The sequence below is a fragment of the Cucumis melo genome, chromosome 10 (assembly GCF_025177605.1).
Source record: "Cucumis melo cultivar AY chromosome 10, USDA_Cmelo_AY_1.0, whole genome shotgun sequence".
NCBI lineage: Eukaryota > Viridiplantae > Streptophyta > Magnoliopsida > Cucurbitales > Cucurbitaceae > Cucumis > Cucumis melo.
In genome coordinates this window covers 12,538,361-12,682,539 of record NC_066866.1, presented here as the reverse complement: position 1 = coordinate 12,682,539, position 144,179 = coordinate 12,538,361, and the positions used below count along the sequence as shown (strand labels likewise).

The following is a 144,179-nucleotide window of genomic DNA, read 5'->3' as shown; positions in this document are numbered from 1 at the left end:
AGTTTGTTAGAGGCCTCAGACTGGACATTCAGGGTTTGGTCCGAGCTTTCAGACCCGCTACTCATGCCGATGCACTGCACCTGGCAGTGGATCTCAGTTTACAGGAGAGGGCCAACTCGTCTAAGACCGCTGGTAGAGGTTCGACGTCTGGACAGAAGAGGAAGGCTGAGCAGCAGCCTGTTCCAGTGCCACAGCGGAATTTCAGACCAGGTGGTGAGTTTCGCAGCTTCCAGCAGAAACCTTTTGAGGCAGGGGAGGCTGCCAGAGGAAAGCCGTTGTGTACCACTTGTGGGAAGCACCATCTGGGCCGTTGCTTATTCGGGACCAGGACCTGCTTTAAGTGCAGGCAAGAGGGTCATACAGCTGATAGATGCCCGTTGAGAGTCACAGGGATCGCGCAGAATCAGGGAGCAGGTGCTCCACATCAGGGTAGAGTCTTTGCTACCAACAGGACTGAGGCTGAGAAGGCAGGCACAGTAGTGACAGGTACGCTCCCAGTGTTGGGGCATTACGCCTTAGTTTTGTTTGATTCGGGTTCGTCACATTCTTTTATCTCTTCCGCATTCGTGTCGCATGCCCGCTTAGAGGTAGAGCCCTTACACCATGTTCTATCAGTATCTACTCCTTCCGGGGAATGTATGTTGTCGAAAGAAAAGGTGAAGGCATGCCAGATTGAGATATCAGGCCGTGTGATTGAAGTAACGCTGATAGTTCTGGATATGCTGGACTTTGATGTAATCCTGGGCATGGATTGGTTGGCCGCTAACCACGCCAGTATAGATTGTTCACGTAAGGAGGTAACGTTTAACCCTCCCTCGATGGCCAGTTTTAAATTTAAGGGAGGAGGGTCAAAGTCGTTGCCTCAGGTAATCTCAGCCATCAGGGCCAGTAAACTGCTCAGTCAGGGTACTTGGGGTATCTTAGCGAGTGTGGTGGATACTAGAGAGGCGGATGTATCCCTGTCGTCAGAACCGGTGGTGAGGGACTATCCGGACGTTTTTCCTGAGGAACTTCCAGGGTTACCTCCGCACAGGGAGGTTGAGTTTGCCATAGAGTTGGAGCCGGGCACGGTCCCTATATCCAGAGCCCCTTACAGAATGGCCCCCGCAGAACTGAAAGAACTGAAGGTACAGTTACAGGAATTGCTTGATAAGGGATTCATTCGACCGAGCGTGTCACCTTGGGGTGCGCCAGTCTTATTCGTTAAGAAGAAGGACGGATCGATGCGTCTGTGCATTGACTATAGGGAGTTGAATAAGGTAACCGTAAAGAACAGATATCCCTTGCCCAGGATTGACGATCTATTTGACCAGTTACAGGGAGCCACTGTATTCTCTAAGATTGATCTTCGGTCGGGATACCATCAGCTGAGAATTAAGAATGAGGATGTACCGAAGACAGCATTTCGTTCCAGATATGGACACTACGAGTTTATTGTGATGTCTTTTGGTTTGACGAATGCTCCGGCAGTGTTTATGGACTTGATGAACAGAGTGTTTAGGGAGTTCCTAGATACTTTTGTGATCGTGTTTATCGACGACATTTTGATATACTCCAAGACGGAGGCCGAACATGAGGAGCATTTACGTATGGTTTTGCAAACACTTCGGGATAATAAGTTGTATGCAAAGTTCTCGAAATGCGAGTTTTGGCTGAAGCAGGTGTCCTTTCTGGGCCACGTGGTTTCTAAGGATGGAGTCTCTGTGGATCCAGCTAAGATAGAGGCAGTCACCGGTTGGACCCGACCTTCCACAGTCAGCGAGGTTCGTAGCTTTCTGGGTTTAGCAGGCTATTATCGACGGTTTGTGAAGAACTTTTCCCGTATAGCTACTCCTCTTACTCAGTTGACCAGAAAGGGAGCTCCTTTTGTTTGGAGCAAGGCATGTGAGGACAGTTTCCAGACCCTTAAACAGAAGCTAGTTACCGCGCCGGTTCTTACGGTACCTGATGGTTCTGGCAGTTTCGTGATTTATAGTGATGCTTCCAAGAAGGGTCTGGGTTGTGTTTTGATGCAGCAGGGTAAGGTGGTCACTTATGCGTCTCGTCAGTTGAAGAGTCATGAGCAGAACTACCCTACACATGATCTAGAGTTGGCAGCAGTGGTTTTTGCTTTGAAAATATGGAGGCATTATTTATACGGTGAAAAGATACAAATATTCACAGATCATAAGAGCTTGAAATACTTCTTTACTCAGAAAGAATTGAATATGAGACAGCGAAGGTGGCTTGAGTTAGTGAAGGATTACGATTGTGAGATACTGTATCATCCAGGCAAGGCGAATGTGGTAGCTGATGCTCTTAGTAGAAAGGTATCACATTCGGCAGCACTTATTACCCGACAGGCCCCATTGCATCGGGATCTTGAGCGGGCTGAGATTGCAGTGTCAGTGGGTGCAGTTACTATGCAGTTAGCCCAGTTGACGGTACAGCCGACTTTGAGGCAGAAGATCGTTGATGCTCAGAGTAACGATCCTTATCTGGTTGAGAAACGTGGCCTAGCAGAGGCAGGGCAAACGGCTGAGTTCTCGTTATCCTCTGATGGTGGACTGTTGTTTGAGAGGCGCCTCTGTGTCCCGTTAGATAGTGCGGTTAAGACAGAATTATTAGCTGAGGCTCACAGTTCCCCATTTTCTATGCACCCAGGTAGTACGAAGATGTATCAGGACCTAAAGCGGGTTTATTGGTGGCGTAACATGAAGAGGGAAGTAGCAGAATTTGTCAGTAAATGCTTGGTGTGTCAGCAGGTTAAGGCACCAAGGCAGAAACCAGCGGGTTTATTACAACCCTTGAGCATACCGGAATGGAAGTGGGAAAACGTGTCCATGGATTTCATTACAGGGCTACCGAGAACTCTGAGGGGATTTACAGTGATCTGGGTTGTGGTGGACAGACTTACTAAATCAGCGCACTTTGTTCCGGGTAAATCCACCTATACTGCTAGTAAGTGGGCACAGTTGTACATGTCTGAGATAGTGAGATTGCACGGAGTGCCAGTGTCGATTGTTTCTGACAGAGATGCCCGTTTCACTTCCAAATTTTGGAAGGGTTTGCAGACTGCTATGGGCACGAGATTGGACTTTAGTACGGCTTTCCATCCACAGACTGACGGTCAGACTGAGCGTCTGAACCAGGTTTTAGAGGATATGTTGCGAGCGTGTGCATTGGAATTTCCAGGTAGCTGGGACTCCCACTTACATTTGATGGAATTTGCTTATAATAACAGCTATCAGGCTACTATTGGCATGGCACCGTTTGAGGCCCTGTACGGCAAATGTTGTAGATCCCCGGTTTGCTGGGATGAGGTAGGTGAGCAAAGGTTGATGGGTCCTGAGTTAGTTCAGTCTACTAACGAAGCGATACAGAAGATTAGATCACGCATGCATACCGCTCAGAGTAGGCAGAAGAGTTATGCAGATGTGAGGCGGAAGGACCTTGAGTTTGAGGTAGGGGATAAAGTGTTCTTAAAGGTAGCACCTATGAGAGGTGTCTTGCGTTTTGAAAAGAGGGGAAAGTTGAGTCCCCGTTTTGTTGGGCCGTTTGAGATTCTGGAGCGGATTGGCCCTGTAGCTTATCGCTTGGCGTTACCTCCATCACTCTCGACAGTCCATGATGTGTTTCACGTTTCTATGTTGAGGAAGTACGTGTCAGATCCATCCCACGTAGTGGATTACGAGCCACTAGAGATTGATGAAAACTTGAGCTATGTTGAACAACCTGTTGAGGTGCTTGCTAGAGAGGTGAAGACGTTGAGAAATAAACAAATTCCTCTAGTTAAAGTCTTATGGCGGAATCACCGGGTAGAAGAGGCTACATGGGAGCGTGAAGACGACATGAGATCCCGTTATCCCGAACTGTTCGAGAAGTAAACTTTCGAGGACGAAAGTTCCCCAAGGAGGGAAGAATGTAACGCTCCGAAAATTTAAGGTAAAATTTTCCTCGTTTTACGTAATGTGCAAGTTGATATAATAATAATATAATATTAATTATATTATTATTATTAATATTTATTTTATTTATTATAATATTAATATTATAATTATTATTATTATTATTTAATATTATAGTAATATTATTATTTTAAAACAATAACATTATTATTACATAATATTAATTTATTATTTATTTAATATTAATATTATTATACATTATTATTAATACTTTATATGATTATTATTATTATTTTATAATATAATTATTAAATATATATATATATATATATATATAATAAAACCTTTTAAAAAAAAACCCTAAAGAGGCGCCGCCCCCCCCCCCCCCCCGATTTTTTTCTTCTTCTTTCTCATCTCTTCCACGCCCGACGCCCGAGCCCCTTCCACCTTCTTCGTTTCGTCTGTCCGGCGCCGCAGCCGTCTCTCTCCCTCCCTCTTCGTTTCCGTTTCAGCGCCGCCACCATCCTCCTCAATCTTCTCCTTCTTTTCCGACGGTAGCAGCACCGCTTCCACCTCCGATCTCCGCCTCCATCTCACCGCTACGGCCGCTTCCATCTCCGATCTCCTTCGGTCTTAAGCAGCTACGAGACCGCCGGCCGTCTCTGTCTCTACCACCAGCAGCGCCACCCGCATCCCTCGTGTGTCGTCCGCGATTCGCCGCCGCCGTCGTTCGCCGGGAGAAAGAAGTCTCAGAACCCTGCTGCCCGTTTCGCCAACCCGACCCGGTTCCAAGCTGACCCGACCCGAACCCGTTTCCAGTCCGAGCCGTACCCGAGCCGCCATCTTTGTCCGAGCCGAGCCCTAAGCCGAGCGAGCCGCGAGCCGAGCCGCGAGCCGAACCAAGCCGAGCCGCGAGCCGAGTGAGCCGAGCCGCCAGCCGAACCAAGCCGAGCCGCGAGCCGAGTGAGCCGAGCCGCGAGCCGAACCAAGCCGAGCCGCGAGCCGAGTGACCCGAGCCGCCAGCCGAACCAAGCCGAGCCGCGAGCCGAGTGAGCCGAGCCGCGAGCCGAACCAAGCCAAGCCGAGCCGAGCCGAGCCGAGTCGAGCCGAGCCGAGCCGAGCCGAGCCGAGCCGATCCGAGCCGAGCCGAGCCGAGCCGAGCTGAGCCGAGCCGAGCCGAGCCACCTAAGCCTTCCTTCCTCCACTTCGGTTCACGGTGAGTCTTCGGTAAGGGTTGTTTTGATGAATTCCCTAAAGTTACCTCGTCCGATTCGAGTTTGAATGTTGGATTAAGATGTGGCCCTACTTTTCTCCCTTGAAGGTAGTACAGAGTTGATGCTTAAGTTCTCGGGTTCCGCGGCAGACCTGGTTGGAGATAGCTTCCTTTCCTTGGGTAAGTCAACGGATAACCTTTTTAAAACAACTGCTACTAAAGTCACCAACTAAAACTTTCGTGTTTCGTTAGGTAGATCTGTCGAGCGTGGATTTCGATCGAGGAGCATAACCGAGTTTCAGGTAAGGGTTTTCCTACTACTGGACCCCGAGTCCAGGCTAAAACCGTAGTAATCCACAGGGGATTATACGTTAGTGACTGTAATGAATATCTGTATGCAAGTTGACTGTTAAGTACTGATACTATATTTTGTCTGATGAAAATATACTGTGACTGCTATTTGTGGATTGAGAATTTATGTTGATGGACCCTAAAGTTACGGTTCAGTATGTAGTAAGACACTGGTCTGGATGTGGTTTATGGAATTTGGACGGGGATGGACCGTGAGTCCGGTTTTGAGTTGGTTAGTCGATTGGACCTAGGGTTTTCCCTATTGGTGTGCGAATCGGTAATGCATATAGCAACGGAGGGTGTAGATGTTTAAACTTATACTATCTGACTGATAAAACCTATGGCGGGACTGTGATATGAATGCCGTTGGGATGTGATTGATGTAGACAGTTTAGTTTGGACTGAGGGGTAACGGTTAACTTCATCTATGGGGTAGTGTGCCTTACGGATATGTGCATCCTTCGGGAGCACTAGACTGATATGTGCATCCTTCGGGAGCACAAGACTGATATGTGCATCCTTCGGGAGCACTAGACTGATATGTGCGTCCTTCGGGAGCACTAGACTGATAGGTGCGTCCTTCGGGAGCACTAGACTGATATGTGCATCCTTCGGGAGCACTAGACTGATATGTGCATCCTTCGGGAGCACTGGACTGACATGTAGGGTACCCCCGAATAGGAAGTTAACTGTTGTCCCCTAACGGGCCCAGTAGTGGGTCCCTTACTGGGTATGTTTATACTCACCCTTTCTTCTCCTTAACTTTTCAGGTAGGGGCACAGCGAGGGGCAGACCGACGAGAGGCAGGAAGGATGCGTGAAGGCCATATGGACGCGTCTGGTTTTCTTAATCGCTTCCGCTATGTATTTTGTCAGAATATTTTGACTTGTGATTTTGAACTGGTGCCTTGATATTTTTATTTTGTGACTTTCTTGATTATTTAAAATAGGGCCCGAAACTGTCTTTTGTAAGATTTCTAATGTTTCAATGAATCGTAACTGGTCTGTTTTAAATTTTATGTTGAATGGTCGAGTTTTGATATTTGGTAGTGACCTCAGCTTAGTCCGGAAAAGTTGGGTCGTTACATCTGGGATTTGCTTTCACCAACATCTCGCGATAGACCTGGAACTCGCTTTCACCAGCATCTTCACATATCATTCCTTGCCTTGATCTGGGATTTACATTCACTAGTATCTAGCATCAAGAACACATCGCATACTCGCTCAAACGTAGGAATCACTTCTACCAGTACCTCATCGCCTAGACCTGGGATTCACTTTCACAAGTGTCTTGCGATAGAACTGGGATTTTCATCAGCATTTTGCAATATATCTCATTACCACACATCATGATCAATAACATGAAAAATGATAGCTCAACAGCTTACCGTTAACACATAAAGACATAGTAACACAATAATATTTAAATCAAAAAGTTACAAAAGGATACTGCAACACACAAATACTTACAAGTTACTTCTTTCAGATGTAAAGATCATAATACAACATTTCAAACACTTATTTTACAAAGATATTCATTTTACATATGAAAACCATTCATCAAAACATAATTTTACGTGTGAGAATCACTTACAAACAATCATTCGTTTATAAGGATCACTCATAAAATACTTAGCCCCAACTCTTTCCTTCTCTGCTTTCAGCTTTCACTTTTCGTCCAACGGTTCTCTCAACCAACCGTTCAACATTTAGAACTTCCTTTTGTCATTTTATCAGAATGTCTAACATTTTATGTCCCTTTTTCTTTTGTCCTCGTTGGTCCTATTTATAGTGACCTTTCACATCCCTGGGTCACCTCCACGCTTTCCATGTGTTAAGCTACCGCTCATCCGCTCATTCAACTAATCTAAGTTCAACATGTCACCGGTTATCACTCGCGATTAGACATTTCTTCTAAAACACTAACCTTATATTCTTTGAATGCTTAACTCTTTTGACTTTCTTTTCAAAAAGCCACAAGACATTTACTTTACCTCAGATGGTTGTTCACCCACTTCATACAAATGTCTAACTTTTCAACAGGACGTCTACCTCATCGTCACAATCTTATGTGTAGGTACATCTCCAGGCATTATTACCCCTCAACTGCCCAGTTCTTAGCACCATTGTGCTACTTCTTCATCGCCAATTAATCTCATCGTATCACTTACTTAACGCGATGGCACTTAGACTCACACACTTCTCTTTACATCATCCTTTGTCCAATCGCATCCTTCTTCATAGAATGCCTCTTGTTGTACTTAATCAAAATTACCTTTCTCGACGGAGCTCCTCTTCCACAAAACTCCCTTAAGGATCGAAGCCTCACAAAATCCATGGCCTAGGGTACAGGTTTGAAAACGTAAAACCTTTGCAATAATTATCTCAAGTGTTTACAGTCACACCCCACCTCAAAAACAAGGCGAGACATGGTATGACACAGTATGACTTTTAGCATTTCTAACGCATTAAACATAAAAAACATTCAGCTTGAGGTCCTTAAGCTTAGCTTAATCGCTTGATTACTTTACACTAAAACTTACATTCACATTTTAGGCGATATAAAGCACTTGACACAATAGAAGTTGGTGAAACATGTCTTTTATTAACTTTTAACAAAATACAGAAATACATCACTTTAAATTTAAAATAAGATGCCTGACAATCTCTTCGAGCCTAATAGCTTCTCACCCTTTCCATACTTAGTGAGGAAGTTCTAAGAAAAAATTTTTGGAATATATTTCAAAAACATCATCATTACATCTCATAACGCGTAAAGATATCAAATGACACATTAGTCCTAAAACATTCCTTTCACTAAGAACTTGAATCATTCTCTACGCTAAGGCTCATCATCTTAGGCTACTGTGATATCCTTTTCATCAACAATAAATGAGAATATTTTGATTCATTCCTTGTTGCTCAGGCCGCCTAACACAATACACATCTTTTAAATCTTTTTTCAATACTTGATAGGTTAAAAGCATCAAGCCTAGTTTTTATTTGCTTGACATTTTTTAAATGTCAAGAATTACCTACTTTTAAATATTTTTCTTTTCCCTATTTTTTCTAAAAATATTCCATTTTCCCCGAAGTTTCCTTTCCTTTCTCTCTCCATACCCACGATTTATTCCTTTTTTTCTTCCTCTTCCCTGCAAAATTTCCAAATTGTTCCTCACCTCTCAGTCGCCCTAGCTCCCACCACCGCACGTTGGCGGCTCCAGCTCCCTCCACTGCCACCCTAAGCTCCACCGCATAGATCTACGGCCCACATGATATCGCTTTAGGCTACATCACATTGCAACTCTATCACAAGCTCTGCCAATGACTCCAGATTTGCTGTGAAATCATAAGTTTTTCTTCTCTATTTCTCTTCTAATGTTGGTTTCTTTGGGTTCATTTGAGATTTTTTTCTCTAATGTCACTGACATTTTGGTTATATTTGGTGTATTTTGCTAGCTAGTTGGTAAACTTATCTTGATGTTTTATGTTAGACATTTTTTTTTCTTTGATTTTATTGAGATTTTTAGAGTTGTTATTATTGAAGTGTGGATATAAATTTTGTCCTATTTGATAATGTTTTTTTTTTTTTTGTTTAGTGTTGTTGGATTTTTATTTGTTTTGTGTTGATGGGAATTTGTACACATTTCCTAAATGGGTGGGTTTGTTGGTGCAAGAGAAAAAAATGGAGTTTGTGTGCACGTGCATTGACTTTGGTTCATAAGCAAATATTTCTATTTTAGGGTATAACTTCAGTAATTGAAAAGATTCATAAATACTTTATTTGGAGTGTGATTTGAGTAGAAGAATGAGGATTTGAATAAGTAAGGAATTGGAGGAAGAAATGAGTGAAGCGATGGAGAACTTTCTCTTTTTTGCTCACCTTTTCTCTCCTTCGTGTTTAGGTTTGGAAATTGTTGAAACAAAGATAGAGAGGTTTGTTTTGAAGGGTAATGGTTCATATGGGAAGGGGATTTTATGTAACTCAAAGAGAAAAAAAGTGGTATATCTTACTTTCTTTGTAATTGGGTTGACAAATTTCAAACTATTTTTCTTGTGTGTTTTCTTGTTGTAATCTTTGCAACAAAATTTCATCTCACATTATAAATGAAACTCAACATTCTAGTGGATAAATAGACATTTTCATTATATTGTCAAAAAAAAAAAAAAACTAACAAAATTTAATAGTATCACTAATACATATAATAGGACTTACAAACTTATTCTTATTTGATGTTTGTTTCTCTTTTCATGGTGGTTTCTTTATCTCTTGGAAAATACCATTATTTAATTTGTTTGAAGATAAAATTTTCAATCTTTTCCCAATAACTTCATTGCCTTCGTCACATAAATAAAATATTTCGAAAATATCTTTCTTTCTCCAATAAAGATTACCTCATTCTCATCTAGTTTTCTAAACACAACTTCCTTCTAAAAGTAATCCATAGAAGCATGATACTTGGACAAGAAATTCATGCCTAAGACAACATTAAACACTTGTATTTTTAATGGTAACAACTCCACAATCATGCTTACACCATCAATTACTACCTCACAAACTGAAGTGCAAATAAATAGATTCTCTCCTAACGGTTTTAGCTTCCTATTGAAACCCAAAGAAAAAACACTTGAAACAAATGAATGGGTAGCTCTTGGATCTAGTAAAACATGAGAATGTTGATCGAAAATAGATAACATACCCGTAACAACTTTTGGAGCATCCTCAACCTCCTAGATTCACCATCTGAGTCGATGCTCTCTGCTTTATTCTACTTATCCTCTTAGTTGCAAGTAATTCCTCTTATAATGTCTCGTCCACACTGGTAACAAGTATGCACATCGCCCACCGTCTTCCTAGTAGAGCTAATAATCGACTCCTCAGGTTTTCCAATTTTAGATTAGCCTCCAGTGACGCAGCTGGGTAGCTAATACTCTTATGATTCCACCTCTAGCTATTGAATCCATGTTAAAATCCAAACTGCTCCATATGATAGGGTTTGAAATTCCCTCTCTAAAAAACCCTTGGCACAAACTTCTGCCTTCCACCTTACTCAGAAAAACTATGAGACATATTGGATGAATACTCCGTCTATCCACCTTTAAAGGGTTCCTTATCTTGCTTCTCCTCGTTCTAACTCCTTTTAACTCTCATAGCAGCCTCTACTAATTTGGAGAATTCCATCCAAGAAGTACTTGCTATAATTGGGTTCTTATCTTTACTCTTAATCCATCTTCAAACTTTTTACACAAATTAGCCTCCTCTTTTACAAAGGAAAAAACATACATTAATAGTTATGTGTACCTTTTCTTGTATTCAGCCACTCCCTTCGACCCTTGAACAAGCCTCATAAAACTCATTCCTTTTTGCATCATAGTAATGTTTAGAATACCACTTGTCCTTAAATGCTTTCTCGAACTCTTCCCATGTTTCTTCAACATTACTCATAGACCTAGGCTCTATCAAACTCCACCAATCTTCTATACCTTTCTAAAGCAAGAAAATAGCTAACTCAACCTTTCCATCCTTCAAGCATCACATTACCCTAAAGTATTTCTCAACTTTCTTTAACCATGCCTCTACATCAGCAGGATCAGCCGTTCCCATAAAACTAGTCGCTCCAACCTACTTCAAATTCTCTAGGCCAAACTTCTTTTTTGGATCCACAGGTATTATTCCCATACTAGTTGCAAATCTATCAACAATTCTAGTAAAGATCCTATTATTCATCCCAATTCGAAGTTGAGGTTTACTAGATGCACCCTTTGACACTTACTCGTGCCTCTTGGTAGCTTCCTAAGTTCCTGACCTTCTTTTCTTTCGTTTACTGCCAAGCTTCATAGCTTTTGTATAATATCACATTATTAGCTTTGTGGCCATTTAGAATTTTAAAGACAAAGCATGACTCCCAACATTTCCCAGAGAGCTAAACGCCTTAATTTTAAAAATTTAGCTCTAACATCAAACTGTCACAACCTCTCCCAAACAATCCACACTACCTTGAAAGGGAAAGTGATGGACGGTTAGTGAATATTGACATCTCCCCCAATAATGATGCATTAACCATAACCAACATACCAAAGAACAAGTCTGCTAAAACATGATTTACAAGCTACATTTCTGATACCAAACTATTGACAAACTTTTATACATAAACATGAGCCTTACAAAGACTAGTTACACAACATTCATTGATTACATTTTTCAACAACTAGCATATACAACACAGTGGAAACACAAATATACATGGACTCAACCCCCGCCACTGGACTCAAAAGCAAGCTAATGTATAAACACGTACTAAGTTTGATCAAAAGCAATGTCAACAGTTAACATACTCCAAGAAATTTTAGACTACCTAGAGATGGAAGAAAACAAAACAATTTTGAAACACAAGCTAAATGACTTGAATGAGTGAGAGTTTAATAAAACATATATTTTTAATTTTGCAATACATTTGGAAACATGATTATTAATAAGTCATGCAAACTGTAAATAATAATATAATTTTCAGCAAAACCTAGCATTACCAAATATTGTAAAATGTAAATGATGCTTTAAAACAAATAACTAGAAATCCTCCATAGATTTGACCAGTTTTCGCAGCCGACAAGGGTAATCATTCTAGCATGGGAAATCTCATCAGAGAGACTTGTAAATAGAGGAATTTAGATTAGTTTGAAGTTGCTTTACCCTTAGCTCACATAAGAGAGAATTAAGAAAATTTATGAGGTTTTCAAAGGTCGAAAACAAGCCTAAATCTGAAAAGAATTGTAGAAAAGTGCAAAGGAAACTTTTGGCCGAGGAAGCTAGGCTAAAGAGCTAGTTGACTGTGACTGTGAGTGGTTGGAGCTAGTTGACTGTGATTGTGAGTGGTTCTTTTTACAAATATTTCCAAATTAATAAGGATTTCAAAAATTTTGTTTAAATCCTTGAATGTATTTCTATTATGAACATGAATTATATGATCTCCCTCATGCTTTCAGATTCTTAAAATGCATATGACGTACAAATTAATAGAATTTATCGTACACTGGAATGATGTGATGAAACGATCTGTCCTGTAGAATGTATGAAAACTACGATATAATGCCTCACACCTGTTGTGTGTTCTAGTGTGAGATGTCTTATTTTTGCTATGTGATCTAGAATAAGATGCTGTAATGACCCAACTTTTTATACTAAGCTGAGATCATTACTACTCAAAGGAAAATAAAACTTCTTAAATCAAAATAGAAAATAAAACAAATGTTCATAATCAAAACCTCAATACTAATTAAAATCATAAATAAACAAATGTAAGTAGAAATAAATCTAAAAAATAAAATCCTAGCATGGACCCTATCTAGTTTTAAAAGAGTAAAAAATGAAAATGCATAAATACTGAATTCAAAACTAATAACATAAAGGTGGAAGCAAAATGTTCCCTATAGCACGCCACGGTCACTTCTTATCATTTGCCAGCTTTCCTCTGCCCTTACCTTAACCCCTACCTGAAAAATTAAACATTAAAGAGTTAGTATAAAAAATATACTCAGTAAGGGACTTATTACTAGTCCCGCTAAGTGTCTGTTAACTTTCATGTTCCCGAACTGGCATGTTCCCGAACACGCGCAATCTGTGATTCCATAGGATCATCTCTGATCTTCGGTGAACCCAAAGGAACACCTAGGACAAAACTGGTCTTCGGTGAACATAAGGAACACCTAGAACAAAACTGGTCTTTAGTCAACTCGAAAGAAACACTAAGACAATCAGACAATGAGTGACCCTATCGAGTCACTCATATACATATCATCTCATACTGGACTGGTGATCCCATCGGAATACATAATCATAAAAAGGTAGTGATCCAAGGGATATCTATGTAGGTACGACTCTAATAGATAAAGCTAACAGTACACACTATCCATGACATATAGCATAACATAACATCATAAGCATGACATGAATATTAATCATAGCATTTTAAATAATGAGATTAATATTTCATGCATTAACATCAACATCATCAAATATCATCATCAACATAACTCAGTCATAACTATCAGTCATCATAAATATAAACTCTGTCATGACTACCAGTCATCATAAACATAAACTCAGTCATGATAAACATAACTCAGTCATAACTATCAGTCATCATAAACATAAACTCTGTCATGACTATCAGTCATCCTAAACATAAACTCACTATGCATCTTAGCTACATCAATGCATAATGGAAAATTACATGCAAGCTCTTACTTCAGTTTGAAGGTCTAGTAGGAGAATCTCTTACCTGTACAATAGTTTAATCTAAAAATATTCCTAACAGTAAGGTCAAGCTTCCCAAGAAAAATCCTAAACATTAAGGGTAAAATACTAAGATAATAAATTTAATGGTTGCTTGAAGACCCAAAATCCATTTAATTCAACTTACCCAAAGTTGAGGTCGAATCCAATTTACCTTTGGTTGGGAAGATTCCACAGCTCAAACTTTCAGTTAAAATCTAACCAAATAAATCCAAAATTAAATTATTTATGGTCCAAAATTAATATTTGTTAAGCATTAACAAAATCCAATCAAACATACCAAAAATAGGTGAAAAAAGACAAAAAATAAGCTTGGTGGCTCAAAATGGCTTGGCTAGAGGGGGAACCGGCTAAGCGGCTCGACTTGAAAGACAGGGCGACTCGCGTACGACTCGAACGTTGAGGATGGCTCGAATATGCACCTTGGAAGGAGTCTCGACTCGGCTTGATGCAGACGATCGGCCAACATGAGACTGCTCATAATTTGCGGCTTCTGAGGTCAGCGGCTCGAATGGTTTCAACTTGGTCGATGATCGATGACTACACAATGAACAATAGAGATGAACGACGATCTGCGATAGAGGCTTCGATGGTTAGGCACGGCGTACGCGAACTGGAGATCGTAACGGCCGACATCGATGAGCGAAAAAACAGACGGCTGATGACACACGGATGGAGACGGGCGAAGAATGGCGTGTGGTGAAGGGATCGACTTACGGTTTCATGACGACAGAACCGATGACAAGTAGTGGCTGGTGCGCGACGGTCATGCATTAGAGATGAGTGGTGGTGGACTTGAGTGATTAGGGTTTGGGAGGAAGAAGATGGTGACTTAGGGTTTCCAATGAAGAGGATGATGAATAGTAAGCACAAAAACCAAGGCCTATTTAAAAGAAAAATACTAATAATAATAAAATTATTACTATTTTCTTTTCTTTTTTCTTATTCTTTTCCAAACAAAAATAAATCTTCTCTTTCTTCATTTAAAACCCATCAAATCCCCCTTTTAATTCAAATATTCTCTCTCTTCAATAATTCTTACCACCAAATCTTCTTTTTATTTTTCCAAACAATATTTATCCTTAAATAATTATATCATCTTCATAATATAATTATTTTAACTTCAAATTCAATTAATTTTATAATCACATACATAATTTATCATAGTTTCCTAAAATACAAATTTTCCCAATCATAATTCACTAAAACAAAAAAAATCAATCATAAATTCCAAATTTCAATTAATTAGATATTTTCCTAAAATATATAATAAACTCTAATTTCTACAAATCAAGGTTTTCAACAATTAAATCAAATAACACCCAAAATAATTTCAACAATTGTCAAAATTAAACTTAAAATAATTAAGAATAAGATTACCTTAATTTAGGGCGTTACAGATGCTCTATTGATGCTGTGTGATCTGGAGTAGAATGTCCTATTCATGTTGTGTCATCTTGAATAGGATGCATCATGCTTGTTATGTGATCTAGTATGGGATGCCTTTGGCTTGCTGTGTGATTTGACATTAGAAGATGCTTTAATCGTAGCGAAATTGATGAAACTCGCTAAATGTGTCGTGATTACTCTGTATTGCTACAACTTGGCAAAAGAGTGTGGTAAACGCTTGAGCTGATGAAAGGGGTGCAAAAACGTAATTGAACATGCTTAAGGATTCTGCAAGATGATTATGTGGTATGCGAGAGGAATACGACGAGATAGGATTTACAGTGAAAGAATTGGAAAGACGTGAATTTTCTATAGATTTGTGATGAGAGATAAAAGAAGTGATTCTCCTTTGAGATTTTTGAATGGTTGATGAGATGGAACTCTTAAGAAATGCTTAACGCCTTGGAATGAGTGTTTTAAACTCAAAGTTGTAATGTTAAACTCACATGTTATTTTTATTGTGTGTTTGGGTAAAATGTCGGTTGTTAAAGCAAACTTGATTTCTTAAAGTGATTATAAAAGATCTCACTCACTAGACGTTTTGGTCTAACATTTCAAATGTTGCTTGACAAGTTGGTATCGGAGCATAAGTACTTGGGAAAGGTCTTGATTAGAGTCATGCATGTAGTGTTATGTGTAGCACGATAGTCTAATGTATTGATGCGATATAGAAACCATAAGACCATGAGGAAGGCCAAGGCGAGTCAGGTAATTGTCAATGGATGTTCCAACTATCGGGAGCTCCAATAGAGCACAAACATCTGATGAGATATCTAGTAACCCACATAATTTAGTGGGGAGAATAGCTGAGGAAGGCATGTTTGATCGCTTTCCTCAAAAGTTAGATAAAAGGTTCAACATCGAGAGACTAAAGGCGTTTGAGGCAATGACCATTGCACGAACTACTAATCCGACTAACATGGAGAAGTAGTTAAGTTTTAGTGAAAAATCTTTAAGGGCGATGGATTGCCTCGAAGAGAGAAAAGTAAAATTAGCAACGTTCTTGTTGCAAGATAACGCGTAGCAAGGGCAGGCGGGGAAGGCCTCATCGTTTGGGAAGAATTCAAAAAAGCTTACTAGGATAAGTTCTACCTTCATTCCTTTTGTGACGTGAAGAGAAATGAGTTCATAAGTTTGGTACAAGGTAACAAGATTGTCGCAAAATATGAAGAACAATTTACTGACTTGGCTAATTATGCTTTAACCTTTACGGTGGATGAGACGAACAAGTACAATTGTTTGAAGAAGGCTTGTAGACTGAGATTAAAGCATCGGTCATGGCCAGTATGGCTTGATCCAACTTTTCTAAACTGGTTGAAGCTTCTATGAAAGTTGAAAGATGCATGGCCGATAATAAGAAAGACAAAATTCTGAAAAAAGAACCCATGTGGCCAAAGCTTTAGCAGCTCAAGGGGCGACAAACAGCCTGACGTGATTAGGCACTAAGTGATAACTTATAGAAATAATAGTTATTACGATTTCTTAGGAAGCATAATGGGACCAAAACACGTAACTTCTATTGTAAATTCATAAATACTTGGAAATATAGTTTACATGAGTGTCTGTGCTTGTTTCACTTTGTTTTTAGTGTTTTAAAACATGATTATGAATAAAAGAAGAAACTAGTGAATCACAGAGGAACTCACGTAAAGGCTATGTGAAAAGAACCAGTCTAGCAAGTACAATTTCTAAGCGAGAAACGACGTCATCACGCGAGGACGGTTCAGTAGAAGACAAGAATGGTAGTTAAAGTTGATATGACTTGACAAGGCTGCAATCGTTGCTGACATGCTCAGAAGAATAGAAGTTGTCCCACTGAAATTTGTTTATATAAGAATTCCATCCCTACAAAGACAAGAGGAGCCTGAATGGGAGAAACCCTAGATACTCCTTTCTGCCGTCTGTAAAAATCATCTTCTTCTTCTCCGGTCAGTCTGTAAGTGAAAGCTTAGAGTCAAAGTAGAGAAGACTCTGTTTTTCCTTTCCCAACTTGTAAAGTCACTCTCTTTACTTTTCATTTTGAATTTCTTTGTAATGTATATGTTCACATTGTACAGTGGCCTAAGCTCTATATACTTTAATACATCACATGTTTATACCTTTTCAATTCATCAATTCTTTACTATTCATCTGTCAATGTGATATCTGTAGCTTAGTCTTGCGATAAGTTCTTGATAAGAAGTTTAACTTATAAAGTTGATCGCGTTAGTTAAGCTATAATCATCACTTCACTACAAGAAGAAAGGGGTTTGTCGACGCAGAGATGCGTCGACTGCAGCCAAGAATGCATTAGGAGAGGCTACACTGACGTAGAAACATATGTCGGGAAGAACATTGTGAGAAAATCATCATGAGAGCCTCTCCCGATGGGCTAACGGGTCGGCGTTGGCATAGGATTACTGCCGACGTAGTGTTTGCCGACATGGTCAACACTAAGGGAAAATAAAAGAAGAATTCTCCAAGAATTGAAAAGCCCTAAGCCCACTTACCTCTTGGTGATTAGCCTTCCATCAAGAAATAATTCTAGAAATTAATTGAGATCACAAAAAAGGGTAGAATGAAGGAGTAATTTCTAGAGTTTGAGAGAGTTTTGGGGTTTATTTGAGAGAAAATTGTGAATTGATGATGAATTATGATAAATTTCTGGGGAAATGGATATATATAGAAAATATTTGGAAATAACCGCTTATGAGGCTCAAAACTGTGACCTCAAAGCCAGTCGCATGCTCTAATTAATGGAAAAATCAATTATTTTTAGAATATTTGCTAAATATTTACGAAAATACAATCGAACTATTCTTCAAAAATTAATTTGCAGCTGCTAAGAATCAAACTCGTGTAGTGGAAGAGGCACACACGATCAGGAGTTGACACGTGGCACAAGAGAGAGGTAGACGGACGAAGGATGCACGCAAAGAAGGATTTGAATAATTCGATTTTATTTTGCATCTGCTAAGTTTCGAATCGATGACATCATAAAGGGAAGGATAAAAAAGACATCATAAAAAACTCATGATGTCTGAGTTGTTAAAATCGTGTGTGGATGGCTGACGCATGTCACGACTTTTAAGTATTTACCAATTTGCCCTTGATTTTCAAATTGCTTATTCCTCTTCATAAAAACAAACGTTCATGCTAGTATTTAGGTGATGCATTTCTAACAAGTCAACCTAGCGAGTTACTCAATGCTTTAACAATCTATCCAAACCTATGCTAAAACTTAGTTCAAATTATCAAAGAGATTTCAAGTTATCGATTAAGATTCGAGTTTAACTAAGTTCGTCTGGAAAAAGCATATTTAGAAAGACGCTCAAGTTTTGCTACTCAGATGCAGACATGCTTTAAAAAAGATGAAAGACACCTTAGACTCGTTTTCCCTCTACTTATGGGTAAGGAAGGATTCCTCCTTTTCTCAGAGCCCTCGTCAAACTAGATGTTATGTTTAGAACACTAAAAGAAGGTTGTTTGGTTTTACCAGGTCAAGAATGAAAATTTTCCCCAAAAGTTCCAATAGTTAGGGAACTCAACACATTTTACATGACGTACCCGACTTCTCACTTTTTTTATCAGCTTTGTCAAATGCATATTGCATATACTTTTTTTGTTTGTTTTTTTCTAATTCTTGATTGCCTCATCTTTTCTTTTTTACATTTTTTGTTTTTTTTTTGCAAGCCTCACTTTTCTTTCTTTGGTATGCAATATGATAACTAGGCCTTGTTATAGCCAGTGAGCTACCTTTCTATGGTTCTAAACTTAGTTTCTAATTTTAACTGCTCCTTTCAAAGTGACTACAAGTGTCATCAATGCCTAATCTTTTCTAAAGGATCTAATTTGAAGAGTGGAAGCATGAGTTTACCTCTAATGTTTATTACATGCTTGATACGAAGAATAACATTTTAAGTTCACGACAACTCTTACAAAAAGGTGCAAGCATCAAGTAATATTGTTTTGTAGTAGTGAGCTATAATATTTTGACGAAGGATTATGTCTTTTAATAAGAGATAATCGTGACTATGATTGCTAAAGTGCAAATGACAAATAAAAAAAAATATTTTTATTAAACATTCAAACTGATGTTGCAAAATGCTCGAAGTCATGTTTGAAAGATCCAAATTGGATTTGGCACTTGAGATTTAGGCATTTGAACTTTGATAGCTTAAGACTAATAGCAAGGAAGAATATGTTATAAGAAATTTAGCGTTTTGTGGTGCCTAAAAGTATTACCAGAATAAAGAAACGCTACTAAAAGTATTAGTTATGCTAAGACCTGCATTGTTAAGACTATCGAAATATCTACATAGATAAAAGTTTTAGCAACACAACAAACGTGCGCTGCTAAATGTGTACTTCAACTCACAAAAACACGGTACTAAATGCTTAATTTTAGTAACATATTGTTTGTTACTATTTGGTCTTTACAGTGACATTGTGCATTCTTCTATAAATGTTAAGTTTTAGCAACATATAATATCGTTGCTAAATATGTTGCTAAATATGTTAATTTGTGACCATTACAAACATTTTTTATAACATATTTAAGCATCGCTAAAATCAATATATTGCAACACTAAAAAATTGACATTACTTTTTTAAACAAAACAAAAAGCTATGATTTACTGATGTTATAGAAAATGTCAGTAAAAGTATTTTATTAGTTAAAATATAATAATCTTAAGAGTTATCACTAAGAAATATACAATAACACCAACTTCGACAAAAGTTCACATGAGATGAACTATGCAAACAACCTTCCATAATTTCATAAAGAGTTCGAGTAATGTCGACCTAAGTTATAATTATCAAGCTATATCAAGTAAATGGATGTACAAAGCTAGTTTCAAACACTAGGTATCGCTAGTTTGCATAACAAACATTCCAAAAAGAGTAGTTTGCACTAAAAAGTTCCTACAAAAGGTCTTGGAAACATGAAATGATCATTCCTATCAAAATTATAAGATACCAACCAAAATACTCTTTCCATTTCCATCCAAAGTAAAAAATATTGTATAGAAGACCATTTGTGCATAAAATTTGACAAATAAAGACGTGAAATATGTAAACATAAAAGGATATATAGAGAAGTGAAATATGTAAGATAAGTCAGCATAATAGTTAAAGAGAGAGGATTAAAGGATGAGCCATATTGGATAAAAACACACCGAATGCAATAACATTATGCTTCAAAGTTTGACAACAAAATTCTACAACAATGCACCAAAACCACCAATAAAATTATCCTTTGGAGTACCCGAGTTGGCCCAAACCTACGAATGGACTCAAATGGAACTAAACAAAACTCAAATGCACAAGGATTCAACTAAAAAACTGAAACTTGGGCTCTTTAAAGCATAATGAAACCCAAAATTGAATACAAAACTATGTTCCTAATCACAATGAGGGAGGGGATATGTCAAAGTCAAAAGTACCAAACTCGTCACAATAAACTTGTTAAGAAAAGTACTGGAACTCATGTTGTATAACAAACAACACCAAAAGCTTGTTCCATGCTAAAGCTATCAAAAACAACATAATAGTTAAGAAGGGGGGATCAATGGAACAACCATATTGTATACAAGCACACAAAAAGCAATAACATTATGATCTAAAGTTTAACAACAAAATTCTACAACAATGCACCAAAACTACCAATAACATTATGCTTTAGAGTACCCAAGTTAGCCCATCGACCTATAAATAGAGTCAAATAGAACTAAACAAAACTCAAATACACAAGGATTCAACTCAAATAGAAATTTGGCCTATGATGTTAATAACCTGTAGAAATACAAGTTTTCATAGCTTTTTAGATAGAATAATGGAGTCAAAACGTGTAGTAAAAGTGTCAAAACACGTAATGTAACGACCCAACTTTCCGGACTAAGCTGAGGTCACTACCAAATACCAAAACTCGACCATTCAACATAAAATTTAAAACGGACCAGTTACGATTCATTAAAAGCATTAGAAACATTACAAAAAGACAGTTTCGGGCCCTATTTTAAATTAAATCATAAAAAGTCTCAAACAAAAACTCAAGTCATCAGTTCCAAAAGCACAAGTCAAATATTCTGACAAAATACATAGCGGAAGCGATAAGAAAACAGACGCGTCCATATGGCCTTCACGCGTCCTTCCTGCCTCTCATCGGTCTGCCCCTCGCTGTGCCCTTACCTGAAAAGTTTAAAAAAAAAAAGAGAAAAGGGTGAGTATAAACATACCCAGTAAGGGACCCACTACTGGGCCCGTTAGGGGACAACAGTTAACTTCCTATTCGGGGGTGCCCTACATAACAGTCTAGTGGTTCCGTAGAACGCACATGTCAGTCCAGTGCTCCCGAAGGATGCACATATCAGTCTAGTGCTCCCGGAGGATGCACCTATCAGTCTAGTGCTCCCGAAGGATGCACATATCAGTCTAGTGCTCCCGAAGGATGCACACATCAGTCTAGTGCTCCCGAAGGATGCACCTATCAATCTAGTGCTCCCGAAGGATGCACATATCAGTCTAGTGCTCCCGAAGGATACACATATCAGTCTAGTGCTCTCGAAGGATGCACACATCCGTAAGGCACACTACCCCATAGATGAAGCTAACCGTTACCCCTCGGTCTATACTAAATCGCCTACCACAGTCATATCACAATCATCAATCATTTTACAATTTCTCTAAAGGCTTTACTGGCCAGGTAGTATAAGCTTAAATCGTTACACCCTCTGTTGCTATACGCGCCAGCTATTCGTATACCATTATGGAAGAGCCCCAAGACTCAAACAGCTAAATAACCAACTGAACTCACTGTCCTTCCCCGTCTAATCCCATGATCATCGTCCATCAATCTAAAATTTCAATCTACAATTAGCGGTTGCAGTTCAGTTACATCAGACAGAAACATAATAACAGTACTTAACAGTCAACACAGATACACTTATTCAGTATAGTCACTAACGTATAATCCCCTGTGGATTACTACGTTTCCGGCCTCGACCCGAGGTCCAGTAGTAGGAAAACCCTTACCTGATACTCGGTTATGCCCCTCGATTCTAATCCACGCTCAACAGCTCAACCTAAAACGAAAACACGAAGGTTTTAGTTGATGACTTTAGTAGAAGTCGTTTTAGAAGGTCCGAAGCACATCCGTTGACTTACCCGAGGAAAGAAGGAAGTTATCTCCAACCAAGCCTACCGCGAGACCCGAGAACTCAAGCGTCAACTCTGTACTACCTTCAAGGGGAAAAGGTAGGGCCATATCTTATTCCAATATTCAAACTCTAATCGGATGTAGCAACATTGAGGAATTCATCGAAAACAATCCTTACCGAAGACTCACCGTGACCCGGAGGGGAGGAAGGAAGACTTAGGTTGCTTGGTGAAACAAGGAGCTCGGCTCGGCTTGAAGGCGTTCGGCTCGGCTCGGCTTGGCCTCGGCTCGGCTCGGCTTGTGGCTCGGCTCAACTCGGCTTGTGGCTCGGCTAAACTCGGCTCGCGGCTCGGCTCACTCGGCTCGCGGCTCGGCTCACTCGGCTTGCGGCTCGGATCGTGGCTCGGCTCACTCGGCTCACTCGGCTCGGCTTACTCAGCTCGGCTCGCCCGGATTCGTGTGTGGCTCGGACTGGAAACGGGTCTCGGGTTAAATGTGGGTCCTCGGGTCGGGTTGGATGAAAACGGCAGCCACGGTGATCGATTTTCCCCCGGCGAGCGATGGCGGCGGCGATTCGCGGACGACGCACGAGGAGAAGGTGTTGCTTGTGGTGGAGACAGAGACGACCGGCAGATCCGTAGCTGCTTAAGACCGAGAGGAGATCGGAGATGGAGGCGGTGCTGGCGCCGTCAGAAACGAAGGAGAAGATGAAGGAGAATGGTGGTGGCGCTGCTGTCGGAAGGAGAAGAGGATGAAGAAGGAGAGATGACCGTCGAAAGAATGGAGAAGAAAACTCGGGGGCGGTCGGCGGCTTGTGAAACGGTGAGACGATGAAGAGAAAGAAGGAGAAGATGAAGCGGTGGACGGCGGCGTCGGGAAGAAAATGAAATGGAGGGGGCGCGCGCAAGCGAGGTAGGGTTTTCTCCTTCTTCTTTTTTTTTAAATAATAATAATATATATATATATATAAATTAAATAATAATAATTATTATTAATAATAAAATATTAATATTAAATAATTATAATAATAATAAATATTAATATATATATATTAAATAAAAATAATAATAACTTATAATAAATATTAGTATTAAATAATTAAAATAATATTAAATAATAATATTAGTATTAATATTAAATAGATAAGAAAAAAAGTTATAAATATTAAAAACTAAAATGATAAAATACCTAATAATAATAATATAATTACTATTATATTATTATTTTATCGTTTTACAAAAATCTTAAATTGCCAAAAATTCACATGATTTACTAAAATTTACCTCGATCTTCGGGGCGTTACATTCTTCCCTCCTTAGGGAACTTTCGTCCTCGAAAGTTTTATTCCTCGAACAGCTCGGGGTAACGGGACTTCATGTCATCTTCACGCTCCCATGTAGCCTCTTCTACTCGGTGATTCCGCCATAAGACTTTAACCAGAGGGATTTCTTTATTCCTCAACGTTTTCACCTCTCTAGCAAGCACCTCAACAGGTTGCTCAGTATAGCTCAAGTTTTCATCAATCTCCAGTGGCTCGTAATCCACTACATGGGATGGATCTGGCACGTACTTCCTCAACATAGAAACATGAAACACATCATGAACTGTCGAGAGTGATGGTGGCAACGCTAAACGATAAGCTACAGGGCCAATCCGCTCCAGAATCTCAAACGGCCCAACAAAGCGGGGACTCAGCTTTCCCCTCCTTTCAAAACGCACGACACCTCTCATAGGTGCTACCTTTAAGAACACCTTGTCCCCTACCTCAAACTCAAGATCCTTCCGCCTCACATCTGCATAACTCTTCTGCCTACACTGAGCGGTATGCATGCGTGATCTAATCTTCTGTATCGCTTCGTTAGTAGACTGAACTAACTCGGGACCCATCAATCTTTGCTCGCCTACTTCACCCCAGCAAACCGGGGATCTACAACATTTGCCGTACAAGGCCTCAAATGGTGCCATGCCGATAGTAGCCTGATAACTGTTATTATAAGCAAATTCCATCAAATGTAAGTGGGAGTCCCAGCTACCTGGAAATTCCAATACACACGCTCGCAACATATCCTCTAAAACCTGGTTCAGACGCTCAGTCTGACCGTCAGTCTGTGGATGGAAAGCCGTACTAAAGTCCAACCTCGTGCCCATAGCAATCTGCAAACCCTTCCAGAATTTGGAAGTGAAACGGGCATCTCTATCAGAAACAATCGACACTGGCACCCCATGCAACCTCACTATCTCGGACATGTACAATTGTGCCCACTTACTAGCAGTATAGGTGGATTTACCCGGAACAAAGTGTGCTGACTTGGTAAGTCTATCCACCACAACCCAAATCACTGTAAAACCCCTCAGAGTCCTCGACAGCCCTGTAATGAAATCCATGGACACGTTTTCCCACTTCCATTCCGGTATGCTCAAGGGTTGTAATAAACCCGCTGGCTTCTGCCTTGGTGCCTTAACCTGCTGACACACCAAGCATCTACTAACAAATTCTGCTACCTCTCTCTTCATGTTACGCCACCAATAAACCCGCTTCAGGTCCTGATACATCTTCGTACTACCTGGGTGCATGGAAAATGGGGAACTGTGAGCCTCAGATAATAATTCTGTCTTAACCGCACTATCTGATGGCACACAGAGGCGTCTCTCGAACAAAAGTCCACCATCAGAGGATAATGAGAACTCAACCGCTTGCCCTGCCTCTGCTAGGCCACGTTTCTCAACCAGATAAGGATCGTTGCTCTGAGCATCAATGATCCTTTGCCTCAAAGTCGGCTGTACTGTCAACTGGGCTAACTGCATAGTAACTGCCCCCACTGACACTGCAATCTCAGCCCGCTCGAGATCCCGATGCAATGGGGCCTGTCGGGTAATAAGTGCTGCCGAATATGATACCTTTCTACTAAGAGCATCAGCTACCACATTCGCCTTGCCTGGATGATACAGTATCTCACAATCGTAATCCTTCACTAACTCAAGCCACCTTCGCTGTCTCATATTCAATTCTTTCTGAGTAAAGAAGTATTTCAAGCTCTTATGATCCGTGAATATCTGTATTCTTTCACCATATAAGTAATGCCTCCATATCTTCAAAGCAAAAACCACTGCTGCCAACTCTAGATCATGTGTAGGGTAGTTCTGCTCATGACTCTTCAACTGACGAGACGCATAAGCGACCACCTTACCCTGCTGCATCAAAACACAACCCAAACCCTTCTTGGAAGCATCACTATAAATCACAAAACTGCCAGAACCATCAGGTACAGTAAGAACCGGTGCGGTAACTAGCTTCTGTTTAAGGTTCTGGAAACTGTCCTCACATGCCTTGCTCCAAACAAAAGGAGCTCCCTTCCTGGTCAACTGAGTGAGAGGAGTAGCTATACGAGAAAAGTTCTCCACAAACCGTCGATAATAACCTGCTAAACCCAGAAAGCTACGAACCTCACTGACAGTGGAAGGTCGGGTCCAACCGGTGACTGCCTCTATCTTAGCTGGATCCACAGAGACCCCAGCCTTAGAAACCACGTGACCCAGAAAGGACACCTGCTTCAACCAAAACTCACATTTCGAGAACTTTGCATACAACTTATTATCCCGAAGTGTTTGCAAAACCATACGTAAGTGCTTCTCGTGTTCGGCCTCCGTCTTGGAGTATATCAAGATGTCGTCGATAAACACGATCACAAAAGTATCTAAGAACTCCCTAAACACTCTGTTCATCAAGTCCATAAACACTGCTGGAGCATTCGTCAAACCAAAAGACATCACAATAAACTCGTAGTGTCCGTATCTGGAACGAAATGCTGTCTTCGGTACATCCTCATCCTTAATCCTCAACTGATGGTATCCCGACCGAAGATCAATCTTAGAGAACACTGTGGCTCCCTGTAACTGGTCGAATAGATCGTCAATCCTGGGCAAGGGATATCTGTTCTTTACGGTTACCTTGTTCAGCTCCCTATAGTCAATGCATAGACGCATCGATCCATCCTTCTTCTTAACAAATAAAACTGGCGCACCCCAAGGTGACACGCTCGGTCGAATGAATCCCTTATCAAGCAATTCTTGCAACTGCACCTTCAGTTCTTTCAGCTCTGCGGGGGCCATTCTGTAAGGGGCCCTGGATATAGGAACCGTGCCCGGCTCCAACTCTATGGCAAACTCAACCTCCCTGTGCGGAGGTAACCCTGGAAGTTCCTCAGGAAAGACATCCGGATAGTCCCTCACTACTGGTTCAGACGGAGGCCGAACATGAGGAGCATTTACGTATAGTTCTGCAAACACTTCGGGATAATAAGTTGTATGCAAAGTTCTCGAAATGCGAGTTTTGGTTGAAGTAGGTGTCTTTTCTGGGCCACGTGGTTTCTAAGGCTGGAGTCTCTGTGGATCCAGCTAAGATAGAGGCAGTCACCGGTTGGACCCGACCTTCCACAGTCAGTGAGGTTCGTAGCTTTCTGGGTTTGGCAGGTTATTATCGACGGTTTGTGGAGAATTTTTCTCGTATAACTACTCCTCTTACTCAGTTGACCAGGAAGGGAGCTCCTTTTGTTTGGAGCAAGGCATGTGAGGACAGTTTCCAGAACCTTAAACAGAAGCTAGTTACCGCACCGGTTCTTACTGTACCTGATGGTTCTGGCAGTTTTGTGATATATAGTGATGCTTCCAAGAAGGGTTTGGGTTGTGTTTTGATGCAACAGGGTAAGGTGGTCGCTTATGCGTCTCGTCAGTTGAAGAGTCATGAGCAGAACTACCCTACATATGATTTGGAGTTGGCAGCGGTGGTTTTTGCTTTGAAAATATGGAGGCATTATTTATATGGTGAAAAGATACAGATATTCACGGATCATAAGAGCTTGAAATACTTCTTACTCAAAAAGAATTGAATATGAGACAGCGAAGGTGGCTTGAGTTAGTGAAGGATTACGATTGTAAGATACTGTATCATCCAGGCAAGGCAAATGTGGTAGCTGATGCTCTTAGTAGGAAGGTATCACATTCAGCAGCACTTATTACTCGACAGGCCCCATTGCATCGGGATCTCGAGCGGGCTGAGATTGCAGTGTCGGTGGGGGCAGTTACTATGCAGTTAGCCCAATTGACAGTACAGCCGACTTTGAGGCAAAGGATCATTGATGCTCAGAGTAACGATCCTTATTTGGTCGAGAAACGTGGCCTAGCAGAGGCAGGGCAAGAGGAGGGGTTCTCCATATCCTCTGATGGTGGACTGGTGTTTGAGAGACGCCTCTGTGTGCCGTCAGACAGTGTGATTAAGACAGAATTATTATTTGAGGCTCACAGTTCCCAATTTTCCATGCACCCGGGTAGTACGAAGATGTATCAGGATCTGAAGCGGGTTAATTGGTGGCGTAACATGAAGAGGGAAGTAGCAGAATTTGTTAGTAGATGCTTGGTGTGTCAGCAGGTTAAGGCACCAAGGCAGAAACCAGCGGGTTTATTACAACCCTTGAGTATACCGGAATGGAAGTGGGAAAACGTGTCCATGGATTTCATTACAGGACTGCCGAGGACTCTGAGGGGTTTTACAGTGATTTGGGTTGTGGTGGACAGACTTACCAAGTCAGCACACTTCGTTCCGGGTAAATCCACCTATACTGCTAGTAAGTGGGCACAGTTGTACATGTCCGAGATAGTGAGGTTGCATGGGGTGCCAGTGTCGCTTGTTTCTAATAGAGATGCCCGTTTCACTTCCAAATTCTGGAAGGGTTTGCAGACTGCTATGGGCACAAGGTTGGACTTTAGTACGGCTTTCCATCCACAGACTGACGGTCAGACTGAGCGTCTGAACCAGGTTTTAGAGGATATGTTGCGAGCGTGTGCATTGGAATTTCCAGGTAGCTGGGACTCCCACTTACATTTGATGGAATTTGCTTATAATAACAGTTCTCAGGCTACTATCGGCATGGCACCATTTGAGGCCTTGTACGGCAAATGTTGTAGATCCCCGGTTTGCTCGGGTGAGGTGGGTGAGCAGAGATTGATGGGTCCTGAGTTAGTTCAGTCTACTAACGAAGCGATACAGAAGATTAGATCACGCATGCATACCACTCAGAGTAGGCAGAAGAGTTATGCAGATGTGAGGCGGAAGGATCTTGAGTTTTAGGTAGGGGACAAGGTGTTCTTAAAGGTAGCACCTATGAGAGGTGTCGTGCGTTTTGAAAGGAGAGGAAAGCTGAGTCCCCATTTTGTTGGGCCGTTTGAGATTCTGGAGCGGATTGGCCCTGTAGCTTATCGCCTGGCGTTGCCACCATCACTCTCGACAGTTCATGATGTGTTCCATGACTCCATGTTGAGGAAGTACGTGCCAGATCCATCCCATGTAGTGGATTACGAGCCACTGGAAATTGATGAAAACTTGAGCTATACCGAACAACCCGTTGAGGTGCTGGCTAGAGAGGTGAAAACGTTGAGGAATAAAGAAATTCTTTTGGTTAAAGTCTTATGGCGGAATCACCGGGTGGAAGAGGCTACATGGGAGCGAGAAGATGACATGAGATCCCGTTATCCCGAGCTGTTCGAGGAATAAAACTTTCGAGGACGAAAGTTCCTTAAGGAGGGAAGAATGTAACGCCCCGAAGTTCGAGGTAAAATTTTAGCATTTTAAGTGAATTGTTCGGAAATTTGAGTTTTGGTAAAACGATAAAATAATAATATAATATTGATTAGATTATTATTATCGGGAATTATTATTACAATTTTTAATGTTAATATTTTCTTTTTATTTATTTAAAATAAATATTAATATTTTTATTTAATATTATTATAATTAATTAATATTAATATTCTATTATAAATTTATATTAATTTTATTTAATATATATATATATATATATCATTATTTATTTTTATTATATTTAATATTATTATTATTATTATTATTATTATTATTATTATTTATTTTTATTACATATATTATTATTATTATTATTATTATTATTATTATTATTATTATTATTATTATTATTATTATTTATATATATATATATATATATATATATATATATATATATATATTTTCAAAAAAAAAGAGAAACCTTAAAGGCGCGAGCCCCCCCCCCATCTTCTTTTTCGTTTTCACCTTCCTCGTGCGCCGCAGCCATCTCTCCCTCTCTCTATTCCGTTTCAGCGCCGCGTCTCCACCTTCCCCGCCACGTTCCGTCTCCTTTCCGCCTCCAGCGTCGTCAGCTTCATCGTGTTCGTCCGTCGCGGCTCCCCATCCATTTCCGATTCCTTCTCGGCCTCACACAACAACAGATCTGCCGCCGCTCGTCGCCGCTCCACGAAACAGCCAGCTGCGTTCCTAGTGCGTCGTCCACGAATCGCCGCCGCCATCGCTCGCCGGGGGAAAATCGATCATCGTGGCTGTCGTTTTCATCCAACCCGACCCGAGGACCCGCATTTAACCCGAGACCCGCTTCCAGTCCGAGCCACACACGAATCCGAGTGAGCCGAGCCGAGTGAGCCGAGTGAGCCGAGCCACGAGCCGAGCCGCGAGCCGAGTGAGGCGAGCCGAGTGAGCCGAGTGAGCCGAGTGAGCCGAGCCGCGAGCCGCACTGAGCCGAGCCGCGAGCCGAGTTGAGCCGAGCCGTGAGCCGAGTTGAGCCGAGCCGCGAGACGAGTTGAGCCGAGCCACAAGCCGAGCTGTGAGTCGAGCCGAGGCCAAGCCGAGCCGAGCCGAGGTGGAGCCGAGCCGAGCCGAGCCGAACGCCTTCAAGCCGAGCCGAGCTCCTTGTTTCACCAAGCCACCTAAGCCTTCCTTCCTCCGCTCCGGGTCAAGGTGAGTCTTCGGTAAGGATTGTTTTCGATGAATTCCCTAATGTTGCTACATCCGATTAGAGTTTGAATATTGGAATAAGATATGGCCCTACTTTTCTCCCTTGAAGGTAGTACAGAGTTGACGCTTGAGTTCTCGGGTCTCGCGGTAGGCTTGTTTGGAGGTAGTTTTCTTTTCCTCGGGTAAGTCAACGGATGTGCTTCGGACCTTCTAAAACGACTTCTACTAGAGTCATCAACTAAAACCTTCGTGTTTTTGTTTAGGTTGATCTGTTGAGCGTGGATTCGATCGAGGGGCATAACCGAGTATCAGGTAAGGGTTTTCCTACTACTGGACCTCAGATCGAGGCTGAAAACGTAGTAATCCACAGGGGATTACACGTTAGTGACTGTACTGAATAACTGTATGTGTGTTGACTGTTAAGCACTGTTATTATATTTTGTATGATGTAAAGGTACTGTGACTGCTAATTGTAGATTGGGATTCTATATTGATGGACCTTGAAGTTACGGTTCAGTATGTAGTAATCATTGGTCTGGATGTTGATCATGGAGTTTGGACGGGGAAGGACAGTGAGTCCGGTTTTGGTTGGTTAGTTGATTGGGTCTAGGGTTTTCCCTAATGGTGTGCGAATTGGTGACGCGTATAGCAACTGAGGGTGTAGTTGTTTAAACCTATACTATCTGACTAACAAAGCCTATGGCGGAATTGTAATATGAATGCCGTTGGGGTGTGACTGTTGTGGACGGTTTAGTATGGACTGAGGGGTAACGGTTAGCTTCATCTATGGGGTAGTGTGCCTTACGGATATGTGCATCCTTCGGGAGCACTAGACTGATATGTGCATCCTTCGGGAGCACTAGACTGATATGTGCATCCTTCGGGAGCACTAGACTGATAGGTGCATCCTTCGGGAGCACTAGACTGATGTGTGCATCCTTCGGGAGCACTAGACTGATATGTGCATCCTCCGGGAGCACTAGACTGATAGGGGCATCCTCCGGGAGCACTAGACTGATGTGTGCATCCTTCGGGAGCACTAGACTGATATGTGCATCCTTCGGGAGCACTGGACTGATATGTGCGTTCTACGGAACCACTAGACTGTTATGTAGGCACCCCCGAATAGGAAGTTAACTGTTGTCCCCTAACGGGCCCAGTAGTAGGTCCCTTACTGGGTATGTTTATACTCACCCTTTCTCTTCTTAACTTTTCAGGTAAGGGCACGGCTAGGGGCAGACCGACGAGGAGCAGAAAGGATGCGTGAAGGCCATATGGATGTGTCTGATTTTATTTTCGCTTCCGCTGATGTATTTTGTTAGAATATCTGTTTTGGTGATTTTCTGTTGATAACTTACAAATTTTATTTGAAACCTTTGTGAATTTTGGATTTGATGACTTGAGATTTTATTCAAAACTTTTGCAACTGTGATTTGAAACAGGGCCCGATACCGTTTTGTTGTTATATTCCTAACGTTTTAAGAAATCGTAGCTGGTTCATTATAAATTTTGTGTTGCGTGGTCGAGTCGTAGTATTAAGTAATGACCTCAGCTTAGTCCGGAAAGTTGGGTTGTTACAATTAGTTTGAAACACTTGATATGTTGTTGATACACTTGCTCAACTATTGATACACTTAATCAATTAAATACACTTGATGTGCTAAGAATGATACACTTTATATATCGTTGATACACTTGTTTGTTTGCTAATACATTTAATAGATGTAATACACTTAATCACTTGCAAAACTTCATTGATACATATTATTAGTTTGAAACACTTGATATGTTGTTGATACACACTGTTGATACACTCAATTAATTAAATACACCTGATGCACTAAGCATGATACACTTTATGTATTGTCGATACAGTTGTTATGGTATGTCTACAATCTTAATAACATGTTGAACATCATTATCGCCTATAGTCAACAAATTAAAACTGAAAGTTCAATACATGACTCAACCTGAATTTCAGTATAAATCAAGTTCACAAAAGAATCAAATGATGATATCGCTCCATCAACCAAAACACAATTTGTTTTGTAACCCACGTAGTAATGTTGCATATCTCATTGACCACTTTGAAAAACAATTACTGCCAATTTAACCATAATTACAATGAACTGCAACAATTTTGGAAAAATAAAAAACACGTAATAAGTATATCAGTCAACTAATACATATAATATAAGTATATCATACCGTTGACATAAAAAACTGATACAAATTAAAAAAAACATAACCGAACGTAATTAAATAAAACCAAACTGATCTACAAAGTTCCTTTCGATAAAAGATATTATGAACAAATAAAAGAGATGAGGAAGAATTAATCGTAATCCTAATTTTAACAAATAATATATGAGCAATTTACAGAAATAATATTAGGGCTTCAAAAAAGGGGAAGAAATACATACATAATTCTTGTTTTCCCTGAAGAAAAAATGAGGAGAATAGGAGAAGAAGACGAGGAGAAGATGATAAAAAAAAAAAAAAGAAGCCGACGAAGAGGGAGAAATCTAAAAGAACGAAACTGAAGAGAGAAGAGAAGGACGGTGGAGAAGAACAGTGGAGAAGAGGCAGAAGAAGACGAGGAGAAGAGAAGTAGGTGAATAGGAGAAATGGTGAAGAAGAACGATAGAGAAGAGAAGAAGAAAACGAAAAATGAAGGAGAACAATAAAGAAAAACGAATGAGAAAGAGAAAACACCAAAGAAGGGCAATTTTGAAATAAAATAAGAAATATCAACCAAAATTAAAAAGTTGCTATATTTGCAAAATTGAAAATGTTAGTGCTAATATTGCTAAATTGGATTTTTATTGTGCTACCCAATACAATTTCCCTTTAATTAAACTAATTAAATTAAAACTATAGGTTATGTGAGAGATATTTATTTAAATGTGATTTAAATGAAGTATTAATTAAATATGATTTAAATGAAATATTAATTAAATATGATTTAATTAATTATTACATTAATTAATTAAATTATTATTATTATTAATTTAATATTTATTTATTAAATTAACAAAGAACGTGGGTGGTTTTTCCACGTTCTCACTTTTCTCTCAGCTTCTATCTTCTTCAGTCTGAAGAAGAGGGAGTTACTGGTACGACGAAGTAGAAGAGTTCTGTGAATTTTTTACGTACGGCTTATTCTCTCTAAATTTTTTTCTCTTTGGAAAAAGTTCTTTGTGAAAAATTTCCTACCAATTGGTTCCCACGAACCATCTCAATCCAAAGGATAGGAAGGTTTTCAAGTGGTGGTGCCTCAATTTGGTGTTTTGTAGATACAGATATGTCAACGATCGTAAGTCTCCTCTTCTTTGTTCTTCTCTGTAATTTTTCTTGAAAGAATGCTTAGGCATAGAAATTAGTTTTATAATTTCTTTTGCCAATGTATTGGTATTTTTGAGGTTCCAATTAAATTGAGTTATGGTCTTTTTAAATTCTTCACTGTAAAGGGCTTTCATCCCTTCACCTTTGATGTAATGAAGAATTTTCTTTGCCATTTTCAAATGAGTAGTTGTAGGAGATTCCATAAATCGACTCACCAATCCAACGTTAAAAAGAATATCTGGTCGCGTGCAAGTCAAATATCTCAAACTGCCAACCAAACTTTTGAAATATGAAGGATCAACATCATCTCCTTCTTCATATTTGGACAGTTTGGTTCCTGTTTCAATCGGAGTTGTGACAAGCTTAAAATTGATCATATTGAACTTCTCTAGAATTTCTATAGTATATCGTTCTTGAGAGATGAAAATACCTTCCTCTGACTGTTTCACCTCAATGCCAAGATAATATGACATCAGCCCTATATCTGTCATTTCAAATTCTTGGGTCATCGCCTTCTTGAGATCTTCAAACATACTTGCACAATTTCTTGTAAAAATTAAGTCATCCACGTATAAACAAACCACCAAAATATCTTCTGACCATTAGCTTTAATATAAAGAGAATGTTCATAAGAAAACCTTAAATACCCATTATCAAGGAAAATATTTGTTGATTCTGCTATTCCACAACCTTGGTGCTTGTTTCAATCCATATAATGCCTTCTTCAATTTTAGAACTTTATCCTCTTGTCCTTTCACAAAATAACTAGGAAGTTGTTCTAAGTAGACTTCTTATTCTAGATATCGATTAAAAAATGCCGATTTGACATCTATCTAAAAGATGTTCCAATTATTTTGAGCAACAAGAGCAATTAACAACCTTATAATTTCCAAACGAGCAATGGGAGCAAAACTTCATCGTGATCAATGCCCTTTGAGAATATTCTTTTGCAACTAATCTTGCTTTGTATCTCTGCTTTTCTCCCTTTCCATTTCTTTTTATCTTGAACACCCATTTGACACCTATTACTTTCTTTCTATTTGGAAAAGTAAAAAGTTCCCACGTATCATTCTTTTTTATGACTCTTATCTCTTCATTCATAGGAATCTTCCATTTGTCATTTTGTGAAGCTTCTTCAAAATTCAAAGGTTCATTGTCACCAAATAGACAAAAAAGAGTAAGGTTATTAAAACTTTGACTTAACTCTTCAATTTCATCATATGTCTCGTAAGCTTCTCATGCCATGAGGCCCTTCATTTGAACTTGCAGATGAAGAAGATGTGCTTTGTTGTGGAGTGATTGGCGATGTTAATAGTGTTGATGGAGAAGCAATATCACTAGGCCCATCACGATCGTCGAGAAAAAGCAAAAATTTGTAGTCTTCTAGTTCATCATTCCAATTCCATGATACTTATTCATCTAACACAACATCTCTGCTTACGAATTTTCTTTGTAACAGGGTTATAAAACTTGTAGCCTTTTGAGCTTGCATCATAGGCAACAAAAACATATTTCTCACTTTTATCATCAAGCTTACTACACTTTTTATCAGGTATATGCGCATAAGCCATGCATTCAAATATTCTCAAATGAGCAATGGATGGTTTTCTTCCTGTCCATGCTTGTTGAGGAGTTTTATTCCATAAGCTTCTAGTAGGGGAACGATTAGACAAGTACACTGCACATTCAACAACCTGTGCCCAAAATTCTTTTGGCATCTTCTTGCTCTTCAACATGCTTTGAGCCATGTTAAGTATTGTTCGATTATTCCTTTCAACAACACTATTTTGTTGCAGAGTAAATAGAATTGTCATAGGTCGAAAAATTCAATTTTCTACACAAAAGGTTTTGAATTCATTTGAAGTGAATTCAACTCCCTTGTCTGATCTTAAAGCTTTAATGTAATAATCACTTTCTTTTTCAACAAGAGCTTTAAATCTCTTGAACATGTCAAATACTTCTAATTTCTCCTTGACAAAGTAAACTCAAGTTTTTCGACTGAAATCATCAATAAATAATAAGAAATAGTTATTCTTACCAAAAGAACTTGGTTTGATCGATCCACAAAGATCCATGTGAACTAACTCTAGTGTTCTCCTTGCTCTCAAAGATGATTCTTGTGGAAAACTCTTCCTTGATTGTTTGCCTGAAAGACAACCTTCACCAAATTGATCTGGATGTTTGACATATGACAACCCTTTCACCATGTCTTTCCTTGCTAATAGTCTCAAGCCATCAAAGTTCAAATGCCCAAATCTCAAGTGCCAGATCCAATTTGGATCTTCCAAACATGACTTTAAACATTTAGCAACATCAGTTTGAATGTTTAATAGAAACATTCTATTTTTCGTCGTTTGAAATTTTGCAATCATTTGGCCATGATTATCTCTTAGCAAAAGACTATAATCCTTCATCAAAATATTATAGCATTTCTATAAGAGTTACCCAAAACTCAAAATGTTGTTCTTCATATTAGGCACATAATAAATATTAAAGATAAACTCATGCTTCCCATTCTTTCAAAATTTTACCTTTTCCTTTAATTGGAATTTTTATGGCATCACCAAATATGATATCGCCACCAATAGATTCATCAAGCTCCACGAACATTGATTTACTTCCACACATGTGATTGCTTGCACCACTATGGAGATATTATGCACTGTTTTCACATGTTTTCACATCTTTGCATGCTAGAAACAATGAGGAATCACCGCTTTCTTCATCTTTCTCAGCATAATTTTCATTTTCTTCAACTCTAATTCTGCATTCCCAAGAATAATGGCCGAATTTATGACAATTATAACATTAAACCTATCTTTTGCCATACCTCCTGTCATTATTTGATCTTTCTCCACTTGACCTTGAATAATGTTGTCTTCGTCGATGTCTTGATGAATTTGAGTTTGAATTACTCTCATCAAATTTTTTTTTGACCTAAGCTTCTTCGACCTCAATCTTTGAAATCACCACATCCATGATTACCACCACGTCCTCAACCTCAATTGTCTTTCTCTAGGTTGTCTTCCTTATCTTTTAATTTCAACTTTGACTAAAAAAGTTGCTCAGTCGTCTACTTATTCTTCTTAAGAAGCTTCTCTCCATGGGCTTGTAAAGAACCCATAAGTTGATCAATGGACATTGTACTAAAATCCTTTGATTCTTCAATAGCTACAATGATGAAATTAAATTTTTTATCCAATGAACGAAGTATCTTTTCTACTATTTGTTCATTGTGTACTTGTCTCACCAAATCTTTTCATTTCACCTCTCAATTTTTTAAGATGAACCTTCTTGACTAGAACTACTCCTCTATACGTATTCTCAAAATTTGTCATGCTTGATATGCAGTAGTTGCTCCAGAAATTTTCTCAAAATTGGAATCATCAATGGCTGGATGAATGATGGTGAGAGCCTTTTGATCTTTCTTCCTTGTATTTTGTAAAGCTTCTCATTGAGCTTGATTCAAAGTTGCATCACTTTCTTGTTCTTCATAACCATTACTAACAATGTCTCACATATCTTGTGAACCAAGTAGAGCTTTCATTCGAATACACCAACTGCTATAATTTTCTTTTGTAAGTCAAGGTACCTAGAAGGGAAATAAATTGTTTTTTGTCATTTGCAAAAACAATTTTTTTAAACTCCAAACTCAAGCTCTGATACCACCTTTTTGTAAGCGTGTGATGAACATCCCAAATAAATAATCACCAAATAGAATATTTGAGAGGAAACAATAACTTATCGGAAGACTTTTTGTGTATATTCAACTCACACTTGGATGATTTAGATTCCAACATTTCAATCCTATTTATATAGGATTGTCACGAGAATAACTCATATCACAATTAAATACACAACAAATTAAATCATACACTTAAATAATGTGAAACTTTTACTAAATTAATCCTAACATTTTTACCTCACACCCTTCTCTAACTCACATATAACTTATTTAGTTAAAACATGTTTAATTTTCAACCTAGCAAACATAAAGACAACCCAACAAGAATAGATCCACACTCTATTTCCTATCAATTTACTAGTTGCTGAGGATATTCATATTGTACTGTCGTTTCAATTATTGACTTTCATTTTATCGTTTATGGTGTATGAAGAAATTTGTTGCTTCTCTTTTACCCCTTAACACATACACACACACACACATTTTTAGAATAATAATTCATGTCGCATAAAACTATTTGTATTATGCAATATTTCCTAATGCCTGCTATCTATCTTGAGTTTATATTGTTTTCCTAAGTTTTTAAATATCCGTCGCATTGCACTTACTATGTTGAAATCGAGGAGTTTAACTCTCACAAAGAGAGTGGGTGACGTGTAGGGATTATGCTAAATGCACACAATTATCTTATTTTACCCTCATTTTTATTTTTAATTTTTTGTCAGCTGATACTGATGCATTGTTATGTCGTTAAGTGGTTGCTTTTAGTTACATGTTTGCAATAAGTAGGCTCACGTTTTGAGTATTAGTTTTTTTATATCATGACTGCAACTTTTTGGATCCATGATACCCATGTGATGCGCTTTTATGGAAGTAATATAAAAAAACTAATACTCAAAAAGTGACTAATGCTCTAAAGATAAGAGTTTACTTTCTTGTTTACTTTTGTTATTAACTAGAACCAAGTTAGTTTTTAATGGTGCTTCTTTTGAATTGAAGGTTGTTTGATTTGGATTAGGTTGTCAATTAAATGTGTGTTTCTTCTAGTTAACTAAAGGTCTCTTCTTTGTTCTTACATGTTTCTTGGTATACAGATAAATGCTCTAATATGTGAAAGTCTACTTTGCCTTTACAGTAAAGAATCTGAAGATGTGAAATGTACGAGCACTTTTCTTTTCCTGGGTTTTTAATTTTTTTAGTTTGTGAGGTGAAAGATTTGCTGAAATGAGAGAATTCGATTGTTGGAAATGTCTAGTGATTTTTTCTTTGGTGTGGCCTTACTTGTTATTCTTTCACTTGACTTTTGTTTTTCCGATTTTTGTCGTGAGATGGTTTTCAATTGTATGTGATGTTTATCAGTGATCTAGTGGAGTTCGAAAAATATGAATGTTCTAAGAAGATCGAAGAAAGTTCTTTTTGTCTTTACTCTTGAAATGTTATTCTTTGCAGAAGCAAAGAGATGTTGAAGCACTTAACTTAATTGAACAGGTACTCTTATATATCATGGCTTTGATTTATGGATTAACAGATGTTGGCGAGTAGATCGACCATAGATTTCACATTTATCTTAAGATTTCGCATGTTCTTATTTATTTGAATGTACATTTTTCAGGTTTATGTAGTTTGAAGGAGCAACTAATGACTATTTATTTGAAGACTTTCTAACTGAGTTATCCTTTTTTTATTTATTTAATTTATTTTTTTTCATTTTGGTATGCCAAAATGAAAATTAATATAGCTCATGTATCTTGACACGTTGAAGAATTATGGTTTGTCATATTTTGACAAAGTATTAATGGATGAAAATATTTTCATTTTCAAGTTTTTTGTTGCGATATATTTTGTTATAGCCAGGAGATTCATTATATATTCAAAAATTAATCTAGAACATACAGTATTAATAATAAATATAAAAAATTAGAATCGTTTTGGCCATGTTTTCTGTGTGGCTAGAAATAGAAATATGTTGGCAGTTAGAAAGCTTTGGCGATGTTTTGTGCATGGGGAAAAAAGTATTTGACACATGCATATATACTTCTGCCGACGAATTTATTGTGTGAAGAAATTTTCTTCTTTGCCGAAGAAAATCTTTTCGTTTCCAAAAACAGTTTCTACCCACAAAACAAACGTGGCCAAAAAATTTATTTTTGCCGACGCAATGATGATCGTAGGTAAAAGACCTTTCTGCTAACGTATTTTTCGTAGGCCAAAATGTCTTTTCTGCCCACGATTTTAATTAGCCTGGGCAGTTCTGCTGACGTAAGGTCAACAACGTGGCCAAAGGAAAAGACGACGAGGTTTCGGCCACGAAGCATGCCCACACAAAAACAAAACGTCGGTAGAAGCTCTTCCCACGTTTTTCCTAATATCTGCCCACGTTTCTCTACATCGACAAAGAAAAAAGTACGTTAAGTATATATAGCTCGTTTATCACCTCAATATTGAAGTAAATATTATTTTCCTCAACCGTGGCATAGAATTCGGTTTGATGGTATTTCACAACGTAGAACTTATCAATCACATCCAACCTTACCTTTGTTTCCCTTATGAAGAACTTATTCCATCCGAACATGTTAATTGGTTCGTGGATGAATTCTAAAATGGCTCAGGGAATAATTGCTTCTCCACTTTAATCCACTTGTCTATCTCTTAGGAGTCCTTCATGCCGCCTTGTTAGGCATCCTCAGATCTTGAGAGCTCGGCCTTTTCTTTCTTGGATTTCGTTGTTGTGGCGGTTATTATGCCTTGGTTTTCAAATGATAGTTTTGGTTCTAGAGGGCTCATTTGTGGAATCGAATCATTTTAGTATGTCAGGCGATTCACTACATCTCAATTATCGTAAATAATAATTTATATGGAAATCATTTTCTTTTCAATTCTTTTACTTTAAATCATATCACATGGTATGCATCTCGTATATAATAATCACCTCGTAGAATTTTTTTGTAGGTTTAATTAAATCTTTGTACCATTTCCTCAACTCAAGCATTTACCACACTCTTTTTCCAAATTGCAGCTATGTGGAGTAATCTCAACGTATTTAGCAAGTTCCATCAATTCGATTAAACATAATAACGTGTCTTCCAATGCCATATCACACAACAAGCAAAGGGCATCCTGATGGAAAGCATACAAACACAGTGGAAAAACGAATTGAATTTTACTCTAAATTGCATCTTAACTCTTTAATTATTAACATGCATAAAAAGGCCCTAATTAAAACAAATTAGGGTTAAGACAAAACTTACCTTTGAAGATTTTCCAATCCTTGTAATCACCTCACGAACTTGGAATATGAACCACCACTAGAGTTGATCTGCTATTCTCCAGACTTAGATCGAGTTATGTGATCTGATTAGGTGAAGAACATTCAGAGAGAGATGGAAAATGGAGGAAGAAAACCAAATTTTGGTTAAGAGAGAGTGGTGAGACCATTTGTTAAAAAATTTGAATAATTTCTAAAATTATCAAAAGTTTTCAAAAGCAATTTTATAAAACCTTTTCATGCAAAATGGATGAAGAAACTTCTCCTTTGATCAATACCTCATTCTCCATCCAATCCTAATGGACTATATGTTTACATCTTATGTAAACACTTGTCTCTCTAAGTATTAGTGGGATTATCCAACAAAATGTTGGATTTTTTCACTAACTTTAGTCCAAAGATAATATGGTCATTTGACCAATTAAGTCAAAGTCAAACTTTGACTTTTTCAAGTCAAAAAACAACATTTTGACTTTTTCAAGTCAAAAAACAACATCTTGACTTTTTACCATTTTATCTGTCTTGACTAATTCCGACCTCTCGAGCATGAATCCGTATTTATTTTTTCGAAATCTAAATCGCATTTGAATATAAAGCCGGTCAAAGTTTGACTTTTCAATGTCAAAAGTCAACATTTTGACTTTTTACAACTTTAACCATTTTCATCAATTCAAAGCTTCCGAATATGAATCTATATTCATATTTTTAGTATTTAAATCACATTTAAACATAAAACTCTATCTTAAAGCTATAATCGATTACTATATCATATATACTTATCGGTTTCTCTCTCTTTACCTAATTCAAACAATTTGAATTATTCCAACATATTGTTTTAAGTTAATTTCATATAAGCTAACAAGAGAACCTAATGGATCTATAGATCATGGGCTACAACCATCCGAGATTAGCTAGCTAAACCCTTTTAGATCAAGCTAATCAACATTCGTTAACTAACGAGTCCTTCGACTAAAGTCCCGTAGTTGCACTCCCCTCACTATAGATATATTTCTTTCTATCTGATATAACCATGATCAGTAAGTTAATCCTCACAGGTTATTTGTGACGTATGTTGGGTCAAAATACTGTTTTACCCTCGAGATTATATCTTGCTCCTTAAATCCTACTAATCCACTATTGAACAATTAGTCTAAGGTCCAACCTATAAATCGAATCCCTCTCGAGCCAATTTGAGGGTGGGGCCCCTTGTTCAAGACTTAGATTCATTCCTTAAGGGAACAACATATATCTACTAACCCTAAAGTGAGTAGGAGTGAATTTCGTCTCGCACCTTATGTCCCTAGTCATCCTCCCGATCTTACTCCTGAAATAAGAGACTTATTGGACCAGCGTCGTTGGATCTAAGGATGATTTCGTTTGAAAAAAGTTCATAGTTAGCTTAGGATTAAGATTAAGTTACCTAGGTCATCAATAATCAAAATAGTCAATTTTATATAGTCAAGGTCGTTATAACTTAAAAGTGACTATTTCATGCTATGTAGTTAGTACAAACAGTGTGATCCTAAATCGTTCATGTAGAGACATGGGAGTGGGAGCATCCTATATAAAGGGTTCATGGGAGTGGGAGTAGGAGAATTACTCGTATGATTACATAAACATATAAATATAATAAACTAGGGCATACACGCAAATACTCTCCCACTTGTTCTAGTGTACAAACTTCATAGACCTAAACTATTTAGGTGATCTTCAAACACTTTAGCCGTGAAGGACTTTGTAAACCAAACAACCACGATTGTTGAACAAGTATGGGGGTTACTACAACGTCACTGCAATGCGTAATTACCCAGATAAGGTAATACAATTTGACTTTACGCTTCTTCACACCATTGCTCCTCCATTTAGATTGAATATTGACTCCGATATAGACTTTCTATCATTTTTTAAAGTCGGAATCAGTGAGTTTTATAAGAATAAGATCCTTAGCACTATACACGAGCACATAGTCTTTTAAATTTCTAAACTATTTTAGAATATACTTAACGACAATCCATTCCTTTTTGGAATTCTACATTTTATATCTAGACAACAAGTCAATATAAGATGCTGAAGCTGGCTAGTATTTTGTTCTTATAGTTCCAAAAAAATTGGATCTTAAGAATACATTGCGCATTTTCAAATATTTTATTTGAAATTGCATAGCTAGACATTTCTTGACGTTTGATAAATAATATACAACATTCATTGTCTGTTTATAAGTCATGGATCCTCTAAACCATCATCAAGTATGACGATTTGGTTTTTGATAAAATCAGATAATGGTCAGGCTGATGAACAACCCTCTCACTACTTTGAGTCACTCTCAACTCTTGAGAAAGATGTGACTAATCATATTCAATAGATTTATCAACTACTTTAGTGGATGAACTAGGTTTATCTATAACGTCTTTGGAAATCATATTCAATACTAGTTTACTGCATGATTTGATGATTCATGATTTGATTTTCCTCTTAGAATGTGGTATTAGTCGAAATAAATTCCTTATTCCTTAAGGATCAAAGAGCAAAGCTCATCATAGAGCAAACCATGTCTAACAAGACTCAATTTCTTTTTTTGATACATCGTTCTGCTTAGGCATACTAGATGTAGAGAGTTGTGACTAGATTTCTTCCTCTATCCAATAGTCTTGGAAATTAAAGTTCACATACTCTCCACCTCGATCTGATCGAAGTGTCTTTGTTGTTTTACCTTATTGACTCTCAATTTTAGTCTTATATTCTTTAAACTTTTCAAAAGAATCAAACTTGTGGTGCAATAGGTAAACATGACCAAACCTTGAATAATCATCAACAAAATTGATGAAATATTCATACTGTCTTTGAAGTTTGACATTCATTGGTCCATAGAGGTCCAAAGGTATGAGCTCTTAAGGAATTTTCTGAGACCTTTTCCAGTAAAATACTCTTGGTCATTATTCCTTTTCAGACAAGACTCACGTGAATGTAAAGAGTTATCTTTTAACTAACTTAGAAGTTTACTTGATAACTTGTAAAAATACAAGTTATTGTAGCCTCTTTTATAGAATAACATGGCCAATATTTAAAAGAAGTGTACCAAAATGCTATGATTATGTTGAAAAAGCATAAGTATTTAGAAATACAGTTTACATAAACATCTATGTCTATTTTACTGTGTTCCAGTGTCTTAACTCAAGATAAATGCAAAAGAAGAGATTGGTGAATCGTAGAGGATATCGCGCAATAGCTACGCAAGAAAAGACCGTCTAGCGATTTCATCAGTATGCGAGGATGGTTTGGTAGAAGACAAGAATGGTATCTGGGGATGATGTGACTTGACAATGGCGACTTTTGACGCTGACATGACCAGAAGAATAGAAGTTTACCTTCGAAAGTTACCTATATAAAGAACTTCATCACCATCAAAGCCTGGAGAGGCCAAAAAGTCAGTTGTGTGTAAAAGTCATATGCTAACCTCCGGCCAAACTGTCTGAATAGGCCAGAGTCTAAAGAGTGGTGGAAAGGAGTAGCCTTTACACCGTCTGTAAAATTCATCTTTCTTCTATAACCAAGTTGTGAGTGAGAGCTTAAAGTTTGAAGGAAAGGAAGTCCATTTCCCGCTTCCCCTAACTTGTAAACAATTTTCATTCTCTTTTCTTCCCATTTTTGTATTCTTTGTAATATATGTTGTTCATATTATGCAATGGCTGAAGGTCTACATTTTTTAATATATTACATGTTTATACCATTTCAATCCATACATCTCTTTACTGTTCATCTGTCAATGTGTCATTTGTAGTTTATTATTGTGATAAGTTACTTTACTTATAACTCTTATCACGTTAGTTGAGCTATTTTCATCACCTGGCCAGTGCTTATCGCCAACTACCCAAGAGGGCAAGTAACAAGGATATGGCTAATGCGGGTCAGGAGAAGTTTGGAGACAAACTCCATCATGGCGAGATAACTTCCACCATTTGTACCCTAAAAGGAGGACAAGTGTGGGCAATAGGCGCTGAGAGGTTGTTGTCCTTAATCACGAAGCTTTATACGTTTTATAAGTAAATTCTTCTAGATATATCTCGCATAACTAGGTTGAGTCATTTGTACCCCAAAAGGTCAACAAGAGTGGCGTATAAAGACTCTGAGAGGAGCTCGCCTTAATCATAAAATAGTTATGAAAACTATATCACATCTAGCCTTTCATGGTCTAATCACCTAGTCATGCATAAGCATTCCTTCACCTCTTCTCATACAAGTTAGTTCGCATCTATCTAGTTCCCCTTTACAGAATCTCTAGAGTACATAAGTAGTTTTAGTTTAGTTCACATTCACTTATTCATTATTCTTTTATATCGCCTAATTGATTAGTAAATCTTAAAACTAACTTTTGATATCAGTTCCATGTGTTCGACTCTAGATCATTCGGATAAACCTATTGTTTCGCTTATACTTGGACAAGCAATAGAAAAACTTGTACACGAGAAGGACTTCGTTTCAATATGTTGAATAGAGACATTGGGAGCATTTTGCATGTAATGATCATGTCTGAACGCACAATGAAAAGATTCACAATGAGCATTTTATATGCAATGATCTTAAATCAATGACACATTATGAACCACACACGTCTCATCACAAAATCAACACAACACAAGAGAAAGTCTGTCAAGTTTATTGCGTTGTTGCCGGGGAACTGATTTTTCAAACTTAGGCATAGAATTTTACTTTGACTTTGGACAAAACGGTTAACTTTGGTGTATCGCGCATTCATCCGAAGAACGCGTGAAGAGGTTTAAGGTACCACAGTAATATGTACTTGCTTGAACCAACCCCAAGGTTGAGTGTATTTTTCGAACAGTGGGCTATTTAGCATAATGAATTAAATTCAATTTGACTACGTTACTGAGATCCTCGAATGCCTAAGATCTTAAATACATAATTCGTTTAAATTTAAGAACCCAGAGGAGGCGTCAAAGAAAGCGTCCTCGCGAAAAGTTTAGTGAGATCTATACCTTTACTAACTACACGATTAAGAACCAAGAAAGATCATTTGAGCATTGCGATGAACAATTGCAAGCAGAGACTATTGCAATGAGCAATCAAGACGTAGAGACCCATGTTGCAAATGAGTCACAAAGTTCAGGATCGCATCAATTGTATTAATTACATAGCAAGCCGCAAATCCATAATGTCCCTAAAATAAGGTGTCCAACCTTATTCGTATACGACTATAGACTATTTATGTTATATATTTGAACTTGATTCACGTTTATGTTTGTACATGAAGTTCAAATTTACTCACAATAGCATCGAAACCTTATTTTATTAGATTTAAGATTATAGTATTTAATTTCACTAATAATTTCTCAATCACGATTTTATTGAATAGAATATAATTACAAACTATGAATTTTACGATATAAATTCTAACATGTCGTAAACTTAATTTTTATTTTATATTTTGTCATGAGTACAAGTGGTCCTACGAATTATTATTACTTTTTAACTAGCAGAGTGATATTAAACTAAATTTAAGACTTTATTAAGCTAAACTGAACAAGGACATACTTTTTTACTATATATACAGATATAATGTGAACAAGTTTGTAACATACAAAACACATGGTTGTATAGTAGAGAATTAAATTGGAAACATGCATATGGGCAATTATGAGATATGCACATAATTTTCCAAACATAGCCTTAAAATTAAGACTAAATTTGCATGGGGAGTATCAAAGTCGTACAAAATTTGTCTCCCATTATATTATTATTATTATTATTATTATTATTATTATTATTATTTATTATTTATTATTGTTTAATTCGTTTTAATTCGTTATATTCGTTGTTATTTTTACACTACAAGAAATCTGGCCTTTAATGTCGGTTTAAAACCGACATTAAAGGCCTTTAATGTCACTTGGCGACCGACATCTTTGCGAGCGTTATTAAAGGCCTTTAATGTCGGTTGGGCTTTAATGTCGGTTTAAAAGCGACATTAAAGGCATCTTTAATGTCGCTTTTAAACCGACATTAAAGGCCTTTAATGTCGGTTTTCAACCGACATCTTTCATAGTGTTATTGAAGCCTTTTAATGTCAGTTGGGCTTTGATGTCGGTTTAAAACCGACATTAAAGAGGCCAACAATGTCGGTTTATAACCGACATTATAGATCCCCAATAATGTCAGTTTAAAAACGACATTAAAGCCTTGTTTTTGGATCCATTTTTACAAATTTATTTTTATTTAATTGCTGCATTATTTTCCATTTTTTATAAATTGACAGCCGATCCGTGTAAATAAATATTTTTTCTCAGGCCAACAAATCAATAAAATTAATATTATTTAGAAACTTTAATATTTGTCTTTTACATTTGCATACACAAAATGAAATCTTATTTAACAAAATACACATTCTACGTAATCTTATTTAACAAAAGCCTTGTTTTTGGACAACTTCTTGATTCACTTCACGCATTCTACGTAATCTGACCACCCTGCAAGCAAAATACACATTATCGGTAACTAAAATATCATCCAACAGACAAAAGGCTTTGAGCTTGCCAAAGAGTATTCAAGGGTAAAAAACTGAAAAACCAGAGTTCAGAAGCTAGAGAGTATTTAATGAAATGTGTTTATGATTAAAATTTTCAAGGGTTAAAAACAAAACAAAAATGTAAAAAATAGAAACCAACTTATTTAACAAAAATATAATAAACTTACCTTCTTTCCACCCTTCATAAAATCTCTCCAGCTTGAAACCTGATAATGACAATACAGTACCAGATTCTTTTGGGATTAGAAATATGGTGGGTTTGTTGTAACTTACCAATATTAAACTTTATGGAAAAATAAAAGGCAGCTGAAAGAGAAACGTACTAGGAAGAAAATATTAGAGAAAGGCAGAGAGAGAGACCGTTACGAATAGCTTTGTCTCGGAAAAACAGAAAGCCCTCTCCCTTGATTCTTCTCCTCCAGTCAGCAAGAAGATCTTTTCCAAAATTCCTTTTATCATACAAGCATTGTAACTGTGTTGTATAAAATCTCAAGGAAACAAAACAGCAATAGAAGACTGGAACGATTGCACTGCATGCAAAGGTTCATAAAAGGCACAAAACAACAGAAACTTCATCAAGAAAATAACCCCACCCCCTTCAAAATCACCAACATGCAAATTGGAAGTTGAAAACTTGAGACAACAAAAAACACCACAGCTACCTGAAAAGATGAAATAACTTCCGGTAAGAAGGTAGAGATTCAAAGACCCAAAAAAGCAAATGGTACAGCAAAGCTGTCATAGCCATGAATTCCTCTTAGAGAACCAAGGGCCTGAACCCAAATAACTACCCAGAAGCCAGACCCATTTTTCTACAGAAGCTAGAAAAAAAGGTGATGAGAAGAGCCTCCCATTTTAAGCCATTGCAATAAATTCCTCTCACTGGGAAAGTTTCAGGCCTAGCACAAAGCTATGGACCTTTCCCTGACATTCCCAAAGATATCTAATGGGTATTAAACAATTGTCTCCTCTAAGTTGACAAAGCTAAAAGGTTCACCTTCTTCTTCTTCTCCCTATCTATTTCCCCATTATCTGACACAAAATCAGATATCAAAAGTTACAGATTTTTCAAACAACCCCATTAAACAAAAATATTCAAGAAACTAAAAACTAAGAAATGAGAAATCCAAAAGAGATGGCTATTATGAATGAGCAGATGGGCTTTGGGTTCGAAGGTGGGGTTACGCCCCAATGCACTCTCCATTCATTAAAATAAAGAAACCCCACATAGAAAATCTCAAATCAGAGCAGAAAGAAAGTAGAAATTAATGGAATTACCCAACAGAATAATAATGAGAATACTAGAGTCCATTATTTTTCATTACTAAATCCATCTTCCAAATGTGTATTATTGAAATAAAGACTATGTAAATAAAGAATGAAGAGCAATTGGAATATTTCTCACAAAGGTAAGTAGTTGCAGTAATGTGCAACAGCAACAAAAATATCAGACATTTAGAATGTGTAATAGAATCCATAAGGAAATGAAAAGAAAGTTCTTGGTTCGATAGGTTTACCACCTTTGTCAAGTCCCAAGGATATAGTCAAGGCCACTATGATCACACTTTGTTCACAAACTCTCCAAGGCTGGAAAAAATTGTTGTTTGCTTGTCTCCAAGGCTGGAATAATCAATTTTAATTGTAGAGGAAATAACATTGCGGAGCTTGAACACATAGCCCCCTCCCTCCTAATTCACTAATTCAATCCAAAAGCCTAAATTGACAGGTAAAAGCAAATTTAATATAATATCTAACGCTTTGCATTTCTTTCTCAAAAGTTAATGATAGAAGTAACATGCTATTAGTATGAGAAACAATAGCAAAGTACCTCAGTTCTTCCCTCACGGATCATATTTAAAGCAGCAACCTCAACTATGTTTGCTAGTTCTGCACCAACCATTCCATCTGTCATACTGGCTACAGCCATGTAATCAACATCTTCAGCCATAGGTTTCTTTCGCGCATGAACCTATAATCACAGAAGAAAAGGGATAAATATTTGTCTTGTAACCTTAAATAATCTTGTTTGTACGTTTACAATCATCAAAGAAGTGAGGAACCAGTGAAACAGCAATACTAGTAAAATTGAAAACTATATTACTTTGAGAATCTCCAAGCGACCAATAAGTCCAGGCTTAGGAATATAAATTTTTCGATCAAATCGTCCAGGCCTCACAAGTGCTGGATCAAGAATATCTGGTCTATTAGTTGAAGCAATAGTGATCACTTCACCCCTGCCTTCAAATCCATCCAAGCAGACAAGAAGCTGAAATGCATAAACCAACAACAACACAGACCATTAAGCACGAAGCAGGACCTTTACAATTTACAAAAGCAGAATCAATAATTCTAGCCCAACCTGATTAAGAGTAGCATCACGTTCTTGCCCTCCAGAACCTTTTATCAAACCACGTTCCCTTCCAACAGAATCTAGTTCATCAATGAAAACAACTGATGGAGCCTATCATGACCAACATAATATTGAAGAAAATGAGAAACCGACAGCACATTTTAAAATTCTACCACATGAATTGGGAAAATTAGAAGACAAGATTGATATTTATAAAAATAGGAAACGGAAATATGAAACCTGATAATAGTTAGAACAGGGATATCATATTAGAATTATCTCTCTCAACCAAGTCGGTTAATCGAATGCACCAATATATATATATATTATATTCATTTTATTTATCATGCTGTGGTTATGCACAAATATGAGTCCAATAATTTTATTTATACATCAAATGGTGTAAGGTACTAATACAAAAGCTTTATCACATCTTCCAAATTTAAGAGAGAATACTACAAAAATACTCTCAACCAAATAAAGAAACCTAAATAGAAATACTCGGTGCCCTCTCCAAAATTTTAAAAACGGTTTTCTTAGATTTTGAAAACACTCCACTCACAGGTATAAAGGCTATTTAAAAGTAAAACAACTGCATATAATAATGCCAACCTTGATATATTCTTTGATCTATACATCTGCCATGTTAACGAGAAAAGATCCTTTAGTTATGAACTAACTATCCTATAAATGAACCTACTTCAAACTATGATTTTTCATGTTCTTACTTTTCCAACTTCATGAAAAATCTTGTAGACCTGAGTTGGCTTCTACTGATAAAATCCTAGTTAGTCACATCACAACATAATAGCCACTAATCTACGATCATACCTCTGCTATAACTTTGTACAAATTCGCATAGCTGCACGAGTTGTTGAAATGCTACTAGGAGTGTGGTTTCGGCGGAAACAACTGTTGTATAGCTTGGGGTAAATTCAACACAATCTCTGCATAAGCTGATATGGGAGAAGCATTAAAAGAAAAAAAGAAGTGAATATCAACGGTGAGAAACACAATCTCTGAGGCATTGGCCATGCAAGCACGCTGATTTTCGTTGGCAGCACGTAGATGAGATCAGCATATCTCAGACTGACAGTCACCGTGCTGGAAAAAAGTCATGTTTAAAGTTAAATTCGATAAAAGTTGTCTGAAAAGATGGTTAATTGATTTTAGAAAAACAGGACGGAGAAATATAATGCAGAGATCAATATCTCAAAATTTCAGTTTTAACAACATTTTCAAAATCTATGACAAATTTTGTAACTAAAACTGGGTTTATATTTGTGGAATTTGACTAAGAATTCAAAGGTTTCTTCCAACTAAATGTAGTCAGAATTCCATTTTCATAATCTCTATCAACGTTCATAGGAAAACGGTTTAAGGTGTATAGCTGAGAATTAAACAATATATCTACAAGTGAGTTTCAGTGAACTAACCAGTCAGAATCATCGACCACAAACTCAATCATATGGAATGGAAGGCTATGATACAACTCCCTGATTTGGTTTCCATATAACTCCTTGATAAGCCGAACCTGAATGATTTATGAACACAAAATATAAATCTTATATGTGCGCACAGAAGATGCACCATACAAACCGTAATTTCAAGCAAGAACAAACAAGGAGAGTTCACCATTCTACAAGTTCATCGTCTTTTCCAATACCTTTCTTGCCAAGTTTCATGCTTAAATAAAAATAAAGATGTGAGAACTTTCAAAATAAATTGAGATGAACGATGTAACAGTACTACGTAAGAGTGAATCTAGCAAAATGTTTGATAGTGGTTTAAAAATCATTGTTGGCTTTCTTACGTAAATTCACAGGTGGGGAGTATTTTTGTTCCTCTTTTTTTCTTTTTAATTAATTAAAAAAAATGCTCTGGATCAAATAATAGGCTCAAGATTTAGATTTTTTTTCTTCCAATTACTGGCGTCTAGAAAGCTTGTAACGACCTATTGGCTGATGTTATGGGTAGCTAGCTCCCATTCATGATTTTTTTACCCTAAATTGCCTCCAAAATAAACCTCAAGGAAGGTAGTACGACCAACATGCTTGGCAATTCTAAAATTTTTATTTGCCAATAAGGCAAAAACAACCATAAAAATGGTTATTTTCAAATATAGCAAAGTGAACCAAAATATTTACGAAATATCACAATCTATCCGTGATAGATTCAGATAGACTACTATATGTATCTAAATACACACATATAGGTCTATCTATGTCCATCTAGGTCTATTATATTTATAAATAGATTGTGATATTTTAATATATTTATAAATATTTTTCAGAAATTTAATCATTTAAAATAATTTCCTCCTTAAAAATTCTAAATTTTCTATAAAATTCATCAGTGGAATGATTTTAGGCTTCTCATACTAAATGGCGGTACTAAAGCAACTACCAAGATGCACAATCAAATTACTCTCCGCCCCACATAACACGTGCCAAACCAAAGGCATAAAATAATGCTACTCCAACACCATCTTCGAATGTGCACAAGAGTCTGTGTTGTGAAAATAACAGAATGATAGAAACAAGCATGCTAAGTTTAATAGCCCAAAAGTTATCAACTGCTTTTGCTAGTAAAGTTTTCCCCACTCCAGGAGGACCGCAAAGCAGTATTCCACCTGATTAATAAACATTTAAGCCTTGAAGAATCCTAATGAAACAGCTCCAGTTACTTTGCACAAAGTGTGTTCGATGATTCAAGTTAGTTCCAAACGAAGGAAATGAAAAGAAAATACCGATAAAAAATGAAGCAGAAGAAGGTTTTTCTAGGACACGCCCATGAACATGACCTTTGAGGAGGAATGAAAAGTTAGGCTTCTTTCTCTTGGTCGTGGAGCAGGCCACGAGGAAGGCTTACGGTGCGTCGGGGTTGATCTTACGACAAGGTAGCGATGTTCCGACAAGGTAGCGATGTTCCGACGGGTTTTTGTGCAAGATCGGTCCCAAATCTCTTGGTTTGTGAGCACTTCAGTTTTCCCATTAAAAAGAGGTTAGGGATGCGGACTACAAATAGATCCAAAGCAAAAGAAACACAAACAAACACATTACATATTCAAAAAGGGATGGAAGAATTTGATGTATGCTGGTGGTGGTGGCGGCAGCTGTCGAAGAAGAGAGGGAAGAAAGTGATGAGATTGAGAAAGGTGAAAGAAATTTGAGAAAGATGATTGAGAAGGGTGAAAGAAATTTGAGAAAGATGAAAAATAGTGTGTAGGAGGGTTTGAGAAAAGAGTAAAGTAAGAGAGAGAAAGTTGAATTTTTACAAATTTAAAAAATAAAAATAAAATAAAAATGGGCTTTAATGTCAGTTCAAAAAAAGCAGGGTGTTTAATGTCGGTTTTAAACCGACATTAAAGCTCTATCTTTAATGTCGGTTTAAAACCGACATTAAACATCCGCCTTTTGAAAAACGACATTAAAGCCCATTTTTCACTTTTTTCACCCGACATTAAAGACTAGATTTCTTCTAGTGTTAATAACGATGATTCAGATTCCATCCTTCAATGCCACCGACTTACAACCATGTGGTGCAACTCTCATTAGTCAACCGAATTTAATCCTCATTTTCTCAAACCTAAATAGTTTTCCCATATTCCTCCATATACAAATCTACATTTATTTCAATTGGGACTACTCTTCCATAAAAATAAACTCTCACATTAATTAGTTAAGAATATGGTATGTTCATTTTTTTTTTTTTAACAATCTCAATATATCCATATTCATTATATTTTTACGTATGGATTTTAACGTTGTTCAATATACAAAGTAAATCGATATTTTTATTATATTATAGAAAAATCATGAAACGAAAAATTAAGTAACAAAAAATATCATACTAGTATAAATATACTATAAATAATAGGACGCTTGACTTGTTCAACAATATAAATTATTCATTAATTATTAATTTGGTTTTAATTTTTTTTTAGAAATATTCATCATAATTAATTATAAAACATTATTTTCCAAGTTTCAACAAGCTTTTTTCGAAATAAATTTCAATAAAAAAAACGAAAGAGAAATATCATTGTTCTATTGGTTAATGGTTTCGCAGTAATTTAAAAAGAAGAAACAAGAAACAAATATTTATCATCAAATAAAATTTTGTTTTTCATGGGAAAATAAAAAAGATAAGGGAAAAACAAATTTAGGCTTAAAAACGTTATAAGGACAGTAAAATTAAAAAACAATTTTGGATAGTGTAGTTTAGGCTATATCAATCTTTTTGCATTCTTTTACAAAACAAAAGTTTAAAAGAAAAGAAAAGAACAAAACCAAAAACAAAAGGATCAGTTGTAATTATACTAAGGTAAATTATATAGAAATGTTAGAGTAGAATGCATGAACATGAGTGCAACCGAGAATATACCTAAAATATTTTTGAAAAAAAAATACAAAAAAGGAGGGCCTTGAATTTCACCCCAACTTTTCTTTCAATATTATTACAGGTAAAATCGCCTTTCTTTAAACCCTACAATAATAATGCTAAGAATTTAATTGATGACCAGTACTAGAAGTACTAACAAAGTAGGTAACATTTTCATCACTTGAAATAGTACTATAATCAGCCGCAGCTGCCAACGTCGGTCGGTTGTACAAAGAGGATGAAGAAGAAGAAGCATCATGATGATGCGGCGGAGGTAGCGGTGGAGGCGGTGGTGGCAGGGCAACCGAAACAACCTCCGTAGAAGAAGAAGAAGAAAGAAAAGGCACATGTTGTTGTTGAGGAGAAGAGTGAATCATATTATTAGCTTCTCTAAATTTGTGTCTTAAAATCTCAGCTCTCACAGCATTGAGCTCAGCTTGTAAGGATTGAATTTGGTGTTGTAGGGCTGAAATGGCACCCATACAACCATAAACAGGATCTCTTAACCTCACATTAGCTTCATAAACTAAGCTGTTTGCGGCATCTGCTCTTTGATTCTCGGAAACTTCCTGCAAAATGTATCGGTAGCATGTAATTACAACTTTCTTTTAACGTAAACATATTAGACACGTGCATGGAATACACCCAGATCACTAATTAGAAGTTTAAATCACAAATTTAATTCCTATAACTTCGATAAATTTAGAATTTAGTGTTTATATATATGATTTATAAGTTGGACTTCATCCCTATATAGTTTGATAACACACTAACTTTTAACTTTATAGAAAATTTTATAGGGTGGAACAAACTTTCTAAACTACAATAAAGAGACAATTACAGAAGTTCAAACTTACTGTTGCATATACTAAACCGACACTAACGTACACCAAAAGTTCAAAAAACTAAACTTATAATATAACCAATTTTTAGTCATGTGTTACCATGAGCATCTTCGAGACGTTGCTCGCGCCGAAAACTTTGTGGACAGAGGCAAATTTATGAGGCTCATGGGGAGAAAAGTATGGGGAGAAGGGACATTCTTGAGCACATCTTCTTCTTAAAAGTTTGCAGGCTGCACATGGAGTAATGGTGTTGAGAGCTCCAGGAGAACCCTGCAATGAGTGTCTTCTCCCCATAATTTGTTGTGGAGGAATATTGGATGATACATCTGTCTCTCTCTTTATCTTCTTCGCTATCTCATCGAATCTCTCTCTACATAAGCCATGACGAAAGAATAAAGATGAGGAAAATAAAATTAGTCAAGTTTATTTAGTCTATTTCCCCCTAATTTCATATCGTGCATCTATTTTTAAGAGATAAATTGAATCATTATAAAGAAAACAAATTAAAAAAAAAAAAAAAAACTATTTGTTTTTTAATTTTCTAAGTTTTAGTCCATTTTTGAAAAATCAGTAGAAATTAGATAGAAAAGCAAAAAGTTTACAATGTGGAAACTAGTATTGATAGAATTGATTTTTAATAACCAAAAACCAAAAGCCAAATAATATAATGATTAAAAAATTAGTTCTCTCAATAAGCTGGTCAAGTCCTCCCTTACATAAAATTAGTTGCATATGATCGAGATCGAAATATATATTGTTTCATTTCTCTCTTCTATATCTGACTATAGAATACAATATAAGGCAACATAGCCCAGTAGTCAAGTCATTTTAGCAATTTATATACAAATCACATATGGTTCTAACCTTCAAGCAAAATTGAGCATATATACCTAACAAGTGAGACATTGTAACTTTTTCTATCAAGCTGAAAGCTTGAATCCTCGCTCCAAAACTTTAACAAAATTCAAATCTTATAAATAAAAAATACAAATTGTTCTAATCCTCCACCGAAAAAAAAAAGTTAAAAGCTTCAAAACCGTCAACTAAATTGTTCCACCCCGAAATTTTGAGAGAAGAAAGAGATGAGTTTGTTCTTACCTTTCTTTGGACATTCAAGCATGCTATAATCTTCACTTGAGGTCAAAATTAGCCAGAAAGAAGGCCAAAAAGGAAAGAAAAACAGAAAGAGAAAGAGATCCAAAAAAGAAGAAAGAGAGAGAGAGAGAGAGAGAGAGAGAGAGAAAACTAAAGTTTAACTAGTTTGTACTAATGGTGATATGAGGATTTTGGGTCATCTCTATAGCTATTGGTTATGTACGAGGATTATTCCACCAAAGATCTAGAGAAGAGAGAGAGAGAGAGCAAAAGAAAATTATAATACAATGTATACATATATATACATATATAGCTCAACTCGAACCGTAATTAATATATATATATATTTTTTTTTTGGGTTGGAGCCCGGATGTTTTAAGCTCTTAATCAAAAAAGAAAAATCAAAAGTAATATTAATGGGCTCACGTGTGAGGGTTTTGACTTTGGCAATTAATTGCATGTGAGAGGAGTATGAGCTTGCTTATTTATTAGGGAGATCAAATAATTAAAAATAAAAATAAAAAGTGTTTTCATTTTCTTTGAATTACCTCAAAGTCCCAAACCTAATTTAACTTTAGAGATGAAAAGTGTATATATATACATATGATTCATCTCGAACTCTACACCAAAAAATATATAAAAAATGAAAATGTTAGTTTGTTGTCAAAATCAAGAAATAGGGGATTTATAAATTGGATTTTGAGCATGATCACCGTAGAGAAGCCGCAATGTATACACGAAAGAGAGTGGTTATTTCTTTTTATTTTTGTACAACAAAAGTTACTTCTAAGCACAGTTTTGTGGGTCAAAACCATTCATAATTATCTTCTTTGATTATTAATTTCATTCATTGCTACTTAGAATTTTGTTTAAGTATTTAATTTTTGTTTATATAACTATAAGATGTTCAAATTTGTTCCGGACGTTTAGGTTAAGAAGTGAGTATTTATGTTTGTGCAATATTAGAAGCTATATAATCTAAATTTTATGGCTATAATTTTGATGGAGGTAAACTGTAACGCCCTAAAAATTAAGATAATTTATTGAGCGTTATTTTGAATCCATTTAATGAGAATTATTTGATTTAGGTGGGAATTGAAATTAATTAAATATTTCTTGGATGAATATTTAATTAATTAGAGGTTTTAACATGTGTTGGTGTTTGTTAAGTTTTTGTTTAAATGGTAGCTTAAGAGGATTAAGTAAAGTTGTGGATTTTAGTGTTGTTGAAGTTGAATTTAATTAAATAATTATGGACGTTATTTAATTAAATTGTGGGGTGAAAAGTTTGTTGGAGATTTAATAATTATATGTATAAGTGGAAATATATATATAATTATTATGTTAAAGGAAAAGATAATTATATTCGTTGAAGAATAATTATTTAAAGAAAAGATAATTATTTTTGGAGAATGATAAATAATAATTAATTATTGTGGAAGATAATTAATTATTTTTGGAGAAAGATAAATAATAATTAATTATTGTGAAAGATAATTAATTAATTTGGAAGAAAGGTAAATAATAATTAATTATTGTGGATGATAATTAATTATTCTGCAGAAAGATAAATATTGATTCTGGAGTGAAGTTGTTATGGTTGGGTTAAGATAATTCATGTTGAAAGTTATAAGTGATTTATTGGAAAAGATTTGATTGATTAAAAGAATTGAGGACTTAAGTTAATTTGAGATTTTGGAGGGAAAAGTTGGCTTTGGTGGAATTTGATTTAATTGAGTATATATATATATATATATATATATATATATTTAATTAATAATTTGGAAAAGTGAAGTTAATTATATGTCGGAATATAATTATATTTGTTTGGAAAAGAAGATAATACATAAGGAGAGAGATAGTTGATTTGATTGGACGAAAAAGATATATGTTTGACTGGTATGTTTATGATGTTTATGATACATGATATATTAATCACATGAATAAGGACGTTATGATTGATATTCATGTCATGTTATGATGTTTATAATGATGTTACATGCTTTGGGTTATGGTGTGTCTGTTAACTTTGTCTGTTAAGCTTTTTACCCCACCTGTATTGTGGTCCTATCTATGGGGTCACTCGCACGACTAGGGGTGTTCCCACGGGATCACTCGCACGATTTAGGGGTGTACCTACGGATCACATGCACGGTTAGGGGACATTTATATTGTGTATACGAGGTCACTCGCACGACTAGGGGTGTTCCGACGGGACCACTCGCACGATTAGGGGTGTACCTACGTATTACATATATGTTTATGGAGTGTAGACGGGGTCACTCGCACGACTAGGGGTGTTCTGACGGGACCACTCGCACGATTAGGGGTGTACCTACGTATTACATATATGTTTATGGAGTGTGTACCTGCGATCATTCGCACGACTAGGGGTGTTCCTTCGGGATCACTCGCACGATTTAGGGGTGTTCGTAAGGTCTCACTCACTCAGATGTGCTCCATTGGACACACAACGTTATGATTATGTTTCTAACGGAAAGTTAACAGATCACCTAGCGGGACTAGTAGTGGGTCCCTTACTGAGTATATTTATATACTCACTCTTTCCTATGTTTAATATTTCAGGTTAAGGTAAAGAACTTAAGAAGCTGGCGAGCGATAGCGAGGGATGCGTGACATGCCATATGGGGACACAGTTCAGCTTCCGCACTCATTTATATGTCTTTCAGTATTTTTAAATTTTAACCATTTTACTTAAAGATTTTATTCTATTTATTTGTTTTTAGTTCTTTAAAATTGTTAGAACCCGCGGTCACGTTTTCAAATTATTTTTTTTAATTTTGAAAATCTTATATTTTTCGTGAACATTTTGATATTAATTTTATAAAGATTTTAGCTATCCTCTTTTCAAAATTGTGTCTTTTGATGTTTATCTCTTTAGTAATGACCTTAACTTAGTTTAAAGGTTCGGGTTGTTACATAAACATAATGAAGATGTACATGAATCAAAATGCTTTTTTTTCTTCAAAAGATAACTGAATTAAAATATATGTTTTGAAAGTATTGGACAGAAAAATGTATAATGTTTTTGTACAACACATCAATTTTTCATAATATTTACTTGAATTAGTTATTAAATAGAACAACTTAATATTTCCTTTTCCAAGATGAGCTTTAGGTCAGTAGGTAATTATTGTTCAATTGCATTGCCTTAACCAAGTTCAACTTTATCTAGTTAAAATATAGGCTTACGTTCGAACCTTCGACGTCTAAAAACGAAGGTTAATCCAACCCATTTTAGTTAGTATAGTTTTATGTAACTTGTGAGATTAATAAACTCACAATTTTAATTATATATATAAATCCATGTATTATATTAAAGATATTTTTATTCTTTAGATACTTAAAAGACCGGAATATTTTTAAAATATAGTCAAATGAATTAAAATATAACAAAGTTTTAAATCTATGATATTGATAGACATTGATAAAAATTTTTGCTATATTTTATAAATATTTTCAATAGTTTTGACATCACAATTAATTATAATTATTCTAAAATTTACGTAAATGCATGCTTTAAATTAATGTCATTTAATTTTATTGTTAGATTGGGTTCTTAAGATAATGTGGTATTTTAAACAAAGCGACAACATATTTACACTATGTAGAACAATTTCAAAAATGGAAAAAATGTACAAGCCCACAATGAAAATACCAAAAATGTTTCAACCATAATGTGAACAACGTGTGAAATCTATTTGGTATATGATCGTTTATATATGCATAGCAAAATCTAAACAATTTACTTTTTCAATTCTATCGTTTAATTTAGTTACACGATCGTTTAGATTTGGCTACCCAATTTAAATAATCAAATTGGGGACACGAACTTTTAGATTTGTTCTAAACAATATTTTTCTAGATTTTTTTAGTAGACAATCTTTTAGATTTGTTTATACAATCGTTTATTTTTTTAAGATTTTTTGGTATACGATCGTATAGATTTGACTAAACGATTTTTTTTTAATTCTTTTGTACACGATCGTTTAGATTTGACAATTCCAATCTAAACAATTTTTTACAAGATTCTTAATACGCGATCTTTTAGATTTGACTATTTTTTTACACGATTGTTTTGATTCGGTTACCCAAATCTAAACGACGTAAAAAAAGAAAAGAAAAGAAGAAAGACAATAGAAAGAAATTGCAGTAAATATGAGAACAAAAACGAAAGGACAAACCTAAAATATTTAAAAAATGGTTAACATCATGAGCTCTAATACACAAATCATAAATATTTTAGTGATTTGTTATATTTATGAAATTTTTCTTAAAAGAATTGTAGTAGATAGATTTTGCTCAACATCCAATTTTTTTAGCCTAAAAAATATGCTACCTATTAAACAACCTTAATGTTTGGATAATAATAATGTAGATTTGTTTTTTAAGATAATTATTTAAATTTGTTCTACACTTTACAAATTTATAATATTCCAAAAAAGATTTTCTTTTCTAATGCGTTGGGGCATCGGTTTTCATGAAGGTCACCTCTTTTCCATCCAACTCAATTAAGAACCTTTCTTTACAAAATTACTCAAACAAGTTTTTAGAGATGTTCACAGAGAAAATGACAATATACCCTTTCAAGATATATATATCGAATATGATAAATTTATAATAATCATACTTATCTTTTTCAGAAAGTGACTTATGGTTTCATATCATTTTATACTAATAATTAATACTATAACTTTTTTCTTACAGTAAATTCTCAACCTCTGTGACTAAGTGATTCTCTCAACTTTAAGTAATCTTATTTAATTTCATATTTATCATGCGCACACACTTCATTTGTATTTTGAAGTGACTAGCTATATATACAAATTGCATATCTAAGATCTAAGATTTACTGTTGAATTTAAATGTAAAGTTGTATTCTTTATGTAAAATATAACCATCCATGAATTTAAGGAACTTATCATTAGTGTTACATAAAATTCTAAAAATAAAAGTATTTTACTATTGAAATTTTTTTCAAAAATGACAAAATTGTTAAAAGTATTTACAAAATTTGATATTTTATTCTTCGGTTAGTAAACATCGGTAGAATCATAACAGATCTGAAATTATATTATATTTTTAAAGAAAAACTATCCAATTTACTATATTTAAAAATATCTTTTTATTACTATTTATAGTTAGACACGTGTAAATGCAACTCAATTAGGTCAAACAGTGCAATATGCAAGTTTTTCTAAAGTGGAAAGGCTTCGATTCCCAACCTACTTTAAAGTTTTGTGCCACTAATTTTGTTTCATAAAACATTAAAAAAAAAAAACATAACTTTAAAAGGTTAATTAGATATAAATTCAAAATATTTATAAATTACAGTGATAAAAGTTTATATATATCTCTACTGACAAAATTTTAAACTTTTCTAAATTTTATAACATTTTCAAATAATTGTTCTCTTGCGATGTAGCTAATTTTAAACATTTTTTTGGAAATTCCATGATCTCTTTTAGAAAACGTACATATCTTAATTTGTCAGAGCAATGCTTAGGTTGGTGATTTGATATAATTATGGCTGATTAAATATTAGATATTCATACAATGAAAATTTATGTGATTCAATTTAGTCATATTTAATGTAGAACAAACTATTAAAATATAATATTACTATAACTTATATGCTATGTTATGTTGCCAAGAGAGACGGCCCTTTGTTGAAAATAGCATATGGGGATTTTAATTCATTTCTAAATTATCATTTTGTGTTGTCATCTCTATTTCAAACTAGATTGTCTTTGTAGGCATAGCTATTTTAATATTTTTAATGAAAATAATCTTTATTTATAAAATTATAAGTAGTTTAATCCCAATATTATTATATTCCTTTACTAAACTTTCAATTTCATTCAACTTTTAACTCCATACTTTAAAATGTAATTTTTGCAAAAATTCTAGTTTGATTGATATACACAATAATATCATTCAATAACGTTACGAACTCAATTCTTATTTTGTTGAATACAATTCGTATACATGCATCTAAACCACAAATGTTGTGGTAATTACCAACACATTTTGTATGTAAATTGAGCTACACTCGATTTTAGCTTCTATCAAATTATATGTATATGTATGTTTTTAATAATCCATTTAATGCATGTGTATATTAGAAGACTTTTTAACAATGTAGGAATGGAGATTTGTTAGAAGAACATTCTAGGTTTAAGATTAAGATCGTAAAACATACGTAAATTTGAGGTGCAATTTGATGAAATTGAAAGTTTACAATAAAAATCAATGCACAAGTTACAAAGTTTGAGTACATAAAAATACATTTTTCCCCATAAATCCTAATTCTATATTTATGCTGATCACAAATAGAGATAAGAATTTCTTGAGTTAAGTACTATGTTGGATAACCACTTACCTATACTTTATGTAAGCTTTTTATGCATGCCCTATACTGCTGACATTTGTTTATCAAATTTCATGACATGACATGACATGTTGATATTTTACTTGATAAAATAGATAAATGATGTTAACAATAATCAAAATATATCAAAGTAAAGCTTAGTTTAATAATCATTGACATGGTCTTCCTTTGTAATGGTAAAAAGTTCAATCCTTAGCCCATCTCCGTCGTTATATAGCTAAACAATTGTAGTTAAATATTTGGATAGTTTTTCTAGGTGAAAAAAAGACAATGAAAGACTACATATATATATATAGCTTAGTTTTGTATTATATAGGATGTGCTATATAGAGGAGGAAAAATGTTGATATCAAAGTGGGTGGTGAAAAAGAGGGAATTGGAATCAAAGAGGAACAAATATTAATGGATGTAAAGAGTAGAAATGAAGGGTATAAATTAAAACAACATTAATTAATTAGTTCTTTCAAAGAATTAAAAGGAAAAAATATTATTTAATTTATTGATTTTAGAAAGAAACATACACTTAAATATATGCTTAGATTGTAAGTAAAATAGAAGAATCCATTATGGTTTGACCCCTTCTTTATGCCTTATTATTCGCACCGTTGTTCTCTCATCCCCAACCCAATTAAATCCCTCTCTCACTCTTAAATTCCCATCTCTCTCTTCTTTTTTTTTTTAATTAAAAAAGAAAGTTATTTTAGTTTATTAATTGATAAATTGTTTTAAACTCAGAATATATATATAAAAAAAAACTATGATCTATTAGTGATAAACGTTAATAGACATTAACACATAGAGTATGGTTATATTTTTAAATATATTGGTTCATTTTGCTATATTTAAAAACTCTTACTAATGTTATCATTATTATTTTGCATTCTAGTCAAGGATTCTATTATTTTTTTTATGTTAGATTTTATTCATTCCAAAAGTTTTTTATTTTCAAATTTAGAATATTTGATTTTAGGGAAACTTACCTACATGTAATAAAATACTGAAGTATTTACGGGTCGTGTAGCAAAGTCCATAAAGTTAACCATTTTTAAATATTTTAAGTTTGTCCTTCCATCTTTTTCTCTTCCTCGCAATGAAATTGTCTTCTTTCTCTTGCGATTTCTTTCATATTCTTTCTCCTGCGATTTTTTATCGTCTTTCTTCTTTTTTTCTCTTTTTTTTTTCTGTGTTTTCTTTCCATAATCTTTTTTATTTTTTCAATTCTTTTTTACGTCGTTAAATCTTTCCATCGTCTTTCTTCTTTTCTTTTTTTTTTTAATTTTTTTCTATCGTCATTTCTGATTTTGCCATTTCCTTCAATGTCTTTTCTTCTTTTTTGATTCTTTTTTATATCGTTTAATATTTTATTCGTCTTTTTTCTTTTCTGATTCTTTTTTACATCGTTTAATCTTTTCATCGTCTTTCTTCTTTTCTTTTTTTTTTCGCTGTTATTTCTTTCCTTATCTTTCTTCTTTTCATCTTCTTTTTTTTTACGTCGTTTGAATTTGGATAACCAAATCTAAACGACCGTGTACAAAAAATAGCAAATCTAAAAAATCATGTATAAAAAATCTTGAAAAAAATCATTCAGATTGAAGTAGCCAAAATGTAAACGATCGTGTAAAAAAAATAAATCATTGGTAGATAAATCTAAACGTATCGTGTACCAAAAGAATTAAAAAAATCATTTAGTCAAATCTAAATGATCACGTAGACAAATCTAAACAATCGTATATAAAAAATAAACAATCCTATAGTAAAAGAATTTTAAAAAATCGTGTAGCCAAATCTAAATGATCGTGTAGACAAATCTAAACGATCGTATAAAAAAATAAACGATCGTGTAACAAAAGAATTTTAAAAAATCATTTTGTCAAATCTAAACGATTGTGTCCCAAGATTTGAAAAAAATTGGGACCCAAATCTAAGCGATTAAATCTAAGTGATCGTGTAACCAAATTAAACGATTGTGTAAGAAAATCAACCGATAGAATTGAAAAAATAAATTGTAATCATATCTAAACGATCATATACCAAACAATAGCCAAATCCAGATCTAAACGATCGTATAACCAAATTTAAATGTAACCAAATTAAACGATCGTATAACAAAATTAAACGATAGAATTGAAAAATAAATTGTAGTCATACCTAAACGATCGTGTACCAAACAATAGCCAAATATCTAAACGATCACAAATATATGACTCGCGCGTTGTTGACGGTGTAGTTGACGGAGCATTTTTGGTATTTTACATGGTGAGCCTCTGGGCTTATTCTATTTTCGGAATTGTTCTATACAGTGTAAATATTTTACCGCTTTTTTTTATATTTTTGAAAAGATCCCTTAATTTTAGATAGTCTTGAAAAATCACCTTTTTTTTCTTGAACTATACATTGATATGCTTCTATTTGTCATATCGATAGAAAGTAATGAAAGTCTATCGATATGTATCATTACTAAAATCTAAAATTTTACTGTATATCATAAATATTTTATTTTATTTTACTCTATTATCCCAAATGATTTTAAAAATATTGAATCAGTTTTACCATTTCGTAATTAATTAGTCAAAGCATTCATTCATATTGATTATTTTAAAAATGGCTTTGAATTGAGGAGCTGTGAATCCCTAAAAATTTACTATAAATAGATTGCAACAAAACTATTATTTGATATCACACTTTTGAGACTTAGAAGTACTCGTAATAAATTATATCGTAAACTAATTAAAGTGTAATAACAAATAGATTAATTTTGGTTGTGTTTATGAACGTGTAGAAGCAATAGGCTCAAGTATAATTGGATTACTTTTAATTGTATTTATCGACTTGTCTAATCGTCAAAAGAAAACGGTATATGTTTTACCATAATACCCTCAAATTTAAAATTTTAATACGAAACCAATAATTTTGAAAAAGAATTAATAGGTACTATTTTAAAATTTGTAGTTTAATTCACATTTTAATTAGATTGCTGATTTATTTTCAGGTGGGGATTTGAATCCAGGACTTCTTGTATTAGGTATACGTATATGTCAGTTGAGTTAAGCTCTTGTTGACATATCAAAATATTTTTGAAATTTAAATATTTTTAATTGAATATATACTTGACGACATCAACCGAATGAACACTAAAACACCAATGCAGCTTTACAAAATAAGAATTTATTTGTGAGCCCACCCTACTTCATTGATTAAACAAATTTTTAGTACACAACCTTGTTTACAAATTAACCCCATAAGCCAAAAAATTACAGACCAAACCTAAGAAACTATAATAAAAACAACATGAAATCGACAAGTTTAACATTTACACTTAAAAGACATATTTACGAGACATAGTGTAACTTGAACTACTACCCACTAGTCTAGTACAGCACACTAGCGACTATAGAACATGTTTGGGGATCATGATCTCTTCTTGAAAAGTGGAAAACATTTGAAAAATGTGAGCTAAATAGTCTAGTGAGTGACGATTTTAAAAACATGCTTTTGGAATAGTTAAACTTAAAGTTAGGCTTTTAACATAAATAATCTATCAAATATCATACATAACATAGAACTTCTAAACCTTTCGACTTCGTAAACTCTCCTTCTGTCTTTAAATAACTCTTTTACTTTCTAAAATAAATCTTTGTTTAATCTTCTCAGTTAATTCTATACTCTTAAACTCGATCACGTTAGTTTGATAGCTCAATAACTATCGTGTCTCATAATCTCAGTCACGATATCATCATGCTTGAACTCGATCAAGATAGCAAAATCAAATCAATACTATCTTGCCTAATCTCGGTGATAGCTGGCTAAGTGGTTAACAAAGTCCTATACTCCTGATACTCTATGCACATTGACCATAAATAACTCGGTGTATAGAATGAATATGGTTTAAAAGCTCTTATTCATACTTAAAACTGAAGTAGCTAAAATCTCTTTTAGAAATAATAAAACTATACTTCAAACATATTTTGAAATCTCACATTGAATTAACAAATTCTTTTTAAATCTTTTATAGTTCATTAAACCATGCTTTCATAACTCATGGTTGTTAAGCATTTCTTTGGAATTATAATGAAATCTTGCTTGTAAATCTCATCAAATATTAGTAAAGCTCAAACGTTTAGTTCAAATCATACTTTTAATAGCAATTAATAAAACATGCTTAGAAAGTTCTTAGAAATTTGCTTTGTCACTCACAATTGATAGCTAGACCCTTGGCTAGCAAAAACTTCCTAATTGATAGCTAGACACTCATAATTCTTAATTTCTTGTCCTCCTCATAAAGCCATTTAAACTTAAATTAACCTCTTAACCGTAGGGAAAATCCAAAATTTTCTCAAAAAATAGCAAAAACACCTAAAAAATGGCACAAAATTGCTCATTTAGGCATGCTAGTGCGCAAAGCATAAGCGATAGGGGGGCTGGCACGCGCAGCGCTTGGGTTAGCTTCACAACGAATGCACTACGGCCATCATGGTTGCCTGCCTCACGCAGTACGTGCTCCTTGCACGCAAGACATGCTGCATGGCATAGGCACGCGCTTCGTGCCTCCTAGTCGCTATGCCAGTTGTGCACTCAAGAACTCCAAATAACCTCTTTTAACATGAAATGCACACCCAGCTCATCATGTCCTTCTAAACTCTCAGCCAAGCTTTAAACTTGCCCATAAAATCTTTTCTCGTCTAGAACCTAAGTCCCACTTTGAAGGTTAATATCTTTGAAGGAATGGAATTCCCAAAGTGAAAGCATAGGAACGTTGTGCAAAAGAAATTTCAATTTGTAAAACAAAAATATTTAGAGAGAAAAAAAACTCAATCCTAAGCATGCTTCTAAGAAGGAAAAGAGGAAAAATACTACTTTTGTAGAACCTCTCAAGAACTTTTTGAATCTCCAAGAACACCACGAAGTCTTTCTCGTTATTCTCAAGGTGAGAATCAACAGAGAGTTGTGGGCTTCTGTGATGAGGGAAATTTTTTTAGAGATTTCTTCTTTTCAAAACAAAAAGATTGTTTTTTTAAAAAACAGAGGAAACAAACAGATCTTTCTATTTTTTTAAAATATAATCCTAACCATTAATGGAGGGGGAAGTTATCAAAATAACTTCCTCCTTCTTTCTCATGTAGAATATTATATTAATTAAAATAATACAAAATTTAAACCATATTATACTCATAGAATATGAACTTTATATTATATCATATATAATATAACCAATGGTTGATATCTCTCATATCTCTTATAATTCTAATATGAACCGAATCCATATTAATTTTTGACCTACAGTTTATTTATGAATTTTATTCATATTATTATTATTATTTGAATCGTATTCAAATATTAATTTCACTCGTAAAAACTTTATATTGTAATGTATTAAAACATTATATTAATTGTATCATATACAATTTATTCCCTTTAATCAATTTGAACAAGTCAAATTAAACCAAAATAAATTTAATTCTCATTTATCCTTATTAAGCCAACAAGGAGACCTTATGGACCTACATATTAAAGTTTCAATGATATGAGATTAATTAAAAATAAACTATTTAATTAAATTAACATTTATTCATTAACTATCAGTCTTTCCACTAAAGACTAATAGTTGCTCTTCTTATTGTAGATATATTTTTGTATCCATTGGATATGACCAATCAACAGTACGATGACCCTTAACAAATTGATCGTAAGTACAACTAGCCAAAAATTATCGTTTTGCCTCTGTAGTTACATCTAACTCCTTAAGTACCACTAATTCCTCTAATGAATAATAATTATAGTTTGACTATAACTGAACTCTTCTCTAGCCAAGAGAGGGTGTGGCAATATATTGTTCAAGTCTTGGAATCAATTCTTAAGAGAGCAATTTCTCTACTTACTCTATCTATAGAAAATGAGTGAATTCCTTCTTATGTAGCTGTGTTTCCAGCTCCCTAATCAAACAAATCCCCAAAAAGGTAAGCATATTAAGTCGGTGACATAGGCCACTCTCACCCATGTAAATCAAAGGATCGTCTTCATAGGCAGGAGTTTACAACTCACTTAAGATTTAGGTCAAGTCACCTATGGTTATCTTGGTGAAATATAGTTTCAACTAGTAACGATGTTAATAAGAGAGACTATTCATTTCATGTCTGGTTTTATACAAACTCATTGTATAGAATACCCTTGCTCTAATGTCTCAACTTGAATGATTAGGATCAAATCATTTGTAGCACTTTAAAATAATTGTAACAACTACAAAGCAGGTTGGATTCATAGTGTCACTAGGATAAGGTATCCAGCCTTATCCATCTACTACAGACCATTTAGGTTATCACTTAAATATGATCCACTTATATGTCTCCACAAACATGTTTAGGTTATAGAAGATAACCTTGGATGTTAGTTTATTTGTTTTGTGGGTTAATGCAACTAAGTATTTTATTTTATTAGATAAATAAAATGTTTGTATAATATATACAACTACAAACTACAAAACCACGAGATTTAGGGTTTAACTCCAACAATCTTAAAATCCATAACTCAAATGAAAAACTTCCTTCTACGAAGTTCTTTAGAATTTTCTTAAGTATATTTTCTCCACATTATAGCAAAAAAACTCCAAGAAATGCATCATGTAGCCTTCTAAAACTCAAGATTGCTCAGATTCCTCTAAAACCTGACCTTTATCTTTTTCTTTAGTCCAAAATTAATTCTCCTCGCCTCAACTTTGATCGGAAGCCCTAATCTGAAAACTAGACTCAACTTAGAAGCTTTTAGAAGAGGTTTTGACCAAAATGCATGAGTAGCTAGATTGTAAGCACTGTCCTTTTGAAGTTACCTATTTATAGAGAGTCTTGCATGATAATTTCTTGACACCTCTTGCTTGCTGCAAAAGTGGGTTAAACATGCAGTGGCCACTAGAAAAACAGTTAATCAAATTGTCTAGGTCAACCACAAGTCTCATATCCTCGTCCAAACCTCAAGCAAAATGCTCAAATATGCATAACGTCATGCTAACCTCTCTTGCTTGGTCATTCAAGCCCTCCTTGCGTACAAGGCTTGCTTACCCAACCTCATGGTCGCATAGCTTGAATGCCTAGGCCTTCACATAGCCTCAAATAATCTTTCAAGTCCTTGCCTCTTCTTGCCTAAGTGTCCTTGGCCACCCATGACCCTTCTTTAAGAAGTTTTCACGCTTAAAACCATACTATTCATGCCTTGGCCGTCCAATATCTTCCTTAGAGTGTAACGACCCAACTCCTTATACTGAGTCGAAGCCATTACTAAATGTAAATAACACAAATAAAGTTATAAAGTTTGGCTAAAACGAACAAAACCTCAAAATTTTATTTATTTAGAAACCAAATCAAAAGTAATGTGCAAAACGTAAACAAATATTAAAGTCCTAACTCGGGCACTATCTAATTTTAAAGAAACGAAATAACAAAGAAGAATAATAAAATTTCAAACACTCAAGGTTTAGACTCGGATGTAAAGCGGAAGAAGAGATCCCTATGGCTCGCCACGGTCACTTCTGCTCGCTCGCCAGCTTGCCCTTGCCCTTACCTCTGCCCCTACCTGAAAAAAATATGAAATGGAAAGAGCGAGTATAAAATACTCAGTAAGGGACCCACTACTAGTCCCACTAGGTGCCTATTAACTTCCTATTAGAATCCTAAAAATAGTACCCAATAACTGGCACGTTCCTGAACACGTGCAACATGTGCTCCATAGGAACAAAATCTGGTCTTTGGTGTCTCGAGGGAACACCTAGGACATGCTGGTCTGTAGCGTACCCGAAGAAAATACTAAGACAATCAGGCTGCGAGGATTCCGTCGAATCACTCGAATTATATCTATATCCATGCGAGACTGGCGGTCCCGTCGAACAACGCGGTCCTAAATAGGTGGTGATCCCGAAGGACACCCATGCAGGTACGACTTTAATAGGCTAAGCTAACAGGTAGCCTAATCATAGCATACATATAACATAGCATCATCACGTAATCATATCACGTCTAATCATCCTATCACATCTCATCTTAATGTCAAAACATAATGTCATAACAAGCCACGTCATCACGTTATACCATGTCATCATATCAAATCAACCATCAGTCACATCATACCCTCATTAATTGACATATCGTTATACAGTCTAGTCCTCAACGTGCATAACTAAGAATGTATGCGATCTCGTGATTCTGGTCGTAGAGCTAGTAGTAGAAATCTCTTACCTGGAGATTTGCTCAACGAGTCCTAACAGCAAGAAAACGCGCTTCCCAAGCCGCGGGGTCCTAAATGGTTAGAAAACACCAGTCTTCATAACTTGAGCATTAAATGACCAAGGATGCAAGAATTCAGTTAGAATACTCACCCGAGGTCGTGGTTACAACGAGGTGGTTCTTAACTGGAGAAGTCTTTCACTCTACAATTCAATTGGCCCAAGCTACCTTTTTAAGAGAAATAAATCAGTCTAATCCAAATAATTTATTTAGGTTCAAAAATCTTAAGATCTTGCTGGGTGTGCCAGAAACTCAATGAACTTACCAAAATAGGTGCAAAGGGTCGGAGTAGGCTGACGGCTCACGCTGGCGTGCGGCTTGACTAGCGATGCGGGCTCGACGCACGTACGGCTCGATGCGGAGAGGAGCGGCTTGGGTCGCGGAGAAGAGACGCGGGTCGGGTACGGGTGTGCGACGGGGGCGCGACGTGACTGGGCTTCGCAGGCTTCGACGATCGGCACGCGGCGTGCAATGTCGTGGTTGATCGAGCGGCTGGCGACACGACTGATCTCGTGGCGGCAGCTGGCGGAAGAAATCGGGCTGGCAGCTTGAAAGACGCGGTTCGGCTTCCAATCCGTGAAGAGTGGCGGCGGAAGAGACGCACGATGAAGGACGACGGCTCGAATGGGTGGCAATCGACTCGGGCTACCGGCTCGGGTTGATCTGCGACGAACGCTCGACGACGACGATTGGCAGAGAAGGGAGGGGCGGCAGCGGCGGCGGCGGCTGCTTTCTAGGGTTTCCTCTTTAGGGTTTGGTTGAAGAGGAAGATGAATAGTGCAAGCTATTTAATGCAATAATTATAATTCTTTATCATTATTATTATCTTTTCTTTTCCCCAAAAATCTCACTCTCTCTTTCTTCAATTAAACCCATAAAAATCTCCCTCTTTAAAAAATTCAAACTCAACCAATCAATCCCTTCTTTTTTTTTTTCCAACTAATATATCACCATTACCTTTAACTAAAAATTCAATTCTCTCTCTCCTTAACCCAAATATCTTTATCTTTAACATATAACTCTACCAATTTTATTATCCAAATCAAAGTAATTATATTCTTCAAAACTTAATTAATTACAAAATAAAAAATATAACTAATCCCGTTTCCTCAATTACATCTAAGGTTCCCATAATTACACTTAAGACCATAAATTAAATTCTAAATTGTTGGGGCATTACAATCTTCCCTCATTTGAAAAACTTTCGTCCTTGAAAGTTCTAATCCTCGAACGCTCAGGGTACTTGGCTCTCATGTTCTCTTCTCTCTCCCATGTGGCCTTTTCAACTCCGTGGTTTCGCCAAAGAACCTTGACCAGTGCAATTCCTCGATTACGGAGCATCTTGACCTCTCTTGCGAAAAGCTCAACAGGTTGCTCCTCGTAGGTCAAGTTCTCATTAATTTGCAATGGCTCGAAGTCAACTACATGCGTCGGGTCTGCGACATACCTCCTCAGCATGGAGACATGGAATACATCATGCACTGTAGAAAAAGATGGGGGAAACGCCAAGCGATAAGCTACAGGGCCAATCCGCTCCAGTATCTCAAATGGCCCTACAAAACGTGGACTTAGCTTCCCCTTCTTCTCGAACCTCAAACACCCTTCATAGGTGCTACCTTCAGAAAAACCCTGTCTCACACATCAAACTCAAGATCCTTATGTCGTACATCAGCATAACACTTCTGTCTGCTCTGTGCTGTCAACATACGAGCTCTAATCTTCTGTATGGTTGCATTGGTGGTCTAAACTAACTCGGGGCCTAGCATCCTCTACTCACCAACCTCGCCCCAGCAGATAGGAGATCTACAACACTTACCATACAGAGCCTCAAATGGTACCATGCCGATAATAGCCTGGTAGCTATTATTATAGGCGAACTCCATCAAGTGTAAATGGGAGTTCCAACTCCCTGAAAACTCTAATACACAAGCTCGCAGCATGTCCTCTAAAATCTTGTTCAACCTCTCTGTCTGACCATCAGTCTGAGGATGAAAAGCTGTACCGAAGTCTAATCTCGTACCCAAAGCAAGCTGAAGTCCTTTCCAGAACTTCGATGTGAAACAAGCATCTCTGTCAGAAATGATGGATACAGGTACTCCATGCAGTCTCACTATTTCGGTCATATATAACTGTCCCCACTTACTGGCAGTGTAAGTGGATTTCCCTGGAACAAAGTGGGTTGACTTCATGAGTCTGTCAACAACAACCCAGATGATTGTATAGCCCTTTAGAGTTCTGGGCAGTCCTGTAATGAAGTCCATCGACACGCTTTCCCATTTCCAACCTGGCACACTCAAGGGCTGCAACAACCCTGTTGGCCTCTGTCTAGGTGCCTTCACCTGTTGGCACACCAAACATCTACTGACGAAGTCTGCCACTTCTCTCTTCATGTTCCTCCACCAATAAACACACCTCAAGTCTTGGTACATCTTCGTACTACCAGGGTGCATAGTAAATGGAGAATTGTGAGCCTCAGTCAAAAGCTCAGTCTTGACTGCACTGTCTTCTGGCACACACAAACGTCCATTAAATGTAAGTCCGTCATCAGAGGATATGGAGAAATCCTCACCTTGTCCTGTCTCTACCAAACGACGCTTTTCGACCAAATAAGGATCATTTAGCTGAGCAACGATAATCCTCTGTCTCAAGGTCGGTTGCACTGACAACTGAGCCAACTGTGAGGTAACCTTCCCTACTGAGACTGCAATCTCTGCTCTCTCGAAATCTCTTTGTAAAGGGGTCTGCTTCGTGATAAGCGCTGCTGAATGCGCAACCTTCCTACTCAACGTGTCAGCTACTATGTTTGCCTTACCTGGGTGGTACAAAATCTCGCAGTCATAATCCTTCACCAACTCAAGCCATCTTCTCTATCTCATGTTCAGCTCCTTCTGGGTGAAGAAGTACTTTAGGCTCTTATGGTCAGTGAAAATCTGTATCTTCTCACCGTACAGGTAATGTCTCCATATCTTTAGTGCAAAAACCACTGCTGTCAACTCTAGGTCATGGGTAGGGTAGTTCTGCTCATGACTCTTCAACTGACGGGAGGCATAAGCAACTACCTTACCTTGCTGCATCAGAACACAGCCCAATCCTTTCTTTGAGGCATCACTGTAGATCACGAAACTTCCAGACCCATCGGGTACTGTCAGGACTGGAGCAGACACAAGCTTCTGCTTGAGCTCCTAGAAACTAGACTCACAAGCTGGGTTCCAAACAAATGGAGTCCCCTTCCTGGTCAACTAAGTCAAGGGACTAGTTATACGAGAGAAGTCTTCCACGAACCTCCTATGATAACCTGCTAGACCCAGGAAGCTACGGATCTCACTGACTGTAGACGGTCGAGGCCAACTAGTAATACCTTCAATCTTTGCTGGGTCTACAGAAACTCCATCACTGGACACCACATGTCCTAGAAAAGATACCTTCTTCAGCCAGAACTCACATTTGGAGAACTTGGCATACAACTTATTAGCTCGAAGAGTCTCCAAAACCTGATGCAAGTGCTCCTCATGCTCAGCATCAATCTTGGAGTAAATCAAAATGTCGTTAATGAAAACTATAACGAACGTGTCTAAGAAATCCTTAAACACTCTGTTCATCAAGTCCTTGAATATCGCGGGAGCATTAGTCAAACCAAAAGACATCATAATGAACTCGTAATGCCCATATCTGGAACGGAAAGCGGTCTTAGTAATATCACTGTCCCTGATCCTCAGCTGGTGGTAGCCTGATCGTAGGTCGATCTTGGAAAAGATGGTGGCTCCTTGCAACTGATCGAACAAATCGTCAATCCTGGGCAAGGGGTAACGGTTCTTGACTGTCACCTTGTTCAGCTCTTTGTAGTCAATGCAAAGGCGCATGGACCCATCCTTCTTCTTCACAAACAACACTGGTGCTCCCCAAGGTGACACACTGGGTCGAATGAAACCCTTGTCTAGCAACTCCTGCAGCTGTACTTTCAGCTCCTTTAGCTCAGCTGGAGCCATTCTGTAAGGGGCCCTCGAGATAGGAGCAGTGCCCGACTCTAACTCGATGGCGAAGTCTATCTCCTTGAGAGGCGAAAGTCCTGGAAGCTCGTTGGGAAAAACATCGGGGTAATCCCTTACCATTGGTTTGGAAGATAGGGAAACTTATGGTTCTCTAGTATCTACTACGCTTGCCAAGATGCCCCAAGTATCCTAGTCAAGTAGTTTACTAGCCTTCATGGCTGACATGACCTTGGGTATGCATACAATTCCTGCCCCCGTAAATTTGAAACTAGGCCCAGAGGGAGGGTTAAAAACGACTTCCTTACCGAAATAATCTATACTTGCATGGTTAGCAGACAGCCAATCCATGCTTAGGATTACATCAAAATCCTGCTTGTCTAACACTAGTAAGGTCACGTCTAACATCTGGTTTGCTATCTCTATTTGACATGCCCTTATCTTTTCTTTAGACAATAGGACCTCTCCGGATGGGGTAGAAACAGACAAAACATCACTCAAAGGTTCTACCTCTAAACCCACATGCTGAACGAACATAGAGGATATGAACGAATGGGATGACCCAGAGTCAAACAGCACAAAAGCATAGTGTCCCAAGATTGGGAGCGTACCTGTCACCACTGTACCGGCTCGCTCGGTCTTCTGACGGTAGTGGAAAAAACTCTTCCCTGTTGGGAAGTGGGAGGCTGGTGCGGGGTAGTCTCAATGGGCTTCCGAGGACAAGCGTCAGCGGTATGTCCTGGTTGTCTGAACCTGAAGCAAACTCCACTCCCGGCCAAGCAACGACCTCCATGCACTCTCCCACAGCTAGGACAAATGGGCAGCTCCCTCAAGGTTCTCCCTGCTGCGAAAAGCTTCCGACGATACCGCTGGAAAACACCTCCTAACCTCAGGTAACGCTGCGGTGTCAAGTCAGGCTGCAGCTTCACCTTCCTCTTCTGTCCCAAGGCTGACCCTCTGCTGGCAGCCTTAGACGAATCAGCTCTCTCATATAGGCTCAAATCTAGTGCTATGCGTAGTGCATCAGCATGAGTGGCTGGCCGGAGGGCTCGAACGATGCCCTGGAGGTCTAGTCTGAGACCTCTAACGAACTTCTCGGTCCTGGCAGCCTCATCCCTTACCACATCGGGAGCAAAACGGGACAACATGTCGAATTCGACGTCGTACTGTTCCACGGTCATGTCGCCTTGCTCCGAGTTTAGAAACTCTTGCTGCTTAGCGTGCTTCACGTTGGCAGAGAAGAACTTAGCATAGAAGTTCTCCTTGAACTGCTCCCAGGTTATTTTGCTGACGTCGCCCCCCAGCATCCTCTCACCAGTCTCCCATCAAGCAGTGCCTCTATCCTCCAGAAAGAAAACTGCACACTACACCTTCTGGTCGTCTGGGCACTTCATGTACCGAAACATAGTCTCTATGGACGTCAACCACATTTGGGCCTTGGTAGGGTTGTCCATGAACCTGTCAAAAGTTTTAGGATTATACTTCCTAAAGTCTCTCAGGTGTTTGGCCTCAGCCAACAATTGAACCGGTGCGGGCTGAGCTCCACATGGGCTGGAGGAGCGAGATCCGCCTAGGTGACAGGTGCGTCAGGGTTGGTTGCCAGAACAGCAGGTTGCTCCTCCGGCTGGCCACATCCACCTCCTCTGCCTCCCCTACCCACTCCTCGACGTGCACCTCTACGTGGCGACATTTTCCCTAAATTTCACCAGTAAAAACTTTTCACCACAAAACATAACCTTCATACTATCTAGATTTATTCTATTCAGGCAAGGTTATAATCATAACATTAGCAAGGTCTTAAACATACCTGGCGAGTGACGAAGGACTGTATAGCCATAGGAGTAAAATAAAATAAACAAAACCAAGACTTACATCGTAAGTCAGTCTACAGAACCTAAAACACTGGGCTCTGATACCAACTGTAACGACCCAGCTCCTTATACTGAGTCGAAGCCATTACTAAATGTAAATAACACAAATAAAGTTATAAAGTTTGGTTAAAACGAACAAAACCTCAAAATTTTATTTATTTAGAAACCAAATCAAAAGTAATGTGCAAAACGTAAACAAATATTAAAGTCCTGACTCGGGCCCTATCTAATTTTAAAGAAACGAAATAACAAAGAAAGAATAATAAAATTTCAAACACTCAAGGTTTATACTCGGATGTAAAGCGGAAGCAGAGATCCCTATGGCTCGCCACGGTCACTTCTGCTTGCTCGCCAGCTTGCCCTTACCCTTACCTCTGCCCCTACCTGAAAAAAATATGAAATGGAAAGAGTGAGTATAAAATACTCAGTAAGGGACCCACAACTAGTCCCACTAGGTGCCTATTAACTTCCTATTAGAGTCCTTAAAATAGTACCCAATAACTGGCACGTTCTCGAACACATGCAACATGTGCTTCCGTAGGAACAAAATCTGGTCTTCGGTGTCCCGAGGAAACACCTAGGACATGCTGGTCTGTAGCGTACCCGGAGGAAACACTAAGACAATCGAGCTGCGAGGATTCCGTCGAATCACTCGAATCATATCTATATCCATGCAAGACTTGCGGTCCCGTCGAACTACGCAGTGCTAAATAGGTGGTGATCCCAAAGGACACCCATGCAGGTACGACTCTAATAGGCTAAGCTAACCCTAATCATAGCATACATATAACATAGCATCATCACATAATCATATCACGTCTAATCATCACATAACATCTCATCTTAATGTAAAAACATAATGTCATAACAAGCCACGTCATCACGTTATACCATGTCATCATATCAAATCACACCATCAGTCACATCATACCCTCATTAATTGACATATCGTTATACAGTCTAGTCCTCAACGTGCATAACTAAGAATGTATGCGATATCGTAATTCTGGTCGTAGAGCTAGTAGTAGAAATCTCTTACCTGGAGATTTGCTCAACGAGTCATAACAGCAAGAAAACGCGCTTCCCAAGCCGTGGGGTCCTAAATGGTTAGAAAATACCAGTCTTCATAACTTGAGCATTAAATGACCAAGGATGCAAGAATTCAGTTAGAATACTCACCCGAGATCATGGTTACAACGAGGTAGTCCTTAACTAGAGAAGTCTTTCACTCTACAATTCAATTGGCCCAAGCTATCTGTTTAAGAGAAATAAATCAGTCTAATCCAAATAATTTATTTGGGTTCAAAAATCTTAAGTCCTTGCTGGGTGTGCCAGAAACCCAATCAACTTACCAAAATAGGTGCAAAGGGCCGGAGCAGGCTGATGGCTCAAAGACAGGCGAAACAGCTTGGCTAGAAGCTAGGAATCGGCTCGGCTTGCGGCAAAAGGCATGGCTCGACAGGGGCGATTGCGGCTCACGCAAGCGTACGACTCGGCTAGCGATGCAGGCGCGGCGTGTGAGCGGCTCGACGCGGAGAGGAGTGGCTCGGGTTGCGAAGAAGAGACGCGGGTCAGGTACGGGTGTGCGACTCGGGTTACGGGGACGCGGCGCGACTGGGCTTCGTAGGCTTCGACGATCGGCGGGCGGCGTGTAATGGTGTGGCTGATCGAGCGGCTGGCGACACGGCTGATCTCGTGGCGGCAGCTGGCAGAAGAAATCGGGCTCGCGGCTGGAGAGACGCACGATGAAGGACGACGGCTCGGATGGGTGGCGATCGGCTCGGGTTGATCTGCGACGAACGCTCAACGGCGACGATTGGTGGAGAAGGGAGGGGCGGCGACGGCTGCTTGCTAGGGTTTCCTCTTTAGGGTTTTAGTTGAAGAGGAAGATGAATAGTGCAAGCTATTTAATGCAATAATAATAATTCTTTATCATTATTATTATCTTTTCTTTTCCCCAAAAATCTCATACTCTCTTTCTTCAATTAAACCCATCAAAATCTCCCTCTTTAAAAAATTCAAACTCAACCAATCAATCCCTTTTTTTTTCTTTTTCCAACTAATATATCACCATTACCTTTATCTAAAAATTCAATTCTCTCTCTCCTCAACCCAAATATCTTTATCTTCAACATATAACTCTACCAATTTTATTATCCAAATCAAAGTAATTATATTCCTCAAAACTTAATTAATTACAAAATCAAAAAAATATAACTAATCTCGTTTCCTCAATTAAATTCAAGGTTCCCATAATTACACTTAAGACCATAATTTAAATTCCAAATTGTTGGGGCGTTACATAGAGGTTCTTATCCTTATTATGGCTGCCTACCTATGCCTATCTCGTGGTCAGTACAATACTTCCACGTATGTGTATTTTTTTCACCATTCCAAAAGACATTCTTTCTTTTTATGGTTATTTGGAAACTGAGGTTACATTTTTCTTTTCTTTCTGATCTAAGTTAAACAACCTGAACTAGGCAAGGAGTTATCAATGATGTTGTTCATGAACAGCCAAAGATAATAATATATTCATTTGTAGATGTGATCATCAATTATTTTACCATTGGAATTTTTGTCAGATCATAAATGCAATTTGTTAAATTAACTATTCTTCCTAATTTATATCATCGATCAATAGGGATGTTTTGAAATTTAAGTTGGTTAGGTATTCAGATCAATAAAACTAAGTATCAAGCGTAGGTATTCGACGAAAACATTAAGTTCAATTATTTTCTTTAAATTAGGACACTTATTGATCAATCCTTTTTATTTTTATTAATTATTAATATTAATTTATTTGTAAAAATACCCTTCAAAATTAGGTAACTAATGAAAAATAATCATTATGTTGACAACTAATGCAATTGTAAGATATAAATTTACTGCTTGAATATTAAAAATCACGGTTAAATTCTAACGGTTTCAATCCCATATCATTCTTATTGAAATTGGAAGATATTCCTAATAAAATTTTACTTCAGTTATATAAACACATCAATGTAAGAAACACTCGAAATCTAATTAGCCAATAAGCTATGATTCATGTATGCCATATGACATTCAACTTGTTCTCTTTTTCTTTCTTACACTTTTTTATTTCATTTAATATTTTTTTAGATATGAGATATGAAATTGTGTTAATGCTTAGTTTTTCTCTTATAATACATTATTCTCACCTCTCAATCAAAAGAATAATATTATATGATAAGATTTTCTTTCATTTTTCTATTGTTTTATTTTGAAGAGATTGTAGTAACTTGTTGAAGATTTTCTCTAAAAGAAAATATGAGATTATTTTTCTAAATATAAGATAATCAAAAGATAAGAAGATTCTCCTTTATTTTAGGAATCTTGCAAGATATCTTTATGAAAATAGGAAATATATATATATAAGTCATATATATATATATATATATATATATATAGAGGGAGAGCTATCAAAAAAGGTGACTGATGATAAAAACGTAAAAAGAATATATTGTTGAAGGTCAACTAATTAACGATTGCCTAATTACCAAAGTTGCAAGTACAAATGAATCGTAGAAGCTGTAGGTACGAAAAGGTAGTATGATCTTATGACTAAAGGTTTTGGATGTTGATCTAAGTTGATTTATATGATGAGTAATAAAAAGAACAAAGAAGTGACTTGAGTGATCACAGCAGAAACTTCAGTAGAGTCCGGAATATTCACTCATGCACTCAGGGGGAGCCTGAAAAAGTCAGACACCATCGAGAAGGATTACTCATGCATTCAGGGGAGCCTGAAGTCTGAAGTTATTGAGCATGTTAGATAGTCATATAGTAGAAAAAATTTTATATGCTATTTCTATGTATTTTGAGTGAAAGTGAATCTTAATAAAATTACTTATCAGGTTTGTACGCAGCTCCCCAAACGTAGGCATGATTGACCGAACTGGGTTACCAAATTTTCTTGTGTTATTCTCTTTTGTTGTCCCTCTAGCTATCACAATAGTTATTAACATGTGGATTAACTGAAGGTTATTTGATTATCTCACATTGTTTTCTAAATTGGTATCAGAGCTGGTTGCAAGATCATGGAGATAATCAGAGAGGGACCTTCAACTTCTCGTCCTCTTATACTGGATGGTAAAAATTACTCATATTGGAAGCCTCGTATGATATTCTTTATTAAAACATTAGATGGGAGAGCTTGGAGAGCTCTTGTGGCTGGTTATGAACCTCCAATGATTATTGTGGATGGTGTATCAGTTCCAAAACCTGAGGTTGACTGGACTGATGCTGAAGAACAAGCATCAATTGGGAATGCTAGAGCTATAAATGCAATATTCAATGATGTGGATCTAAATGTGTTCAAACTTATAAACTCTTGTAGTACAGCCAAAGAAGCATGGAGATTATTGGAAGTTACTTATGAAGGGACTTCTAAAGTCAAGATATCCAGACTACAATTGATAACATCGAAATTTGAAGCTTTAAAAATGTATGAAGATGAATCGCTTTTAGAGTACAATGAGAGAGTTTTGGAGGATGCTAATGAATCACTACTGCTTGATGAAAAAATTCCTGATTCTAAGATTGTGCAGAAGGTATTACGATCTCTACCTAGGAAATTTGAGATGAATGTCACTGCCATAGAGGAAGCACACGATATAACTACATTAGAACTTGATGAGTTATTTGGGTCTCTGCTTACGCTTGAAATGGCTATATCGGATAGAGAGAACAAGAAAGGTAAGGGGATCGCTTTTAAATCCATATATGAAGCAGAGACAATAGTAAATCAATCTGATGACGAAGCCAACATCGATGAGTCAATTGCTCTACTGAAGAAGCAATTCTCTAAAGTGGTCAGGAAATTCAAAAATATGAATACTATAGGATCGAATGCTCAAAATCCAAATCAATATCGAAGAAAAGATGGTGAGAACACTACAAGAAGGTATAATAAAGTCTCAAACAGGAGGGGCAGTGACTATGGAAAGAAAAAGGAGGGAGAAGGAAGGTTTTTCAAATGTAAAGAATGTAGGGGAGTTGTTCATTATCATATTGAATGTCCCACGTTTTTAAGAAGACAAAAGAAAAGCTTTCGTGCTACCTTGTCAGATGAGGACACTGATGATAGTGAAGATGATAGTGGCATGAATGCTTTCACAGCATGTATTACAAAAATCGATTTAGGAGATGAAAGTGAATGTTCTAAAGAGAATTGTGATGAAGAATTGACTTTTGAGGAACTCAAAGTGTTGTGGAAAGAAGACTCTGAAGCCAAAGAAATACAAAAAGAAATAATTCAAGATCTTATGGAAGAAAATGAACGATTAATGTCTGTCATATCATCTCTAAAGCTGAAATTAAAAGAATTTCAGAATGACTATGATCAGAAAATAAAGTTTGTTCCTGCTTTAGTAAAAGACGAAACTGAAACAACTTCTATAACAACAATTGTTAGTCTTCCAACTAAAACTATTAGATGGACTTTTTATTACTGTGGTCAAAAAGGCTATATTAGACCTTTTTGTTATAAACTGCAAAGAGACAAAAATGGTGTCCGCAGGAGTTAAAGTATGGCAATCAAAAGCATAAATCAAAATTTTCAAATTAGAACAGAAGAAAAGGAAGTCATATGGTCTGGAGAGTTAAACAGTCTAAACATTGCAATATTGCGTTTACAACTGTTCAAGCCACGAATGATGTCTGGTACTTTTATAGTGGATGTTCTAGACATATGACCGAAAATAGATCTTTCTTCTCTCTGTAGGAGTGTGCCTCGAGTCATATTACATTTGGAGATGGTGCAAGAAGTAGAATCATAGCCAAAGGAAAGATTGATAAAAATAATCTACCTTGTCTGAATGATGTTAGATATGTGGATGGATTAAAAGCCAATCTGAACAGTGTGAGCCAACTATGTGATCAAGGTTACAATATGAATTTTAGCAAAGCCAATTGTGTTGTAGTTGACGAAGATAATCGAGTTCTTATGTGTGGTAGTCGACAGGCAGATAATTGTTACCATCGGATCTCTAATAACTCAAACGTGTGTCACTCAACTAAAGAAGATTAAACCTGGTTGTGGCATAGGAAGTTAGGACACATTAGCTTAAGAAGCATAGATAAAGCTATAAAAAATGAGGCTGTTGTAAGTATTCCAGATATAGACATCTAAAGTAAATTCTTTTGTATAGATTGTCTAATTGGAAAGCAAAAGCGCCTCACAAAAGTCTAAAGGAATGTTCCACAAATAGAGTTCTTGAACTACTACATCTGGATCTTATGGGTCCAATGCAAACTGAAAGTCTTGGAGGAAAGAAGTATGTTTTTATTTTTGTGGATGATTTTTCCAGATTTACTTGGGTTCGTTTCTTGAAGGGTAAATCTGATACTGCTAAAATTTACATCAGCCTACGTTTGAATTTGCAACATGAAAAAGAAAAAAAAATTATTAGAATCAGAAGCGATCATGGTAAGGAATTTGAAAAAAAGATCTCATTAACTTCTCAGCAAAATGGTGAGTCAAAAGGAATACATCGTGAATATTTTGCTCTTATAACTCCTCAGCAAAATGGAGTAGTTGAGAGAAAAAATAGAATTTTACAAGAAATGGCTTGAGTCATGATACATGCTAAAGATTTGCCTTTAAATTTTTTAGCAAAAGCTGTTAACACAGCATGTCACATTCACAATAGAATTACTACTCGATCGGGAACTACTATCACTTTATATGAACTATGGAAGGGAAGAAAGCCTAATGTGAAATATTTTCATGTTTTCGGAAGAACTTGTTATATTCTTGCTGATAGAGAATATCATCGAAAGTGAGATGTGAAATCAGAACAAGAAATATTTCTTGGATATTCTCAGAATAGCCGAGCTTAGAGAGTATTTAATAATAGATCTGGAACAGCTATGGAAACAATCAATGTTGTGGTAAATGATTTTGAACCCACTGCCAAACGAACTACTGATGAGAATGATGAAGCACCAAAAGTGATTGTCGTCTCTCCTACTGCTTCTACTGAAGCACCTAAAGCTGATACTTAGGCTAATAGTGCTGCCATAAACTCAAAATCAATATCTAAGGATGTTACAGCTGAAGTTATTGAACTTATTCCATCAGCACATGTGAGAAAGAATCATCAATCAAGCTCGATAATTGGTAATCCTTTACCTAGAATTACCACCAAAAAGAAAGAGAAAGTAGATTATTCGAAAATGATCGCTGATTTAACCCTCGTCTGTTGATGTTGCTCTTAAGGATGAATATTGGATAAATGCAATGCGAGAAGAACTACTTTAATTTAGGCGTAACAATGTATGGACATTAGTTCCTAAACCTAAAGGAGCAAATATAATAGGTACAAAATGATTTTTCAAAAATAAGACTGATGAAGCAGGGTATGTAATAAGGAATAAAGCTCGAAGGGTAGCTCAGGGTTATGCTCAGGTCGAGGGAGTTGACTTTGATGAAACATTTGCACTAGTTGCCAGACTTGAAGTTATTCGCTTGTTGCTCAGAATATCTTACATTCGCAGATTTAAATTATATCAAACGGATGTCAAAAGTGCCTTCCTGAATAGTTACTTGTACGAAGAAGTCAATGTGCACAACCTAAAGGATTTATTGATTCTGAATTTTCTCTGCATGTGTATAAGCTAAATAAAGCTTTATATGGCCTTAAGCAAGCTCCTAGAGCCTGGTACGAACGATTGACAATTTATCTGAGTTGTAAAGGATATTCTAGAGGTGGGGTAGACAAGACGTTATTTATTCACAGAACGGATGATAATCTCATTGTAACACAAATTTATCTCGATGATATCATATTTGAGGGTTTTCCTAAAGACCTTATTGATAACTTCATTGATATCATGAAATCAGAATTTGAGATGAGTATGGTAGGTGAATTATCTTGTTTTCTAGGCGTACAAATCAAACAGAGAAGTGAGGACATATTCATATCTCAAGAAAAGTATGCCAAGAACATAGTTAAAAAATTTGGGTTAGAACAATCTCGAACAAAAGAACTCCAGCTGCGACACATGTTAAGATTACCAAAGATACTGATGGTACAATAGTAGATCACAAGCTCTACAGAAGAATGATCAGAAGTCTGTTATACTTAACTGCCAGTCGACCTGACATTGCATATGCTATTAGGATATGTGCTCGTTTTCAGTCTGATCCTCGTACTTCACATTTAGAAGCAGTTAAAAGGATAATCAAGTATGTCCACGGAATAAGTGATTTTGGAATCTTGTATTCCTACGATACGAATGCTATCTTGGTTGGATATTGCGATGTCGATTGATAGACTCTTCTAATGATAGGAAAAGCACTTCTGGAGGATGTATTTCTTGGAAATAATCTTATCTCATGGTTTAGTAAGAAACAAAATTATGTTTCACTGTTTATTATAGAAGCTGAGTATACTGCTGTAGGAAATGCTTGTACTCAATTAATATGGATGAAAAATATGTTGCATGAGTATGGATTCTTACAGGATATTATGACCTTATACTGTGATAATATGAGTGCTATTGATATACCAAAAATCCAGTTCAGCATAGTCGAACCAAACATATTGATATAAGACATCATTTTATTAGAGAGCTTATTGAAAATAAGATTATTATACTAGAACATATTCGCTCAAATTTATAATTGGCAGATATTTTCACTAAGCCGCTTGATGCGAACACGTTTGAGCACTTACGTGCTGGATTAGGAGTGTGTCAAATTTAACTCTGTAAGCAGCTTAAAAGACGGACCACTTTTACACGATTAGGAATCTTGGTGGTGTCAGCGCCGTATTAGGAATTGATGACTATCTTTACGACGTTTGAAAAAGATTTTCTTGATATGAGAAATTTAATTAAGAAGGATTCCAAGATTATTTAAGCTGAACGTTTCGTCTTTGGAATTTCTCATTTTTTTTTTTGAAAAACTGCTCTGTGATTTGCAGTTGGGTGCAAAATGGTGAACACTCGAAAGGGTACTTATGCGGCGAAGTCTTCTAAAGTCATTCTTGAAGCTCAAATTTCGAAGACATTCATGCATGGTGTGAGGATGGGAGGTCATGTTTTTTATAAAGGTATTTTAATAAATGCAAGAAATTAGGGGATTTGAACTCAGGACCTTTCGTCAACAGGTACATACAAGTGCCAGTTGAGCTAAGCTCATGTTGGCATAAACATCATTCTTGCTTAAGTATCATGAGTCTTATTGAAAAGTATGGTTTATCCAAAACCATTTCGAATGTTAGACCATTTTATCCTCAATTAATTAGGAAATGTATAGTTAACTTGCCAACTAATTTTAATGATTTTAGTAGCCCAGATTTTCAGACTGTTCACATTAGAGGTTTCAAATTCAAAATTTCTCCAGCTATCATTAATGGTTTTCAGGGAAATAATCTTGCTCTTGACTGCTCTTCGACTGTTCCATCGAATAAAGTTTTAGCATCTGTCTTATCTGGTTGAACCTTATCTTCTTGGCCTGTTAATGGTATTCCAGCAGTTGCTCTGATTGTTAAATATGCTATCCTGCATAAGATTGGCATTACCAATTGGTTTCCTTCTTCCCATGCTTCAGTGTGTCTATTGCCTTGGGGACTTTCCTATATCAGATTTGTAACGACGACATTGTAGGCATGGATCGTTTATATATAATCAACTCTTGAGGCATATGGGATCGTTTGGGGTTAAAATTCCTATTGCTTTTCCACGGTTCTTCTCTGGTCTTCTACTTCATTTGAATGTTGCGATATTGAGAGAATCTGATGCCCTTGGTCCTGATCTTAAGACCGTATCCCTTAGTTACCGACTGTTTCAAGGCAGTCATGTGCTTGATATAGTTCATGACATGCATCCTTCTCGAGGTCCACGCATTTTTGACACAAATGATTGGGAGGATGATGCTGCTGAGTTCTTTGTTGATCGGGAGCTAGCTTTTAAAATTGTTAATTCTCTCACTGCTCAGTCTCGAGCTCTTTCTGCTTCTATAAATTTGTTATCTAAACGCTGGTTGGAAGTCAACTCTCTAATTCGTCATTTGAAGTCGTTTACTTCTTTTACAAGTAGGAAGAACCGTGATCCTAAATGATATTTCTTTTTGGTCCAAAGGGGAAAAGTGGCAAGGTTAAATGTTGATTGTTAAGTGTTGGGTGGTTGACTGCTTTTGTACCAGAATGTTGGATCTTTGCTTTTGTTGTTTTTATTTCAGAAGTTTCTCATTTAGTTTTGTTTAATCTTTTTGAAAGAAAGTATGTTGTTTCTAGAACTTTTCTTCTGTTGATTAAAAGCCAACTGTTTTTGAAATGATGATCTGTTTGGTTGTCATTGGAAGTTTGTGGTGTTAGATATAATAGTTTGGGAAGATTGGTATGACATGCTGATGTATCTACACTAGCTAACTGATCCATAAGATGACTCTGAAAAAGCGTGGCGTTGAACCAGGAAAGAAATCTCTTCTTTCAGACAAAAGGAGGAGTTTGTTGAAGATTTTGTCTAAAAAAATATGAGATTATTTTTCTAAATATAAGATAATCAAAAGATAAAAAGATTCTTCTTTATTTTAGGAATCTTGCAAGATATCTTTGTGAAAATAGGAAATATATATATATATATATATATATATATATATATATATATATATATATATATATATATATATATATATATATATATAAAGAGAGAGAGAGAGAGAGAGAGAGAGAGTGAGAGAGAGTGAGAGAGAGAGAAAGAGAGAGAGAAAGAGTTATCGAAAAAGGTGACTGACGATAAAAACGTAAGAAGAATACATTGTTGAAGGTCGACTAATTACGATTGCTTGATTGCCGAAGCTGTAGGTACGAATCAATCTTAGAAGTTGCAGGTACGAAAAGGTAGTGCAATCTTATGACTAAAGGTTTTGGATGTTAATCTAAGTTAATTTATATGATGAGTAATAAAAAGGACAAAGAAGTGATTTGAGTGATCACAGCAGAAACTTTAGTAGAGTATGAAGATATCATCCAGAAGATTCACTCATGCACTCAGGGGGAGCCTGAAGTCAGACACCATCGAGAAGGATTACTCATGCATTCAGGGGAGCCTGAAGTCTAAAATTATTGAGCATGTTAAATAGTCATATAGTAGAAGAAAGTTCATATGTTGTTTTTATGTATTCTGAGTCAAAGTGAAACTTAATAAAATTACTCATAAGGGCTGTGCACAGCTCCCCAGAAGTAGGCATCATTGACTGAACTGGGTTACCAAAGTTTCTTGTGTTATTCTCTTCTGTTTTCCCTCGCTAACTATTACAATAGTTATTAACATGTGGATTAACCGAAGGTTATTTGATTATCTTACATTGTTTTTTAATTAACTCAATAATTTTTCTTATATATATATATATTGTCAATTTTTTCATCAAAATAAAAATACACCTACATAATTTAAATTTTTTTTTGGTCCAAAATTGTATTGATCCATAGAGAAACTGTAACCAAACCGATTCACTAATTTCACCTATATATGAGATGGTGTAAGTGAATAGAGATACTAATGATCCACATGATTTTTAATGATAAATAATCCACGAATAATTCTAAAATTAATAAAATAGTTGAAGGTGAAATTTTTTTGAAAATAAAAGTATGTCAATGTGAACATGATTTTGCAAACATATACACGACCCACAAATTAAAAAAAAATCATTTGAATATTTTAGTTTTGGTTTTCATTCTTTATTTTTATGTATAATTTCTTTAACGAACAATTATTTTTCATAAAAATCACCAAACTCTTGCTATAATTAATTAATTAAAATTAATAACAAAAAATTTATTGTCTTTTAAAAAGTGTTCATTTCATTGTACCAGAATATATAGCTAAAAAAATTCATTTAGTCTAACTTTTTTATATGCTTAGGCATTCATATTAGTATTTTGTATTATGTAAATATATCCTGGTACAAATATATTGTTGAAAAATTATCAATGGACAAGAATCTTTTTATCTTTTAACAAGTTAAAAAATAATAGAGTTTTTTAAATTAAAAGATAATATGAAGGAAAAATTTTCAAAAAGTTTAAAAATTCAAAAAATTGTACTTCATTATATGCTAAACATAATAATATATTATCATTAATGAGTAGATATAAATATTAATTTAAATTAGTTTCAACTCAATGTGCTTCATAATATTTTATCCAAATGTTAATATAGAAATATCCAAATGTTAATATATAATTACGTGTTAATAAACTAGTTTCCGAAAATTTCAAAATCAACATTTCCTCTTAAAACATAACAAAATAATTCATAGTCAAATAAAAAAGTATTTGACTTTTAACATACACAATTACTATACAATTTTGCTAAAATATGTAAGCCTTAAAATCATTTGGTGTTTTATTTATTATATTTCTTCTCATCAAAAGTTTAAGAATATATTTTATAATTTAGTCCAACCTCTAAAAATCCAACAAAGTGAAAAAGAAAAAGTTTCATTGCCTAAGAAACAAGAACAAAGATGAAGGTAAATGAAATACCTCCCGTATTTTGTTTGGACAATTAATTTGACAGATAGAGGGTCGTTCCGGAAGAAGTGGCATGCCTGAATGGAAGGGTGTTGACTTGGAAACTTGGAAATGATGACAAAAAGTTTAACCAAGTTTCAAGGGTATTTTTAAAAGGATTCACAAAAAGAATGTCAGAATAGGAGGTTCACTTTAGATAAATGACAAATTAATTTTTAAATTGATAAAATAACAAAACAGAAAATCTAAAAAGAAAATTGTAGGAGCAATGTCTTAAATGCCCCTACCTAAGTAAACCCCAAATACCTTATAATTTTATAAAACTCCCAAGATACAATTAACACCTATCACCATCAAAGCTCCACATAATTTCATATCTTTTTCAAACTGTGCATGTTCAGACATTCAAACATTCAGGCATAAATGATTGAAACTAGTTTCCAGCTTCGTCCCCTTCAAACCCTTCAAAGTCTTCATACATTTGGCCCAAATGAAGAGATTTTCTTCTTGTCAGCTCCTCCGACCGGAGACTCACGTGTTGAACAACCCACTGCAAACCCCAAGAAGAACCACGATTGAAAAACATAACACCCACGAAAAACTCACCGTGAAACTCGCCTCAAATCCACGACCAACGTTGGACGTCGTCAAATGCTGCTCGAAAAAGCTTGTCGTCCCTTACGTCGAAACTTCGACGTCTTCCTCTCCGTCAGCTGCACTTTTCTCCTCTCTTGTTTGCAAGAAAAACTTTCTCCCTCTAATATTTGTCTCTTGCATCAGCTGCTCTCTCTCTCCCAGTCTCCTTCTTTTCTTTTCTCAAATAAAACCTAAAAAACGAATATTCAAATAATTGCAAAAATGTCATTGAGGCATAATTACAATAATAAAATTTAAATTCAAATTATTATTAAAAATATATATTATGTATTATTTAATAAATTGTTTAAAATATAAAAAAAAACTAAAAATCTTGTATTTATATTTGGTATTATTTTAGGGGAGAATCTAAAATTTAAATTCAAATTGTTATTAAAAATATTTATTTTGTATTATTTAATAAATTGTTTAAAATATTACAAAACTGAAAAATCTTGTATGTATATTTGCCATTAATATAGAGGAGGTTGTTGCAATCTTGTCTAGCAACAAAATAGCATATTTAGTTAAGATTTACCAAATTTGAATGTTGTTTGCAAAATACACTATCTTCGTGATATTTCCAATATCATGTCTCATTTTTTGAGCTATTCAAATGCAGCGTATTTGGAATATATGAATTATCCTATACTCAAGGGAATGATACTATCTTGATGACCAAATCTTTTATCTTTTTGTGTGTGTCCCAAATCTGTTGTTTATAACATCATTCATACTTGACATATATCATGTTTGAGAAATCTTAATTCTATTGGTTATTATAAAGTTCGTTTAGTTAAACAATCGTGTTATTATGCTTCAATGACACCTATTTAGAAAATCGTTCTTATTCTTGGTTTTGTAACAAATCCTTTTAATGTTAAGTTTTTTGGATTTGAAAAGCATATGATTATATGAGTAAATAAATATTAATATTTGAATATGTGATCATGATATAGAACGAATAGTTTATCACATTATTTAAAAGTATAAATTACAATGTAATTGTATCAGCAACATATGCTATACATTCTGTCAAATACTGTGGATCTAATATGGAAAGAATAATATTGTCATGTAACATGCACAAATACACTGTAATTCTATAGAAAATCAACGCAATCAAACCTAGTTTATTTAACTATATAAATCGATTTTGTTAAATTAAGGAAAAAAAAAAGAAATAAACAATAAAACAAATTGAACAAATTAAATATATTCAAATTTATACTTCCTTTATATTTTTCAAACAAATATTTGTTAATGAAATATATTTATTTACTAACCATAAAAATATTTTTAAGGAGCTCGATGATCTATTTTGGATTAAATCGAATTTATTAATTTTTTGTTAATAAATAAATAAATTTGGAGGTTATCAAAACAAATTAAAACTAATAAACTTGAATTGTTATTTTTAACATTTGAATCATCCAATCAAATCGTTATCTTTGACGTCATTTTGGGGATAATGTATAAAATTTGAATTCAAAATAACAATTATGTATTATGTATTATTTATGAAATTATTGTTTAATCGACAGAACTTGGGGATGATGTTGTAAATGAAGTTTGTTATCTTTAGCATTATTTTAGGGATGATAATATAACTCAAATTTAAGTTTGGTATCTTTAGCATAATTTTAGGAATTCAAACTATTGATTTAAAATTAATGTGTAAAATTTGGATTTCAAGTTAAGGTATAAAATTTGAGTTAAAACTAATGATTTCAAGGTGAGATATATATTTATAAACTCAAGATGTTAATAAATATCAAATATGTATTATGTATTATTTATGCTTTTTTTTATTAATAGTTTAAAGAATAAAAAAATGTGAAATAATTGAATTTATTTTTGGCGCTATTTTAGGAATACGAGGTAAAATTTGAATTCAAATTGACGATTTTAGGGAAGGATATAAAATGTAGATTGAAATTGCAGGTAAAAATTTGTAATATGTATTATTTAATAAATTTTTGATAAATAATATGAAATATAAAAAATTGTGAATTGATTGATTTAAATCCTAATAAGTAAGGGATGTTGAAACTAAAGCTGTATCTTTAGGGATGTTGGTTCAATCTTCTGCTATAATAGAATATTTTTTAATTTAGTTAAAATTTAAAAAAAGTATATGTGTTTACAAATACACCGTATATATTTTGTTTGATTTTTTTACCTAAACAAATATATGTGAGCAATTGCCAATCGTAAAGGAGTATACCCGGGCAAAAAGAATTGGAAAAAATTATCTAGCAAGCGATTTTGTCATAAATCAAAATATTTTTGGGATTTGCTATTTTTCTTTTTTATCTAAAATTTTGCTATTTTGACAGTTTTCTCTGTTTAAAATAATAACCTAGACCAACTTGGATTTTTTTGGGTTGGGTTGGGTTGTTGCATATTAAACATAATTTTATTTTTGGTCAACTAGAAGAATAGCAATTTTAAAATTGTCATTTTGAAAAATAGCAAAACCGTTTTTTTTTTTCAAAAATGAAAAAAGATATATAATAAATAAGAATTTGCAAAAAAAACCCAAAATATCCCCATACACATAGAGTGTAAGCTACTTTCTTAAGCTAAAATAAAATAAATACGCTTTAATAAATGTTGAAACATAATTACAGCTACATACTTGTTCAATCAAAATTAAAACCCTTCATCTCCATTTTCCAGACTCGTTGCAATGATCTGCATTTTCCATTTTTGTTTTTCGATTCTCCATATTCCATTTTAAGATTCTCCATCTTCCTTGTCTCTCATCTTCTTCAAGCAAACAAACCCTAATCTTTCCACCTTAAAGAGGGCAAACCCCAATCTCCACCATTCTTTTTGCAAGTTACCATTCCATTTGAAGTTTCGGTTTCATCTTTAACTTCATCAATCATGCATTTTCAAGAAGAAGAATATAAACATTTGAAGCACGCAAATACTATCTTCATTTTTTATCTTCCATCTTTGATTTTTGAGTCTATAACTTGCAATCACGCTTGGGGTGGAAGAACAAAAACCTTCACTCGGAAGAACAAAAATACAAAAGTTGCATCTTCTTTATCTCTTAAAAAAATTTTAGCTGATTTTTTTAATTATTTATATTATTTTTAATAAAATGTAGATGGAATTTGGAGGATTTTATCTAAAAAACACAATATCTTAGCCTATTTTGTTGGGAAAAAAATAAATTAAGATCTTAATATGAAGAATTTTAACTTCCAAATTAAATATTCAAATTTAAAACATAAATTAAGATCTTAATATGAAAATTAATTTTAATTTCCAAATTAAATATTCAAATTTAAAAAATAAATTAAGATCTCATAAGAAAACTAATTTTAATTTCTAAATTATTAAGGGTTGAAAGATTCAAGATTATTTTGAAATAAAAAAAAAAATGGTTGGGATTTAGCCAAGAAAAACAATATTAATATGGTTATTTTGAAATAAAGAAAATGAATAAAGTTGTTTTAATCTTCAACAAAATTGTTAAATCCCGAGATACTAGGAAGAAGGTTATGATAGTGGTTGTATACCTTATTTGTAATGCCCTAAAATTTAGGTAATTTATTCGTAATTATCTTAAGTTTAATGTTGAGATTATTTTGGGTGTTATTCGATTTATTTGTTGGAAATCTTTGACACGTAGAAATTAGAATTAATTAGATACTTTGGAGCATATCTAATTAATTGATTTTGGAATTTACGTTTGAATTGGTTTGTTTTAAGTAGTTTGTGTTGGAAGATTTGTATTTGGGAGAAATTTGATTAATTATATATGATTATATAATTAATTGAAATTTTAAAAATAAAATAATTATATTATGAAGATAATGTAATTATTTAAGGTTATATATTATTTTTGGAAAGAAAAATGGAGATTTTCTTGTAGAGAGAGGGAGATTTGAGTTAAAAAAAAAACAAGAGAGAAGATTTGGTGGGTTTTTATGAAGAGAGAGTATGAGATTTTGGGGAAAAGAAATAAGAAAAAAAAATAAAAGAAAAGTAATAATAATTTATTATTACTTCATCAAATAAGCTCCTTGGGAAAAGCACTATTCATCATCTTCCTCAAGAAACCCTAATCACACAACAAGGAAACCCTAGCCGCCCCTCGCCGTCGCCACCCATCTTCAATCACCGTCACAAGTTTTCAGCCGCAAACACCCGAGTTTCCTTCACGCCATCGTCTGTCGTAGCGCTGTTCCATCAGTCGTTGCCTCGTTTCGTTGTATACGTCGTCGGTTATCGTCGAACGACAACCAAGCCACGCACGCGAGCGTCAATCTGTCATCGGTCGTCTCCGTCAGCTGATCGTCTGAACCAACCCGAGCCACATTCATGTAAGCCGATTGTCTCTGTCATTTTGTCAAGTCGAGCATCATCGACTGTCGGAAGCACAGTCATAAGCCGTCTCCGTCAGCGCGATCCACGCATACAAAGTATGAGTCACGCGCGCGCCTGTGTGAAGTCGCCGAGCCGTTCGCGTGAACCCGAGCCACACCGAGCCTTCCTTGTGCGCGCCTGCCTCTTCTAATCATAAGCTGCGAGCCACAAGCCGCCCTGTTCTTCAGCCGAGCCACCTAGCCAGTTTCTCCTCTAACCTAGCCAATTTGAGCCACCAAGCCTATTTTTTGCCTTTTCACCTATTTTTGGTAAGTTTTGATTGGATTTTTGGCATATCCATTGGATGTTGATTTTTGGACCCTAAATAATTTAATTTTAGATTAAATTGAATTATTTTTCTTAAAGGACTGGTTAGATCATTGGAAGTAAGTTGTGGAACGTTGTTCTAAATTAAGGTTGAGTTGGATCCGACATCAACTTTGGGTAAGTTGAATTAGCTAGATTTTTGTATCCTAAACTAACTGCAAATTTAGTTATCTTAGTATTTTATTCGTACTGTTTAGGATTTTCTAGGGAAGCTTGAATTTGCTATCAGGAGTGTTTTTCTGTGAATTAAGCTAATCTTCAGGTAAGAGATTCTCCTACTAGACTTTCAAATTGAAGTGAGAGCTTGCATATAATTTTCCATTATGTGTTGTTGTAGCTGAGATGCATAATGAGATTGTGTTATGATAACTGATAATCAGAACAAAGTTTATGTTTATGTTGACCGTTAGTTATGAAATGGTAGTGTGATGACGATCATGTTTGATGATGTTGATGTTTATGCATGAATTATTAATCCCATCATTTAAGACTTCTATGATTAATATTCATGTCATGCTTATGATGTTATGTTATGCTGCATACTATTGAATGTGGTGTACGGTTAACTTTTTCTATTAGAGTCGTACCCACATGGGTGTCCTTCGGGATCACCACCTTTTTATAACTGTGTAATCTGACGGAATCACTAGTCTAGTATGAGATGATATGTTTATGAGTGGCCCGACGGGGTCACTCACAGCCCGATTGTCTTAGTTTTTCCTTTTAGAATCACTAAAGACCAGTTTGTCCTAGGTGTTTCTTGTGTTCATCGAAGATCAGTTTTGTCCTAGGTGTTCCTTTGGGTCACCGAAGACCAGAGATGTTCCTACGGGATCATAGATTGCACGTGTTTAGGAACGTGTCAGTTAGTGGTACCACTCTACAGGACTCTAATAGGAAGCTAATACGGTCCTTCACCACTCCCCAGGTATGTTTTATGATTTATGATGATGTTGTGATTATGACCTTACTTGAACTAAATTAGATAACGTATGAGTTGTGTTATGATTGCATAATGAAAACTTCTGCTGGTGGAATTTAGGAAAAATGCTGCCACATAAAGGTGCACGCAGAAGTGGTAGGGGAGGCAGAGGAGCTGGACGTACTCAACCTGAAGAGCAACCTGCTGTGCAAACAGCCAACCCTTTGTAGTTGTTACTCAAGCAGACCTCGTTGTGATGGAGAAGAGATACCAAGATATGCTGAGAGATGCATTGGCACCATTACATGCTGCCTAACAGACCCAACCAGTCCCTGCTCAGATTCTAGTGGAACCCCAGCCTGTGCCAGACCGACTGTCAGCAGAGACGAAGCATATAAAAGACTTTAGGAAGTACAACCCCAAGACATTTGACGAGTTCATGGATAACCCCACTAAGTCTCATATGTGGTTGACTTCTATAGAGACCATCTTTCGGTACATAAAGTGTCCTAATGACCAGAAAGTTCAACGCGCAATTTTCTTCTTAGAAGATAGAGGTATCGCCTGGTGGGAGACTGCTGAGAGGATGTTGGGTGGTGATATCAACCAGATAACCTGGTAGCAGTTCAAGGAGAGCTTCTACGCAAAATTCTTTTATGCCAGCTTGAGGTATGCTAAGCAGCAAGAGTTCCTAAACTTGGAGCAAGACGACATGACTGTGAAGCAGTATGACGCAGAGTTTGACATGCTATCCCGTTTTGCTTTCGATGTAGTAAGGGATGAGGCTGCCAAGACTGAAAAGTTCGTTAGAGGTCTTAGACTAGACCTCCAGGGTTTCGTCCAAGCCTTCAGGCCAACCACCTATGCTGATGAAATCCGTCTTGCAGTGGATATGAATCTGCACGAGAGGGCTAATCCGTCCAAAGTTGTAGGAAGAGGGTCAACCTCAGGTCAGAAAAGGAAGGCTGGGTTGCAGCCTACTATAGCACCACAAAGGAATCTGACGTCAGGAGGCGTTTTCCAGCAGCATCACCAGGAGCTTACTACTGTAGGAAAGACTTTGAAAGAGCTACCTGTCTGTCGTAGCTGTGGGAGTTTCATGGAGGGCGTTGCTTAGTAGGAAGTGGATTTTATTACAAGTGCAAGCAACCAGGGCATATAACTGACTTTTATCCTTAGAAACTGCTTGAGGCTACTTCGAATCAGACTCCCACTTTCCAGCAGGAAAGAGTATTTGCCACTACTCGCTAGGAGGCCGAGCAAGCTGGTACTGTAGTGACAGGTACACTCCTTATCTTGGGGCACTTCGCATTTGTGTTGTTTGACTCTGGGTCATCTCATTCTTTCATATCCTCCATTTTTGTTCGGCATATGTGTTTAGAAGTAGAACCTTTGGGTAGTATGCTATCTGTTTCTACCCCCATCGAGAGAAGTTATGTTGTCTAAAGAAAAGATAAAAGCACATCAAGTAGAGATAGCAAACCATGTGTTAGATGTAACTTTGCTAGTTTTAGACATGTGAGATTTTGATGTAATTCTAGGTATGGATTGTCTAATTGCCAACCATGCAAGTATCGACTGTTCCCACAAGAAGGTAGTTTTTAACCCTCATTCAGCGGCTAGTTTCAAGTTTAAGGGGGTAAGGACTGTGGTCCTACCCAAAGTTATCTCAGATATGAAAGCCAATAAGTTGCTTAACCAGGATACTTGGAGTATCTTGACTAGCGTAGTAGACACCAGAGAGCCTGAAGTTTCCTTGTCATCTGAACCGGTAGTGAGAGAATATCCCTACGTTTTTCCTGATGAGCTTCTAGGACTTCTACCTTCTAAAGAGATCGATTTTCCTATTGAGCTAGAGCCAGGCACTATTCCTATATCTAGAGCTTCTTACAGAACCCAGCTGAGCTGAAAGAGCTAAAGGTCCAGTTGCAGGAGTTGCTAGATAAAGGTTTCATTCAACCTAGTGTGTCACCTTGGGGAGCACCAGTACTGTTTGTGAAGAAGAAAGATGGATCGATGCGTCTTTGCATTGATTATAGAGAGTTGAATAAGGTGACAGTCAAGAACTGCTATCCTGTGCCCAGAATTGATGACTTGTTTGATCAGTTCCAAGGAGCCACTATTTTCTCTAAGATTGATTTACATTTAGGCTATCACCAGCTGAGGATTAGATATAGTGACAGCCCGATTGTCTTAGTGTTTTCTTCGAGAATCAATAAAGACTAGTTTGTCCTAGGTGTTCCTTGCATTCACCAAAGACCAGTTTTATCCTAGGTGTTCCTTTGGGTCACCAAAGACCAGAGATGTTCCTACGGGATCATAGATTGCACATGTTTGGGAACGTGCCAGTTAGGGGTACCACTTTACAAGACTCTAATAGTAAGTTAACAGCCAACTAGCAGGACTAATAGTAGGTCCCTTACTGAGTATATTTTTATACTCACTCTCTTATGTTTAATTTTTCAGGCAGAGGTAGAGGTAAGAGCAAAGGAAAACTGACGAATGACAAGAAGTGACCGTGGTATGCCATAGGGAACGTTTTGCTTCCGCCTTATGTTATTCGATTTGATTTCAGTATTTATGCACTTTTATTTATTTTACTCTTTTAAAACTAGATAAGGCCCCAGCTAGGAACTTACTTTTAGATTTATTTCTACTTACATTATTTATTTATGATTTTAAAGGAGTATTTGAAGTTTTGTTCATGAACTTTTGTTTCACCTTCCAATTTAATTTAATAAATTTTATTTCTTTAAATAGTAATGACCTCAACTTAGTATAAAAAGTTGAGTCGTTACATTATTAACACGTCGAAATTAATTACAAACTCATAAATGTATATCACCAAGTAATTACACTTGAGAGACTTTTGATAAGACCACATATATTGAAATAATTGCAGTTCGCGAATGTGGGTATTTTGATATTGTATAAAATACCATGAAAATGTGGCACTCTGAAATCATGTTAGTTGGTATGTTATTTCCTCAATCACATGAACATCCAATTATAGACATCAAACCAATATTGATAGAAAATTACAATTAATTTATTCAGTCAAATGAACATTTTTTTTTTGTTTAAAAGTCTTTCTAAATACAATTAATGCAATAGTTTTCTGGTTTTAATTCATTTCCACCTTGTACGAATTAATGGTACTAAACTAATTATACATATACACATAATGCTATATTTTAGAATAAGTTAATTTAAATTTAATAAGAAACCTTGAGAGACAAATAGGCGAATTCTCACTTAAACAAAAAGGGCATTAAAAAAGAAAATTGATAAAAGAAATAATAATTTGGTTATTTTGAAATTTGAAAATTGATAAAAGAAATAATAATTTGGTTATTTTGAAATTCAAGTAAGGATATTTTGAAATAAAATCAATGGTTGAGATTCTCCCAAATTCAAAATAATAATTAATGTTATTTTGGTATAAAATCTATTGTTGAGATTCTCCAATTTTAAAAAATAATAATTTTGTTATTTTGAATTTAAGGTAATTGGTAAACAAATCAATGGTTGAGATTCTCGAAATTCAAAATAATAATTTGGTTATTTTGAGATTCAACAAATTAATGTTATTTTAATATAAAATCAATCGTTGAGATTGTCCAAAATGAAACCTAATAATTTAGTTATTTTGAAATGAGTAAGATCAAATAAAGTTGTTAAAATGTTGAATCAATTAGTTGAGTCTCAAGATATTAGGAAGAAGTTATGATATGGGTTGTTATATTTTTACCACGTCGAAAAATAATTAAAGGCTTTTAAATCTATAACATAGATTAATTACATAAAATAATTATAGTTCGAAAATAGGGGTATTTTGGTATTTTACAAAATACCATGCACGTGCAAAAAATGTCATTAGCTAAAAATTAAAAGAAAAAGTGGTTTTGTCATTTTTCAAAATGACTACTCAAAAGCATGCCATATCCTTTATTATTCCATTGAATGCCAACCCGAATAGTTTAGGTTGGTATATAATTTTCTTCCGACTCGACTTATATCACCTTAAACAAGCCCAACAAGCTAGGGAGAAATATTCGGTCCTAGCAATAGCGACAAAGAGAAAATAGGTGGCTAGATTATGAGTTGTCTTATTGCAAGATCTATGAGGGAAGAAAAATAGTAGAGAAACATTTGATTTCTCCTTTTTTGTCTCTTTTAATGATTGGCTACGTGGATATATTAAGTAGTTTTACATCAAAAACATTAAAAAACAATTTATTGTTCACACGTATAAATTAAGTTTGAAGATTTTGATTTTATTGATTTTAAAAATTGATTCTAATAAGAGGAATTATTAGGACCATTCTTCACTTCAATTATTTTTTCTCCTTTGCAATTTATTATACTTACGGCTACAAAAATAGTTTTACTTGACACTTTTTACCTATCAAGTATTTGTTTACTTGACGCTTTTAAATGTGTCAAACAATCTAACGTCAAGAATAAGAGTTTTTTTCTTGACAGTTTTTAAGCATTAAGATGAAATATACTTGACACTCTATAAATGTCTAGATGAAATATACTTGACACTTTATAAACGTCAAAAATTAATATTTAATCTTGACACTTATTACCTGTCAAGTAATCTAGTGTCAAGAATAAAAATATTTATTTATTGACACGTTTTACGTGTCAAGTTTTTTTTTTTCAAATGAAAAATTGTGCAATTTGAAATACTTATATAATTATATTGCACATGTTTTGAAGTTTAACAATAATACACAAAACATGATCAATTGAGACAACACATAAGCAAGAATTTAAGATTTCCATCAATTGAACTATTTAAGTTCCTTGAATCAACCCAAACTTTCAATCAAAGAAATAACAAATTGCGTATATGTATTCTTGAACATAGATATAGTTGGCCATTACATACTTACAACAGAGGAACATCGTCCTTATTCATATTACAAAACGAGTTATGATTATCGTTCTTACATATACTTTGTGTTTTATGTTTTATGATTGTTGTTCTTAATCATAAAACACAAAGTATATGTGATAATAAGAAAACAGAGACGTCACCCTCCTCCAGGCACCACAACACTCTTAGATAATTCCAAACTCAAAGTCTCACCGATTGTTATCTTCAACTCCTTGAAATCTAATAAACAAAATGAGGATAACATTAAAACTAAAAATTTTAACTTTTAAGTTTAAGAATTTTGATAATAGAATTATATCCTTGAAATAGAAACAAAATACGTAATCTTTATTCAGAAACGAAATGTTTGGAGTTCGGAGTTGCAAGTATAACAACTACCATACTCCATACTTTAACAGCGAATTGTGCAATTAAAATGCAAGTATTCACCATTCCAAACAAAACCAAAAATGCAAGTATCTATCGATGTGTTTTAAACCAAAAATAAAATCCTGAGAACATAAAACAAACATCAGCACGAAAACCATAATGTGGTGGTTGAAATTAAAAATGTGAAAGGCTCAATTAGCTTTTAACATAAGATTCAATACCTTCTCTCAGTGATAAAAAAGTTCCGACACTCTGAGCACCAACGGCATAGCCCACATCCTCCAACCTGATTTAGTTTATCTCAAAGGCATCAAACTAATTCGAGATAACAATTTTAGTGTGCAGTTAAAAAACTTAACAAGAAAGGACAAAATTCATGTTAGTACTATTCCTAAACAGTGTCGTTGCTATTCTTTTTATAAGTTGTACATATAAATTTGTGAATGTATTAGTTGTGTGAGTAAAATATAATAGATTCACATATAAGCACTACAAGAAATCTGGTCTTTAATGTCGGTTTAAAACTGACATTAAAGGCCTTTAATATCACTTGGCAACCGACATCTTTGCGAGCGTTATTAAAGGGCTTTAATGTCGGTTGGGCTTCAATGTTGGTTTATAACCGACATCTTTGAAGGTGTTGTTGAAGGCCTTTAATGTCGGTTCATCTTTAATGTCGGTGGATAACCGACATTAAATATGTCTTTAATGTCACTTATGATACATCTTTAATGTCGTTTTTCCACCGACATTAAAGATGCCTTTAATTTTTTTTTAACCGACATTAAAGCTGTCTTTAATGTCGTTTTTTCAAATTTATTTTTATTATATTCTTGCATTATTGTCCATTTTGTATGACACCAAATAGTTAAAAATGAAATCTTTTACTTGTACATATACAAAATGAAATCTTAATAATGTGTACATTTATATACAACTTGGATCCAAACACAGAAATTATGAAGCTTAATTATTACACTGATCATCCTATGGAAAAAAAAGAAAGAAAGAAAGAAAAAGAATATATTGAGAGAGCAATAACTAAAACTGCAACTAATAGCAAACTAGAACGCTTCACAAATGACCAACTTCAAGATCTTGTCACAAAGATGAGGGTCTGGCTAATTGTACTCACTTGCAACCATTTTTTCTATTGCAGTCATTTGTTTAGTGATAACTCCCTGTAAAAGACATCAAGATGGTTGAATTGATAAGTAACAATGTTATGACCTAGTTGCTAGTAGAAATATCAAAATATCAAAATGAGGATGATATGATAGTTCCAAGTCAAGTTTCTATTCATGTTTTTCATAATAAGTGCATAAAAAAATCCAAGTCAAGTTTTGAGAAATAGTCACCACCATAATAGTCATTTCATTGCCAAACAAAAGAACCAAACATAAAGTCACCACCAAAACAGTTTTTTCTTCACATAATTAAACTTCCCGCTTTTCTAAATTGTTAAACAGTATTTGAAACAACACCACCAAAAAAAATTTCTAAACCAAGTGCAACCACATAACAGTCTTACCAAGATAATATTGTAACTTATTCATTCAAGTCTTCCTAAAAAACAAATTGAGAAACATGGTAAGATAAACTTTTTGTATAATACCTTCAATTCAAAACAGCTGACTGAAGCTTGAACTTGAACCATCAATTTCCTACATATTATTTGGTGCTTGTGATTTGCTTGATTACACAGATAAGAGAACAATATATCTCTTGGGTGTTCTTATGGCTAAACAACAATTATTACAATAAAGCCATCAAAAACAAGAATCTGATTTGAACAACATAACCACATTACAAAGAAAAACAGCAAACAACTCCATAACCAATATAGCTATAATCAATATCTAATTTCTCATATGTTCACTATCTATAACCTGAAAAAGAATACTCCAATCCAACTTTTACAGACAAAAATCCAATCTTCCCATTCTCAGAATGAGTGTGATCTACTTCCAAGTGTAGAAAAAACCTAATTAAAGAGCAAATAATTGATGGCCAAAAGTAAAATTTTGGATTGGTTTTTCTTGGCCTATGTGGTAGGAATACGTATTGGAAATGGCCACAACTAGGTAATAATTCGCTAACAAGTAAAGAACTTGTGAGATGATCTTAATACCACATCAACGATGATCTCATGAGATGCATACAATTGATTGCATACCTGTCCATACTTACAGCTATTATTATGATTTTCACTATCATTGTTGTCTTCACCATTTGCTAAATTATGTCTACTATTATAAGTCACTAAATCAAATAAAGTGAAACCATTGTGTGCACAAATAAGTTGATACTATTCCATGGTTTCCTTCCTCCTTTGATTACTAATTAATAAAGCAAAGGATTTGAGTTATTAAAAGCATAATTTGGAGTGATTTTAGAAAGATAAAAGTAGTCTTTACCGTTCATAATCACTCCCAAACATGTTTGGATATGAAAATAAATTCTATGAATGATTATCTACATCAGATGAACCAAGTATTTACTCAAAAGGAAAATGAAATTACCTATTACATTTGAAACATGAACTACTCTTGGTAACTGAAAATAAACATACGATTCTATTCGGACAAATGCAATAATGGAGGAGGAAAACAAGAGAAATGTCAACGCAGAGAGACATACTCAAGCTCTTAAATATGGTAAAATTAGAGAAACTCCTAATTTCGAAGAGAAAAGCAGCGGCAACTAATTTTGTACCTTGTAACTTGAAGTATTCATATTCATAGATAAGAATTCTTCTGAGTTCTTAAACCTTAATTAACTACTTGAATTCAGAAAAGGAAACACTCAAAAGAGGAATCAACTGGAGAAAAAAATAGATTAAACACACACGAGCAGAGTTTGAAAACTCATCAAACAAAAATTCAAATGCTAGTGCATATGGTAATGCTTTCTTGAGAACGCTGCTAGTTTTAGCATCTCGAGGTTTGAACGTGATAACAATATGAATAAGCAACGAAATGAATGAAGAAGAAACTTACTACTTATCATCCCGGCCTACCACATAGGTTCATACAAATACGAATATCCTCCAGAACCTGATAACGTGAAAACAAGTTCAATAAAACAAGAAGAAATACAACTAGAATCTAAAAATTATCAAAATATCGGTTCTAACTACGTACAAAGCCCTACATTAAATCGCGAACTAATCGCTTCAACTTTTACACAAACATGAAATTCAACCATTAATAAAATCGAAATTATTCATCTAAAAAGATGTTCAAGCAAACTTGCTCTGGTTCCAGAAGCACCGGCTTTCATAAGACCTTTCTTCTTGATAATGAAGCTACTACCTATAAAGATTCTGGAAGAGACAGCAAGAATGAGGCCATGGATGTTATCGGAAGATAATCTTATACCTTATAGAAACGGAAAAGAAAGATAATCAGAGATAATCTTTCAATGCCGAAATGCCGAAATAACGGCACCACAAACGGAACACCGACGGAACTCATGTCGTCTCGTCTCGGGTCGTCCACACCCCACGTGCGAACAAAGCCTAAGCCCATTCCCGGGCGACCCCCCACATGCCTCGAACCATTCCGCTAAAAACTGACTTGCTGGATGAGCCTCCGATGTCGGGATATTGCAACCGAAATCGCTCAACAACGGACATCCCGAGCCGGTAACATGCCGGTGGTGAGGAGGGTGAGTGTTCCACGTGAGGCATGAGCGCAATGCGGCAACGGAAGAAGCTGCCTCCGATGATAGCACGGCGGCGAGTTCACGCGCGTTGGCGACTGATCAGAGAAGAGAGGGGAGAAAAAGATGAGATTGAGAAAGGAAGAAAGGGAAGAAATGTTGAGAGAAAACCTTTCTTTCGTAGGGTTTGGTAGAGAAGAAAGGAGAAAAGAGTAAAGTAAGAGAGAGAAAAATTCAACTTTTTACAAAATTAAAAAAATAAAATAAAAAAGACCTTTAATGTCGGTTCTAAAAAACATGATGTTTTATTGTCGGTTTTAAACCGACATTAAAGATAAAGCTTTAATGTCGGTTTAAAACCGACATTAAACATCCGCCTTTTGAAAACCGACATTAAAGCTTATTTTTCATTTTTTCCACCCGACATTAAAGACCAGATTTCTTCTAGTGAAGAGACAACCCGTAGACCACATAACGATATCCTTTTAAGTGGTTCTAAAAATGTAAAGGATAGGGCCCTGACAGAGTCAAATATAATGGATAAGCATAAAGAGTTAACATGACAAAATTATTTTAGATAAATATTTAAAAATATAAATTATCAACAAAAGAAATTTTCAAATTTTTATTATAATTAGAAGCTAATAAGAAAAAGAGAAAAAATCCTGCATTAAAAAGACAAGCTTGTCAGTAGGAATCTGTTCCCATCTCAAAATCTTTAGAGAATAAAAAGTTTGAAGGATCATCATACAACCACCCTCAGAGGAAACAGAAAAATGCAGAAAAGAGTGTAACCAAATATACTTACATATTCAGCATACTGAAGTGCTTCATTACTAGTCAACGATGACTTCAGTGAACGCAAAACTTCCCGAGTACACAAAACTCAGCCACATAATATTCAAACAGCATAGCCTAGTTGATCTACAACAAGAAACCAAAAATCTTTGTGTAAGAAACCAAACTTTCATTTGGAAAAGAAAGAGTACTAAAATAACGGTTTTATAAACATATTAGAAAAACAGCAGAACTAGTGGTCTTACTAACAAAGCATGCTAGAAGCTCGAAAACAACCCCTTCTAATTTCTGCGATTTTAGAATTCATCTGCATGAACCTTACCGTTTTTTCATATCTTTTGCTCTCTTGATAGATTGCTCCACCTTTTCCAGGTTGCGCCTCTTTCTCTCAATCTATTAAATGACGAAACGTTAACAAGGAAGGCATCCATGAAAATATATATCAAAGGATTCAAGAAGATAGTGCAGCTTTTCTTTATTTAATGGCTCTGTAACCCTAAAGGATTCAAGAATCTCAAGAGAACTAAATATTCAAAAACAAATTATGCAGATATTTTGTTTTTGGTGAGAAACCAATTGATATAAGTGCACACCTGTTGGTACAAGCTTCTCTTGTGCTCCATAATTTCTTGGTTAATCAGATCTTCTCCCTCGGTCAGATCAGGCTGCAGTCAAAACAGATTGAAAAATAATGTAAGGGGCAAAAGAACACTGCTGTGAGATATGTATTGAATAAAGCTCATCCTACAAGTTCTAAGCATGAAACGGCAGTAGAAAAAACTCACCAAGGTCTCAGGATACAACCCTATACTCTGTAGTTCCAACAGAAGTTTGTCATTCAGTGTCTGATACTGGCAGTTGGAAGAAATACTAGGTACGTTAAAATCCCCAGATTGTAGCTGGAAGGCCGAATACCCCAAAAATACTACGCACAAAACTGAAATAAAAGCATTACAAACATTAGATAAGTTCCACATACCGATACAAATTCGTATTTACATCATATAACCCAAAAGCAAATGAAACTTCTTAAATGAAATGTTGATACAACGGCAATTTAAAATACAATATGCAAATCCCTTACACTGAACCAACTAAGAATCAACTAAGTCTTGAGTCCTTTGAACCTTACGAGATTAGAACGATCAATGATGGATCCAGAAATTTTGTATAGACGCCACCATATAATAAACACATTAAAAAATGAGAAAAAAATATTAATAGCTTCAAAGATTAATTAATTTAATACGTATTACAATCGTCCTTTACGAGTTTTCATATTTTGAAATCGATCCATGATAAGTTTATTATCTAACTTATATAATAAATCTTTCTCAATATAAGTCATCCATTGATCTCCCATTTGATTGTGCAGTCGAGTGTTCACAATATTCATAGCAAAAAAATGTTCTCTATTACAACCGGTAAAATCAAGGCCAATATGAGCAACCAATAAACTAACGGGTAGACTTTATCTCTGTTCGTTACGATCATTTTCACTGCAAGATCACCAACACTTTTTAGTTCAACAAACTCTAAATGCATATCAATAATTTAATTTTGAAATTGATTCTCAAGCATAGAGAGTTCAATAGCTGAAAAGTCTCTTGGATAAAACTGAGCAAGTCGACTAAGCTTTGTCTATCAATAGTAGCAAATGAATTACTCGGAATCAAACAAGTCATACAGAGAAATAATTTAGTACTTGATTTAGTTAAACAATTATTCACCTCTTAAAGTTGCATATCAATGACAGCATAGAAGACTTCAACGCGATAATGATGCAAAATTATAATTGGTTACATTTTCGACTTTTTCATCCTCGAACTAAAAACAAAGCATCCATTTTAAGAACTTCAATGTCATGACTATTGCAAAAATTAGAAACTCTTTCCAATAATGAATCCCAACCAGATTCTCTCATTGCTTGTAGTCTACTTTTACAAAAGTTGACTAAATTCATTGCATTCACAATATCCTGATTTTTTCTTTGTAGGACTTGAGACAAGTCATTTGTGATTCCCAAAATATTTTTCATGAGATGCATATTGAAAACAAGCCAAATGAAAAGATTGAGCTCATTAGAATATGTGCTTCTTATTTTTGTTCTGAATTTGATCCACTGTCCATAATTGTCTCAAACACATCAACTACTGAAGAGAACATTGTAACTAAATTCGTTAAAATGTTGCAATGTGATCTTCATCGAGTATCTCCTAGTTTTTTAATCATTATCTCTTGATTTAATCCTTGTCCACTTGATATCTCACCATTATTGGAAGCTTAAAAAATTTTCATGCTATGTTTCTATGGTAGAATATCTCGACATTTCGCTGATGATTCAATAACATTCATTACATTTGTTAAAGAATTAAAGAAAATATCGGCCCACAATTTTCATATTATTGATGTTTGGAATAAAATATATTTTGTGCAATTTAGGAACAAATTTGATATTTGGAGAAAGAAAACTATTGATATTTGGAATAAAAATTATTTTACAAGAATAATTGCAATACACAATATATGAACACTTCACTTGATTTGTCACAAAGTGGGGGCACAACCACCACACCAGAACCAAACTTTAAAAATGAAAAAACATTATTTAATATATATTATAATCTGACACTTCAAACTTAAAATTAAAATACAAAGATCAATATGTGAGGGGGGCACATGCCCCCGCTGGCCCTTTAATAAATCTGTCCCTAATAACGGTGGAAGGAGATTTCTAAGTCTCTAAACGCAATTTAAAATACATCGACAAAGAGAAACACAAAGAAACTTCTTACAAATGAAATGTGCACGTTAGGAGGCGCCAAAACGAATTAAAGAGAAACATAGAACAAAAAAAGAAAGAAAAAATATTATCAAAACAAGATCATAGATTTCTAAAAAAAATCACAGCAGCAAAGTAAAAACGCAAGTCAAACAAACAAGAACAAAAAAAGACGGACCAATTGAAGGCAGTTACCTAAACGATAGAAATTGAAAGAAATGGGTTACGCATCAAAGAGAACAATGAGGGAGCAGGGGAGAGAAGCAATTGGGGAGCATATGAGAGAAGAAATGGCGAAGGGTTGCGATGATGGGGGCAGCAAGGGTTGTACAAAAGCCTATGGCGAGCAGGGAAAATCAAGGGAAAGGTGCAGCGACGAGCAAGAGAAAAATCAAGGGAGGGGTACGGCGACGAGTAGGGGAAATCAGGGGAGGGGTTGTGTGGGAGAAAAGAAGTTGGGAAGAAAAGAAAATGATAAAATTTAGGCATAAAAATTTGGAGAGGGAAAGGAAAATAAATTTGGGGATAAAATTTTGAGGGTAAAGGGAAAAAATTATTTATAAATAGATAATCCTTAACATTTAAAAAATGTCAAGTAAATATTACTTGACCCTTTTAACCTATCAAGTATTGAAAAAAAAATTGAAAAAATATGCATTTTTTCAATTTTTCGTTATTCTTGACGTTTTTTCATTTTACTTATCAGTTTTTACTACAACTGTCAAGTATTTCAAAACTGCAGACGTCAAGTAAACACATTTTTGTAGTAGTGACTTCTCTTCATATTATTAATTTCTTCATATTATTACTTTTTTTTCTTTATATTCCTACTTCTTCTTATTTGCGATTTCTTAATTTTCTCTTCCATAATTTCTTCCTTCTTCTTCATCTTTCGTCTTATTTTTTTCTTGGTAAAAGATCTAAACGGTATTGGTACAGGATCTAAACGGTCGTCGAACGATATATCTAAATGACCAATTGTTTATCCCAGATAGATAGAGATAGACAACTATTAATAATAAATCGTCTAAATTTGGTACAAGATTGTTTAGACTGGGTACAAGATTTGTGAGGCCTTGATCTGCGAGAAGGGATACAAACAGAGAATAGTCGATGTGAAGAGAAAAGCGTACGTCAAAGATTTTATTACGTGAAGGTAAGTGATGCGATGAGAGTAGCTGGCAAGGAAGACGCTTGCATTGGATGTCAAGAGTTAGGTGTTTGGCGCAGTAAGGCAGAAAGAAGTGGCTACGCCTAAGAGAATGAGGCAAGGAAGTAATGTCTTGTCAAGATGACTTGACAACTCGCTGTGATAAAGTATATGACGGTGACTTTTCGAGAAGAGAAAAGGATAGTATCGGTTGATGATTACTATATGCGACCTTAAAGATGAACTTAGAAAGGTGCGCGGAGAATATAATAATCTTATGAAATATTTTCGTATGTTGTTTCTTGGGACACAGAGTTTCGACAATGTCCTCAGCCTTAGAAAGCAGAAAAGTGATCATGAAGGCCTCAGTTATGTCTGAAACCAAGTATCATCCAAAGGGAAGGCTCTAGTGTTTGTTAAAGCTACTGATCAACAGTTTCTAGATGATGTGACAGAATCATCAAACAGTCGAATTGAAAAGAAAAGTGGTGGTTTAACACAAAAGAGAGTATACTACTTCTATGGTAAACCTGAACACATCAAACCTCAGTGCTACAAACTACGTCAAAGCAATAGGTCAAATCTACTGTTTATAAAAAAACGATTCCTTGATAAAAAAAAACCAAAGAAATTGGAGTGGAAAGTAAAAGAAAGCACTACAAGAATTTTGGCCTTTAATGTCGGTTTAAAACCGACATTAAAGGCCTTTAATGTCACTTGGCAACCGACATCTTTGCGAGCGTTATTAAAGGCCTTTAATGTCGGTTGGGCTTTAATGTCGGTTTAAAAACGACATTAAAGGCCTCTTTAATGTCGGTTTAAAAACGACATTAAAGGCCTTTAATGTCGGTTTTCAACCGACATCTTTGATAGTGTTATTGAAGCCCTTTAATGTCGGTTTGGCTTTAATGTCGGTTTAAAACCGACATTAAAGAGGCCAATAATGTCAGTTTAAAACCGACATCAAAGGCTTGTTTTTGTCCATTTTTAGAAATTTATATTTATTTAATTGTTGTATTATTGTCCATTTTTTATAAACCAACATTGAATCCAACAAGTGAAATTAACTACAAACTTGAAACTACAAGTCACATTACGTAGGAAACCATATTATTCAAGTCTGATTCCACCAACAATGAAAATGCTATTAGCACTTGCACATAAATCCCATTCATATCTTAAAGCAACAATAAATCTCATTCATATCTTAAAGCACATAAATCCCATATTATTCAAGTCTGGTTCCACCAACAATGAAAACACGCTTGTAAAATTAACTGCAACCAAACAGAATTATATAAATTCAAAGATCACGACATTTTAAAGGTCTCGAAAATGCTTCTTCAAACAATTATTAATATTGGAAACAGGCACCAAATGCAGCAAGGGCTTGACATTCCTCTTCCTGAACTGTAGCAACCGAGCTCGAATAACCTGAAACCAAGTCACTCAAGAATCAGCTAAGAAAAATGACTATAAAAACCACACCACAGTTCACAGCATCACAAGCCAAACTGGATTTGTGCAAAAACAAACCTGAGAAGTAGTACAATCACAGTTGTGAATATAATAAAGAACAGAAGTTCAAAATGATGAGGGCATAGAAATATTCTTCTAGTTAGTGCAATAAGGAAATTGTTCGACGTTCACAAGCACAAAAAAAACCAAGGACTTGAAACATGACTTAGAAATGATAAAGAAACAATAATGAGGCAACAAAAAGAAAGAGGAAAAATCGGGGGGAAAAAAGGTCTTAAACTCACCAAAGCTCCAGCTTCCGCTGCTGAAGCAAGATGAAGACTAGGACTCAAGTAGGATTGAGTAAGCACACAATAAGAAATAATGAGAAAAATAAAAGTAGGATCAAATTGATCATATAAATTGTGATGAGTCCACACCATAGTTCTGAACCAGATACTTGATTATGTCATCTGATTCATACATTGAAACTCCTGTGTTTGGATCAACCTGCAACCAAATACCAAACACAAAGCTTTACACTTGATCAAACGTAGCAGGTTAATCTGACAGGTTGCAACCAAGCCATGCACAACCAAAGCAAGAGATTAAGAAAACTAATAGCAATCTGTACATTGTCGGGAAGGAGGAAACTGGAAATGTTCAATTTTTAAGTAGTGGAATAATTGAGCTTCCAAGGTCATCAATCATTGGGGATGCAAACTTTTGGTGACGAGTTAAAAAAATCATATTTTGAGATGCATTGGAAAATAAATAAAAATACAGTAAACCAACAAAATTCATGCTGGATATGTCATATTTTAGCCTCCTTCATTTTTGGCATTTCCTCGAGCAATATAATTGATTTGCTCCAAATAGAAAGATACTAGGCATGAAAATGAAATGGGAAAAGGACAATTTCAAATCTAACACAGCAACAATTTCCCTGACCTGGAAGCACACAAGCATAAAATATTATAAATATTTTCTAAAAAATCAGATATACAATAACCTCAAAAGGAAGGACACCAATTAAGGCTACAAAATGATAGCAATTACCTGTGAGCTATTTGACTTAAGTCGCTTGATAGCAACTATAATTTCCTCTCCCTGATCACCTTCAAGCCTAATCTGCCCCTTATATACGCTCCCAAATCCACCTTCTCCAATCCTAAGCAACCTGCTGAACCCATTAGTCGCGATTTTGAGCTCTTCAAAAGTGAAAACTCTCAGAGTATGCTCTTTTTCTTTGTACAACTCAGGTATACTCCGGGGCGTAGGCAAAGTTTCCAGTGCTTCAATCCCTCGATTGGTAGGTTTACGATCCGATTTATTACTTCGATTAAGTTCCTTCACCGAATCTCCCCCTCTCTTAATCTTGGTTTTGCGATGTAAATTGAAGAAACAACCAACTGCAAAAACATTCACAACCAACTGCAAAAACACATTCGACTTTTATGGCCAAACATTAAATGATATGAAAAGGAAAGAGTCATGGAAAGGAAACCACGCATAATGAAACTGTGAAGTCCACTAAAACGAAATTTAACTAAAAAAGATAAGCCTCGATGTATATACTTTATCCATTATTTGCCTCTGGATCATAGTACTACAAATTGTTTGTCACGACATTTTGCGATGCAAAACAAAAATTCTCATTATAAATATCTTTCAAAACACTAGTTTTGGTTACTTTTAAATGATATCCAGTAACAAAAATCTAATATAAACTTTATACCCAATGGAACTCATAATTAAATGCATTTACAGGTAAGTTTTAAAGTGATTTAGTGATTGAAATGTCATTATCATCAAATTTTGGTAGAGAAAAATGAGATCAAAATACACATACAAGGACCAGAACATATGGATCAAGATTACATCTAAGATTATGAAAAGATGAAAGTGTATGAACCAAAATAAACCAAAGCCAAAAGTATAATAATCATAATAATAGTTAAACCTAAAATATACTCAAATCGCCGGGAGAAACTCAAACAACAAACAATTCCCTCGTAGTTTAGTTGAAATTGAAAACAAGGGTACCCAATAGACCCAAAAAGTCAAATTGTACGCGGAATTCAATTACCAATCGCAAAAGCCAAAAAAATCTATCTAAAATCTATCAACAGGGAGAACCCAACTAGAAACTTGGATTCTAAGAAATGTAGAAACAGAAAAATCAGAAGGCGACAAAGAATCGAAGCAAACGATCCAATAAAACAAAGAAATCCCAGATACAGAAGAACAGAGATTGAAATGGAAAAACGGGGTGTTTGATGAAATGAAGAGATTGCGTGAAGAAAACGGGAGAAGAAGCATTAGATAGAAAGAGTAATGGAACAGAAACAAAATCGAGGACGTAAATGAAAGGAAGAATGAGTGAAAAAGGAAGAAGAGACCTTAGTTTCTTCCATGGATTTGAGCTGCCAAATGCAGGAAGCAAGCTAAGCATGGCGAGCGGTTAAAAGAGGAATTGTTGGGTATTTGCTTTGACGAAAAGAAGACGTATTCACATGCATCCCCTTTTTTCTTTCTAAATGAGGCACGAGCGCGATGCGACAACGGAAGAAGCTGCCTCCGATGATAGCACGGCGACGAGTTCACACGCGTTGGCGACTGATCAGAGAAGAGAGGGGAGAAAGTGATGAGATTGAGAAAGCAAGAAAGGGAAGAAATGTTGAGAGAAAACCTTCGTAGGGTTTGGTAGAGAAGAAAGGAGAAAAGAGTAAAGTGTAGGGGTTGGTAGAGAAGAAAGGAGAAAAGAGTAAAGTAAGAGAGAGTAAAATTCAACTTTTTACAAAATTAAAAAAATAAAAAATAAAATAAAAAGACCTTTAATGTCGGTTCTAAAAAACATGATGTTTAATGTCGGTTTTAAACCGACATTAAAGATAAAGCTTTAATGTCGGTTTTAAACCGACATTAAACATCCGCCTTTTGAAAACCGACATTAAAGCTTATTTTTCATTTTTTCCACCCGACATTAAAGACCATATTTCTTCTAGTGAAGTGCCAAGTGTTGTGTAGCCTTTACAATAGTCTTCACTACTAACTCAAAAGATTGGTATTTTGACAGTGGGTGCTCGAGACACATGACAGGTAACTCACTTTTATTTGCTGACTTAATTTAATGCAGGACAAGACGAGTAACCTTCGGTGATGGAGTCAAAGTTAATGTGATTGGAAAAGGCAATATTGATCTATCTGGTGCACCAAAATTAAAAAATGTCAAACTAGTTAGAACTATCAGCAAATCTTATCAACATAAGTTAACTCTTTGACCAAGGATACTCTGTAAAGTTCTCCAAGGAAAAATATGAAGTTGTGGATGGTGACCAGCATGTGATTATGTTTGGAACCAGACCTGTGGATAATTGTTATCATTGGGACAAATCAAGTCAAGATTTGAAACGTAACTTGTCCTGATCTGTTGAAATGATGTTATGGCACAAGCGACTTGGTCATATCAGTATGGCCAAAATCTACAAGACACAGAATGCAGAGGCTATACTTGACTTACCTCAATTAAAACAGTGTGATGACTTGTTTTGCTCAAAATGCCCTGTAGGGAAACAAATAAAATCTTCTCACAAGTTAAATGAACAGGAATCATCAAGGTGTGTTCAGGAATTACTACATCTAGATTTGATAGGGCAAATGCAAGTAGACAGTCTTGGGGGAAAAAGGTTTGTTCTTGTGACCGTAGATGACTACTCACAATATAGGGAACCACTATATTTGGAGATATTGAAACAGCTTATGGAGTGTTCAGACATTGCGTGAGGAATTAGTTCTTCTTATCTCTTGGTCTTCAATCAAAGGGTAATCCAAGTTTAATCCATTCCCCTGGGTTGTTGTCAATTTGATTGAGGGTTTTAGAATTTAATATTAGGGATTCACCAATTGGGTTTCTATTTTTTAAATCCTAGTGTTTTCATATCATTAGGTACTAAAGCCTAGACTCTAGATTTGATATATATTTAATTGCTTTCTTGATTGAACCTAGTTTCTCATTAGTTTTTCCCTTGTTTTGTTCCTATTTGAAAAAAAGAATCGATTGGAAAAAAGTTGAAGTTGAATTTCATGAGTTGCTTGAAGTTGAAAGCGTGAAATAAAAATAAAAAAGAAAAAGAATCTTTCATTAAATTGGATGGCTAAAGAAATCGTGAAAAGAAGACTTTGATTGCAGTGGCCTAAAAAATCATGAAATCTTAAAAGAAAAATGTTGGCTGACGGTGAAAATCGAAAAAGAGTGCAAACATTGGAAGCGGGTAGGTTAAACAAGCACGTCAATTACGATGCTGAATTTTTAAGCTGCCGGATTTTCATAAGGAAAGATTAAATAGTTTTAAGAATGCATTTGCTTGCTGAATTGAATTGGGATTTCAGTCAAATTAAGTGTCGTTAGTTTTTCTTCTTAATTTTTAATTCTTTTTATTATTATTATTATTATTATTTTTTTATTTTGTCTAGTTGTTTGCCTTTCTTTCGTTCATCTTGCCTAACTCTTTGATTTTGAATATTGGATTCTTAATTCTAGATATCACGAATTCGAAACCCAAGCGAAGCATTTATTTTTTGGATTTTTTAAAGCCAACGATGTCGTCTTAACCCTTCCCTTTGTGCATCTCACTGTCATGTGTGTTTGAATCCCACTAGACGCGAGATTAAAATCAAGTTTTTTATTCGTCCACTCGCGTTCTTCATCTGCCTCCGTCTCTCTCCTTGCACCACGTGTTGCCTCCCGGTGGTGTGCACCTCTCCCACCACCTGAGTTCAATCCTTAGTAGTTGCAATTAATTTTTGAAAAATATTTCAATGGCAATTTAGTAAATATTTTGCAACTATCTGAAAATTAAACTTTTTCGTCGATTAGAGTGTGTGGCTGGCTTGAAGTCATGGTTTCAAACCTCATGAGCAGTTATTTTCAAATATTTTATATATATATATATATATATATATATATATATATATATATCCATTTTTCTCTCAAATTCATCATTAATTCACCATTTTCCCTTTAAATTCTCTCAAAACTCTCAATTTTTAGAATCCTATCCATCATTCTATTATTTTCTTTCTCTCTTCAAATTAAATTCTAGACTTCTTGATGATGGAGGGCTTATTGTTGAGGTAAGTGGGTTTAGGTTTAATCCTTTCTTTGAGAATTTCTCTTCTTTAATTTTTCATATAATTAGGTTTTGATTTAATCTTGATTTTTATGTAAATTTTTGTTGGAATTCTTTTTTTTTTCTATCAAGAATTAAACCCATGTCTCAATTTCAATAATTTTTTTCAAATTCATTCTTGATTTCAATTTTGATTCAATCTTTGTATGCAAGATACTTAGATATGACAATTAATGCAAGACTAATTGGATTACTTTTCTCTACACAAAAATTTACTTGATTTTTTATTGTTTCTCACCAATTCTTGAAATTGAATGATGCTTGATGAATTTCCCTAGTTCTTGGCATTTTTTCTTAAAATTAATTGCATTTTTTTAGTTCACAATTAATTCCCAATTAATTCTTGATTTGCTAAAATTGTGAAGAGAACTTCACTTTTCTTTAAAGAACAAGTTAAGGGTTTTAGCTAATATTACAAGAATTAAACTAATCCCCTATGGAAATCATCTCTTTTCTTGTCTTGAGCAAAATTCTTCCAAGATCAAGCAAGTTGATCTTGTAAAGAATCTTGAATCAAGAACCTCTCTTAGTTAAGCATGATTCAATTCTCAATCATCTTTGATTTAATGATAAGAATAAATTAATAGCTTAAGCCCATTCCTCACTTTTCTTATTGAGTTTCAATCTTTAATTTCTTTTTCTTGTGAATTGACTTGCAATTTAAAGTTTCCCTTAATTCTTGGTCCTTATTGATTTCCCCCAAATTGATTTCAATGCTTTTCTTTTCTTCTTTTTTTTTCTTTTCTTTTTTTTTTTTTACTAATCTCATCTCTTTGAAGCTTTTATTCAAGAAATTTTACTTAGTCTCACTCTCTTGAGTTTAACACCCGTGCTTGCACCTATCTACGGTAAGAATAAGGGTAAATTACAAATATTTTGTTGTCAAAGCAAATCTAGGTAAGCACCCTTTTTCAACAATTTTAATTCTCAAACGTACTTGTGTTTAATAACGACCTTACCTACCTTACATAATTCTTTATGCATACAAAATCACCTTTGTTAGTAGGCTTAAATTCAAAATTTATGTTGAGCATTCTGGCGTTTCATCTTGATGAGTCAAGACTGCTCAAGCAACACCGCGTGCCGCATTGCGAGATTCAGACGCATGTGGAGAGAGACGTGACACGTACTATCTACCAGCAAAAATATTTTTGGATTTTAAATTTTGCAAGTTTAAAACTCAAAATACTCTTGTTCATTTCTAGAATATTGTATTTTGATTTTTAGAAATGTTCTTTTGTTTAAAAAATATTTAGGCTCTTGTAGAAAGTCTTTTATTAGTTTATACACAAGGCATTGATATAAAAATCATTGGTATTCTATGTATCCGCTCCTCTTCACAACTATAACTTTTATTGTCGCTTATTCACTTTTATTCCCAGATTTTTAAGCTATGTTACTTATTTTTGGTTGGGATACAACAACATTGAAGTTCTTTATTTTTAAAGAATTGCATTAAAAGAAAAGTTAATCTTTTATTTTTATTTTCAATTTTTTAAAGCATTATGGAAGATTATTTTGCTTTTCTGAATGTTTTATCTCGAACCTCCACTACTACAGAAACTACCTCTCTTGACGGTTTTAAACTGTCAAGAATGATTATTCTTGACGGTTTCAAAACCGTCGTTGAATCCAGTGTCAAGAAAGGCAATTTTCTTGACAGTTGTAAAAAACGTCAAGAATTGTTAACGTTGACAGTTTATAACCGTCAAGTATTCAATTATTCATGACAGTTTAGAACCGTCAAGATTATAAATTTTAATGACAGTTTAGAACCGTCAAGAATGTGACTATGAATGACAAAAACCGTCAACAATATGAATATTCATGACATTTTAAAACCGTCAAGAGTGCATTTTTCATGACATTTAATAACCGTCAAGAAAATGATTGTTTATGACATTTTGGAACCGTCAAGAATTTCGTTGTTTATGACATTTGCAAACCATCAAGAAATTTATTGTTCATGACATTTCAGAACCGTCAAGCAATTTTTCATTTTTTTAATTGTAATTTATTTATTAGTTCCTATATTATGCTCCCATTGGTCCAAGAATTCAACTACATATAAACGACAAATATACATCAAATATAGTTTGAAAACTCAAACATAAATATGCACTAGAAAAATTCCAAAACTTTAACATATATTAACATTTTACCATATATGTATCAACATTTCGAAAACTTTACATATTTGTTCGATATTGTCATATACAAAACATTACTTCTATCAACCGAACTCAATGACCTTGAATGAAACTTGGCTTCAAATAAACTTGCATTCTGCATCCTCTACTACCTCCAATTCATAAGCTAAAATAAGTACCACCAACAGCAGAGCCAATCTACAAGAAGTAGAAAACATCACAACAACAAATATAGGATTAATGATCAGCTATGTTGATGATAACAATGTAAAGGGGAGGTGGAAATAGGCTTAGATCAGATTGTCAATACCAAATATTTACAAGCTCCTTGTAACTAATTGTTTCAAATTCACCTATACTCTGAGCCATCAGCAGAAACACTCATTTTGAACTTTTTGATTTCAATTCAAGAGGAGTGATCAGTTTGATCCTCACTCATTCTATTCATCGTCATGAAAATATTTGATTTGAACCATCAAGTTTTAAAAAAACAACAGTAGAACATTTAAAAGAAAGACACCCCAAAGCCATCACAGAGTGAAAAGTAAAAAAACAAAGAAAGATTAATCCATTGGCATTGCAAACCTGGTAAGATGAAGTAACCCAAATATCTGCTCCAGCCTCCAATATTTGATGTTCCAATCCTATAAACAGGAATTTGAGTTAGTAAAAAAAATAAAAGTAGAAGTCAAGGTGCAAAAAAATTTCAATTAGATCTCATAATCAAACTACAGACAAATTATTTATTCCATTTATGACCACATAGCAGTTTGATACAAATCACAATCATGCCCCTTAAATCACTATCACCAAGCCTGTGATCATATATGTAACAGTGCTAAAGTTTTCCATAAATATGCAGTATCATAAAACTAAGCTTACCATCCAATAGTGTTGTTAACATTGAGTTCTCTCAAGCATCTCATTATTTCAAGCTGGTAATTAGCACAATCGAATTCAATCTCCTCATCCTCCTCTCGAGCCTAATAGATTCATGTTAATAAATTAAAAAGAAATTCAAGCTAGGAAAAAAAATAAGTACGAACATAAGTATGACCAGACGTGGAAATTTCTCAACGTAACCACTAAAAGAACAACGAACATTCAACAAACAACAAAAATGATTAAGTTAAAATGAATTAGCCTCTATGCTTCTAGATCCCTCTAATGACCATAAAATGTTTTCCACTCCTTCACACAAATGCACTGTATTGTTTCTATCTATCAAAGCCATCCAACTAATTAACTCAGTCAAAAAGAGCCCCTTCTAAGGCCTAGCTACATTCCAAACTTCGGTATCATTATCTTAACAATCATAACTATAGGCCTCTTTTTTGCGATCTATCTATGTCTATCTATCAAAACCATCCACTTAGCCTTGAGCTTAGCAACCAACATATTCCAAAAAGCTTTTCTTTGGTGATTCCAACCTAAAGAAAAACCAAGGTAACTAATCAGAAATGCTCCTATTTTACATTGAAACTCCTCTGCCCATTCTTCAACTCCCTCCTTACTCATATTGAAACCAATAAGCAAGATTTTAGTCACATTTAACATCAAACCAGAAGTGTTCCAAAAAATATTTAAAATATTCCACCAATTTCCAAGACAAGACGAAGGGTTAAGTGAAGATGAATACAATCTCTTGTTACCTATTGCCTAAGATATTTTAGCCACAAAAACATGTGAATAATATGTACCTGCAAAACTTTGTTTTGAATGATGTCAGCAGTCTCTTTTCCTTGATACGATTCATTGACTTTTCTTAGGGCATCTTGGCAGATGTTGTACCATTCCATCTTCATATAAAAACCATAAAAGATTTGAAATCATTCAAAAATCTAAACTGTCAGTCAGTGGAGTTGATGGAATTTTATTTCAACGGTCTGATTAACAAGGATGCTTACAGTATCAGTGTCTTCAGCTATTGTCCATGCAAATTTGCTCATGGGATGCTTTTCATATAAAGGCCTTTTAATCTTCTCAAGAGCTGTCAATCATAAAATATCATAGAATTTTATAAACTCTTATAACTAGTACAGAGAATGAATTTTGAAAAAAAAATGCAAAAAGAATTGGTCATACCAAGATTAGTTTCTGGGGTACTTTCTGATTGAAGAATTTTTTATTGCAAGTGTGTGTTCTATTAGAAACCAATCAATCACTGTTAATCTCATCAATAAGAGAATTAATATTATCATAGAAAATTATTTAAAAATACCAGAAACTAGAATAAAGAACCAAGGGAAAAACACTCCAAAAATTGCATGATATAAGTAAATTCGCATTAACAAATACTGAATACTAAGCTAAGGCACGAGCTTATTCTTGTATAAGTTCCTATTTTCAGCTGTTGTGGTAGTCATTCGAATTTCCCTCTTCCCCACTCTGTAACTCTCCTTCCTCCTTCAGTTCCTCAATATAGAGTCTCAAATAAAAAAAAGCCCAAAAAATCGAACTACAATAAACAAAAAAAAATAACCAAAGAACAACAATTATCTCGAATACATAAACAAAAAGCCAGCAATCTACACCCATTTCACCCCAAATAGACAAAATTTCAACCAACAAACGTGATTATACACAAACAATTAACACCCACATCGTGAAAACCTAACATTCATTCCTAAACAAAAACCCCATTAATTAAAGAAAAACAAAAAAAGTCGGAGAAGATCTCGATGGAAGAAATATAGACAACAAAATTCTCATAGAAGTCGCCACCGTCCCGGTAGCCGAAAAAGAAGAAACCAACAGAAGATGCGATTGATCATCAGGAATAACGATCGATTTGGGAGAAAAACGAAATTGAAAAAAATTGATGAAATACTTCAAATATCGAACCCTAGATTTTGCACAAAAGGATACTGCACAACGGCGATGGAGCGACTTTCACCAAGCTGAAGAACAACAACACTCGGCGACGGAGCGACGTTCAACGGATGACGTTTGGAAGATGGAGCGACACCGACAAGTTCACAACAACACGCGCGAAGAAAGAGAAGAAAAAATTGGGGGAGGCGACGAGAAGTTTGTAAATTTTGAGAATTTTTTGGGAATTTTGATTATTAAATATTTATATTAAAATAATATTTTTTTATTTAAAAATTACTTAGTAATTCTTGACGTTTTTAAAACGTCAAGAAATTTGGAAATTAACTTCCTCCGTCTTTTTCTAAAAGTTCTTGACGTTTTAAAACGTCGAGAATTTAATTGATATAACTTGACGTTTTTAAAACGTCAAGAATTTAATCAGTATTTCTTGACGTTTTTAAAACGTCAAGAATTTAATCGGTATTTCTTGACGTTTTTAAAATATCAAGTATAGTTACATATTATTTGACATTTAAAAAACGTCAAGAATGTCGATTTTATAAAAATTCATGACGTTTTAAAAACGTCAAGAATTTAGAAGATAATCCTTGACAGTTTATAACCGTCAAGAAAAAATTCATATTTTTTTACGGTTTAAAACCGTCAAGAATTCTAAAAATTGCCTACACTCCGCCTTTTCATCAAAATTCTTGATGGTTTTCCTATTAAACCACCCCTTTCTTGACGTTTTTACCAAAAACCGTCAAGAAAAAAAATACAACCGTCAAGAAAGCCTCTTTTTCTAGTAGTGCTCGTACATCCTCAAATTTAAGAGTGCAACAAGATTCTTATTGCTAAAAGTGAATGATAAAATGAAGTTAGAAAAATCTGCAAAAGAGGTTTGAGGTAAAACTTGCACACTAGGGTTCTGGAAATTTTTCCTAACGTATGTTCTTGGCCTAAGTTTGGATACCTAGACTACTAAGTTATAGTTAGTATCACATAGGTAACATCATTTACATTATTCTTGTGAGGCACAAAAAGAAAGAAAGACTACTTAAGGTCAAAAGCTAAACAAATGACAAGAAAAATAATAATACGATAAGAATAAAAAACAAATTTGTCAGTACTTCATATATTAAAAATGTGTAACACGATTACAAGCTACAAAAGGTATTGTTAAAAATGTCAAAAAAGGAATTACAACACTCTCCAAAATTTAATCGATCCTCATGTTTGTATCTTCAATGTCGGCAAGAGGAAGTTCAGGTTCATTCGATAAGGGGTGTAAATTTGGTGGGATGACTGAGGCAGACACTCGTTGTACACATACGACATGGATGTAGTTCATTAATGCATTGAACTGTTGGTCTTGATGTGCAGAAAGTCTTCTGATTAGGACGTTGGTCTCTTCAACTTGGGAAGAAAGTTCATTTTTACCACATCTTAGTGACATCTATCTTGATTTCCAAAGCTTCATGTTCATCGTGCACAGCTACAGAGGGATGTTCATAGCTCTAAAGGGTTCTATTCATATTAGTCATCTTGCTCCAAACATCCTTAAGCTCCAAATATGATTTGTTGAATTGGTTTGGAGTTTGATTTGAGTGGTGGTTAAGATATCAAATGCTTCATGTATAGGCTTCTAGGCGTTTTTCTCGATAAATAAAAAAAATATCTTCCTCGACTTCGCCTACCTCTTCATTAAGTGGTATATCATCATCATCATTAGGTGGCCAGGAACTTGTCTCACCAACTTCGTGGTAGAGCACATTCTTACACTTAACGCATGAATCATTAATAGATCTGGAAAGATGTTCTTGCTTTTGCGACCTCTCAGGAACCAAGGCCACATCCTTCTCATCCTCCTCACCTTTATAGATGTCTATAGTGGAAGGTGGTGGAGTAAGGTCACGAGGAAGGTCATTGAGTGGCTCAAAGAACTCATCTTCTTCATCCCTTTAATTAGGTAATGATGGTTGAGGTTTGATGGTGATTGGTGGGATGAAGCTAGCAATGTAATGCAACCGTAAATGAGTTAGGGCTTTGAAGGCGACATATGTGGATCATCTTGCCTAGGTGTTAGTGGAGGTGAGGGAGTTTAGATTTTTTTGGGAGGAGGGGGTGATTTGGATTTTTAAGGTGAAAAGCTAAGAATTTTTTATTCTTTGAAATTGAGGTAGTACCTCCAAAGAAATGGCGCTGATCCAAACACACTATCTTCAACAATCTTTCTTTGCTTTAAAGGTGGAACAGAGGGAGTGCCTTTTTCTTCTTCTTCATTTATCGCATGGACCTGAGAGATGGCCTTTTAATGTAATCTTCCACATTGTTTTGGTGGAGGCTGATTGTTCAATTCAATGCGGTTAAGGTGCACAATCACCCTCGAATGCGACATTGGGGGTATGCAGCCAATTATGGAATGGCTTTTAGGCAATGATTCTTGATAGTGGTTGGAAACGTGTAGTCCAGTATACTACGTCTGAATGTAGTCATAAATGATTGTCTCCACATTCATTGAGATTTTCTCCATGATGTAATAAATTAGCGTCACCTTGTCTAGTGGAATTTTATTGTCATGGCATATCAACATCAACTTTTCTTCATGAAGAATAACTAGACAATGGCTTCAATAATTAAGTTGTGCGAGTAGAGTTAATGTGAGGCCCTGATTCAAAGAAAGGAAGTCTTGCTGAAGAGGATCCTTGTTGGAAAGTATTCGAGATAACTATAAACCATTCCACGAGGAAAAGATGTAAAAAGAAAACAAACAACGTAAAGAGAAATGCTTAAGCGAAAGATTCTACCACGTGAAGGTAAACGACGCGATAAGAATAGCTAAAGAGAAGGAAGCAAGCGTTCGATGCCAAGAGTTAGGCGTTTAGCATAGTAGTGCGGGGAGAATGACCTACGCTTAAGAAACTGTGGCGAGGAAGTAGGTGTCATGTTGACAAGACTAAACGACTCTCTGAGAGAAGTAAATGTCTGATGCTTCTTGAGAAGATAAAGAGAGTCAGGCGATTAAAGAGTTTGGCTTTCCAAAGAGATAAGGTGTGTGTCTGAAGGGGAGGTCCAATCACCACTGACGTTTAGCCTACATGTTGAGTTTGGGTTGGTTGCGTAGCATGATGATATAGTAAGGTGACACGTGTAAAGCGTGGAAGTGACCCTTGGATGTGAAAAACCACTATAAATAGGACCAAAGGCCAAAGGGAGAGTGTTGTTCAAAAGTGTTATAATTCTAGGACGAAGATAACAAGAAAAAGGAATATTGGTTTAGTGTGACCCTTTGAATATTGAACTGCTAGTTGAAGGGACTGCTAGGTGAGAAAAGGAATCCAAAAGTAGAGAAGGAAGGAGTTAACGCTAAGTATTTTGGTGAGTGATAAAACAAGATTTCAACGTGATTTTTAAGTTGTTATTTATTGTTAAATGTTTTCTATAATTGAATACGAGTATGAACAAATGTTTGTTTTGAGTAGCTTTTATAAGCAAAGTATTTATAAGTTTTTTCACCAATGGAAGAAATGTTTTATGAATGATTTCTATCAATAGTTCATGTTGTGTTATAACTTTGATATGTGAAAGAGGTATTCTATTGATGATTGTTTGGAAGTATTTTTGTAATGATGCTTATTGCATGATATTGTTGATATAGTGACGTTATGTAAAAAAGTAAGCTAAAAGCTAACATTTTCTGTTTTACCTGATTGTACAACGTGAAAAGATGAGATATATCGCAAGATCCTAGTGGAAATCCTAGGTAACTCGCGTGAAGCTTATTGAGTGTGAATCTCATGTCTACGCGAGAGGAGAATCCCAGGTCGAGGCAAGTTGTGACGTATTTTTGATGCTTGACGTTGGTGGAAATCCCAAGTAACTTCCGTAATGTTGGTTGAGTGTGAATTCCAGGTCTAGGCGAGGAAAGAATCCTAGGTCGAGGAGAGTTGTGATGTATTCTTAATTATGGTCACTGGTGAAAATTCTAGGTAACTCGTGTGATGCTTGTTGAATGTGAATCCTAACTCTCAGTGAGGGGAGAATTCTAGGTCTAGGCGAGATGGTGATGAGATACTGGTTGAGTATGAATCCTAGGTCTGAGAAAGACTGAATATGACGAGACGTTGGTTGAAATCCCAGGTAACTTGCGTGACATTGGTTGAGTGCAAATCCCAAGTCTCGGTAATAAGCATGTTTTGTGAGATGATCTAAGTGTGTGGTGCTTATGGTGGTTGTTGTATTGATGGTTGAATTGTTTGTGGTTGAGGTTTATGTGTTGTTTGATCTTGTTGATTTTGTGTGTTTTTCCCAAAAAGATTTTCTCAAACTCATCATCACTAAGTTCATTTGACTTTTGTTTTAAGTTTTTCCCTCCCTAAGTTGTCAGGTGTTGAAGTCAAGCGAAGGATGGATCTCAGACGTTGTAGCTTAGTTAAGGAAGGAAGTCAGAGTTATTCTATAGTCTTACATGGCATGCTAGACATGGCATCTCATCATGCATCTAAGGAGCCAGTTGTAAGCGCATCGCTCTTTAACACGAATTACCCAACTTAAAAGGAAGGCAAGTGCAATACCCAGGTTTATGAGGTTAAACCTAATGAGCCAGAAAGCCAAAAAGCTAAGTCAAGGGAAAGGTAGCCCTAAATGCTGTCCACTAGGAGAGGTGGTTGGGCGACCGAGGCGAAGGACGAAGTTGTGCCTTTACACCTCTAGGTACCCACCATAAAGAGCAATGTTTAAAGGCGAAGAAAGAAAAAGTGACCCTGTAGTCTGTCTTTGAGTTGGGTTGTTGAAGACTCGAGGAAAAGGGTCGAGGATAGAGTTCTTATATTGTAAAACACCTTGGTGTGAAGAACAACACTTTGGTGGAAGAAGAAGGATGTGAGAAGATCAGACTTGGTTTTATTTTATGCAAAGTAAAGTTTAAGAGTTGTAATTTGTAATTTATGAACTATATGAGTGTTAAGTTAATAAAGAGAAGAAGTTAAGTTATTTTGCTACTTTATTGTTATCTCTTTGAGTTATTGTTTAGGAGTTAAAGTTGAGTTGTACTATGTAAAAGTACTCGGTGACAAAGTAAAGTCCAAAAGTTGTAATTAATCTCGTCGTGTTTATCTTTGTGCTTATCACCCACAAGTTGTATAAGTTAAGTGTTAAGAGTTAGGCAGTGAAGCTGAGTTTAAAGAATTGTCTTCTGCTACAAAATGTTGTGAAGGTCTCTAAGGATTAGTGGATGAGTTTTGCAAAGAGACAAGCGAAAGAGTTATTCTGCTTGCTAGGCATTCAGCACGTCATCTTGCGAAGAGATACACAATGGATGTCTAGGCAACGCGCCCTAGGTGTTTATTCTAAGTGCATCAGGGTTATTAGGCAGGCCATACAAGTTATTGATTGCAATGGCATCAACGTAAATGTGTTTTCCTTTGATATACGTGTAGTTCTCCTCTTTATGGATAAAGCCTTCATAAAATATTCTTACAACATCTAGGAGAGCAGTAGAGCTCCCCTTCAAGAACTTTTTCCACTCAAATTCTTTGATGGGAATGTAGACAAAATCGAAAAGAGTTGACCCTTTGAATAGGAAGAGATCCTTCCCAATTTTTATCTTCTTGTTTATGTTTGTTGTTGTCACCTAAACTTCACTCATTCCTTCCTCGCCTTGGACCAAGTCTTCTTTCAGTTTTTCAGCTTGACTTAGTCCTACATCCTTGTGAACTGGCCTCTTCTTTGTGTTTTTTTTTTGCTTGGGTCGCATTTTTCAAGACTTAATAACTCTACTTCTTTCCTTCTTGCCTTTTTCTTCCTTGTGTTTGAAGACCAGCGCACTTTGCATGCCTCCCCTCCTGTTTTTCCTTCGTCGCTTATTCTTGGTGCTAATGCTTTTGATACTGTTGACTCAGATTTCATTGATTTACCATCTACTAATGTTACTTCAAATGTTGAACGTGCAGTTGATCTCAATATCAATAGCAAGAGTACTAATATCGATGGGTCCTCAGCTAAATGTGTTGTTAAGGGTGTATCTGCTATTAGGTTGTTTAATGTTAATGTTTGCACCTTGGACTCTACTGAAGATTTGATTACTACAACTAAGTTTCCTATTGATGATGATCTTGTTTCCACTTCCTCGGATGATAATTTGTCCTTACTCATTTGGTAAGTGTTCGTAAGAAATTTGTTGATCACTCAAGCTCTGCTCGTGACAAGCTATTGTCTCCACAAAGAAGGTCTCTATAACTTCTTCTTTCCCTAATTCATCTTCTTCTGTTAGAGCTGCTCCTTGCAAAAGCCCTAAACGTATTACTATCAAGGCTAGCAGTCAAAAAATTCCTCTTAATGTTCCATTAGTTCCCATTGAAGTCCTTTTCACTACAAAGACAATGTGCGCAAATGGAAAATTGTTGTTCAACGTCAGATTGCTAATGAGTATCATGTTTCTGCAAACATCACTCTTTGATGTAACCTTTTATTGTCGCCTGTAAATAGTTTATCAAACAAAATTTATACTATACCGATCAATGCTACCTATCCTTACTATATTAAAAGTGGCTTAGGGAGATAATCATTTTTGGACCATTCTACCCTAGCCAAATTTTAAATCTACAATATTATCATTTGATTTTCTATCTTAAATGGTTCTTATTATATTATTTATAGTTGTTTAGTACTATTATATTACTAGGTTGGTAATTAGAAAACAAAATGCATACTATTCTTTTCCTTTTCTTTTCTTTTCCTTTCTTTTTTTTTTTTTTTTTTGGTCAGTAACCCACGTAGGTATTCAAGGGTTTGTTTTTAGAAAGAACAATCTTATTACATAGAATAGTTAATATTATTATCTAATTAATAAAAAAATTATTAACTTGGAGAGAATCATTTTTGGACCATTTTTCTAAATATTTATTCCTAATTAATTTTTACTTTGTTATTATTTAAAAAGTTGGAGATTTGATTCTCATCTTTAAAATTTTTGTACTAAGAAATTTATAATAACATTATCAGACGTGTAACACACGTCAATATTTTCTAGTACTACTAAGTAGTACAAGTGGCAAGACCGGGTCCATCCGTAGGGAAGAACAAAGATTAATTTCTCTAAGTTAAGTATTTCGTTAAACTGATAAAATGGGGGGGTGGTATGGTCCTATTCTAGGTTTCGTAATCCCAATGACTAGGTAAGTCTTCCATGGAGTAGTTGTGTGGCATCAGACTCTGCCGCAACTTTGGACATGCATGCTAAGAATGGCTCACAAAGGTGCACACCAGTGCTTGCTGCGATCTCCCTGTAACCATTTGTCTAACCAAAGAAGTTAACTTAGAAACTTGATGGTGAAGGTCATGAACCTCACCACTAGAAAGAGGCACTCTACTAGATTGTTCCCAATCTTTTTTATGATATCTTGTCATGCTTAGAATATTGACACAAAAAGAAACAAGGAAAAGCAAAAGAATACTTTAACTAAAAGCATACTAATGGGCTTCCCCAACAATAACACCAATTTGATGTAACCTTTTATTGTCACCTGTAAATGATTAATCAAATGAAATTTATACTATAGCGATCAATGCTACATATACAACTAAGTAGTACAAGTGGCAAGACCGGGTCAACCTGGAAGCACAAAAATTAATTTTTCAAATGTAATTGTTTAGTTAAAGTGATAAATGGGGAGGGGGCTTATGTGGTTTGAGATTCAAATGAATGAAGTGCATGGAAAATAAAGATAGAAGTACAATAAATTAAAACATTCTAGTTTAAAGGAATGGAATCACCTAATGTAATTTTGATCATCAAATTATCAAGGTATGTTTTTAACTTCTTACCTATGCCTAGCCCATTTGATTAGAAAAGTTAACCAATGTTCCAAAATATCAAACTAGCCAATTTAATAAGATGAGAAGTATCCTAATCAATTTAACTAACTACATTACACTTAAAGGGTTATGCTAGGATAAATTTATAATAGGAAAAGCCTAATTGAAAGAACAAACATATTGCTTCTTGGAGATTAATGTACAATTATATGTCACATATTATATGTTAATCCAAAGCATCAAATTGCCTAATCTAAAGTATCAATTTCTAATAGAAAAGCCTATGGCCTTCCCTAAGTCAATAGAAAAACAATGCTCTTTGTTGTCGACCACAAATCACAAAGCTATCTAACCTATTACTTCTTAGAGATTAAAATACAATTACATGATACATATTATATGTTAATCTAAAGCATTGAATCACACAATCAAACATTGGTTGTTAATCAATAACAAGAAAATGTAATTCATAAAAATAAATAAATCATGAGTAAAATCCATAAACAAGAAATATCAATCATACTATCAAAATACTCCAAACAAATACAAATTAGATAAGATTTGGTTAGATGCAATAGGTTAGGTTAGTTTGTAATTTTAATTTGATGTGCATTGATTATAACCAACCTAGAATTAAACCTATTGAATGTCAATTAGACGCATGAAAATTAGGCATTCCACCTAAGGATCTTTAAACTTAATCCTATCGAAAAATTCAATATTGCATGTGTAATCGTATTGGGGTTAGAATAATTAGAACTTTGAGACAATTTAGTTATCTGAAGGAATTAGATAGATTAGGTGAAGGTTGCATATAGTTAGGTAATAATAGTTCAATGAATGAATTCTTTGGATAAAGGAGAAATTGTCACAACCCAAAATTAGATTCTTTGACAGTAGAATTTTCTTTGCTTTACTTTCCTTCACTGCAATTTACTCTCTTGCATCAATTTTAACTCAAAACCTCCTTCAATTACATGGTTGCAAATTAGTTTGTTTAAAAATCAGTGTGCTTTCTATGATCGACTCGAACTTGCCACTAAAACTAGTGTTTGGTGAATAAATTCGGTAAACTATTTGACACGGGCTTGGGCGACGAAACCTGTTGCTCAAATTTAGAAACAGTAAGTTAGGTTAGCTTGTAAATCTACTATGATGTGCATTAATTCTAACCAACCTAAAATTGAACCTATTGAATATCAATTAGATGCATGAAAATTAGGCATTCCACCTAAGGATTTCTAGAACTTAGTGCTATTGAAAATTTTAATATTGCATACTTAATCATATTGGGTTAGAACAATTAGAATCTTGGAATCTTTTAGTTATTTGAAGTAATTAAATTGGTTAGGTGAAGGTTGCATATAGATATTGATGATAACTCAATGAATAAATGCTTTGAAGAAGGTTGAGATCAACTTAACCCAAGCTAGGCATCTTACTTTTTTATTTTATTTTTTACAATTTACTTCCTCGCATTCAACTCCAACTCCAAACCCCCTCTATTTGTCACTTTAACTAAATAACTAACCTTGAGAAATTAAACCTCATGCTTCCCTACAGATCAACCCAATCTTGCCACTTGTACTACTTAGTAGTATAGGTAGTATTGATCGATATAATATAAATTTCATTTGATTGACCATTTACAAGTGACAGTAAAAAGGACCACATCAAAATAATCAAATAAACACATAAAATATAGGAACAACCTCAAATTAAGCGGAGCTAGATGTAACACTTTCGATTCTGAGTGATGTCTGATAAATGTATTTATCAACGTAGTAAACTATTTGGATTCATTGTTCTATTAAAATGTCACTTACTAGGCTTTTTGGCTCACTCTTTCAAATATTTTCTTTCCACACAAGTAGTAGGAGAGTTCACAGGATTAAACAAGACTAGCCTACCTCTCACAACTCCTGACATCACGAAGTACAGTCCTTTGTTTGTCTCTGTTATGAATTTTGGGACTGTTGTGTATATTGAAACGGAAAGTGGTCAATGAATCTTCCCGATTTTGTTGTGTAAACATAAATTTATTTTGTATAATGATTAGATAGTTTGAAGTAACCTATGTGTGATTTGTTTAGCGTTTGAGGTTGCTTTGTTCATGCATGTATGGCTATCAACATATGTTGCATGTCTATCAAGTGATTTTGAGGTTGGGTCGGGTTGTGGGTGTTATCTAGGGTCATAACATTCACTATCTTCACACCTTCTTCTACGTGGCATGTGGTTATTTGGGAGGGAGTGAGACATCTACATTTGTAATAATAGTGGTACTTCATCTAAAACATAACTTTCATCAGTCTACATCTATATTATATATCAAGAAAATGTACAAGAGTACCAAACTAGTGGCTTCAATAAGTGAAAACCCCATCGATAAAAACACTTGATAAGTCTGTGTGTATATATATATAACAAGTGCTTTGTTTAAAATTAATTCTTTTTTCAAATTAATGCCAAGTCAAGGATACTATTAAGGTGAATCTGGTTTACATTCCACTTAAACACTTCTTAAAAAAGCCTTTTGTCTTTCAAATTTTTTTATTATAAAATAAAATAATGTAATATGGTATAAGTAGATTTACTAATGTAGGTCAAGTTTGAGAATCCATAATGATAGGAGACATATGGACCCATGGGGGCTTAGGAGAGCTCACAATTGATCCATTTTTAGACACCAATATAATAAATTTTTTTATGTATTTGATTACATTTTTCAATTAGTTTTTCTAATCACGGAGACTTCGTTTACTTTCATATAATCCTGTTTATGAAGGCAGGGCTCACATGTTTATCTGTGTGGTTGTTTACACAACTCTAAAAACAAAAAAAAAAGTCTAGTTTACGAAACAAAGTCTCATTTGTTTACTTTTGTGTAAATAAAATAAAAAAAAAAACAGTGTAGTCTAACAATATGATTGCTCCCATTTAAATTCGGATTCCCGATATTTTTCTTCATCCCTTACGACCTGACAACATCATTTTTACTTGTCTTAAAGGCTTATTAGAGTGAAAATTGTCCCCACAAACCAACACGAGTCCTTTCAGCATGCTTTGTCCTCCTCACATGCATCATAGAAACATTCCCAGAAGGTCACCCAAAGTAGAATTGTTCCAAGCTAAGCACGCTTAACTTTGGAGTTCCTATGATTGAGCCATCGAAAACGAAAGTGCGCTTTGTTGGTATATGTATTAACTCTTAATTATTTTTTTTAACCTTTATTTCATGTCCTTAGGATCTCTCTCATTCAGATGTGATATTGGATCATTCATGTCCCCCTCCTAAACTCAAAGCGTTACATATTTTGCCCTTCTCTTAGGATTATACACCTCGATTTCTTCACCACTCAGACATCAATAGTTTGGTATAAACACTCCAATTATGGTTCAAATTTACTTCTCAATTAAAAAAAATCCATGTTCTCTAGATGTATGTACTCTTTTTATCCTCTGTTTTTCGAAGAAGAAAAAAACTAGGAGTGCACCCCTCTTTCCCCTAAAGAGCAAAAAACATTCAGACTTGTCAATTTTCTCTTCATCCTAGATGATAGTGACTAAAATACGCTATCTATTTTTGCTTAATTCAAGCTTGTTTCATGATTTTACGATCTTATTTAATTATGTTATAGGTTTTAAGAAGTTTAAATGTTAAATGTTGAGATAATGTCGATTTGGAGTTTAATTTGGCAAATCTAGAGGCAAGTGGCATCAATCGAGGGCAACTGGTGAAGGAAGAAGTCTTTTGGCTTCTGTCTCGCAGTGTCACGATGCCCTACGGCACCTTGTGCGATCCTGTAAGTCAAAGAGGTGATGTCTTGTGAAAGTGCCCTCACGTTGTGGTGTCATCCTACAGCGTTCGATGCTTTGAAGTATCTGTGCATGTAACTTTCCTTCAATGTCGTGACACCCCGATGTTTTTTATAAATAGTCTTTTCTGCTGCCAGCCAACCATAATATCGGATCCCAACCATTTCTCACTACTTTTCTCTCAGTTTTTTGAGTTCTTTCATGTGGCTATGGTTCTTAAACACTTCCTCATCATTTGACATGTGGATGATAATGGAATACAAAACATGCGCAGCGGAATAAGAATCGAATTTTACCATAATTGCACTAAACTATATTTAGTGATTAACATGCATTAAGTACCCTAATTGAACTAAATTAGGGTTGAAAAAAAAATACCTTCTAAGACTCCATTCCTCGTAATCTCCTCATGAACTTGAATCGGAGACCACAACTAGTATTGACACGCTATTCTCCAAACTTAAACCTAGGTTATGGGACCCGTTAAGTGAAGGAAATTAAGAAAGCTAAGAGATGAAAATTGGAAGGTTGGGATTTAGGGTTGAGATATTTAAAGAGAGAAAAAAAATTAGGAATAATTTTGTAAGTCAAAATTATCAAAATGGAAAAAAGTTTTTCAAAATTTGAAAAGTTCCCTTTAAATAAGTTAATTACATGCAAAATTACATATAAATAGTTTCTTAAATCTCAACATCTAATAATCCACTAACCATTAGTGGAACTTAGTGAGCTAGGTGTTTACATCTTATGTAGCCACTTATCCTACTAAGTGTTGTTTGGATTATCCAACAAAATGTTGGATTTTTCCACTAATTTTAGTCTAAGGGTAATATGGTCATTTGACCATCTAAATCAAAGTCAAACTTTGACTTTTCCAAGTCAAAAGTCAACATTTTGATTTTTTACTATTTTATTCATCTTGACTAATTTCGACCTCTCAAGCATGAATTCGCATTTCTTTTTCTAAAATTCAAATCACATTTGAATATAAAGTCAACTAAAATTTGACTTTTCAAAGTAAAAAAACAACGTTTTGACTTTTTTCAACTTTGATCATTTCCATCAATTCTGAGCTTCTGAATATGAATTTGTATTCATATTTTCAATATTTAAATCACATTTAAACATAAAGCTCTATAACCAACTGTCGTATCACATATATTCGTCGGTTTCTCTCTCTACCCAATTTGAACAATTTGAATTATTTCAACATATTGTTCTAAGTTAATTCCATATGAGCTAGTAGGGGAACCTAATGAACCTATAGATCATAGGCCACAACGATTCGAGATTAATTAGCTAAACCTTTTTAAATTGAGCTTATCAACATTCGTTAACTAATGAGTCATTCCACTAAATTCTCGTAGTTGTACTCTCCTCATTATAGATATATTTGTGTCCATCTAATATAACCATGATCAATAAGTTAATCCTTCACAAGTTGTTCGTAACCTCGACTGGGTCAAAATATCGTTTTACCCCCGAGATTGCATCTTGCTTCTTAAGTCCACTGATTCAATATTGAACAATTCGTTTTAGGTCCAACCTATAAACCGAATCCCTCTCGATTCAATGAGAGGGTTGGGGTACCATCTCCTTCTTCTCCCTTAATTTTAATTTTCAATTTATCTCATTCCTCTTTCTTGGGCTTCCCCTACATAATTTTGCAACAAATTGATTCTTGCTTTGTGTATTTATATTAATTCTTATAGAATTTTGATAGTTTTTGGTTTCAATATTATAATAGTAACATTAAAAGTGAATTGTAACCTTCATCATAATTATCCATCGGAAATTAATTTATCAGTTACAAATATTTAATTTTTAGAAAGAAAAAAATTCATTGGATTCATTTTTGATGTCATATATGTAATTGTTTTAAAAACAAAAGAGTAAATGTGGTCAATTACGTAATTGTCATATATGTCATTTTTGTAAATTGTAATCGATTTAAAGAAATTAATCAGTGGGTTTAATTAATTTAATTTAATAAATTGAATGATAATAAGAAAACAAAATTTTAATTAAATTAAAATACTTAATTAAAGAAAATGGATAATAAAACAATTAAGGAATTTTATAAATTGATTACAATTTATTAATATTATAATAATAATAACAACATTTTTTAATTTCGTCCGTTCCTTGGTCTTAGTCAAATTATATTTCATTTACTTTTTCATTATCATTAATTAAAATATATAACCTCTCATTTCTTGTTGATGTAATCTTTTCTGTGAGTAATGATGACAATTATAACAATTATGGTAAGTTATAGACGGGATTAGTAATAGTAAAGATTAATTAACGAGAAACTTACATAACCGTAAACTATTTACGGTTTGTGTAACAAAGTTATAAGATTAGTCATTTTTTAAATATTTCAGATTTACCTTTCATCTTTTTATTTTCGCGATTCGTTTTCCTCCTATTTCGTCTTTCTTCTTTTCTCTTTTTCTTTTTTGTGATTTCTTTCCATCATCTTTCTTATTTTTCAATTCTTTATTTATTTATGTCATTTAATCTTTTCATCGTTTTTCTTCTTTTATCTTTCGTTTTTTTTTTTTGCTTCGATTTCTTTCTACTTTGCTGCGATTTCTTTCCAAACTCGAGAATCTTGAAAAAAATCATTTAAATTGGAGTAGCCAAATGTTAAGGATCGTGTAAAAAAAATAAAACATTATGTTTAAAGAATCTTGAAAAAAAATCATTTAAATTGGAGTAGCCAAATGTAAATGATTGGGTAAATAAATCTAAACGATCGTGTACCAAAGAATTAAAAAAAATCGTGTAACAATTTTTTTTAAAAAAAATATTTGGCTAATTAAAAAGATAAATTGTAGCCATATCTAAACGATTGCGTATAAATTGTAGCGATCGCGTATAAATTATACCATATTTAAACGATCGCCTTGTAGTCATATCTAAACGATCGCGTATAAATTATAGTCATATCTAAACGATCGCATATATATTGAACTATATTTAAACGATCGCGTTGTAGCCATATCTAAACGATCGCGTAGAAATTATAGTCATATCTAAACGATCGCGTATATATTAAACCATATCTAAAGGATCGCATATATATTGAACTATATCTAAACGATCGCGTATAAATCGTAAATATATTACGCGCGTTATTGACAACGTGGTTGACAGGGCATTTCTGGTATTTTACACGTGATCACTAGGCTTTTTCCCTTTTTGGAATTGTTTTATAGGTATAAATATTTTGCCGATTTTTTATATCTTTAAAAGGACCCCTTCATTAATGATATTGCTTCCTGCTAACATGTTTAATATTAGAATATTGTTAATGTCCAAAAATTGTTCCTTCCTAATCAAATACTTATCCTCCTAAATTTTGATATCTAAATTATTATAAATTTGAAAGTAAAATGACCTCGATCAAGAATTCCTTGTTTTCATTAAAATTAAATAATTTCAATTATAAGATTAAATGGTAACAAACCATAAGTTGTAGGGCTGATTTTTTACTTTAGAAATGAAAAGTATTTTTAAATAGAGTATTTATAATAGAATAAGAATCTTGGAATATATTTTCTTATAGGATAAGGGCGTTGTACAATCGAAAACACAGCCGTAAGCAAATCCACAATATCCAATTTTTCGTGAAAGGAGGCACGGATTGCCTGGTGGATTCGTCAAGACTTCTACGAGCTTCTGCTTCACAAAAGAAAAGGGGGAAAATCCCAAAAACAAAAGTAGCTTTTCAGCGAATTTCAGGCTCTCGAGCCATCGTCCCCTTCATCGTAGTCTTATGGACTGCACTTGCAGCAATTTCAGAAGCTCTACTGCTCCTCTTTCATGGACACCCACTTCCTCTTCTCGGTTTCCACAGTCCCAATTCGTTTCCAAGCTCAAATTTCGGGTAACCTTTTTCATCTTCTTTGACCCCATTTCGTCCATTTTTCTTTGCCTTCGTTTTTTAATGGTGGGTTGTTCTCATTCTTACAGAATTTAAAGCGTATGAACTTGACTAAACATTCTATGGTGGTGATGAGCGTTTCTGGGTCTAGGGAAAATGGTTCCCTGGATAGGTTTCCCCTTACCCCTAATAAGCTTTTCATGCAGGAGGTACTGATTTTAACATTCTCTCGTAGTTTAAACTATTGAGCTATGTAATTTGATGCATTTAACTGATTGGTTTGTTTCGATGTTTTGAGTTTGTGATCATTGTTTGCTGTCTCAGGTAATTGGAGCTGAATATGGAGAAGGATTTGAGACTTTTAGACCAGATGGTCCTATGAAAGTGGATGTGGTAAGGGGAAAAAGATGGAGTAAAACTAGTTACATTCTAGCAGTCTAGCTATTTCTCTTTTGTAGCTTTTTGTGATTGACTGTTCGGGTTGCATATTAAGCTTTACTTGAGAGTTTTAATCTTGTTGCAACCAGGATTTTTTGAACGATAGACTGCAAGAAGGGTTTCTTCAAAGAATTCGTTATGCTATGAAACCAGATGAGGCATACGGCTTAATTTTCTCTTGGGATAATGTTGTGGTAACTTCTATACTCTTACAAATACAACTTATATGCTTGCTGATTATTGTTACTTAATTCTCTCATACGACTTGTCCTGTTTGTGAAGATTCTATTGTCTGATGATGTGTATAATCAATTTTCAGGCAGATACTCAAACTTTAAAGTTAAATGCATGGAAGCAACTTGCCTCAGAAGAAGGTTTTGTTCTATTTCTTTGGAAGCTACTGTATAGATGCATATATTTAAAGTGGAGGCAGAAGCCAAAACAAGAAACTATAAAAACTTTTATTTAGAATTTTCATAAGGTTCAATTTCTATAAGAGATGAATCTATATGTTAAATGATATCAGAATTTACATTCATACCATTAATTTTGAAAGAGTAAAGGTCTGTGCTTAATGTATCGAACTATCAAGTGATGGGGTGGTTAATTTGCTAGATGTTGAAAGATGTCATTTCCATCTTGGTCTGAGAATTAGGGAGTTATGATCTCTTTTTCATTTTGCTTCCTCTATTCTGGGGCTATTTGAGTTAACAAACCTTTTAACATCTGTTCTGTTATTTTAAAATTTGAATTGTAATTTCTTTAGGAAAAAGAGTTCCTGAAGATGGTGATATACAGAAGCTAATGCTTTATGAAGGTGCAGATCAAGTATTGCAGAAGGTTTGGATTCTTAATTATTCTTCTTTTCCCATTAAATTAATTATTTATGTCTTAAATTTTATTAAACTTCTTCTGATTTATAATTTGGAATATGCTTCATTGCTTCTCACTGTAGTAGCTTAAAAAATATTCTTCTTGGAGAAGTAGCCCATGTTCTATGACGTTATCTCTGTTGTTAACCAAATGCACTCTAATTTACCGTCACTTGCAAAAAGAACTCTATGTCAATTGCATGGTGGGGATTAATAAGATTGCTATGTCGTCACATAATTTGAATCTATCCTTGACCTTATCACTAAAAAGCTTTATGGTTTCTTTCCAGCCGTAAGCTTCATACTGCATATGAATTTATTTGATTGCATTAACCTACCGATTATGTGTTTCCTTTGAGCATGTGACCACATGGTAACTAAAGTAAATTTTCCTCTAGTTAAAGATGAAGTATGCACGGGCACCCAGACATTTGTAATATGGAGCTCCAACACTTCTTGTTATATGAACAAACGAAGGCTTGTTGTGTTATTTTTTTTTTCTCTTTAGCAAACTTCCTCATCCTTTCTTCCATGCTTTGATTTGGACGAAAACATTTCAGCTGGGTTTTCTTCTCTTCCTTTTTGGTTCTGTTTTGTTTGTTTGCTTGTTTTCTTAATTATTCTTTTATTTTTCCCAAAAAGGAGTTAGGAATGCGAAATTATAGGTTGAACCTGTGTTTTTAAATAAGAAAATTCTCTCCTTTCCCTTGCACTCATACACCAATGCCTGAGGCTTGAGGGTTGTACTAGTATTTCTTGATGTTTTGTGAATTGCTAAGGATCCATTATAAAAGCATATATATATATATATATATACATATATATGTATATACATATATATGTATGTATATATATATATATATATATACTTGTGAGGAACTTGGATACTTTTATCTTGATTCTTGATAGGTTTGTTGTCTGATCATGGATTAGCAAAATTCCTTGGCAATATTTTCGAGATTAGTCAATGAATGGTAATAGTGAGTTTGATTGGGTTCATTTTCATTTCTTTTTTCTTTCTTTCTTTCTTTCTTTCTTTTTTTTTTTTTTGTTTTTGGAGAACAAATGAAGATGAAGTTGATACGAAGCTGAAATTGGTTTCAATTTGTTCGATGTTTTGCATCTGTTAGAAGGTTTCGGAGTTGAAATGCTAGGTGCTTTTAAATGCAAAAAATGGTAAAGCTTTTTTGTTAGGCAGTGTTATAATTGGATTTTTAGACACACACATACACATATATACAATTTTTAAAATTGGTGGAAACTTCATTAATACCGCTGAAATATGAACAAAGTAGAGGCTTGACGTAGAAAAGTTCCCCCAAGGAACTACATGATGGAACTACATGATAAGCGCTTTTGATTGCTAAAAATAATCAATAGTTATAAAAGAATTTCAGTGGTAAAGAAGTTCATCAAGAAGCTGTATGTTGTTTGAGTTGGCAAAACTAATCAAAAATGGAGAAAGTTATATTGAAAGGATGTCTTTTTCTTCCAAATGTGCCATAATTACACCCTAGTTGCACAACTCTTTGAATTCCTAACTTTGCCTTTCGGATTCCACCTCACCTGTTTAGAACTTTTCAAAGAGCCAATGCCTCCACTCTTTTTGGAATATAAGTAATGATCCCCAAACTCTCAAGATTGACATTCCATGCTTTAGCCACAGGTGCAATGAAAGAGTAGATGATCTAAAGTCTCAGCCTTCCTCCAGCAAAGTCTGCGACTGAACAGGGAGAGGCACCTAGTTCTAAATCTTCTTTGAAGCATGGCATCAATCTTCAAGCTTCTAATATCCATGTACTATAGGTGATTTGAACCTTCTTTGGTCGTTTACTTTTTCAAATGAGCCTTGTTAAGGAGCTTTTAACCTTGTGGGGACCTTAACGTGACATATGATGGCATACTTAGTTGAATACTTTCCTGTTCCTTCAAGGGACTGTATGATCCGGTCCTCCTCTTCACCATTGTTAGCTGAATCTAACATGTCAATGAGGCCATGGCCACCCAACTGTTTAATTCTCGGTCAAAGAGGCCTCAAGATGCCTAAATTCAAAGTTTGGTTGTTTTTGTCCCAACAACTGAAAATAGAAACTATTTTTTACCCAAAATCAAATTTAGATTTGGGAAACTAGATCAAAGAGAGTCTTGATTGATCGATAAATTGAATTTTTGGCTCATGCCAGCTTTGGATTTTGACAAGTGAACAAAAAAATGGGAGATTTTTGGCAATTTCCACTTGTGGTCTGTATCCTTTCTTTTTAAACATAGCAATCATCCAACCATGAGATCTCACTCCCTAAATACTTGCAATAACCTTCTTCCATAGAGGATTTGGCTCTTGACTGAATCTCCAAATCTACCTAGTGAGAAAGGAGGTATTTCAATGGGCGAGGAGCCCTACCCCTAGCCCACCAAGTACTAAAGGCATGGCTCTCCAATTCTACTTCACCGAGTTGCAGCGGTGTTTGTAAATCCCACCACTCCCCATGAAGTCCTTATAACGCTTGTTTATGTAGTTTTAAAGACCTTTAGGGTTCTAAAGATAGAGGAGTCGTTTAAAGGCATACTAGGAGTCAATTGTTGGGCTTCTAACGATAGTAGTAGTAAAGAGGAAAACTAGTAAGAACCATTTGTGCTAAGGTGGGTCTCCCTCCTTTTGATAGGAAACTCGATAACACATCCAACTTTGCTTTCAACTTTTCAATCAAAGGATCTCAAATGTGCCTTCGGTGATGATTTCCACCCAAGAGGGAAGCCAAGATAATTGATGGGAAGTGATGATCTATGTATGTTTCTTTTGTTATTTCTCTTTGTGTTTGTTAATTTGTTAAATTTGTTACTGAAGTTTAGATTATCTATAATTACTCTTGTATGCTCTTTCTCATATCAATGAGAAGAACTCTCTCACGTTATGAGAGAAAAGTACTCTTGTATTACAATTTACATGGTTTCAGGTCTTTTCTTTACTAACGTCCTCTAATAAACTGATCCTTCTCACAAACCCTTGTTCTTCCCCTCATGTGATTTTCTCTTCTCGTTCTTCAAGATACTGCAAATTTCCATGGCTGAAACTTCTGAGGAATTGTCATCACTAATCTTTCTTCTCTCAAATATTTGTAACCTAGTCTCAATTTGTCTCAATGCCTCGAATTTTACTGTATGGATGTTTCAAACCGTTGTAATTCTCTAAGCTCACAAGTTATTTGAATTTCTTGATGGAAGCACTCTTGAATCTTGATTAATGACTAAAGGATGAAGGATGAAGCCAGAGTCTGAACCACCTAGACATCCATGTTTAGACTTAGTTAAGTCTTTACCAAATTCAATTTCAAGGATAAACTTGCACCATTCAAGAAGATCGACGGAATCAACCACCATTGTAACTGCTTTATTGAAGAAGCCACCTGATAGATCGGAGGATGGATCAACCACCATTGTAACTGCTTTATTGAAGAAGCCACCTGATAGATCGGAGGATGGGGATTGTAAACCACTCTCCGACGATCAAATAATATTTATAATTACACATATAGACTACTACTACCCTAAGGCATAGTAATAGCGACAAAACTAGGTTGATTCGCAGGGAAGCACAAATGTAGTTTCAAACTAGTTTGGAGTGATCTAGAATTTAAAGCGAGGAAAATAAATGCAGGAATGTAAAAGTGCAAAAAGTTAAAAAGCAAGAAAGTAAAACAGGCCTAGCTTAGAGAATAAGGTCCACCCAATTGTTTGATTTGATCATCAGATTTCCATAAACAAATCCTTGTGAATTAATGTGCCTACCCTACTTGCCCCTAAGCCAAGTAAAGCACCCTAATGCATGAATTAATTTCTTAACTAAACTAGATGCTCGAGAAACTGGGAACAATAAGTGGCCATTACCTGCATTAAGCCTAGGGAATTCATTAGGATGATTAATAACCCAAAAAGCCCCTAAGTTAGTACTCGATTATGTTCTTGAACTATACTAGCAATGCAATGTAGCAAAAGAGCTATCTTAGACCACCTAACATTTACTCACAAGCATGTTTGGAAATTGCTACTTGTAATCATCACAACCCATTGTTTGATGTTTTGCATTAATCCTTAGCTTAAAGAAGTTTAAACACACCCAATACTTGGATTAGGTACTTGAGATTTAAACAATAACATGAAGCACAACATGCATCAAACTCTAGCCTAGCAAAGAATACATGAATAGATGGATTTTTTTTGTAAAAACTCCCTACTTCTTTCACTGTGATGAAAAAGATGACAGAAACACTGCAAAGATAATCACCTCTTTGAAGGTGTTTTCCGGAGCCTACAGCTAGCAAACTGGTGCTACCCCCTTAACCCTCATCCAGCATTATTGCTTTGGAAGCAGTGGTTTATGGCGGCTAGAAGTCTGAATCACTTGTGGTTACCTGTTTTCTTTAACTGTTTATTTCACTGTGATAGTTTCGTTGTTCCTTACTCTCCCTTTTTAGACTATAATCTTGCACTATTTTCCCTGTTAGCAACAATTTCACATTTTTCAAACTTTGTTTAACCTTTCAGCTTCTACGATGGGGCATGGCAGAAAGTGAGCTTGATAGACTGAAATTGAGGTTTTCGCAGTTGTATTACAGAGGCCTTCTTTCTGTGAGTATTTTCAATATATTTTTCTCCTAGATTGGCTTGTTCATTCGATTGATTATGTAAATTAGTTAAATATTTTCTTATTCAGCTTAAAACACCAGTGGATGGTCTCAAAGAGTGGCTGGTTGCCGTGTCTACAGCTCGCATTCCCTGTGCCATTGTTTCCAGTCTTGATCGGAAACACATGCTTGAAGCATTGGACCGAATGAGTTTGAAGAAATATTTTCAGGTTGATATTGATTCCTCAAACCCTTTTTTGTATTCAGAGATAGAAGTTCGAGTAACTTAACTCTTAAGTCTAAGCCAGATAGTACAAATGGGAAAATACATTACTTGACACATTTTTCATGATTTCGTTTAAGCTCCATTTTACCTGTTGATGACATTTCACCTCAGCCATTGGTAAAAGGAAAAGACAAATCAAAATTGGTGGATCGTGCATTATGAAATGATTGCACGTGAAAGATAAAAATTGGGTGGTTCCCGGGTTGAAGGTTTTCTCCAATTAGGCCTGCCAATATTTTATTTTATGTTTATTATCGTTTTCGCAGGCAATCATAACAGAGGAAGACGGTATGGAGTCAATGGCTCATAGATTTCTATCTGCTGCTGTGAAGGTGAGGTCCAATTTGCGAACTGTTAAATTCTACTGACATACAGAGTGAAAATACCATATTTTTCTTTGTTGCATTGGCTACCTCCGCAATAATGTAACTACTGATTATACACATTGCAGCTGGATCGAAAGCCTTCCAAGTGTGTGGTGTTTGAAGATGATCCTCGGGGCATAACCGCTGCTCACAACTGTACAATGATGGCTATAGCATTGATTGGTGCCCACCGCGCGTATGTGCCTCGTCATAGATAGATTAAGCTAGTAAAATAATATGCACACGTGCAATGCAGTGCATGTCAAACATCTCTAGTTTTATATGCATTTAACTAATATCTCAGACCGTCAGACTGATATGGATACCTCAATGATATTGTGCAGATATGATCTGGTGCAGGCTGATCTTGCAGTTGGTAGCTACAACGAGCTTTCAGTGATCAACTTGCGGAGATTATTTGCTAATAAGGGTTCGACATTTATGGATCTGCAGAAGCAGAGTGTCGAGAAAGCTCCATCAAAAAGAAAGCTTACCATTGATACAATATTCTGATTCTTTTTTTTACATTCCCCAGTTCTTTCCATGTATTTAAGTTGGTCATGATGTCAATTCTTTTGTTGACAAAAATCCGAAATCCTAAAAACTTCAAAATGAAATTAGGAAGAGTGAGTAGATGAATATGGCTTTACACATTTGACTAACACATCCTCCAGGCTATTAAGCAGAAAGCTTCAGTAAGATTCTAGAATGCAATTGTGTTGGCTATTAATTTTATTTTGCATCTCAAAAGAGTTAGTATGGCTGATCAAAAGCTATTTAGCAAGTTCTGTTTGTAAAACTCAAATCTTTCAAATGAAAGGTGAACATATTGGAACTGCAAAGTGGAAATTTTCATGGTGAAACAAAGTATCGAAACCTTTTCTAAGACTGCCATTAAGCTGTGATCAGGGTTGAAGATATGTTCTCAATCCACTTGTCAGAGATTTGTTTGCTTAATAATGTCAAATCTCAACTTTTCTACTCTGCTTGGAAAGCAGCATAGTTAATATGAAAGTGGGGAATTTGGAAAAATCTCTACTTTGAAAGAACTGGAGGCAATAGCGGACCCCCAACTTTGAGATTGAATTTAAAAATACTATTTAATTGAGCTACTAATGATATTTAAAACCTAATTTTTAGATTGATTTGACAAATACTATTTAGTTTAATTGAGCTACTAATGATACTTAAAACTATGTTAGAATGAAATGAAAGAAAATAAAAAGCATGAAATGAAATGAAAGAAAATAAAAAGCAAAGATGTAGATAAACATTTTGATATATATTGGAAAACCTTCCCTTTATACTCTAAAATTTAGTTTTTTTTTCTTTGATTTGTTAAGTAGCTTTTGCACTTGAGTTTATACACGAATATATAATTGTTTAGATATGTTGCCCATTAGGGTTTCTTTTTTCATACACATCTTTGGTTTTCATTGAGACCACCTATTCCCATGTTTTGATTCTATTTCATGTCTTTTTTTTGGCCTTTTGGTTTCCTTTTCGTGGTTTCCCCCATGAGTTTGGGTTTGTGTCTGCATTTCTGTCATTTTTCTCCTCTTACTTTGTGTTCATACCTTTCAATGATTCAACCCATGGTTTCCTTCCTTCTTTCTAGATTTCCTTTTGTCGGTTCAATAATAAATCACACGTCGTTTTTTTTTTCTTGCCCATCCCACTGTTGGTTACCAAATGATGTCATTGTCTCGTGGATGAATTCAATGTGGTCTCATGCTAAATCATGAAAGCCAATTGCTCCCGGTGCTAATATAGTTCCTCGATGCTTAGATATCTTAGAACCAAATAATTTTATTTCTTAGCCAAAATCAAGAATT

At 35.2% G+C, this 144,179-nt stretch overlaps 3 protein-coding genes and 4 long non-coding RNA genes across 7 annotated transcripts; 1 reads left to right on the top strand and 6 right to left on the bottom strand.

Moving 5' to 3' along the window:
- Positions 1-46,731: 46,731 nt before the first annotated feature.
- Positions 46,732-140,542, bottom strand: LOC127151250 (uncharacterized). The gene is made up of 8 exons (XM_051090718.1): positions 140,533-140,542; positions 49,321-49,412; positions 49,063-49,227; positions 48,790-48,930; positions 47,546-47,623; positions 47,322-47,421; positions 47,129-47,167; positions 46,732-46,902 (listed from the first exon to the last, which is right to left on the bottom strand). Exons 4-8 carry the CDS (start codon positions 48,907-48,909, stop codon positions 46,871-46,873), a joined length of 369 nt encoding a protein of 122 aa, XP_050946675.1. The 5' UTR covers positions 48,910-48,930; positions 49,063-49,227; positions 49,321-49,412; positions 140,533-140,542; the 3' UTR covers positions 46,732-46,870.
- Positions 50,327-51,235, bottom strand: LOC127151252 (uncharacterized). Its single transcript, XR_007824057.1, has 3 exons — positions 50,947-51,235; positions 50,748-50,845; positions 50,327-50,415 (listed from the first exon to the last, which is right to left on the bottom strand). It is a non-coding gene; the product is annotated as an uncharacterized LOC127151252 (long non-coding RNA).
- Positions 53,628-55,897, bottom strand: LOC103496729 (LOB domain-containing protein 15). Its single transcript, XM_008458705.3, has 3 exons — positions 55,638-55,897; positions 54,639-54,909; positions 53,628-54,263 (listed from the first exon to the last, which is right to left on the bottom strand). Exons 1-3 carry the CDS (start codon positions 55,649-55,651, stop codon positions 53,814-53,816), a joined length of 735 nt encoding a protein of 244 aa, XP_008456927.2. The 5' UTR covers positions 55,652-55,897; the 3' UTR covers positions 53,628-53,813.
- LOC127151253 (uncharacterized) lies at positions 101,179-107,900 on the bottom strand. Its single transcript, XR_007824058.1, has 9 exons — positions 107,667-107,900; positions 105,475-105,626; positions 105,283-105,354; positions 105,012-105,082; positions 104,700-104,815; positions 103,609-103,989; positions 103,228-103,284; positions 101,844-101,892; positions 101,179-101,409 (listed from the first exon to the last, which is right to left on the bottom strand). It is a non-coding gene; the product is annotated as an uncharacterized LOC127151253 (long non-coding RNA).
- LOC127151254 (uncharacterized) lies at positions 109,697-111,773 on the bottom strand. The gene is made up of 2 exons (XR_007824059.1): positions 111,139-111,773; positions 109,697-110,589 (listed from the first exon to the last, which is right to left on the bottom strand). It is a non-coding gene; the product is annotated as an uncharacterized LOC127151254 (long non-coding RNA).
- Positions 119,119-119,585, bottom strand: LOC127151251 (uncharacterized). Its single transcript, XR_007824056.1, has 3 exons — positions 119,507-119,585; positions 119,329-119,411; positions 119,119-119,220 (listed from the first exon to the last, which is right to left on the bottom strand). It is a non-coding gene; the product is annotated as an uncharacterized LOC127151251 (long non-coding RNA).
- Positions 135,448-143,074, top strand: LOC103496727 (uncharacterized). Its single transcript, XM_008458702.2, has 11 exons — positions 135,448-135,764; positions 135,851-135,970; positions 136,086-136,154; positions 136,289-136,393; positions 136,519-136,573; positions 136,966-137,039; positions 141,614-141,697; positions 141,783-141,923; positions 142,246-142,311; positions 142,431-142,540; positions 142,689-143,074. The coding sequence occupies exons 1-11, from the start codon at positions 135,654-135,656 to the stop codon at positions 142,855-142,857; spliced, it is 1,104 nt and encodes a 367-aa protein (XP_008456924.2). The 5' UTR covers positions 135,448-135,653; the 3' UTR covers positions 142,858-143,074.
- Positions 143,075-144,179: the final 1,105 nt, after the last annotated feature.

Excerpts from the sequence above, each read along its gene's own strand:
- LOC127151250 (XM_051090718.1), bottom strand. The coding sequence starts at position 48,909 with ATGGCTGAAGATGTTGATTACATGGCTGTAGCCAGTATGACAGATGGA. Across the intron at positions 47,422-47,545 it reads TTTTGAAGGGGGTGGGGTTA|TATGATAAAAGGAATTTTGG; the intron begins TTTTCTTGATGA and ends TTACAATGCTTG. Across the intron at positions 47,168-47,321 it reads AGACAAAGCTATTCGTAACG|GTTTCAAGCTGGAGAGATTT; the intron begins GTCTCTCTCTCT and ends TGTCATTATCAG.
- LOC103496729 (XM_008458705.3), bottom strand. Across the intron at positions 54,264-54,638 it reads ACGTCTCGAAGATGCTCATG|GAAGTTTCCGAGAATCAAAG; the intron begins GTAACACATGAC and ends TACATTTTGCAG.
- LOC103496727 (XM_008458702.2), top strand. The coding sequence starts at position 135,654 with ATGGACTGCACTTGCAGCAATTTCAGAAGCTCTACTGCTCCTCTTTCA. Across the intron at positions 136,394-136,518 it reads TCTCTTGGGATAATGTTGTG|GCAGATACTCAAACTTTAAA; the intron begins GTAACTTCTATA and ends ATCAATTTTCAG. Across the intron at positions 141,698-141,782 it reads ATTACAGAGGCCTTCTTTCT|CTTAAAACACCAGTGGATGG; the intron begins GTGAGTATTTTC and ends TTTCTTATTCAG.